General features: G+C 35.2%; 13 protein-coding genes, 1 long non-coding RNA gene, 1 other non-coding gene and 4 pseudogenes across 21 annotated transcripts; 11 read left to right on the top strand and 8 right to left on the bottom strand.

Annotated features, from left to right (window-relative positions):
• The first annotated feature begins 2,236 nt into the window (after window positions 1-2,236).
• On the top strand, window positions 2,237-4,220 carry LOC106378439 (protein HEAT-INDUCED TAS1 TARGET 4-like). Its single transcript, XM_048750476.1, is given in 4 exon segments — window positions 2,237-2,419; window positions 3,047-3,125; window positions 3,203-3,702; window positions 3,784-4,220. Coding segments are annotated over 4 exon segments (1,005 nt in total). The 5' UTR covers window positions 2,237-2,251; the 3' UTR covers window positions 4,042-4,220.
• A 2,125-nt stretch (window positions 4,221-6,345) lies between these two features.
• On the bottom strand, window positions 6,346-7,033 carry LOC125583483. Its single transcript, XR_007320516.1, has 2 exons — window positions 6,865-7,033; window positions 6,346-6,789 (listed from the first exon to the last, which is right to left on the bottom strand). It is a non-coding gene; the product is annotated as an uncharacterized LOC125583483 (long non-coding RNA).
• A 10,149-nt stretch (window positions 7,034-17,182) lies between these two features.
• On the top strand, window positions 17,183-18,286 carry LOC125583481 (annotated as a pseudogene).
• Window positions 18,287-23,950: 5,664 nt separating this feature from the next.
• On the top strand, window positions 23,951-25,449 carry LOC106364376 (annotated as a pseudogene).
• A 144-nt stretch (window positions 25,450-25,593) lies between these two features.
• On the bottom strand, window positions 25,594-28,198 carry LOC106453026 (serine carboxypeptidase-like 29). The gene is made up of 10 exons (XM_013895242.3): window positions 27,800-28,198; window positions 27,430-27,537; window positions 27,261-27,356; window positions 27,080-27,172; window positions 26,921-27,006; window positions 26,587-26,850; window positions 26,374-26,507; window positions 26,217-26,312; window positions 26,025-26,130; window positions 25,594-25,945 (listed from the first exon to the last, which is right to left on the bottom strand). Exons 1-10 carry the CDS (start codon window positions 28,059-28,061, stop codon window positions 25,757-25,759), a joined length of 1,434 nt encoding a protein of 477 aa, XP_013750696.1. The 5' UTR covers window positions 28,062-28,198; the 3' UTR covers window positions 25,594-25,756.
• Window positions 28,199-30,565: 2,367 nt separating this feature from the next.
• Window positions 30,566-32,326, top strand: LOC125583482. 2 transcript variants are annotated; one of them, XR_007320515.1, is made up of 4 exons: window positions 30,566-30,752; window positions 31,042-31,123; window positions 31,226-31,773; window positions 31,872-32,326. XR_007320515.1 is itself a non-coding variant. In XM_048750475.1 (3 exons), the coding sequence occupies exons 1-3, from the start codon at window positions 30,638-30,640 to the stop codon at window positions 31,344-31,346; spliced, it is 318 nt and encodes a 105-aa protein (XP_048606432.1). In that variant the 5' UTR covers window positions 30,566-30,637; the 3' UTR covers window positions 31,347-32,326. The 2 variants fall into 2 exon arrangements, 1 of the variants encoding a protein (XP_048606432.1); XM_048750475.1 differs by having other exon boundaries at window positions 31,226-32,326.
• A 15,953-nt stretch (window positions 32,327-48,279) lies between these two features.
• Window positions 48,280-53,345, top strand: LOC106453041 (autophagy-related protein 11). The gene is made up of 5 exons (XM_013895271.3): window positions 48,280-49,826; window positions 49,927-51,529; window positions 51,959-52,179; window positions 52,277-52,490; window positions 52,625-53,345. The coding sequence occupies exons 1-5, from the start codon at window positions 48,877-48,879 to the stop codon at window positions 53,042-53,044; spliced, it is 3,408 nt and encodes a 1,135-aa protein (XP_013750725.2). The 5' UTR covers window positions 48,280-48,876; the 3' UTR covers window positions 53,045-53,345.
• A 21-nt stretch (window positions 53,346-53,366) lies between these two features.
• On the bottom strand, window positions 53,367-55,830 carry LOC111198175. 2 transcript variants are annotated; one of them, XM_048750473.1, is made up of 7 exons: window positions 55,520-55,830; window positions 55,237-55,393; window positions 55,142-55,203; window positions 54,875-55,048; window positions 54,693-54,802; window positions 54,311-54,612; window positions 53,367-54,218 (listed from the first exon to the last, which is right to left on the bottom strand). In XM_048750473.1, the coding sequence occupies exons 1-7, from the start codon at window positions 55,640-55,642 to the stop codon at window positions 53,515-53,517; spliced, it is 1,632 nt and encodes a 543-aa protein (XP_048606430.1). In that variant the 5' UTR covers window positions 55,643-55,830; the 3' UTR covers window positions 53,367-53,514. The 2 variants fall into 2 exon arrangements, with proteins under 2 accessions (XP_048606430.1, XP_048606429.1); XM_048750472.1 differs by having other exon boundaries at window positions 55,142-55,393.
• Window positions 55,831-58,276: 2,446 nt separating this feature from the next.
• Window positions 58,277-59,904, top strand: LOC106364398. The gene has a single exon (XM_013803987.3). The coding sequence runs from the start codon at window positions 58,684-58,686 to the stop codon at window positions 59,140-59,142; it is 459 nt and encodes a 152-aa protein (XP_013659441.2). The 5' UTR covers window positions 58,277-58,683; the 3' UTR covers window positions 59,143-59,904.
• Window positions 59,905-69,008: 9,104 nt separating this feature from the next.
• LOC125583309 lies at window positions 69,009-76,064 on the top strand (annotated as a pseudogene).
• LOC125584932 lies at window positions 73,078-73,187 on the top strand. Its single transcript, XR_007321830.1, has one exon. It is a non-coding gene; the product is annotated as a small nucleolar RNA snoR103 (small nucleolar RNA).
• Window positions 76,065-83,399: 7,335 nt separating the features above from the next.
• Window positions 83,400-85,183, top strand: LOC106453089 (CDK-activating kinase assembly factor MAT1). Of its 3 annotated transcripts, none has more exons than XM_013895325.3 (6): window positions 83,400-83,643; window positions 83,855-83,954; window positions 84,236-84,309; window positions 84,402-84,505; window positions 84,609-84,674; window positions 84,741-85,183. In XM_013895325.3, the coding sequence occupies exons 2-6, from the start codon at window positions 83,887-83,889 to the stop codon at window positions 84,975-84,977; spliced, it is 549 nt and encodes a 182-aa protein (XP_013750779.2). In that variant the 5' UTR covers window positions 83,400-83,643; window positions 83,855-83,886; the 3' UTR covers window positions 84,978-85,183. The 3 variants fall into 3 exon arrangements, with proteins under 3 accessions (XP_013750779.2, XP_048606428.1, XP_048606427.1); XM_048750471.1 differs by having other exon boundaries at window positions 83,416-83,637; window positions 83,859-83,954; window positions 84,236-84,303; XM_048750470.1 differs by having other exon boundaries at window positions 83,419-83,637; window positions 83,859-83,954.
• A 358-nt stretch (window positions 85,184-85,541) lies between these two features.
• LOC106378463 (histone-lysine N-methyltransferase ASHR3) lies at window positions 85,542-88,357 on the top strand. Its single transcript, XM_013818590.3, has 11 exons — window positions 85,542-85,942; window positions 86,030-86,176; window positions 86,373-86,537; window positions 86,652-86,678; window positions 86,843-86,957; window positions 87,046-87,139; window positions 87,232-87,325; window positions 87,408-87,486; window positions 87,563-87,734; window positions 87,838-87,918; window positions 87,987-88,357. The coding sequence occupies exons 1-11, from the start codon at window positions 85,595-85,597 to the stop codon at window positions 88,150-88,152; spliced, it is 1,488 nt and encodes a 495-aa protein (XP_013674044.2). The 5' UTR covers window positions 85,542-85,594; the 3' UTR covers window positions 88,153-88,357.
• A 495-nt stretch (window positions 88,358-88,852) lies between these two features.
• LOC106378476 lies at window positions 88,853-89,616 on the top strand. The gene is made up of 2 exons (XM_013818594.2): window positions 88,853-89,174; window positions 89,271-89,616. The coding sequence occupies exons 1-2, from the start codon at window positions 88,865-88,867 to the stop codon at window positions 89,285-89,287; spliced, it is 327 nt and encodes a 108-aa protein (XP_013674048.2). The 5' UTR covers window positions 88,853-88,864; the 3' UTR covers window positions 89,288-89,616.
• A 2,187-nt stretch (window positions 89,617-91,803) lies between these two features.
• LOC106453112 (ubiquitin carboxyl-terminal hydrolase 24-like) lies at window positions 91,804-94,855 on the bottom strand. Its single transcript, XM_013895362.3, has 7 exons — window positions 94,512-94,855; window positions 93,394-94,194; window positions 93,127-93,311; window positions 92,790-93,040; window positions 92,575-92,720; window positions 92,326-92,502; window positions 91,804-92,239 (listed from the first exon to the last, which is right to left on the bottom strand). Exons 1-7 carry the CDS (start codon window positions 94,524-94,526, stop codon window positions 92,051-92,053), a joined length of 1,764 nt encoding a protein of 587 aa, XP_013750816.2. The 5' UTR covers window positions 94,527-94,855; the 3' UTR covers window positions 91,804-92,050.
• Window positions 94,856-95,449: 594 nt separating this feature from the next.
• Window positions 95,450-97,121, bottom strand: LOC106378484 (50S ribosomal protein L21, mitochondrial-like). Of its 3 annotated transcripts, XR_001275880.3 has the most exons (6): window positions 96,709-97,121; window positions 96,541-96,621; window positions 96,332-96,433; window positions 95,963-96,037; window positions 95,649-95,855; window positions 95,450-95,496 (listed from the first exon to the last, which is right to left on the bottom strand). XR_001275880.3 is itself a non-coding variant. In XM_013818610.3 (5 exons), exons 1-4 carry the CDS (start codon window positions 97,078-97,080, stop codon window positions 95,957-95,959), a joined length of 636 nt encoding a protein of 211 aa, XP_013674064.1. In that variant the 5' UTR covers window positions 97,081-97,121; the 3' UTR covers window positions 95,450-95,855; window positions 95,934-95,956. The 3 variants fall into 3 exon arrangements, 2 of the variants coding, with proteins under 2 accessions (XP_013674064.1, XP_013674058.1); XM_013818610.3 differs by having other exon boundaries at window positions 95,450-95,855; window positions 95,934-96,037; XM_013818604.3 differs by having other exon boundaries at window positions 95,450-95,855.
• A 1,151-nt stretch (window positions 97,122-98,272) lies between these two features.
• LOC106364409 lies at window positions 98,273-100,380 on the bottom strand (annotated as a pseudogene).
• A 2,745-nt stretch (window positions 100,381-103,125) lies between these two features.
• LOC106359134 (omega-6 fatty acid desaturase, chloroplastic-like) lies at window positions 103,126-105,864 on the bottom strand. Its single transcript, XM_048750469.1, has 10 exons — window positions 105,460-105,864; window positions 105,303-105,360; window positions 104,890-105,137; window positions 104,680-104,823; window positions 104,444-104,595; window positions 104,235-104,357; window positions 103,954-104,131; window positions 103,739-103,857; window positions 103,546-103,660; window positions 103,126-103,443 (listed from the first exon to the last, which is right to left on the bottom strand). Exons 1-10 carry the CDS (start codon window positions 105,496-105,498, stop codon window positions 103,279-103,281), a joined length of 1,341 nt encoding a protein of 446 aa, XP_048606426.1. The 5' UTR covers window positions 105,499-105,864; the 3' UTR covers window positions 103,126-103,278.
• A 7,341-nt stretch (window positions 105,865-113,205) lies between these two features.
• Window positions 113,206-114,003, bottom strand: LOC125583308 (glutathione S-transferase T3-like). Its single transcript, XM_048749963.1, has one exon. It carries the CDS (start codon window positions 114,001-114,003, stop codon window positions 113,206-113,208), a length of 798 nt encoding a protein of 265 aa, XP_048605920.1.
• Window positions 114,004-130,457: the final 16,454 nt, after the last annotated feature.

Below are 130,457 nucleotides of genomic sequence, written 5' to 3'. Positions count from 1 at the left end.
TAACTTTATTGGTTAAAAATGAAAAAATTCCAAAATAATTTTAAAAATAAAATTCCAAAAAATTTAAAATTTCAAAGAAAATGCAAAAAATTAAAGTTACAATTATCAGCTAAAAATTAAAATCGCACTCATAATGGGTACAATATTTATTTTAAGCATTTTAATTTAATTTTAATATGTGAGTATCTTTTTATGTGTGTATAATTAATTTCAAATTTTAGCAATTGTTTTTAAAAAAATGAAAATTTTGGAAGATTTTTGATTTTTTAAAAGAAAAAATAAAATTTTATTTTTAATTTTAGTTTCGAAATTAATTTTATAAAAAATTTCTATATTTTTTTAATTTTTTTGGAATTTTAAAGATCTTTATAAGTTTTTAGAGAATTTTTTTATATTCAATGAGTACCAAATAAAATTAAATGTGTTAGTAAATCCAATGAAAGTGTCACTAACCTAGTGGTAAAATACTTTGTCATTTGACCCAACCAACCTGGGTTCGAAACCAGGGATCTACTTATTTTTGTTTTCAAACCGTATAAAACGACGTCGTTTCATCTCATTTGAAAACGGCGTCGTTTCACTTAACGCCAACAATAAACGACATTAAATTTTTCTGTTAAATTTTCTAACGGCGTGCTAAATTGGCAAGTCAACAAAAACATTGCTAATTAATTCTAAAGTCAATGAAAGTTTTGTGTTTTTTTTTGTCAGTCCAAAAGTTCATGTTTTTTTTGGCAATTCATGCAAAGTTGAGGTTTTTTTGGCCGAATTCCAATCCTTTATATACTAAAGCGCAAGTCCTGGCGAATCAGATAGTGCCACGTGGAAATTATTTTAATTTTTTAAAAATAAAAATGCAAGAAAAAAATAAAATTGAGAGTAAAACTTTTAAAGCAAATAACATATCTTTTATCAACTGCTTCTATTAATTTCTTTTCTTTACAAAATAAAATCCCTAATAATTCTCGCACTACATCCACTATCTCCCTCTGCAACCCACTCACGTTGGCATATTTTTAAATTCAACTCTTCCTCATTTAGAAATTATAAGTTTTTTTTTTGCAACAACTCCATTGATTCTCCCTGAATTTTCAACTTCCAACCTATAAATCTAAAGCTTCTAATGATCCTACTATAATTTTAGATGCAGATCAAAATAGTTTCTCACCAAATAGTGGCACAACAATAGTCTTCAAAATATATTTTTTCAACTAAATGAGCAAAAGAAAAACAATATATGCTATAGATTGATAGGTGGATTCTACTGCAAAATTGGAGGATGAAGATTAAAGTTCAGGTTTGTGAAACTAAAAACACACCAACTCTTCATTCTCAAATAATTTTTTTTTCATGAAATTTTGTATTCTTTCGATCGATTTATAAGTTTTCCTTTTTCAGATACTGGAAAAAGCTACGTACATATTCCATGATGAAAAAGGTAAAGATAAACAAGATATGTAAATATCATTTCTAAATGGAAAATCAATTTTTGATTTCCTGAACTGTTGTCGTAGCTATAGTTTTTTTTTAAACTATTTTCATAGCGATAGTTCAGAAAAGGAGAATTACAAAAATGTAAAATGTAGAGATGATTAAAAGATAACAAATGGACCCAAGAAACTCGGCTGGTAGAGAAAACGAGAACAAAATATGCCTACTCTCTAGATCAGGATCTCACCTGATCATGTTGGTTTTTTTATAGTTTCTTTTATCTGTTTATAATCTCATAGAAGTTTGTTGATACACTCTTCATTTGCAATTTATGTTAGAAACTAAGATTCCATGTTCTTAATGCAAGTATAATTTAAGAAAAGAAAACCTAATAAAATGCTAGGAACACGGTACTACAAAACAAAAATAAATATAAAAGAAAAAATACAAATATGTTAACGTTAATTATTTAAAAAATATATGTTTTTTCTCGATTTGATATTTCATATGTAATGTTTTTTTTATAAGTAAATTATTATATAATGTGCATCTTTTTTTTGGTAACTATTATATAATGCTAATTTGTGTCCATATTGGACTATTTTAATATTAAAAAAAAATTTGTTTTTAAGTTCACCAATAAATATAACTCTATAAATAATATTTATTTCCACTGTAAATTTCATAGCCCTACAAAAAAAATCCATTGTAAATTACAAAAAAATGTATAGAGTTATAAAAATAAATGCCCAAGCACGGGAGAAAATACTAGTATTTTAACAGATTAGAGGCTGACCACTCGGAAGTCTCTCGTTGATCAATGAGAAAAGAAGGAAAAGGCATTCACAAAACGGCTTCGTTAAGTAGCAATCCGACTCCGTTTACGTCACCGTTAGTCTGAGTAGGTTTCTAGAACTTTCTATAAAATCACGACGCAAGCTTCTTGCGAGTGTCACTCTCCTCTCCTCTCCTCTTCTCTCCTTCTCAGGTAGCTTTCTCCTCCCTCTTTCATAGCCGTCTCTCTGTTTGTTTTCGCTTATCTTGCTTTCGTTTCTCCATTGATTCTGCTTTGTAACTTTGCCTCTCCCGTGCAACAAAAGCTGAACTTTGATCTACGTATAGGGTTTCATTTTTTATGTCTTGGATCTGAATTTTTCTTTCGGTTTAGTGTTCCTTTGCTATCATGTTGCTCTGGTGTAGCTTAAAGCTTCTTGGTTGACCATTTTTTCTCGGAAAGTAACGAACCTTTTGCAAACTTCGAACTTCAAACCATGTTTCCGCTTTGCTAGTTAGCTGTTGGTGTCTCTATGCTTTTGCCTTATCATATCGTCTCTGTGAATGTCTGACCTGATTATGAAGCTTTAGGGTTTAATTTTTTGTTTCTTAGATCTGAAGTCATCTTCCGGTTTAGTGATTCTTTGTCTTCATGCTACTCTGTCTTAGTCTAAAGCTGCTCTTTTGATGATTTTCTCCCTGAAAGTTGCAATCTTTATGCATAAATCGAACCTGAAACCATGTCTTCGCTTGCTGTTCGTCTCTCTCTCTCTTGATTCGCTTAACTTGGAGAATGAGCAATGTAACATCTTTTTGGTCTGCAAATTTCGTGTTTGTGCAGGGATTAAGTCAATTGCAGAAGATGTCTCACGAGTGTCATCCCGACTGCCAGCGATCAATGGCTTCCAAAGAAGAGCATGGTAACTTCAAATGACTAACTTTGATCCGGTGTTTTGCGTGATCGATAGTTATGTTTGGTTTGTTTTCTGTCGTGTAGATTCAGCTGAGAGAGCTGCCACGGTAGCAGCCAATCTGATCAGCGCTACGAGGCACGTACTCAAGCTTGACCGTGAGATGACCGAGTACTCGGCTCAGTTCCTGGTGGACAACGCTCTCCTCGAGGAGAAACCGGGGCAGAGTCCACACAGCTTCACGTTGACCATCGAGGACTGTCTCGAGTATCTGGTGAACATGGCTTCTCCCAAGACCGAGGCCGAGCTTGAAGAGATGGAGAAACAAGAGCAGCGACGCTCCAAGATCACTGTCAGAGACTGCCTCGAGTGCGCTTTCAAGGAAGGGATACCGAAGAGAGAGAGCTGGGCGCATTTGGGATGTGTCTCCCCTCTTCCTGCGTTTGCTTCTTTCATGCCTCGTGTGCCCATGAAAGGGAAAGTGATTGAGGTTAAGAAGCTTGAGGACGCGATTAAGTTGATGAAGCGTCATCCGATAGCAGCGAAGCTTCTTGTGTTCAGTCCTGAGATTGATCATGTTGGAAATGTACAGTACCTCTCTTTCTCTGATTAGTTGATAATTAAAGTTTTGATTCTAATCTAATCTTGTTTCTTAATTGTGTGTCAGGGAGTTTACGTTGGGCCATCAGGTGCTGTTGGTGAATCACGTTACGTGGGACTCAGAGACGTGATCCTATGTGGAGAGGAGAAGTTCGAGGGAGATGATGTTATGAATGTGCAGATTTGCTACAAGAAGAGGACTTCGATCTTCAAAGTGTCTTTGACTCGCATGGTTACCACACTAGCGGATGAAGGAGACGAGTCTCAGACCATTGAGCCGTCGGGTCTTCTCGTTGACTTCGTCGTCCCTCGCATATTCAAGTAAACACAAGGTCTTAAGATGATCTTGTGGTAAGTATCGATCTCGAGAAAACAATATGGTATGTAATATAAGTGAAGTAATCATGAAAACCTTATGCTAGTAGTTCTTGTGTGACTTGTTTGATGTTTAAAACCTTGTTCTAGGAGACTCTTATGCCATCAGTAAAGAAGTTTGTGATTTTATATCAGTTTGTTAGACCGTTTGATAGTAATGATTCCAATCAACATCCCTCGTTAATTGCATTCTACTTTCTTATAAAACTATTTAATGAATCGGAGATACCATAGAACATGCAAAGGTGTACGTTTAGTAGTTCCATGTGACGATTTGTACCATAATTTTGTATTATTGTTTTTTTTGGGATACACTCTCTTAGTATTAAACTAATCAAAAGCAAGATGTTGGCACAAAAGGAACACAGGGAAAATACAGAAATCAAGAAAGAAAGAAATTAAGTAACAATAGCTAGGGAGAACAAATGAGATGTTTATGTTTATTTTACATTACTAGACTTAATGTACTGTACTTTGATCCGCGCTTTTAAAAACGCAAGATAACTTTTGGGCAATTCTCTCAAATATCTATTTTTAAGTTTTTGTCACAAAAATAATCCTAAAAATAAAATGACCGAAATAATCTTTTTTATTTTGAAAATTTTAATATTTATTTTTTATTTTTAAAAATTTGAACATATCCTCAAAACTCAACCCTAAATCTTAGATTAGTTAACCATAAGGGTAAAAATACATATTTACCCTTCAATAAAATTTATTTTGGTCATTTTCCTAATTGGAGGTCTATTTTTGTGAAAATAAACTAAAAATGGCTATCTAAAAGAATTTCTCATAACTTTTTAGATAATTTTTATTTTATTTTAACCAAATGTATATTTTAAGTTAACATTTACATTAAATATTTGAGTATGAAGTATTTATTTGATCAATTTTGTATTTTGATGTTTCAAATTAATTCTCTATCCACTACAAGAAAACATATTTTTTACGAGGGCGGTATTCGTTGTAAATTCGTCGTAGTAGGGGCTTTACGACAAATTAACATCGATACGCGTTTTGTTGTTAAACGCTCGTCGTAACGGAGGTTTCGTCGTAAAGTCCTAGTTACGTTTACGAGGAAGTCAATTCCTCGTAAAGCGGAAGGAAACTATTCGTCGTAATGCCCTCGTAAATGACGATGTAAATACCTCGTAATAGTTCGTTGTAAAAGCCACGTAAGGCTTCCACGTAAAGTCGATGTAAATTTTACGAGGACTTTACAACGACTTCATGTAAATTCCTCGTAAACGTTACGAGGACTTAACGTGGAATTTTACAACGAATTTACATCTCCATATTTAAAATATTAATTAATTATAATAATTATATAAATTTTATAAAACAATAATTTTAAAATTTAAAATATTTGAAATAAAATTAAATATGAAACCAAATAATTTTTTTTAAAAAACTATAAATTCATTAATTAAATAGAATTTAAATTTTTTATACAAAACAAAAGAAATTAAAAAAGGAAACTAAAGGCCAACATCATGGTCATCGAAGTAGTTGGCTGAGGGGTTCGGGTCTGTAGACGTTCCTGCTTCGGGATCCGGCTGGCTCATCCCGAGAGCTGCTCGTCTCTCCGCCAAAGCTCTCTGCAAAGTTGGATTTCCCACCGCCATCACATCCAGCAAACCCTCGAGAGAGTCCAAACGCTGCTGCTGGGTATCCATGCGAGCCTGCATCCGGTCGTTGTCCTGGTCCCGTCTCGAATAGTATGACGAAGTCGCCCTTGCAACTTCGTTAACGGAACCTATTCCAACCGTCCTTCCCTTCTTTCTAGGAGCCACCTATATGTATATATATAAAACCGTATTTAGAGTTAATAATAAAATAAAGAAAAAAAATTAAAATTATTAAATTTTACCTCCTCGAAGATCCGGTCGACCTCTACGGTTGACAACTTGACGGGTAATCCATCTGCAGACTGTTGGGTAAGTTGCGTCTCTTGCTCTTCAACCCGAGACGCCACAGCGTTGAAGAGTTTCTCGGATGCAGGATCCACAAAAACCCCATCTGGTGAGGCGTGAGTCATCTTGAATAAGTCCGAGAGAGATGGCAAAACTCCCGTCTTCTCCAACTAATAAACAACAATAATAAATAAATTAAATATAATTAATAAATACAAGTTTAAAATAATGAAAATTATAAATTTAAATAAAACTTACAGCTTCGAGACGAATTCCGGCATGGGGTTTTTGGCCGGATCTATGAACCATGGGCAAATGGCCATCTTTATCCCTCGTTCTTCGGGAAGCGGAGCAGGAGTTGGCTTTGCGGATGGAGCTGGGTTCGTTCCAATAGGTGATGAGGCCATCCCATGCTTCCTTTGTGACCCCGCTCGGCTTCCCCTCATAGCCGTAAATCTCCCACTTGTCCTTCCAATCGGAGACGGTGTTGCAAAGACGAGTTTTCGCCTTTGCAATAAATTCGCTCTTCACCCTCTCGGTGATTCCTACGGACCAGTTCCACCTTTGCTGAAAAAACAAACATTTTAAAAGATTAGAAAAAAAAATAATAATTATTTAATTAACAATATAAATATTAATAATATGTAAATATAATTACCGCAAAACATTTAAACCACGTCGTCTTGACGTGATCGGGAGTCATGGTCCAGTTGGGATAAGGGCCGTCATAATATCCCTTCATCGTCTCTGAAACGCTCCGGCTAACACGGTTGTTAGCCCCAAACCTGCAAATATAACAAATTTGTTAAAAAAATTGATCAAAGATTTTAAATTTAAAATTAATAATTTTATGTACTTACCAATAAGTACCCGGGGGTCTATCGGGGTCCAGAACGTGTAAACCCTCTCGTCCGGGCTGGGCAAGCAAATCCTCGACGGTGTATCTTGCGAATGGTGCATGAGCTGGCACCCGCAAATCGGGATGAACTGCAGCCGGTGGGGCAGGCTGATCCGGGGCGACAGGTGGAGCTCGTGGGGGAGGCATCTGAGATGGAAGAGGAGGAGGGGTCGAAGGAACTCTCCGAGATGTGTGAGAGTCTGGAACTGTCCCGGAAGAAGACGATGGACCGCTAGAGGAAGATCCATCGCCAAACAAATCCGCATACGTAGGTGCAGGAGCTGCTGGTCTCGGTCTAGGAGCCATCTAGAAAATTTAAAAAAATTAAATTAATATATATCCTAAACGAATTGTTTAAAATAATTTTCTAAACTAATCATCTAAACTAATTCCGTTAACTAATCACCTAAACTAATTCCCTAAACTAATCACCTAAACTAACAACCTAAACTATAAAAAAAAAAAAAAAAGATAGAGAGAGAAAGTTACCTTAGAGGGGGAGAGGAGTTAGGGAGGAAGATACGAGCAGTGCTCGTCTGAAAGACTTCTCCCATATATATAAAAACGGTTTCCTCGTAACTTCCTCGTAACATTACGACGAAGTTACCAGGCCCGTGTTTTTTAATTTACGACGAAGTTACCAGGCCCGTGTTTTTCGATTTACGACGAAATTACGTCGAAACATTGGTTTACGACGAATTTACAAGGCCCACGTTTACGACGAAGTTACCAGGCCCGCGTTTTTCCATTTACGACGAAATTACGTCGAAAAATCGGTTTACGACGATTTTACAACGCTTAACCCTAAACACCGAGAATGAAATCCCTAAACCCCAAAGTCACATATCATCTAACATCATATCTCTTCTTCTCTACTACTTTGTGCTCTTTCTCCAACTTAAACTCTAAAACCCTAAAACTCCAAATAATTTTTTTAAAATTAACACAAATACATATTATATAAAACAACATTTGTTACACATACATTAGGATGGTAAAAAAACAATATTTCTTTAAACATACGTTACAATAGAGAAATACAACATCAGAGACATATATTACATCACTCTAAATCGTTTTCGTTCTCATCAATATTACATCACTCTAAATCGTTTTCGTTCTCATCACTATCATTACAATCATCATCGTCGCTTCTCTCGAACTCGTCTTCACGTGCTTCATCTGTCGCATCTTCGGGAATATCTTCATATTGAAAGTTTTGCGGGTCGATCAAAAGGATTTCATCAGTTGGTTGTTCTGGTACCTCAACTTCATTGATAGCGTCTTCTTCTTGCAAGGGCGGTTCTTCTCCAGCGACAATGCGTCCACGAGGTGTAATTTTGATAGCAGCTAACCAGTTTATCCCGGAAGTTCGAAGCCGAGGATAAGGAAGGAAGCTTACTTGCTCGGCTTGTGAAGCTAAAATGAAAGGCTCAAATTTGTTGTATCTTCTCCCAAAATTGACATCCACAACACCAAATTTGTTATACCGAATCCCTCGGTTCACAACAGGATCGAACCATTCACATTTGAAGAGGACGCATTTTAGCTTCAATAACCCCGGAAATTCCACTTCAATAATCTCCTGCAAGATCCCGTAAAAGTCCGTTTCACCTTTCACACATATTCCGTAGTTACTCGTTGCCCGATGTCTCCCATACTCGTATGTGTGAAAGGTAAATCCTCGTGTGAAATACATAGGTGATGTGGTGACCTTTGCAACTGGACCTTGAACCAATTCGTGAAACCATACGGGATAATAAGGATCGTCGTAATCAACCTGCAAAAAGCAGTTATTCTTAATTAATATTGAAGTATCAAAACACTTACTTAATTAATCAATGTATGAGATATATTACGTACCTGTGATTTTAACCACTTGACAAAGTGCTTATCTTTACGTGTGTCCACATCAGTTGCAGATATTCCTGGTATTGCTTCTTCAACTTGAGATACAAACATGCTGCAAATTAAACAAATAATCAAGTCATACATAATTAACTGCAATTCATATAATTAACATTCACAAAAATATTTACCTTTCAAAGTAACGGGTCATTGCATCCTCGCAGTTGAGCAGAATATAAGTGTGGGCACTATGTTTATCCTCTTCACATGACCACCATACTTCTTTCGTTTTACCACCAAACCTTGCAATTTCGCAGAAAATGTCAGGAACACCATCAATTGGATATGATGTCGGTACTCCACCATCATCATATCTTCTAGGAACTCTTTTCCTCGTACGAACAGTTGGAGCAAAGTAGTATGATGTGAAGTTAGATGTTTCGGCTGTCAAACTTCCCGCAACTATTGAACCTTCCACCTTTGCAAGATTTCTTGCTTTCCCCTTCAAATGTTTCATCTGTCGCTCATACGGATACATCCATCCGTTGTGAACAGGTCCACGAAGCAATGCTTCATATGGTAGGTGGACAACTAGATGCTCCATGACGTCAAAAAATGAAGGAGGAAATATCTTCTCCAGGTTGCACAATATGATCGGAATGTTATGATGAAGTTGTTCGATGACTTCTTCCTTGAACGTACGTGTGCTGAGATCTCTGAAAAAAGCGCCGATGGCTGTATATTGCAAAAGTAATCAAATTAATAACATTTCATAACATATGTATATATATTAACGTTTTATAATTACCTGCAAGTGCTTCATGGACATTTGCTGGAAGGAGCTCGGCAAAAGCAAATGGAAGAAGTCGTTGCATAAACACATGACAATCATGACTCTTCATTCCGGAGAACTTTTGACCTCGTTCAACACATTTTGACAGATTTGAAACATAACCATCAGGAAACTTAACTTCTGATGCAACCCAGTCAAACAAGGTTGTTTTGGCTTCTGATGACAACCGGAAGATGGGAACAGGAACGTTTCCATTGCTCTTGATATGTAACTCACTTCTTGAGCAAATATCAGGTAAGTCCATCCTTGACTTTTTGTTATCTTTTGTCTTCCCAGGGACGTTAAGTAATGTATTCATGATGTTCTCAAAAAAGTTCTTCTCAATATGCATGACATCCAGATTGTGGCGTAAGAGAAGATCCTTCCAATAGGGTAGCTCCCAAAATATACTCTTCTTATGCCAATTGTGAGACACACCATATCCATCAGGCATATTTCCAGGAACATGCCAATTTCCTCCAACTTTAACTGTTTCCTGAGCTCCGTAATAATCAATGTCTGCTTCGATCTGCTGGCCGGTGAGATATGGAGGAGGACCGTCTCTGACAATTTTTTTGTGCCGAAACAATGTCTTATTTCTTCTGTACGGATGGGCAAGTGGAAGAAAGCGACGATGACAGTCAAACCAACAACTCTTCCTACCATTCTTCAGTTGAAAAGCATCCGTCGATCCAAGACAATATGGACAAGATAATCTTCCATGTGTTGTCCAGCCAGACAACATCCCATAAGCAGGGAAATCACTTATCGTCCACAGCAGAACTGCTCGCATCGTAAAATTGTTTTTCAAGGAACAATCGTACGTCCACACCCCTTCTGACCACAATTGCTTTAGCTCTTCTATCAACGGTTGAAGAAAAACATCAAGAGACCGTTTTGGATGCTTCGGCCCAGGGATTAATATGGTCAAAAATAGAAATTCTTGTTCCATGCACATATCCGGCGGTAAATTGTACGGCGTAAGAATGACTGGCCACAAAGAATATTGTCTACCAGACATTCCAAATGGAGAAAATCCATCGGTGCATAACCCAAGATAGACATTCCGAATATTTGTAGCAAAATCTGCGTGTACCTTGTTGAAATGTTTCCACGCTCTTGCGTCTGATGGATGTGCAACCTCACCATCTCTCTGGACATGTTCCGCATGCCACCTCATCGATGCAGCAGTCCTCTCAGATTGATATAATCTTTTCAATCTGTCTGTAATTGGTAGGTACCACATCCTTTGGTACGGTACCCTATTCCTCCCACGGCCTTGCGGTTTGAATCGTGGTTTTTTGCAGAATCGACACTCTTCTAACTTGTCATCTTCTTTCCAGTAGATCATGCAGTTGTCGATGCAAACATCAATCATCTCCGAAGGCAACCCAAGACTATAAACCAATTTCTGAATCTCATAATAAGATTCAGCAGACACGTTGTCTTCTGGCAAATACTCTTTAAACAACTCCGCCCATGCATCCATGCAATTCTCAGGTAAATTATGATCCGTTTTAATATTCATCATCCTAGCTGCTAGAGACAATTTAGAGAGACCTTCTCTACAACCAGTGTAGATTGGTTGATTTGCAGCATCTAGCATTTCATAAAACCTTTTTGCATCCAAATTAGGTTCTTCTACATTTCCAGTTCCATCAGCTATTGTTGTAGTTGTTTCTAAAAATGCATCACTAATCATATCTTGAACCCTATCATGATCTACCATCTGCTCATGATCTTGATGATAATTATATTCATTATGCAAATGATTCGGTTCTTCACTATGATGACCATCCTCAAAATTATTATTACTACTACTAGCTTCATTTCCCCCATAACCCTCTCCATGTTGATACCAAATGTAGTACTGTGGTGTAAATCCTCTGTTTACTAAATGCTTCCATACAGTTTCACTACGTGCAAATTTTGAATTCTTGCATTTCCGACAGGGGCAGAACATCTTACCGCTTTCCTGTGTGATCGGTGTACAGCCCGCCTGGTGCATGAATGTCTCTAGCCCGCTCAGAAATGCGTTTGTCACCCTCCCGTCGGAATCTTTGTGCAAATACATCCAACTCCGTAACTCGTAAATACTACCGCCACCGGCCATTTTTTCTTAGATTTTTTTTTCAAATCTTTTTTTTTCTGATTTTTTTTCGGATTTTTTTTCTCCCGTTTGTGTGTTGTGAGGAAGAGAGTTGTGGGAAATGACATATATATAGAGAAATTTTCGAGTTGGGTAGTTGAAAAATAACAACGATTTTACAAGGAATATTTTACATGGATTTTACATGGTTTTAACATATTATTTACAACGAATTTACGACGAAATTAGGTAAGTTAAAGCACATTGAATACACGTTTTCACCTAAATATAACGGTAACATGATTCGTTGTAATGTCGATGTAAAGTTTACTTTTCGACGTACTTGCGTCGTAATATTACATGGCGTTTACGACGAAATTTGGTTTCGTTGGTTTCGTCGTAATTGCGTTGTTAAGCCATCAGTTACTATTTCTAAGACGACGATAAGGAACCTGTGTCGTTCGTCTGTCTGCCAATTCAGTGGAATGACAAGGAGAAAGTGGACGGAAGTGCAGCTGGTTTGTACTTGAGAGGAACCTTTGACGATGGTCGGAGGTTCCTTTCAAGTATAAACCAACTGCACTTCCGTCCACTTCTCCTTGTCGCTCCACTGAATTGACAGACAGACGAATGACTCATGTTCCTTATCGTCATCTTCGAAATAGTAATTGGTGGCTGAATGAGGAACAAAGTCTAAACGCCATCAGGTTCGAGAGGAAGAGAGTTGTGTGTTGTGAAGAAGAGAGTTGTGGGAAATGACATATATATATAGAGAAATATAACAATGATTTTACAAGAAAAGTTTTACATGGATTTTACATGGAACATTTACAACGACTTTACAACGAATTTAGGTAAGTTAAAGCACATTGAATACACGTTTTCACCTTTATATAACGGTAACATGATTCGTTGTAATGTCGATGTAACGTTTACAACTATTTCGCATTCCACGTACTTTCGTCGTAAACTTACATTGACTTTACGACGAAATCCTTTCGTCGTAAATTACCATGGAGTTTACGACGAAATAATGTCTCGTCGTAATTGCGTTGTAAAGCCCATGTAAAGTTACGAGGAAATAATTTCGTCGTAAACCGCCGTTGTTACTGCTACGTTTTCTTGTAGTGATCCTTTTTGACGTGAATTTGTAATTATTATAGCTTAATGTTTTTTTAATAATTATTTTTTAAAGTAAATAATATATAGTAGTTAATAATGAAAACAAAAGCTTAAAAATGGAACCAAATTTTATTAATGCATAATAATATGATGGTCCACGTTTTGTACCGAATATATATATATATATATATTTTTTTTTCCAAATATGATTAAACTATAAAAAAGGAAGTTTAATCAATTAAATTCAAAAAATAAAAGAGAAAATCTGGTCAATTTTAATTATTAATGAAAAATTTAAATATTAATAACATATCATCTATCTATCTATCTATAATAATAAAGGAGAGTTGTCTCTCTCCACGGTACTCCACTTCGTCTTTTAGACTGGGGCAAATTAGGACACGTGGCAATCTCTTTATTCATAATTGAAAGTCGGTTTCTCTCTGAAAGGGCTTGTGTCAACTGAAAAACTAAATGGGTTTAACTTTTATCAGTCTGGCCCAAGAGTTATTACGTTTCTTCCCTAACCACCGTGTCTCTTCAGATTTCACAGCCTCCAGACCACCTTTGTATAATTCCACTTCCTGGCATTAAATTGGCTTCATCTTTTTTCAGAGTAAACGATTGAAGCTCCGCCTATATATGAACACAAGCGTTTTGGTTTGAACCAATATCTCCACCCACGACTTTAGTTTCGAACTCTTTACATTACCCAGATCTTCAATGATCTCTTAGCTCAACTAGAAATAAAATTTATTTAATCATCTCCATTCGATTATAGGTATTGGCACTACCAGAGGCCTCACCTCTTCTAGCTTTCTATCCGTTGAAAGATTTTCCGACTATCACTCCGCGGCCGAATTATTGCAGTCGTGGGGATCAATAACCTCAATGGCAAAGCTTTGTATATCCTCAATGTGGTTGCTTCTGTCGGGCCCGGTTCATGGATGTTCCTTCTCTCACTCTCCAAGGTACGCATATAAATAAATCATTTTGTCATGTTCTTCTTTCTCTTTGTAGATTTTGGTTTCCGTTTCTCCGAGAGCAGTGTCTTTCTCTTGCTATGTCTATCATGATTTGATTTCTATTAGTTTTAATATCCACAGGTCTTTCCCAAATTGAAGATGTGAGTTCTGCGTGTGTGTTTTGGAATACTGATACTATTCAGCTTTTAAGTAAGTATTTGTCAAGAAGTCGTTGTTGATTCATCATTATTCGCTAATTAAAATGAAAATCTCTATCAACAACTGCTTATTTGAAGATGGGATGTGAATCGGACTCGGGCGTTTTCTCATTGATGAAATTGAAAAAAAGTAATGTGATCTCTAATGCATGTTTTATTTGCAGGTGTTGCTCTCCACAATTAATTGGGCTATTTGTAAGGTTTGTCTAAAAATCATTTATTGGAATCGTATGTTCTATCACAAGATATAGCTCCTTCTGATGATTAAGCTTTGTTGCAGGCTATTGATCTGTTGGAACTTAAAAAGATGGAAGAGGAAATGCTTTCCGCACAATCAAGGAAAACAGTTAAAGGTATTGCTTTCTTTACATTGCAAATACCTCTTTGTTAAGCATACAAACTAAGAATATGTTACTTAAAATCCCATAATTTGAGTGGGGAGGCTAATTTTTTTTCAGGGTGCTCTTGATGTTCGCACATAGAAAGCTGAAATCTGGCATACAGATACTGCTAAGAGGCAATACTCTAGACCGGCACAACCAATCACTTTTGCCACATTTGCACAAGATGTGTTACAAGGGAGTGCTTAAGTATCAAGGTTCACGAACAGAAGAACCATCCTCTTAGTGCATCATCGTTGATGGAGCTCTTTCCACACAGAGAGAGAGGATGATAGCTCAGATTTCCAACTCAAGCAAACACAAAATCATACTCATTGCTAAACTTATACCCTTTCTGAGATTACAAAAAAGGTGATTCAACTTTGAGAAGAAATGAAGCACGTCATGGTGCAATGATAACCCTTTGAGAAGAGAGGAAGAAGACAAAGAAGATAATGCCGAAGACGAAGAAGCTGTGATGAAAGCTAGAGCTGTCGATGATTGGAGGGATTATAATCCATGTGGTGCATGTAACCAAAAACTCACAGCTTGTGACTAAGAAGATTATAGACTAATATTTAACACTTTGTTTCATCTCCATTCTTCGAATCTTTGACCTTTTTGGGTTTTTGAGAGACAAACCAACTACCATTAAAGCACAGTTGTTGTTATACAAGTTATGTGACCTCTAATACATATTTTCTTTCTTTTTTTTCTCATACATATTTTCATATTTTACTTTATGTAGTTACACGACAACGAGTCTAATATATAAAGTAAAAAACTAATGTTCTTCAAGCAGAGCTCCATCTTCTTTTTTTTTCATTTTGATGATGTTCCTTTTCTCAGTACGGATTCCTTTAATAGATTCGTCATTTTCACATATATGTTTTCTTATGTTTTCTTCAGATATACTATTCAATTCTTCTTATTAGTGTACCTTCTCCGAGAATAATTTTATTTAAAATATTTTTTAATTTAAAATTTAAGGTTTAAAATGTTTCTATACGCTAAGCCCTAAATCTAACTTAATGTTTTATTATTCTATTATAATCCTTATTATTGATCAAATTCTATTAAAATTCTATATTTATAAATAATAAAATATACCTTAAAATGTATAACAAAAAATATTTGCATTACTTCATGATAAATAAAATTCTGAAAAGACAAACTAAATAATAAATTACATGTTAAAAAGTAAGAAGATATGTGAACAACCTATGCTTCACAACAAACAACTATAAAATTACCAATTGAAAACGTTTTTAAATCTTACAACCACACAACATTCTGCCATGCAACATATTAGCCTCATTGCATCTACTGCTCAAAAAAAGTTACAAAGAAACTCCCTACAATGACCTTCTGCAAATAACACAAACCCTAATATTAAAAAACCAACTATCATAATGACAACCCCAATATAAACTAGCCCTTAACAACATTGTATAACCCGTCAAACACAAATCCAAGACCACAGTTATAACCCCTTTAATAAATGCTTATTTGTTAAAAGTCACGTCCACATATTTCCATCAAAACCTAAGAAGCTACCTCTGAGTAGGAGTAGCAATGAACATGCACCACCTCACTCGACATTGCTGCAGATCACACATTTAAACCACCCACAAAACAAAAGGTTCTCTTGCAATAAACAAAATCAATAGAAAGCATACAAACATATATCACATATTTTTTTATAAAACAAATGAGAATTCCGCGCGAAGCGCGGACCAACCACTAGTTGTAAATAATTCTAAAAAGTATGGGCAGAATCCTATTATAGATTCTGCTTTAATAGTATAGATATTTTATACAATATATAGTTTCATCACAAAATTATACTTGTGTATATATAAACACTGTAATACTTAAATCGCCTAGACGACGTCGTTTCACGTCACCACTTGGCAATCCGTGGTTCATCCATGAGAAAAAGGAAACCATTGGCAGTAAGAAAACGGCACCGTGTCATTACAAAGTAGCAATCCGACGTCGTTTTGTCACTAGTATGAAGAGTTGTATAAATTAACTCTCTACGCAAGCTACTTGCGAGTTCTTCTCTCCTTTTGCCGTCGTCTCTCTCCGTCTCAGGTAGCTCTCTCCTCTTTCTTTCGTACTTGTTTCTCTCTTTGTCTTCGTGTATCTTGCTCTGTTTTCTCCATGGATACTGCTTGTTTGTGACTTTGCCTTTCCCGTGCATCTAGTGAACAAAGCTGAACTTTGATCTACGCTTAGGGTTTCTTGGATCTGAATATTTCCTTCGGCTTAGTGTTCCCTTGGTATCTCATGTTACTCTGGTGTAGTTTAAAGCTTCTCGCTTGAAGATTTTCTCTCGGAAAGTAAAGATCTTTATGCTTGAAATCATGTTTCCGCTTGTTCCTTAGGTCTCGTTCTTTTGTTCTGTTGAGATCTCTCTCTCTCTAATGTTTCATTATATATGGTATTTGTGGATTGTGATGGATGTCATGAAGCAAGGCTAAACTTTGATCTACTTTTTAGGGTTTTTTCTTTTTGTTTCTTAGATCTGAAGTCTTCTTTTGGTTTAGTGATTCTTTGCTATCCTGGTGGTAGTGATCTAAAGCTTATCGCTTGAACTTGAAACCTTTATTTCTGCTTGCTAGTTAGGTCTTGTTGTTATGCTCTGCGGTTGGTCTCTCTCCGATGTTGCTTTATACATCTTTCTTTGTGAATAATGCCTTCTTGTGCTTGATTCTCATGGAAAGCAACAGTCTTTATACTCTCCTGCTTTTCGTTACTTTGAGAATAATGCGTTATGAAACATTTTTTTATTATTTGTACAGGGTTAAGTCATTGAAGAAGATGTCTTCACGCTGTCATCCAGATTGCCAACGCCAAAGAAGAGGATGGTAACTTTGATTTGGGTTTTGCCTGATACTTACTATATAGATGATGCATTTTGGCAACTCATTTATGGTTTGTTTCTTTGTCTTGTAGATTCTGCTGAGAGAGCCGCTACGGTAGCAGCTAATCTGATCAGCTCTGCAAGGCTTATCCTTAAGCTGGACAGTGAGTTTACTGAGTACTCACCTCAGTTCTTGGTGGACAACGCTCTTGTCGTGAAGGAACCAGTGCAGGGTCCACCACGCTCCACGTTTACTACTGAGGACTGTCTTGAGCATTTGGTGGACGTTGCTTCTCCCAAGACCGATGCCGAGCTGGAAGAAATGGAGAAACGACGCTGCAAAATAACTGTCAAGGACTGCCTCGAGTGCGCTTTCAAGGAAGGGATACCGAGGAGAGAGCATTGGGCACATTTGGGATGTGTGTCCAAGGTTCCACCATATGCTTCTCTCATGCCTCGCGTTCCCGTGAAAGGAGAAGTCATTGAGGTTAAGAAACTTGAAGACGCACTTGAGTTGTTAAAGCATGGACCCATAGGTGCAAAACTCCATGTCTTCAGTCCGGATATTGATCGTGTCGGAGAAGATGTACACTGCTCTCTCTCTCTCTCTCTGTCTAATTAGTTAAATTTTGTAACTCCCTGATAAATGTTTTGATCTACTCTTGTTGAATTGCGTGGCAGGGAGTTTACCAAGGCATGGCAGGTGCTGAAACACGATACGTGGGACTTAGAGACGTGATCATAGGTGGAGTGGATAAGGTTAATGGTGTTGACGTTGCGACTGTGAAGATATGCTACAAGAAGAGGACTTCACTTATGAAAGTGGCTTTGAACCGGATGATTATGTTACTACAGCATCATGCCGACGAGTCTCAGAGCGTCGAGCCAACGCGTCTGCTTGTGGACTTCATTGTGCCTCGCTTGTCCAAGTAAAAACCAGATCTTAGGATCTTGATAAGCTAGAGAACAATATGGTATGTAACAAGTTGAGAGTATTATGAAAACCTTATGCTAGTTGTGTAACTCGTTTGTTGTCTTATGAAAACCTTATTGCTATATCAGTAATGAAGTCGTTAACAAATTTAGTATATGTTTGCTAAACCGTATGCTATCAATCATTATCCCTCGTTGCATATAACTTTCTTCTAGGCACCACTGGCTGCCACCACTAGGGATACTGTCACCACGTGTCCTCATCGAAGAAGGTCACGATGATCTGATGGACTGGAGTTTCCGTGTTGTGCAAGTCTTCGTCTCCAAGAGTGTCAATGTTTGGGGCTTTGTTTTTTATTTATTTTTAAACTCTAAAGCTTCTTCCTTGCCGATTTTTTCTCGGACAGTAGCCATCTTTATGCAAACTACGAACTTGAAACCGTGTCTCCGCTTTGCCAGTTAGCTGTTGTCTTTGTGTTCTTCTGATGGTGTCTCTCTGGTTTTGCTTTTATTATATCGTCTCTGTAAATGTCTAACCTGATTATGAAGCAACGATGCTGAAGCTTTAGGGTTTAATTTTTTGTTTCTTAGATCTGAAGTCATCTTCCGGTTTAGTGATTCTTTGTCTTCATGCTACTCTGTCTTAGTCTAAAGCTGCTCTTTTGATGTTTTTCTCCCTGAAAGTTGCAATCTTTATGCATAAATCGAACCTGAAACCATGTCTTCGCTTGCTGTTGGTCTCTCTCTCTCTCTGATGTTGCTTTACATAACTTCTTTGTGAATGTCTTGTTGTGCTTGAGTCTCATGGAAAGCAACAGTCTTTATACTCTGAAGTAACGAACTTGAATCCATGTTGCCGCTTGCTAGTTAAGTGTGTTGTTTTTGTGTTGTGTGTTGGAATGAAAAGTTTTATAAAGATGGAGAAAGTGTTTAAAGTGTTTGAAGAGAAAGAAATTTTGCGAAGAAGAAAGATTTTATAATTTAGAAGAAGATTTTTATTACTTGTTACAAGCTTTGTTTATTTCTTGGTGATTCAAAATGAAAGGGGAGTGGAGGTATTTATAGCCTCCAAAATACAAAATATCTTACATATTTTAATCATAAATCTAGAGAATTCTACCATAATATCTAATATTTTTTTATTATAATTATCTAGATAATTCTATGAGAATATCTAGATTTTTATTCTAAGGAGGTGGAGGATGATTCTAGATATTGGACTAAGTTTGGACTAAAATGATTAGTAAATTATTAGCCCAAAATGTGATCCAAATCAAGTTTAACTTTCAACACCCCCTCTTAAACTTGATTTGGTTACTCCTAGCAAACTCCTCATCTTGATAAAGTCTTCTCGCTTGAGTGGCTTGGTGAAGATATCAGCTACTTGATCATTTGTCTTCACATACTCTAACTGCACATCCATCTTGGTAACACATTCTCTAATGTAGTGATAACGAGTATCGATGTGCTTACTCCGATCATGGAAGACTGGATTCTTCGCCAATGCTATTGCCGACCTGTTATCCACAAAGATCTTTGTTGGCTCCTCTTGTGGTAGGTTCAACTCCTTTAGCAAGTTTCGTAACCAAATGGCATGGCAAACACATGAAGTAGCTGCCACATACTCCGCTTCACAAGTAGAAAGAGTGACAATTGGTTGCTTCTTTGACATCCATGTGAAAGCGGTTTCTCCAATGAAAAACACGAAGCCACTTGTGCTTTTCCGGTCATCTACGTCTCCACCCCAATCGCTATCGCTATATCCAACAAGCTTGTAATCGTCAGAAATAGAGTAATACAAGCCAAAGTTGATTGTACCTTTGATATAGCGTAGGATCCTCTTGGCTGCCTTGAAATGAGTTGTTGTTGGATGCTCCATGTATCGACTCACAACTCCAACTGCGTGTAGGATGTCGGGCCTTGTGCACGTTAGATATCGTAAGCTTCCAACCAAACTCTTAAAAAGTGTTGGATCCACACTCTCTCCTTCTTCTTCCTTTGATAACTTGACTCCACATTCCATTGGCGTGCAAACTGGATTTGAGTCATCCATCTTGAACTTCTTAAGCACCTCTTTAGCATAGCCTTCTTGAGTAATGAAGATTCTATTCTCTTCTTGCTTTACTTCAATGCCAAGGTAGTATGACATCAATCCAATGTCGGTCATCTCGAACTCCTTTGTCATCTCCATCTTGAAATCTTCAAACATAATCGGATTGTTGCCCGTGAATATCAAGTCATCAACATATAAGCATGCAATCAATATATCATTGTTTTGAGTTTTGATATAAAGTGCATGCTCATATGGACACTTGATGAAGCCTTTCTCCTTGAAGTACTTATCAATCCGAGTGTTCCATGCTCTTGGTGCTTGCTTTAATCCATAAAGCGCCTTCTTCAGCCTTAAGACTTTGTCTTCTTCTCCTTCAACCATGTAGCCTTGTGGTTGCTCAATGTAGACTTCTTCCTCAAGGTCTCCATTTAAGAAGGCTGATTTGACATCCATTTGATGTATCCTCCAACTCTTTTGGGCTGCCAATGAAATGATTAGTCTAACCGTTTCTAAGCGAGCAACTGGAGCAAATACCTCATCATAGTCGATCCCGGCTCTTTGACTATAGCCTTTTGCCACCAATCTTGCCTTGTACCTTTCAACTTCTCCTTTAGAGTTCTTCTTTGCCTTGTACACCCACTTCACACCAATTGCCTTGTGTCCATTTGGAAGTGAAGCTAACTCCCATGTATCATTCTTTTGAATCGACTTGATTTCCTCATCCATTGCACTTCTCCATGACTTCTTTTCTTGGGCTTCTTCAAAGTTCATAGGCTCGCAATCCGCAAATAGACAAAATAGAGTAAGATTGTCTTGATTTTCGGTTACCTCGTAGATGTCTTGTAGACTTCTAAAACGTGGAGTCCTTTCACTTGAGCTTTCATCTCCTTGAGAACTTGTTGTTGGTGAAGTTGGTGGTGTAGCTGGCTCTTCTCTCGGTTGCTCCACATTCTCTTCTTCAAAGGATGGAAAGAAGTTGTAGTCTTCATTATTTGATCTCCAATCCCATTCTCCTTCTTCATCAAAGATGACATTCCGACTAATGATTGTCTTCTTTGTTTCAGGATTGTAGAGCTTGTAGCCTTTGGAGTTAGCGTCATACCCAATGAAGATGTACTTCTCACTTTTATCATCTAGTTTGCTCCGCTTCTCGTCTGGAACATGAGCGTGAGCAATGCTTCCAAAGACTCTTAGGTGTGAGACTCCAGGCTTCCTTCCGCTCCAAGCTTCTTGTGGTGTTTTTTCTACAACACTCTTTGTTGGAGAACGGTTTGATATATAAACCGCACAAGCAACTGCTTCTGCCCACAACTCCTTTGGTAGCTTCTTACTCTTGAGCATGCTTCTTGCCATCTCAAGTATTGTCCTATTCTTTCTTTCCGCTACTCCATTTTGTTGAGGGGTCACCGTCAACTGTCTTCGAATGCCATTATCTTCACAATACTTCAGAAACTCCTTGGACATGAATTCTCCTCCTCGATCTGATCTCATGGACTTGATCTTAAGACCACTTTCCTTCTCAACATGGGCTTTGAACTTTTTGAAATTTTCAAACACTTCTGATTTTTGATTCAAAAAGTAAACCCATGTTTTTCTTGAAAAGTCATCAATAAAGAGAAGAAAGTAGTTACTCTTACCAAGTGAACTTGGTTTGATTGGCCCACATACATCTGTATGTATGAGTTCTAGTGGCTTTCTTGCTCTTGTCTCCGACTCCTTTGGAAAACTCATCTTGAATTGCTTTCCAAGTAAGCAACCTTCACACACTTGATTTGGATGATTGATACAAGATAATTCTTTCACCATTTCTTTCTTGGAAAGTAGCTCTAAGCCTCCAAAGTTGAGATGACCAAATCGAAGATGCCAAAGCCAAGATTCCTCCTTGTAGCACATCTTGAGACATCGTGCAATGTCATTTTGAATGTTTAGGACAAACATTCTATTGCTTGACATTGGCACCTTTGTGATGAGATTATTTGCATTATCTCTTAAAGAAAGGCTATTATCTTTTAGTCGAATGTCATAACCTTTCTCTAAGAGTTGTCCTAGGCTCAAGATGTTGGTCTTCATGCTTGGAATGTAGTAAACGTTGGAAATGAATTGATGATCTCCATTCTTCAAGCGGATGAGAATATTTCCTTTACCTTTCACTTTCATCCTCGATTCATCTCTTAAAGCCACATCAGTTTCACCGATTCATCAAGCTCCACGAACATGCTTTTATTTCCACACATGTGGTTGCTTGCACCACTATCAAGGTACCACTTGTGAACCTCATTTGGTTCATCCTTCTTGTAAGCCATCAATAGCATATCTTCTTCTTTACTCCTTTCTTCAACATAGTTGGACTTCTCTTCAACTCTATTCTTGTTTGGAGTTTTGCACTCAGAAGCATAATGTCCAAATTTTCCACAACTATAGCATTTGATGCTTGATTTATCGTACCTTGATTTTGGGTTTCTTCTTCCACGACCTCTTGATGAATTCTCTCCTCTTTGGTTGAAGTTGTCTTCATATGGTCTCCAACCTCGTTCTCGGAAATGACCGCCACCACGTCTTAGATTGCTTCGGCCACTTTCTTCCTTGTGATCAATTCTCATCTTGAGAACTTGCTCCACAATATCTTCTTTCTTCTTCTTCTTTTCTTCATAAGCTTGTAGTGATCCAAGAAGTTGCTCCATCGTCATAGTCTCCAAGTCTTTTGTCTCTTCAATAATGGTGACGATATGCTCGAATTTTGAATCCAATGATCTAAGAACTTTCTCCATGATTCTCACCTCATCTAACTTCTCACCATTTCTTTTTAGGTTATTAGTAACCGTCAATACTCTTGAGAAGTAATCTGAGATGAGTTCTCCTTCCTTCATTTGTAATGCTTCAAATTCTCCTCTTAGAGTTTGAAGACGTACCTTCTTAACTTGTTCCGCTCCCTTGTAAGATGTCCGAAGCTTCTCCCATGCTTCTTTGGATGTCTTTGCTCCAGCAACCTTCTCAAATGTATCTTCATCTAATCCTTGATGGATTAGACAGAGAGCCTTCTTGTCTCTCTTCCTTGAATCTCTCAAACCATCCTTTTGTGTTTGAGATAAACCACCATCATTCTCCGGTTCAACGAAGCCTTTCTCGACTATCTCCCACACATCATGTGCTCCTAAGATAGCCATCATCCTAAGACTCCAATTGTCATAGTTGCTCTTAGTGAGCAATGGAACTTGGAAGGGAACACCATTATTTGCCATCTTCAAAAGGAACTTGTGGCTCTGATACCACTTTGTTGGAATGAAAAGTTTTATAAAGATGGAGAAAGTGTTTAAAGTGTTTGAAGAAAAAGAAATTTTGTGAAGAAGAAAGATTTTATAACTTAGAAGAAGATTTTTATTACTTGTTACAAGCTTTGTTTATTTCTTGGTGATTCAAAATGAAAGGGGAGTGGAGGTATTTATAGCCTCCAAAATACAAAATATCTTACATATTTTAATCATAAATCTAGAGAATTCTACCATAATATCTAAGATTTTTTTATTATAATTATCTAGATAATTCTATGAGAATATCTAGATTTTTATTCTAAGGAGGTGCAGGATGATTCTAGATATTGGACTAAGTTTGGACTAAAATGATTAGTAAATTATTAGCCCAAAATGTGATCCAAATCAAGTTTAACTTTCAACATTGTGATGTCTCTCTCTCTCTCTCTGATGTCGCTTTATATATCTTCCTTGTGTTTGAATCTGATGGAAAGCAACAGTGTTTTTACTCTCTTAAGAGAAACGTCTTTGGTTCCGCTTTACTTCGAGAATGTGTTATGGAACATTAGTGTGTGAGCAAGTTTCTTATTTGTTGCAGAAGATGTCTTCACGCTGTCATCCAAACTGCCAACGTGCAGCTGCTGCCAAAGAGGATGGTAACTTTCATTTGGTTTTGCCTGATTGTTACTATATAGATGATGCATTTGGGAACTCATTTATGGTTTGGTTTCTCTGTCTTGTAGATTCTGCTGAGAGAGCTGCTACGGTAGCAGCTAATCTGATCAGCACTGCGCGAGTGATCCTCAAGCTGGACCGTGAGTTTACTGAGTACTCAGCTCAGTTCTTGGTGGACAACGCTCTCGTCGAGAAGGTACCAAGTCAAGGTCCACAACGCTCCACGTTTAAGGTCGAGGACTGTCTTGAGTATCTGGTGAACATGGCTTCTCCCAAGACCGAGAGATGGAGAAACAACAGCAGCGACGCTCCAAGATCACTGTCAAGGACTGCCTCGAGTGCGCATTCAAGGAAGGGATACCAAGATATGGGCATTGGGCTCATTTGGGATGTGTGTCCCCTGTTCCTCCTTTTGCTTCTCTCATGCCTCGAGTTCCCGTGAAAGGAGAAGCGATTGAGGCTAAGGAACTGAAAGACGCGTTTGAGTTGTTAGAGCATGGACCTGTAGGAGCAAAGCTGCATGTCTTCAGTCCTGAGATTGATCTTGTTGGAGAAAATGTACAGTGCCCTCTCTCTCTCTCTTTCTAACTAGTTTATATATTGATAAGAGCTTTCATCGAATCTTTGTTCTTATTGTGTTGGCAGGGAGTTTACCGTGGCCCGTCAAGTAACGGAACAAGCTACGTGGGACTTAGAGACGTGATCCTAGTAGCAGCGGAGAAGATCAAAGGAGAAGCAGTTGGGACTGTGAAGATTCGCTACAAGAAGGAAACTTCGTTCATGAATGTGTCTTTGAGTCAAATGTTCACCAGACTAGCGCAGAGTGGCGACGAGTCTCAGACCATTGAGCCCACGGGTCTTCTTGTGGACTTCATCGTCCTTCGCTTGTCCCAGTGAAAACAAGATCGTGGTGAGTATCTTAAGTAAACAGGATGTTGAATGATCTTGTGTTAAGTAAGTGTCTAGTGAACAATGGTATGTAATAAGTGAAGTAATCATGAAAACCTTATGCTAGTAGTTGTTGTGTGACTTTTGTTTGTAGTCCTGATCGGTTAAAGCTTTGTTCTAGGAGACTCGTATCTACCAGTAAAGATGTTTGTGATGAGAACTTTCTTATGACAAGTTTATTATCATTTTGTTAAACCTTGCGCTACCAATCATCATATCCCTCGTTGCATGCTACTTTTGAAAGTTATATTAACATGCAGGGGTAAAGTTATATACCATAGTTTTGTATAATAATTTTGAGTTACACTTTCTCATTAAACTAGAACAGCATATAGTTTATTCAAAATACCATTCTCGCTTTTTTTTTTTGGAACGCAAATTCATTCATAAATCTTCATAAAATATTTTATGTAGAACTATGGTTTTTAAATAATATTATTCATAGTTTTTTTTTTAAATAACAAATCCATATTTTAAATATATATATGAATTTGATGGTATGGCTCACAAATGGTAGAAGAAGCTTATTATAATCCTGAACATTAAATGTTTCAAACAAGCAACCAGAAGAAGAAAAAGAACCAATTCAAACAAAACATCTGAAACTCTTATTCACTATTCTCCCCTTCTTCTCCGTTCAATAACTGAAAGCTTCTGACTGAGAATCCCACTCATCACGAGTCACTAACGAGGTCAGACATGTCTTTGCTGATGTTGCTCTCGGGTGTCGACAATGGGGTTCCAGATATAAAAGCCTTGAAGAGCGCAAGAGCCTCCTTTGGTCTATGCAAAGGAACTTCATGGCCAGCACCTCTCACTGTCACAAAGTTTAGACCAGCATACTGCTGAGTCCACCCTCCCACCTAGTTTCAAATCATCACTACAGGTTTCAAAAACATAAAGACAAAGATTCTCAGTTTCTCGGTTGAGTTTGTTTTATACCTGTCCGTCTATGTACCAAGGACCGTAAGGACTCAATGGACGAAGGTTTAGTGCATCTATGCTGTACCGGGTTGCTGTTACTGGTACAACAGCATCTGCGTCTCCACTGTTAACCAAAGAATAAAACTACTCTAACCATCCAAACGCCATACTGAACTAAAAGATCACACACTATATAGAGGAGAAAGAGACCTGAAAACCCAAATGCGTAGACCAGCAGCTATAAGCTCATGGTAAATGTTTAGAACCGAGGAAGAACAGTCTTTCCAGTGTTCATTCACTACATCACTGCAAGCTCTCCGGATCAGAAACTGTTACAAAGCCAAAAGCTTTCTTAGGCTAATATTACCTGCAAGTATCCCATTTGGATGGTGCAAGTCCTGGCGGGACATGGAGAGCTTCTTGAACCTCTGGAAGATTGAAATACACTTTAGAGTGTTTCTCCGTGCAAGGATCATACTGTTCACTCACACGGCTAGTCCTCTAAGAAAAAACAAACAATGACATTACTTCAAAACCCTTACTATCATCTCCATCAAAACTAAAATTTAAGGTAACTTACTGGTCTTTTCTTTAGCAACATTTTTGACTGGGAAGCATTCGCAATACATGCTGGTGTGAAGACGCTGTACTGGTCTATGTTACCTATCTCCTTGTCCGCTATCTCTTGAATCTTATCACACGCTTTGGAGGAGTGAATAAAAGATTCAAAACCACACTGAAGCTTCAGTAAGCTATATGTTTGGTCGGATATAAAACCCAACGACCAAATATACTGGAAAAGACCAAGCCTGTCATGGAAATCATCCATCAGACCGTTTCCTACCTGTAAAACAAAACATTCATCAAAAGAGTTTTATAAACCATTTAGATAAAAATAAAGAGGAGAGGCTCACCATGTAGCCCTTCAGATTGATAGTGTTGTCGCCAGAAGCTTTGTTATGTCTTACAATGGCTTGACTCAGCTGAGGAATGTAATGTCCTAAAACAATCAAGTGAGAGTTTAAGTAATTATAAGGCTAAAACGTAAGGTGAGGTTTGATATTTTTTTTTACCAGCATAGCTCTCTCCAACTATGTAAAAGTCTCTTCCTTTATACTCCGGATAACGCTCAACCCATTTCAGGAGAAACTTCAGTGAGTCTTGAGCTGTGGAAAATCATAATAAAACTCGCTAAACAAAACAAGAGGATCTAAATAGACAATGAGGTTAAGGAGGTATAAATCATCATATTACCAGTTCTCTTATCACCATTGCTACGCAAATCGGTGGAAGTGTTTGAGTATGAATAGCCAACTCCAACAGGTGCATCAAGGAACAAAATATTCGCAGCTGCAAAAAAAAAAAGAAAAGAAGTTCTAAGCTTTTTGAATCAGAACACACTGCAACATGTTACCATCATTACCTTGGTTCCAAGAATATTGGTTAAGGTAAAGAGTCTTCCCATCTGACTTAATGTGAAAAGGTCCTATCTCTTCTGCTTCACCAAATGCAACAGATGAACATCCTGGTCCTGTAAAGAGAGGAACTTTATTGAAGCTTTTCCATTTTTTTGGAATCAAAACAACATAGTGACAGTCATAACTACAAGAATCTACATGAACCCAAAAAGGGCAATCACGTGTACCATGCTAAAAGCAACAATAAGTAAACCAATCAAAACCAAAGTAGCTACAAGACAATCTCCAAAAGTAATTAAGATCTATATCATCATAATGAGTTGAGAATCCATTGAGGTACTATTGACTAAGACGTAAAGGAGAGAGCATTCGAACCTCCATTGAGCCAGAGAACAAGGGGCTTGGAGGCAGCATCATCGGCGGCTTCAAAGAACCAGTAGAAGAGTGCTCTTCCCAGTTTCTCGTTAGTAGTAACAAACCCAGAGTAGTGAGCGAAGTCAACGTTGAAGTTCTGACCCGGCAACTTCGTGACCTTGTCCTGTTCTTTCTGAGACAAGAGAGCTTCACAGATACACAGATGGGTGATCGCTAAAAGAGCGACGACGACAAAACAAGATCCTCTGGTGGTTTTAGCCATTGTTGTTGTTCTTTGTTAACCTTGCACAGTTGCACAGGATCATTTGTGCATTTTTAAAGGCTGAGAGATTAGAAAGCACGTGGGAAGATGACGTCACGAGCGTACTTGACTAATCCCCAAAGATTCGGACCTTTTTAGTTCACTCATCGTGCGTGTGTGCGTGGTCGTCATAAAACGAATGTGGCGTTAAACGGTAAACGCTGTTGGTCAAACGTGCGAACGCAGAAAAACGTATCGCTGCGTTTGCGTTGGGAGATGGTTGCGTGTAAGAGGCAGAAACTGTATGTAGATGTGTGGAACAGAAGCAAGTGCCAAATGGTTTCACGTGTTTTCTGCTATTGGACCGTTTCCAAGCAACCTCACACTTCTCAACGAAATTATTGCTTTCTTTGACAACAACAAAAACAAAAAAAAACTGAATTTATACCATTCTTTACGTTTGGTAAGGTAATATCAGTCCATAGCATGTGAATATTTATTGTGTTCCAAAAAATAAAAAAGGCATGTGAATATTTTTTATTGGCTAAAATGAAGAATCTTGTGTCGCCTTTTATTTTGAAAATCTTTATCTTTCATTTAAGTGACTATAATTGGAGCCTTCCTAGACGATGACTTGATAAAAGCTTGAGGGGTCCTGCATTATCGAAGATTATTTGTGATTGTTGTTGCACGTTCGTAGCATCCCTCCTTTAGCTTTACTTTTTCGTACTGTTCTGGGCTTTATTTATTCTTCTTTTTTGGTTTGGAGCAAAAATTATGTGGTGCAGCCGGGACTCCAGATGTATTCACAGTTTCACACTCTTATTATATAACTGCTAAATGTAAACTATAACCTTAAAATGACCTTGTAGCTCAAACAGATGACGCCGATGGAATGGATTATCTTAGTCGTGTAAAGAATATCAACTGATTAAGGAGACTTTGATACACACTCTTGTAGCTAAAAGCCCAAAACAAATGAAGCAGAGGCTAGTATGAGATATTTATGGGATTTTAAGTTTGTAACGAATCTTGATTTGGGTCTACTATGATAACTTCAATTTGATATTAAAACGAAAATTATATCTAAGGTAAATTTTGATAATTTTCGGTTTAGTAAAAATACAAAGTTAACTAGAAGAATAATGCTCTCTCTGCTATTTTCTCTATTGCGGATGTCAAGATAAACTTTATCCCCAGCTCGTGTAATCTGATTGCCAATCTGATTGCCAATTTGATTACAGTTACGATGCAGATAAATATTTGGAATATTTTCGTCTAGACTTTAAGTTTGTATGGAGTTTATGATTTAATTAATAAAAGTTAAGAGATTTCTTTTTATTCCTTGTTTTCGGCTAGAACATAGTCGAATTTAAGAAGACATTGATCTTAGGCATTCTTAGACTAAATAAGATCTCTGTGATTATTCTAGTTTTCCGGGTATTCTCAGAATCAACGGATTTATAGTTCTATCCCTATAAAGCTTCCGCTACATCAAGTTAGCGTTACGAGAGATCAGAGACTCCAGTCATATGTCGCTAGGAATGGTCCTGCATGGCTTACATCCCAGATTTTCCAAGAAGCATCAACATGAAGAGCACTAGACAGTGGGCAACATGTGCTTCGGGCTTTATCATCTTTTATCTCTGTTTTAGGCTCCTATTGGAGTTTGTTAAGTTTTTTTTTCATTTATGTACTCTTGGTTGTTCATCCCTCTATGGTTTGACAAGGACACAAGTTCATGAATTTCTAACGACAAAAAAATTCAAATTCAACAACCCCTAACAGATTGTGTATTAGTTTGATTTTAGTTTCGTTAATTTAATTGATTTTAATTGATTATTGGCTTTTAGTTTCTTTGTTAATATATATATTTTTTTGAGAAAGGGTATGTCGTTGTTAAGATATTAAGGCACTAAAATTAATTATACAATAGTTTATAGTATAAAACTCAAATCATTGATGGTCACGTAAAGAAATACATGAATATGGGAGCTTTTATATTTTACCATAGGTTTTGTTTTAAACTGGACTGGTGTTTCAACTTAGTTGATATATATACTCGCTCGCATATGCTAAGATTTGAGATTAACTTTGTGCTTTAAGCTTAAGAGAATCTAGTCACCAAAACCTTGTCTTTGTTTTATCAGCTGTCAACTTTAAGAGCTCATATAAACTCTAATGATAAACACTAATTATAAACTCTCGGTGTTTTATACAAACCAAAGACTCACATTCTCTTTCGTAATCAGATTTATTATCAAAGACATAGTCTCCTATTTATAGTTGAACCTTAAACTAATTATAACTTCATAAAATGATTCTGTAAAATTCCATAATCCTACCACACTTCTACAAAACCACATTATACTTATGTCAATTTGGTTTTGGGATGACAATATGATTGAGCCCATTTTCTAATATCCATAAATTGGATGTACCAATACTAACACCACATGCATGTTTATATGATGGGCAAAATTTGCGGAATCCATGTTATACTCTTCATGGGGGGGGGGGGCGTTTGGAGGGGGTTGCGATGACTATGTTTGATTCCAATCTAACATATGATTTAAATCTTATGCAGTGGACCGGTGATGAAGCTTTATCTATGGGACAAGGCCGCATCTGACTTCTGCGAGAAATTCAAATCTTATGGAAGCACTCCACGCGTTCTGTTGGTCACCACAGTAAACCCTAAACATCTTGGAGGTTAGCATTTCACTAAACAACCGGATTAAGTCACTGTATTATTGGGATTAAATGAGACATTATTATATCGTGTAAGGCCATTTAGATTCTATTGTCTCTCACCGTTTATCGTAATTGGTTGTGTCCTGAACTAGAACGTAGCTGTAGTAGGTTTAACTGAACTGTGTGAAGTCTCTTATTTTGTATTGTTAAGTGAGACGGTTCATGTGTTCATGTGTTCATTTTGAATCCTATTATTGCATCGCTTATGCATTTGGTTGGTAATAATGAATTCATGTGTTCTGAACAGGAACCCTTGCTCTCACTTCGATGGTATCATCTCGAGTGTTTATGGATAACGATGTCCAGCCTAGCAGGGATTATCTTGGATGGTAGGAATTTTTATATTCAGATAGCTAACTCTATTAACTTCTGCCTTGGCATTTCCTGTGACTTCAGTTCTGACATTCTTTTGGTTTCCACATTTTTCATAGGCTGAGCTCCAACTCAGATCTTGCTAATAAGATTAATGCTGAGGTTGTTACTAAGCCCGAGACAGCGACTCTAGAGGAACTTTTCGCCTACATCAAGCAAGAGACTGCTAAGGTACAGTAGTTGTTCTGTATTCATATTCATTGTGTTATGCTTGTGAATTAATAGAGTTTGTATTATTTTCACAATGATAGGTTGCTTGGTTTGAATGCACAGCGACTATAGATGATGTTCTTTGGGGTTTTGCTTGGTATTATATCTCATGCGGTGGGTGTAATAGTAAGGCAGTGAAAGGGCCTAACTCTCTGATTTGTAACAACAAGAAATGTGGGAAAAGTTACGTTACGGGCGTTGCTCAGTAAGTGTCGTATACATAGTTTCATTTAGTTTTTTTTTCCACCACTAGAAGCTAATCCCCTCTCATGGCAGATACCTCACGAGGATTTCTGTTTACGATAAGAGTGAGCAGGCAGTTTTTGTCATTTTTGGTGATGCTGGCAAGGAGCTGACTGGGAAGCATGCATCAGAATTAGTTGCCAGTTACTTTGAGGTAATTTCAAACCTAAGTTATTTGAACTTGCGTATATTTTCTAGCCCTATACATAGCCTCAAGTTATCTGAACTTGCATATATTTTCTTGAACATTAGGCTAATGAGGGCGTAGAAGCTGATCATTGCGTGCCGGTACCGCAAGCTCTACTTGATACAATAGGGCACACTTATAGATTCATTGTGAAAGTCTCATATCATAATTTGTCAAGGAAGACTCAAACCATAACTGTCACAAAGATACTTCCACCAGCAACTCCACAGCCTATAGCGTCCTTGGAAGAACACGCTGTTCCATCGACGTCTGATGATATCCTGAAGACTGGAGGTGACAGAGTTAGGCAAGCATCTGAGAGCCTTGAATCAGCTGAAGCCAAGCGCTGCAAGAGTGGCTGATATAGCTTTGACAATCCTATTACGCAGTGATTGCATTTGCTGCAGTTTGAGTTTCGTTTTTATGTTTACCTAATTACTTTGCCTTCACTCCAATTCTATTTTCAGACTTTTTTTCATTGGAGTCTTTCTGTTTCTTTGAATACAGTTTCCCGTTATATGATTTTCCTTATGCCAGTTTGCTTATTCTATTTATTAATACGCATATTAGTAATACGCATGATTTTGTTTACTAATACGCATTGGAACTAATATAGGATTTGTGATTATCATTAGGACAAACTTTTAAAATTGTAAAGTAAAAGACCTGCCACCTTTCAAATGAGGTATATATAGAGAAGTATCTCTTGGAAGTTTTTGAGAAAGATAATTTACTTCAGCTTATATATATATATATATATCTTTCAACAACCACTAGACCTTCTTCTGGCCGACTGAATGTATCCATGTATCATCCACTGTTATATTGGAGTGAGAGATTGACGATGATAGCTTTCACTCGGAAACGATCTTATTTGATTCCCTACAAATCAAAACATAGAGGAGAGGGGTTGAGTAAGTTGAAGCTTAAGAACTAACTTTGGAAAGCGTTCTCTCTGAACTCCACAAACAATGATGTCTAAAAAGCCATGATTGCTAGGAATATCTAAGAATATATATATAGCTCCAGAAATCATGAGTAAGATGAAATCATGCAAAAAATATTTTTAGAAATCATATGATTTCCCAAAAAATGAATGCTAACTAGCTAAGACCGGGTTCAAAAAGAATTATATATTTCACGCATTCATTTACATTATATTAGGTAACAAAAACTATAAAGTATAATTAAATCACGCAGTCTAATATTGTATGTAGCATAAATATAAAGTTCTATTTTTCAAAAATATATTAAATTTACTTTATCAAGCAAAAACATATATATAATTTAACACGTTCTATTAGTATTTTATAGAAATATTTTTTTTTAAATAACAAATCCTGCGTGTAATATTTAAAAAATGAGACATCAGCAGTAATGGGTAATTTTATCTATGTTAAAACAAAGCGATATCTCCAAATTATTTACCACTTTAGGTCTCTCTAGAATTAATCTAAAAAGTTTTACACCATTAATATGTTTTAAATACATCATAAAAATGTACAAAATCTCTAGCCCAGTAATGGATAAACCAGTAACCACATTGTTTATCTTAAGTAAAATTCTAAAAGAGAACACCATATTTGTTTAGCCTCATACTAAAAAAATTATGAAATTTACAGTCTTAAATCTAATGGTACGTCCGAGTGACATGTAATTCAGGCTAAGACCGCATCCACATATTAATACAGATCATTCAAGTAACAACAATACAAAAATATATATATAATTATCGCTGATATATATAATGTTGGAGATAGTCTACTTTCAAACGAAAAAAATGTTCAAACCAATATAATTCAGTATAATATATATTAACATGCAAAATTATATAAAAAAATACGATCTTAAGATACATAATATTTTATATTATTAATAATTATTTAATTCATCGTATATTTACATATAAGACTATACAGAATTAAAAATTTCAAATGTGTATCATCTTACATAATTAATAATACATGTTTGTTTTAATGTCACAAAAATAAAATAATGATAATATAGTTGTCCAACAAGTAAATATTTTGAAAACAATATATTAGTTCATCACAAAAATAAAAACAAAACATCCACTGCCAATAAAATTCTCTAAATAGAATTATTAATTTATGGTGTGAAATGAAAACCGTTGATAATAGTCGAAATAATATGGACTACAAGGTTAAAACTCATAAGAGTTGAAAATTTTAAAACGTGTTTGAATATCATTTAATTAAGTTATTATTTACATTATTTAGCCTGAATAATATGTTACATTGAAAATACCCAAATTTAAGTGAATTAATCATATAAGCATTGTTTAATTGCTGCTAAAACATATATAACCTTACAATAGAGTCGAAATATATAAATAACACACATATAGTTATAGACATTTATGAGTTTCTAATGAAAATTAATCAAAATATCATGTCGTTGTGATAACAATCATTAACCCAAAATTTTATAAAAAAATAAACAAACAATACTTATTATGCTAGATGATTTATAACTATTTTTCTTATCAATTTTTGGAAACATTATTAGTCGCTTAAACACCAGTAACACAATTTTATTTCACCACATAACTAACATCACCAAAAAGAACAACTCAGTACAAAAAAACAGTGTTGAAAATTCAGCTTCATCTAATTAAAGAAGTTCATCAACAAAACCAAAACAAAATACACTTCAAAACTAGAAATCGATCAAAACTATTGCCAGTATCACTTTTCTTTGTCAAACTCTAAGGAAATAAGAGTCAAGTCAATACATGAGTTAGAGCTACATTTTCTATCTACAGCTCATAAAAAATAATCGAAGAAACACAACTAAGAAAAACTTTCCGACATCATCTGAGCTGTCTTTGTATTCTAAATACAATTTTGGTAGTTTGGTAAATTAATAAAAAAAATCATTACAAAATAATGAGAAAAATTATATGCAACATTCAAACAACAAAAATCACAATATGTTTCCTCTCATATATTATATACCCTACATACTACATAGTTTATATACATAATTTTTTTGTAATATTTTATATTCACACAACAAAACTAATTATAGAAATTAAATTACGCGCGGAAAACGATCTAGTTCTATTAAACACAATTCATATAGTTGTATTATAAGTTTGGATATGGGTTTGATGATTATTGTGGGTCTACATCTTAATATATATAACCAATGGGTTGAAACCGAAATATCTAAAGAGTTATAGCGTCCCGTGAAAATAAAATAAAATAATAACCTTTTTTTTCCAAGGAATAAAATAATAACCTTCATAAAAACAAAACAAAACTATGCTTAGTTTTACTCCGTACATCACTCATATCCTTTGCCGGTAAGGTTCACCACCGTCTTGACATGGATTGACCCATCCTTGATCTCCAGGTACACGGCGGTGAACAGCCAAAGAGAGATAACCAGAAGGCTGTAAAGGGCAAGCTTGAATTCTGAAATCGTCTTCGTCTCCCGAGCTTGCGAGCCGCAATAGTCACTACTGCGAGTAACGACGTCGTTTAGTCAGTTATGGCCGGATTACACTTTTAATTAAAACTAGGTTCTAATCTGTGAAACTTCGCAGATGCTTTTCATATTTAACATAGTAACATTTATAGATGATTGACAATTTTTAATGTTTGAACAAATGTTCACTATTTATATTGCGTTTAGAAGTTAAAGCAATTGAAAAATACATTACATAATTTATTTGTTATTTGATCATATTTTAATGTATGAACCATTTTCAATTGTATTTGTTTATAAATATAATTATTTAGTATACGTGTGTATGTTTATACGTCTATAATAGTTTACCAAATATATGTTATTTGTTTCAAAGTAAGTTATATGAAGCAATCACCTAAAACATTTTTAAAAAGAACTGTGCATCTTAAATTTATATTAATATTAAAGTTGAGATTTTTAATTTCAAATTTTAGAATTTAGTTTGTATAATTTGCATCCCCTAAATTTCATCAATGCAAATCTAAATTATCAACTTTAAATTTATTTGGGATTCTATAAAATATATTTTAGTACATTATAATCATATTCAAAAAATTAGCATATATTTATCCTCATTAAAATACTTAATACATTTATGTCTATTTTATAAATGAATATTTATAATTAATAAACTATTTTAAAATTATTTTAAAAGTGAATATATATATAACAAATCTACTTAGGGATTGTTATTGGTTTGTGATTTGAAGAGTTTTGATGATTTTTAACTAAATCATTAAACTGAATTTTTTTTAACTCAAATGCAAGAGACAAATCTCCGGTATACAAAAAGAAACATAAAGATATAGGCCAAAGCCTACAATAGAAAGCATCAAAGAAAACAAAGGCCTACATTAACTAGCCCTAAGGGAAGGGTTTAAGAGTTAACGGAAGCAATCTCCATCTGGATGAGATTATGTAACCATGATGGGGCTCCCAATGCAAGGTAAGAGTGGAGCCGTCCATCTCGCAGAACACTCTTTCCTATCTCTCTTGCCACCTTGATTCTACTTTGCAAACCCCGCGCATAATGCAACAATTTGACGAAGTAAGCATTGGTACCTTGGCCATCTTATAGGATTCTGAATTGAGTCCACTAACCTTTGAGAATCAGTACCAATACTGACCGCCTCTAACCGCAAGTCTCTCAAACTCCTAAGAACCCAAAGCAAGCAATTCATCTCTGCCGATAACTTATCAGGTGATGGAAGCAGAGCATCCCTTGCATGCATACCAACATCACCTTTATGATCTCTTGTGATCCATGCTCCCCCTGTAAGGTGCCTATCATTCCTCCAATTCTTATGAAAGTTGCATTTCACTATTCCTGAAGCTGGAGCCACCCACTTTCTCGGTATTCCAAGATCGTTTGACATTAAACTGAATTTAAAAGAGTTTTGATGATATATAGATTTTGTTAATTGTTTTTTTTGTAGATTATCACTAAATTTAATTGAAGATAATTACAAACTTTAGCAGAGTTTATTTTAAAATATTATATGATATTATGTTGTTGTGTTTGTTGTTATCTTTTTTTTTCTGTCGTCGACTCTTTTATAATTCAGTAACTAGGATAGTACCCGTGTTATAAATAACGCAGATATTTTATTTGCAGATTTACTATAGTGAATCAAGTAATTAACGTTTCTTTATTATTTGATGTTTATTCAGATGATTTTAAATATGATATATTTAAAATATCTGTAGTAAATTATTCTTATAAGATTTAATTATTTTTATGACTTTATATTTAAATACTTGACAAATTCTCCAAAAATATGGTAACAATACAAATTTATAACCTAATTAATATCTTACATTATCAAATAAGCCAATATTAAGTATGTTGTAAAATTAGTTATGAAATGGTCCAAAATTTAAATGACAACTTTAAACAGTAGATAAAAAATAGGATTCTAATTTAATAGATTAAACTAGATTTGGATCCGCGCGACCGCGCGGATGTTAATTTTCATTTTTATTCACATAGACATCTTTTTTACGTCAAGAATGATGTATATTCAAATGTGTATATGGATTTTTCAAACATAAGTTTGTGATTCAAGTTTCTTGTTTTTCATCAAATTAATCATTTCAAAAAATGAGCTATGTATTTGTATTTTGTTTTATATATTTTTTGTTTGTTGAATTAGTGTTTGATTATTAAACTCATGAATTTTTGAAATCTAATTTGGTAAAATATATATAAAAAAATTTCCTAAGATATTGAAACATTTCACGAAAATCTAAAGTCAAACAAAATAAAACTTATATCTCTTATATTATAATTATAAATTAATTAATTAAATATATTTTTTTGTTATTTTTTTAAAAAAAATGAACTATCTTTTATTTAACAAATAAAATTGACATATATTTTAAATGACTTATAGATATATCTTAAAAAAATGTTAAAACCATGTTATTCTAGAATTTTTAATAACTTATCTTCTTAAATTAAAAAAACACAATCAAAAACAGAGATTAAATAATGATTATAATATGGCCACAATAGTCTATGATCCAAGTAATGAGTCAATTAGATTCCAGTTACCTATTTTTTTCCAGGAACAAAACAAACTTTTTGTGAACATACACGCGTCTTTAGCTTCGTTAAGAACAAAGCTAATCTCAGAATCCGTTTTTGTCTTCCTCACCAAATTTATTAGTTCCAATAATCTAGTAATATTGTGCTATTACTTTCAATTATTTAGTTCCTATAATCTTAGATAAGTGATATGGAGTGATATTGTATTATTTTACTTGCTCATCTATTTTTTTATTCATTAAATTTTCATGATATGTAAACAAACATATTGATTTCCTCAAGACTGGGTTCTATAATTTAATTGTTTCCGTATATTGTTTAGAATATTTTTTAACTTGACAAATATGGCATTTCTAATATCCTATTACCCGATTAAATTAAACATATATTTTAATGTGTATTAATTCATATATTGTTTTTTTTTTTTGGTTTCAGAGATCATATTGACAATGTACTGTGGCTTGCTGAAACTGGAATAAACAGGGAACTTCTAAGTATGGTTTGTGGGACGGTACTGTCCTCTTGCGTGAGACACTGTAAATGTGTCTATGAGTCGCCATTCACCAAGCCGTATTTTACTCTCTGTTTTTTTTATGAGAGTCTTCCTGGCCGAGCAGTGTATCTTAACACCCTGAAACAAAATAGATCATAAAACTTAGTACATAGACATAGTTATTTAGTTCATAAAGTACATAAACAAAAACTAAAACAGAACATAAAATGTATAAAAATAATCTTACAGTTTCATCTGTGAATATCATCTCAAGGGTATCTCCTCCATAATTGGTTTTCTGCCTCCAGGAGTGAAGCAACTTAACTTGGACTCGCCAGCCCTGTTTGTAGGGCTTGACGTCTTTTAGTAACGAAAATGCTTGGATCATAGACATAGCTCAAACTGTTTTAGTTTAGGTGATGGTTGAGGTTAAGTGTAGTGCGTAATATATATATAGATCGCTAGGTTTGTTAGGGTATTTAGGGAGAATATACTGTGACTTTATTCGCAAGGAAGAAAATTAATTGTAGAAAATTTTAAATGGGTTGTTATGGTTAGTTATATCGTAGATATTGATATCTTGATATATTAGAGGATATTCTTGGTAGTTGTTTCGATATTTCATAGCAAAATTTTAGGAAACACACACAATATGTTTAGAATATCCTTTTTAAATGTTCAAGTAATATGATATTGTGAAAATTAGTTGATTCGATATAATCTTAGTTTTGGCAAATCCCGGTTATTATTGCAACAGAATCTTAGTTTTGAAAATCTTGTTATATTGTCCAAGGAATGATCCTTGATCGGGCACTTATCATTCTTTGTATCAGTTAGAGATAACACCATGATTTGATGGTAAGATTTCAAAAGATTGTATTTAATTTGAATAAGTTAGTTTTCCTAATCTGGTTAATACTCAAGATAGTATTGGCTGAGCATATATATCAACTCACTCCGGTCACTGAAAAGATTTAGCTTGAACAATAATTTCGAGTAATTGAATATACCTATTTTTTGTGAACAATATATCTCTGAAAAAAATTTCTTTGAACAATAATTTTTGGTTTTTTTCTTTTGACAACAGTTTGTTTTTACTTAAGGATCTTCAGTATGTTCTAAAAAAATAGTTTTAAAATATGGTTGTAATCACGATATTCTTGGCATATAATTATTCGACTTTTACATGTATGAAAAAGTTTGTTTAGTTAAATGAATAAACACAAATTTAGTGAACAATAAATTATTATATTAATTTACATGAATTATTTTTATCATATTTTAATATTTAAATTAATAGTTGTACCATGTTCATCTTCTCAAATGCTCACTGTGTTTAGGTTATTAAGTAATAAAATTATTAACAAATGTTCATGTTTCAAGACTAACAATCAAATAACGTAACAGATAATGGAAGAAACATGTTCAAGTGATCATATTCAAGGCTAAAAACAATATAAGCTTATTCGATTGTCAATTAAAAATCTACGGTTGGATTGTTGTGTGTGAATTCTCATACAAAAGCACTTGATAGCGTAATATCATGGTGGTCAATTGATTTCTGTTACTTTTGATTGGTGTATATGACTGCATTTACATACGTAGCAACAACTCCTTTCATGTTTCGTTTGGAGATACACTATGAAACAAACCTGAAGCACTCCTGTTTGAGTTGATGTTAAAGTTGCAGAGAGGTTTGGGTTTTGAAAGTTGACGGTTTAGGTTAGTTAAACGTGTGTTAAGGAAGAGTAAAAATTGTGACGTTTGTGGTGTTTTAATGTATAGATGTGGACATTAAGATGCATTAATAATAACAAAATTATTGATAGGAAAATTAAATGTGATCAATTCCTAGTAGATAGTCCAAAATTAATATGAAAGATGTAACATGAGTTTCTAGTGATAGGTTTATTATGTCCATTTTTTAAAAAATCATACATGAATCAAGGTTGTGACTTCTGTTTTAATATATAAGATTTTTACGAAAACTGCAGTTGATCTATGTCTTCCACACGAGCTTCCAAAAAGTTTTTGCATCACAAAAGAATCTAGGCAAATAACACATTCAAATGTACCAAATAATCTTTTCCCTTTCTCTCTTGTTTATTTTTCTTTATCATCCCAGTTATTTGTGATGCCAAGCTGTCGATTAGGAAATTCTGACATTAATCAATCGTCTTAATCAGCACCAGCACTGAAACCCCATATCTTAATCTCTCCTTTTCATGGATACTAACTTCATCAAGAAAGCCCCAATTCCAATTGCACCAGTCGATTATATTCCTTAACATTAATTCTCTATACGGCTAGTTTAATCATTAAAACTGATTACTTTTGAAAACGTTTATTTGAATTGTTATAGCAAGTACAATAAAATTGTTATAGCAAGTACAATAAAATACTATTAATTTTATTATTATGATTAACATATCAAGAGTATTAAGAGTATGATTGCATGTAATTGTCAATAATAACACAACAATATTAAAAGTATATTGCATATCAAATACCATATGTTAGATTTACAATACGAGAAACAAAAATGTTGTTTAATAGCATAGTTTTCAAATAAATGTCCATATTAAATGTCATAGGCTTCCATCCAAAAATTCAGTTAAGATCTAACAATACTAAAAAAGAGATATGCTCAAAAGAGAAGCATGCCACCTCATATTAAAAAACAACCAATTAGATAGTCAGAAACCGCCACGTCAGTACTGTTGTTTCGGCCGATCAAAGTTGGGTCTTTGTTTCTGTCTTATCATTTTAATTCGGCCCATACCAAGCCCACGTCGCCAAGGCTATTTTTCGTCCCAGTCTACTGAGTCGATCTCTCCTTCCCCGACTGCTCCACTTCTTCTCCCTCATCCTGTTCCCTCTCTGAACTAAACATTACCTTCAAACATTACTGATCAATCAATGAAGGTCTTTAAGCTCCTCTTAATTGTTTCGTTCCACTTCTCATTCATCCTCCTCCTATATAGTTAACTCCACACAAAATCAAAAACCTACTCTGAAGCAGCTACATCTATGGCCATGAAATCGGCCGGAAAATCTCAGATCTCCACCCGCAAGACTCCGGTCTCCTTTTACTTCAACGACGTCTCACCAGTTCCAGCCGAATCAGAGCTCTGATTTCGCCTGATCCACTTCTGGAAAGCCAGAAACATTGCAAAAGGTGGAACCTTTATTGGCTTAGAGATGCTCCTCATCGACGAACAGATATGCCTACTTATCCCTTATTTTTCTTTTATCTGAGAATATAACAATCTCTCTAAACACTGTGTGTTATAGTGGAAGTTTAATTCGGCTTGAAATTATCATACTAGTTCATTAACGCCTTTGTCTGATTTCATTTGTTGGTTTTAACGCCTTAGTTTCGAGACATTAAAAAACGACCACATACATTTGAGTACAGATTTTAACACTCACAACTTTTAACAACCAACTTTTAGCACTAGATTATTTAAAAACATGTAACTGGAAGTTTCTTTTGGCGTGGAAATGTTTTTTCATGTAATGACTGTCTTGGCGAATGGCAGGTGTGCTGTTGGGAACTGCTATAGTTTGCGTAAAGATCATAAATATGTTGTTAAGATGTCAGCGAGCTATTCAACTGAATGAAATATCTAGTTATGCACATATGCTTTCTGGTCACGAGTACAATTCTTTTCTATTTCCCTCTTTGTTATTAGCCATATCTACATTAACAAATCGAACCCAACACTGTCCCTTATCATGTGTATTTATGTTCCCATGTAGCGTTTCGTAGAGGCCAGTATATCTATCTTCTAAGCTGGGAAAAAAATGGGACAAGCTGGAAGCTGAAGTGAAGAAACATGTTCCTCTTTTAGCTCCAGAGGCTTTGCTTTGTTTACTTTTTATACTATTTCTAACTATCGTTTTTGAAAGTGCAAGATAGGATGAAAAGCTAGATGGACATGCATGTATATATGAGCAAGTTTTCCAGTGATATATTCAAAGTATGGATGAGAACGCGACGCAAATCATGAACAAATAAATCATTTGTAAGGTGGTGAAGCTCTTTTTTGATTTTCTTTTTAACAACTTATCCTTTGTCCTTTTGACAGACAATTTACTTTCTCGGGTGGTTTTGGGTGTGACGTTCGAAGTTGAGAATGATAATGTTGACTACAAAGGGGAGAGTGGTTAGGAGTCCGAAACAGCACGAGAAGAAAAATTTCTCTTAAACCTAAGCTAATTAAAAGGATTTCTTCGTTAAAATGTATACAGTGTTCTTTTTCTTTGTTGGACAACCCCATAGAGTATATCCTTTTCAAGTTCCAAAATATATAAGAGTTATTCTCAGATTCACCCATAGGATGAATTTCTAGGTTAAGTGGTTAACCAACCAATAGAATTTCATTATTTCAAATTTGATATCTTTTAGAAAAGAAAACAAAATATTGTCAAGTTATATTATGTTTTTAAAATAAAAATATAAAAAATAGTAGTTACAGAATTTTCTTTTTAATTTTTTGTAAAAGTCGTCAGCAAAACACTAAACCCTAAATCCTAATCCCTAAACTCTAAATTCAAAACCCTAAACCCTTGGGTAAACCCTAAACCCTTGGATAAATCAGAAACTCTAAATCAGAAACACTAAACACTAAAATCCTAAACCATAAACCCTTGAGTGTTTTAGTGTTTAGTGTTTTTGATTTAGAGTTTAGGATTTATCCGAGGGTTTAGGTTTACCCAAGAGTTTAGGGTTAACCCAAGGGTTTAGGTTTTAAAATTTAGGGTTTATGGATTAGGATTTATGTTTAGTTTTTTCTTGACGACGTTAAAAATATTTTTTTTTGTAATTACTACTATTTTTTATTTATTTCTTTTTATCTTTTAATTTTAAAAACATAATATAACTTGACAATATTTTGTTTCATTTTATAAAAGATATCGAATATAAAATAACACAATCTTATTGGTTGATGAACCTAGAGGTTAGGAGCTGAACCCAAGAATAAGTCAATATATAATTCGAAAGTTAGTAGAAATATTGTATACACTCTGATTTAATACAAGTTTAGCATTTATCCCTAATTGCTTACTACGTCCAACTCTTTTTACGGTAACACAAATATAAAATATATACTTTTCCTTATATTTGTTACTGTCCTCTCTATTTTAGGTAAACTATAACTATGTTTTTTTTAACTTGAGAGAAATTAGATGCCAGGAATTTTCAGTTTATTATGGATTTATTATTAATTTTCCTCACTATTTCCCTGTGAGGAGAAGCGAAGAATGAAATATATGTGATCTAATACATCCTGGAGGTACATGTTTAAGTAATATTAAAATATAAACTTTACAGAGAAGACCTATTGTTTTATAATTTAGTCTTCAAAATTGTTACCATTTTTTGTGCTTGAAACTTTTTTTTATTACAAATACCTCTAAGATTAAATCAATATAATATTCTATTTAAACAACTACAAAATCTCAAAGAAAACAAAAAAAAAATCAAGAGGATTTTAGCAAAAAGACTCTTCTGTCAATAAAAATGTATTCTTTGCAACAACATCAAGATTGGACATTTCAATAAATGTCACGTCATTATTGGAGTTTGTACATCAGTGACTAAGAGTGCGTGCTCATATACCCGTTCGGATTCGGATTGAGCATTGTGAATTTTTGCTATTTTGGTATAGAGGTATAGAATCCATTCGAGTATTTTTACATTTCGGGTCGGGTTCAGGTATTTTAAGTTCGAATTCGATTATTTCGGGTCGGATTCAAATATTTATATTTTGAAGGAAAAAAAATAAATTTTATTAATTAAAATTTTTATATTTAAAATATGTATTTTTAACTTAACTGATTTTCTAATTTTTAATAGATTAAACTATTAATAGGTTTAAAATAAAATTTTAAAAATAGAAAAACACTAATTTAGTGGTTATTTTAAAATTTTGGATGCAACTTTTGTTAATGTAGGAAACAATAACTTGATATAAAGTGAGTAGCAAATGATTTTGTCCATACTTATATGTATATTATCTGATTTTAAGCAATGTGCAGAATCAATATAAATATTTTGAATAAAATTAGAGAAGTAAACTAGAAATATAGGGTCAAGTATTCATATGTTTTTGGATATCTATTGGGATTCGGATATTACATCTTCGGGTTCGGTTTGGATTTCAGTTCAGGTATATCCAATCTTTCTTAATTTAATACCCGTTCAGATATATCCGTTTGGGTATTTTGCTACTTTTATTCGAATTGTGGTTCGGATTTTTCGGATCGGGTTCAGATGTCGGATAAAATGCCTACCCATTATCGGTGACCATGAAACTAATTTCATGTAAGAGAGAACTAGCATAAAAATTAAAAGGAAATGATAAGTGATCAAAGTAGAAAGAAAGCAAATGATGAATATTTTACCGAACAGTTGTGAGGGGTTTAGCCAAAAAAAAGAAGAAGAAAAATATTGAAAAATGCATAACAGATATAAACATATTATAATTTGGACATGTGTAGCATATAGCCAACATATGATCAGGGGCGGACGCAAGTGTATGGGTATGTAGGCCTACTGGGACTTATTATCCGAGATCCAGATTCGATCCGAAATCCGTTCTGGATCCGCGCCGAAAATAGGATATAAAATCTGGGATCCGTCCAAACCGAATCCGAATCCGGATATCTTAATTTTTAGGTCTGGATATCCGGAACCGGATCCGTATTTTTAAAACACATTAAATTTTTAAATTTCATTAATATTTATATTTGATATATTAATATTTATACATGAATTAATCTTATAATATTGTATTTTAGTTTTTACAATATTATAGACATATATAAATATATTTATAAATATTTGATTTATATATTCTATTAAAAAAATTAGTATTTTTTTTTAAAAAATATTATTTTTAATTATTTTTACGGATCCGGATCCGGATATCCGCGGGTAATAGAATATCGGGACGGATATCCGAAATTCGGATATCCAGAAACCACGAATCCAGATCTGGATATTAAGTTCACGGATCCGACGGATCCGGATCCGGATCCAGATCCGGTTACTCCGAATTTCCTGGATATTCGGATCCGTCCCAGGCCTATGGGTATGGTAGGAGGGTATGGGGTCCTGTGCCCCTTGCTTTTTTGTTTTTCCTCAAATTATTTGGTCAAATATTCTTTTGTTTAGAGGAGAATATTAAAAGTGCCCCCAGTCTAATTTTATTTTTGATACTTTTAACATTGCGCCCCCAACTACAAAATATGTCTATATGAGTGCCACTTTCTAAATAAATGATGTGAGGATTTATGAATCATACTCAAATTGTTAAACCTACACATGCTATTCGAGTTAAACCCACAGTAACAATGATGTGAAAATTACAAATCATACTAAAGGTTTTTCAAAAATCATCTTACATGAAAACATATACTAAAAGTTTTATTTATAAACAAATTTCAAAGCGACATAACATGCATGCCAACATCACTAATTAAAATGGCAAAAAACAAATATAAGGAATATAAGAGAGATTCAACTAGAATTTTGAAACCATCATGTCTTTATTATGAAGTGGAGACATAATTAATTGGAATTTGGACATGCATGGTGGGTATAAACCCCATTTGATGATGTAGGGAAACATATATAAATTATATGGTGATAGTAAGTGATCTGAAATGAAACGAGTAATAATCATATTATCAAATAGTTCCAAATCTTTTTTTTAAGAAAGGTTTAATAGTCCCAAATCTTTAACAATAAGAATAGAAACATGTTGAAAAATCATAATATATATAATATTCAATGCGGTTTTAAATTTTATAAAATTCAAAACAATTATTCCTCTACTTTAATTTCTACATGTAGAATGTACCTAATTTGATGAGTAGACGTCTAAGTATTTTTTAAAAATTAGTTACATAACTAAATACAAATCAAGTGCATGATTTACTTATATATAATATAATCTATATATTTTATAAACATACATAAGTATATGGAACCATCATATCTTAGCTATATTTCTATAAAAAAAATATAAATTTATAATGATTTTATCAATATATAAAATTAATTGAAAAATTAAACTGAAGTTAACAATTTATAAGTTTTGTTCGTATTTTTATAATTTTTGGTTCAAATCCACGCATGTACAAAAAGAGCCAAGAACAAAACTTAAAATAAATTTTCCTATATCTGTCAAAAGTCAAAACTGGCTTTCACTCATGGTCAATCGTATGTTATTCCCTCACATGTTACAACCAAAGCCAGGATTGACAATCATTCAAGAAAAAGGTTTACGTCTTCTAAAATTAAAGAAAATAGTCTACAAAAAAATCAACAATTTAACATTGTTCCAAAGTAAGTAAACAATTTTATTTGCCATTTAGTTAAATATTTAGTTTGTTTAGTTATTAAATTTTTCACTTTTGATTTTTTCTATGTTTAAGACATCAATGATAGTATAATCTCTTCACCTCCACATGCCATAACAAGAATCACAACCAAGGCTAATTAAGGGGGCAAAAGTGCAACCGCCCTACATGCAAACTTTTGTCCACTTTATATTAATATTTAATAGCTCAATTTCTTTTATAAATTCATATAGTTACATACAAAAAAATTAAAATTTAATAAATAAAACTGAAAAAGGTCCAACAATAATTTACGTAAATATTTTTATTTTTATCACCAAATAGACAAATATTCTAAATATTACTGATTAAATTTTGAAAAATATTTTAAATATATATAAAATTTAAAAAGCAAAAAAAGAAAAACAATTGCCCTAGGGGCCGTTACAGCGTTGAGCCGACTATGATCACAACTTAACTGTTGTCAACTACGTATGTGTTAACTATAAATTAATATGAGATATATTATAATTAATGATTGCGATTACAACATCTCCAAGCTTACTTTTTTTTATAGAAATTACAATTACCGGTCCTCTCTACCATATTATTAGAGACTAATAATCTCATACATTAGTTAATTAAACGTTTACAATGTTCCTTTACGATGACAATAAACACATTCAACTTTCTAAAGTTATGCATGCAAATCATATTTTTTTTTAGTTTTACATAAACTGCACAAAATTCACAAAATCAAAAGTTAAACTAATTACTATTATATTGCAAAACACCAAACAAAAGAAAACAAATATATCAAACTTAAGATCAAAATGGTCAATAATAAAGTTTAAAAACCCACAAATGAAAAAAAATCACATTGTAATTACACATCAAAATAATATATATTTATAGGCATTATCCGCGCGTAACGTGGAAAAAAGTTCTAGTCAAATTAATAAGACAATAAACTGGGAGTCTAAATATATGAAATGCTATAATTTAACAGTCAATAAAATAATTAGATTTTTGTTCAGTTCAGTAAAGATTATTTAATCATTAATAATGATAAATTGTTGAGATATTATGAAAATAATAAAAATAGACAATTAATAAACCTTTTTTAAATGATCCAACTTAAATATTTACACATGGAGTTAAATATTACACCTTTTTTTTGAACAAAGTTAAATATTTATTGAGGAATCAAACCAGATTTCACTAATCCTGATTCACAGATTCGTAGCTATAAACACTTGTGCACATCGATATGTTCACCCGGCTCACCGTGTTAAAGAACGGTTACATCCGGAGGGGAGAACTCTTGCTCCCCAACTGCCTCCACTATATGTCACCGGAAACTACCTCCGGTGGTGGTGTGTACAAGCTATCGCTCACCTGCAAACCACAACCCGGTTTGCTTACAAGAAGAAAAGAATAAGAAAAGAATCCCTAGAACCCGAGAATAAAACCTCCTCACTCTCTCTGGTTCTTTTTAACAGAAGAGGCTTATTACGTGTGACAACACGTGACTCAAGCACCAAGTAAACTATAGACCAAAGGACTCTATCCTATCCAGCAGCTTTCAAATACTTCTTCCACTTGAAACCCGCTTGTTTACCTAGAGTGTTTGGTGTACAAGAGCTTGACCAGCTCTCGGCCTTCCTCTTCAACGTCACGTCTCTTCCTCTGTAAACCAGAGATGATCCTAAGATGAACCAGAGACCAAACCTCAACAATATTACACATGAAGTGAAGTTTTGTCTTTATTTTTCCATTTTAATAGAATATATATATATAACGGGGCAAAATAAAAATAGTTATATTTTTTTTTTTACTTTTTTTTTTGATCAAATGTTATCTTTATTATAAGAAAATAAAACAAAACTAGGCTTTTTATCTGCTCTCTTGCGCAGAGGGGGGAGATAGGCGAAAGGGTTTCTGATTCTCGTCTCTCTGTTTCGTAAAACTTACATCATCAGAAGTATAATCCCTCGTCTCTTCAAGCAATCGCGTTCGTTTGTAGTATCACATCTGCTCTTACGTCTTCTCGGGTTTGCATAAAGTTTGTTCCTTTTAATCAAAAACTGTCTTGGGTACGAAGCTGGTTGGTCTAAGGATCGTAGTAGATACATAAAGTCTTAGTCTTTTACAGATTCGTAATTGATTAGGTGAGTCTACGATGAGCTCAAGCTTCACTGATGATGGCAATGGCAAGCTTATTCTCTGTGTGGCTGAGAATGGCCACTCTTTTGAGTTTAAATGCAGCGAGAAGACGACTTCAGTTGAGTCTGTGATGCGTTTCGTTGAGTCTGTCTCTGGCATTGCCTTCTCTGACCAGCTTCTTCTCTCGCTGGACATGAGACTTGAGCCGCAGAAGCTGCTCTCTGCTTTCGGACTTCCATCTAGTGACAGAGAAGTGTTTGTTTTCAACAAGTCTATGCTGCAAAGCAACTCTCATCCGCCATCACCGGAAGATGTGGTAGATTCACAGGGAGTTGATGATGATCATGCTTTACCACCTGCTTCATTGCATGATCATCATCCCTTGGATGATGCGTTAGACCCGGCTTTAAAGGCTTTACCTTTGTATGAGAGGCAGTTTCGTTACCATTTCCATAGAGGCCGCACCTTCTACAACTGTACTATTGTGAAGCATGAGAACTGCGTGAGGTTAACGAGAGAGCAGAAGGTGCAGCAGCGGGCTGTTGAAGTTGCTACGAGGAATCTGGAACAGTATTACAGGGTGATCTATCACAACTTTCTTGAGTTCATGAAGCGTTATAAGCATCAACACCGCCTCCACTCTGATTTGCTGATGAATTTTGAAAGGGATATCGAGAGGTTGAGGTCGGCTAAGGTTCACCCTTGTCTGCTAACTGATTCGAGGAGATGCTTGCTGGACTTTGTCAAGGAGGATAACCTCAAGAAGGCTGTGGAGAATTGTGCAAGCTCTCACAGGCAGTTTGAGAATAAGATTGCTCAGTTCCAGCAGATGTTTGTGGAGGTCAAGCGCAAGGTAGAGGAGTTGTTTGCTTGCAGGGCTTCTTTATCGGTGAAGAACTTAGAAGCGACTGTTAAGGATCACGAACGCTTCATTGACGAGCAAAAGAGCATATTGCAATCTCTCAGGTTTGTTCATTTCGTAAACTGGGAACACCTTTTCTTTTGTCCGCTTTATATATATGGAATCTTCTGTTATGCTGATGGTGTTGTATGAATCTTGAAACAGCAAAGATGTCAATACGGTTAAGAAGCTTGTGGATGATTGCATGTCTAGCCAGATGTCCTCGTCTCTCCGACCTCATGATGCTGTTTCAGCCCTGGGTCCTATGTACGAAGTGCATGATAAGAACCACCTTCCCAAGATGCAGGCTTGTTATAACTCTATCTCTGAATTGCTGGGTTTCTGCAAGAACAAGAAGAACGAGATGAACAGCTTTGTACACAGCTACATGCAAAAGATAACGTATGTCACATATATCATCAAAGATGCTAAGTTACAGTTTCCTGTTTTTAGAGAGGCAATGGTGCGTCAGGATGACTTATTTGCAGACCTGAAGTTACTCCGTGGTGTTGGCCCTGCATATAGAGCCTGCCTCGCAGAGGCGGTGAGAAGAAAAGCCTCTATGAAGCTGTACATGGGAATGGCTGGGCAGTTGATAGAGAAGCTTGCTATGAAGAGGGAAACAGAGGTCAGGAGACGTGAGGAGTTTCTAAAGACGCATGGTCCCTTTGTACCTCGTGACGTGTTGGCCTCAATGGGTTTATATGATACGCCCACTCAGTGTGATGTCAATGTAGCTCCTTATGATACAAGTTTGATCAATATTGAAATGGCTGACGTTGATCGATATGCTCCTGAGTATCTAGTTGGGTTACATTCAAAGTTTGCATCCTCAAGGAGTTCAGTGGGCATGTCTAGTGATAGTGAGACTGAGGAGATAGGTTTAGACAGTTTTGATGATTACCTAGCGGCCTCTGAATTAGTGGAGATAGCTGGAACCAGCAAGAAGGAAGTTGAGAATGCAAAACTGAAAGCTGACCTCGCTTCTGCAATCTCTAGGATTTGTTCATTAAGCCCACAAGTTGAATATGAGGTGCTGGATGAAAGTGAAGCAGAAAAGATGTTGAAAATTGCCGCAGAGAAGACAGCAGAGGCGCTGCAGGCCAAAGATGAGTATGAGAAACATCTCTTATCTATGCTCAAGGAAAAACAAAGACGTTGTGATTCATATGAGAAGCGAATCCGTGAACTGGAACAACGTCTCAACGATGATTATCTACTGGGACAGAGAAATATTAATAATAATACGGATGCGTCTGGCTTGAAAGTTACTGAGTACAAAGCAGAAGCTTCAGGTGACGTGGAAGGCAACAAAGCTCATGTATCTGGCTCGGAGCACATGGATGAGGAGGGCTCATGTGTTTCAAATCTCTCTAGCAAGCAGCCATGTAAGGCTCGGGAACGTATGGATGAGAATATGGTGGATTCCTCTCTGGTGCTCAGTCAACCGCTTGATTCATCAATGCTGGAAAGCCAGCAAAATAATGAGAAAGGTGGAAAGGATAATGTGATGGGGGAGATGGGTGTGTTTCTAAGTAACAGCTCGACAGCCGAGAGCTCACCAAAATCTTTGAATAATAATGTGGCGACTGGCGTAGGTTTGGATACCAAACAGAGTGATGATATTGTCTTGGAACTTAGAAATGAGCTGATGGAGAAGTCCAATAAACTGAGTGAGACAGAGTCCAAGCTAAATGGAGCTATGGAAGAGGTAGCCAGTCTGAGCAGAGAGTTGGGAATGAATCAGAAGCTTCTCGAAGAATCCCAGGTTTTGCAGCTACTTCATTCTTTTTTTTCTCTTTTCTAATCCTTCCAACTCTGATACTCATTGCATTGTTAGTTTAGGAGTTAGTCTTTACTTTTTGGTATGTTATCTTGTGATCATTTTCTGTGACTCCTCTGGTTGCTGGTATTAGCTTTGTCCTACACGTCAAGTTTTTGGTATCCAAGGTGCTTGTATCAGGCCTTTTTTTTTTCTGTGATCTTTGGTAATGAACTCTAGGAAGTTTCAGTATGCTTTAGCGTAATGCCTAAATTAGCTGAAGCCAATCATTTCCAGGAGCCACTGGTTGAGGCTTCATGAGATCTTGATCTTGGCATCACCAGATAGCTTACTATGCACTTTGCATGTTATAGGAGCCTTTTTCCCTAAATTACTCCTTCTGTATGTGATAAATATTTGCTATCTTGGTTGTAGATGAACTGTGCGCATTTGGAGAACTGCTTACATGAAGCAAGAGAAGAAGCCCAGACCCATCTCTGCGCTGCTGATCGTCGAGCTTCTGAGTACAATACACTTCGCGCATCATCTGTGAAGATGCGAGGCCTCTTTGAAAGACTCCGAAGCTCCGTCTGTGCTGGTGGTGGGGTTGCTGGTTTTGCCGAATCCTTTCGTACTTTGGCTCAAGCTTTAGCCAAGTAAGTTCCAGTTTGCTTCCAAAAATATATAGCCTAGTTCTTCCTCTCTTTTGGAGTTTCTTGTTTCTCATTCTTTTCTTTCTTGTGAATATCACAGGTCCATTAATGACAATGAAGATGTGGGTACTGTTGAGTTCCGGAAATGCATCCGAGTCCTGGCGGACAAAGTTAGTATCCTCTCCAAACACTGGGAGGAATCTTTTGAAAAGTGCCGGAATCTTGAAGCTACAAGTGACCAGGCAAGGAAGGACTTGGAGGAAAAGGAAGAGCTGGTGAAAACATTGTACACTAAGCATCAACTTGGGAAGCAGGTAGACAGACTCCTGTTATCTCTAATCACAGTCATTGTTCTTTCAGCCCAAACTTTCTCTTTTGCTGCGCATATAAAATTTAGAGCGTCCTCAGTTTTGAATGAGCAAAATTGGTGAACTTTTTTTGTTGACAGGCTAATAGAGAAAAGATATCATTCGGTCGTCTTGAAGTCCATGAGATAGCAGCATTTGTGCTGAATCCAGCAGGGCATTACGAGGCGATCAACAGGAACTGCCCAACCTACTACTTGTCCTCTGAATCCGAGGCACTGTTCACAGATCACCTCCCAAACCGGCCTACATACATCGTTGGACAGATTGTCCACATCGAGCGCCAAGCAGTGAAGCAGCAATCACCGCTTTCAGCTTCTGCATCTCCAGAGGCGGGTAAGTCGGACTATCTCGGCTCAAGAACTCTGGCATCAAGCTCAAGGTCAACATCATCTTCAGGAACGACACCAACAAACCCTTATGGTCTCTCTTCAGGATGTGAATACTTCATTGTGACAATAGCAATGCTTCCTGACACTGCCATTCATCTACAAGCTTCCTGATCCTTTTGCTTGTTCTCAAGGCAGATTGATGTGATGGAAGAAACCCCTCCCTAAAAAGGAATTAAAAAATGTAAATACTTATTATTCAAATAGCACAACCATCTAGTTTGGGTGTTGGGTTTCATTTGTCTCTTCAAATATTGATTTTATTTCATCTCTTTCGTCGTTCTGTACAGCTGATGAGCACTGATCTTAGTTTAATAATTTTATCCTTGTACATATTCTGCTTTGCTTTATAGATGCTGTAACAGAAGAACAATATAATGGAATGCCTAAGCTTCTTGAGGCATTGTTTTATAAATGGGATGACTACATAAATTCATTATCAAAACATGTTTCTTCAATTCCTTGTGGGGTTTGGTGACCAAGAAACAAATTTGATTTACAAGAAAAAACAAAAAAAGCTGCTAGCTCAGGTTCCTATACTTGCCAAATACTGAAACAGAAAGAAGGAATCTATATATATATAATCATCTATTATATGCACCACCATCTTCTTCTGATATGTTGGACAAGAACTTTGGCAAGGATGTGATTCGGGGGAGATGCAATAGCAGATCGCTGAACGAGTCTTTCCTCAACATGCCCTGTGGTCTGCTGCTGGAAGCTGGATCAAGAACTCTGTTGTTGTTATTGTCCGGAACTATCCCCTTCAGATCACTGAGTTCAGACTTCAATCCAACCGAGTTTTCAGCACTGAGCTGTGAGTTTGCAGCGCCGTTGAGATCCTTGTACAAGAGGTTGAATAAGGAATCAACACTTGGCATGAGAGACTTCTCATCTGGTGGTGCATCGAACTGGATGTTATCACTAAGCAATTGCTGTTTCATGCTGTCGAAATTCTCCATATGTTCCGGATGGTTTCCAACAGCAGAATCAGAGAGAAGTCCAACAAAGTCGCTCACTGACATGGATTGTTGTAGTCCAGGTACTTTAATCTGACTCGAATCAGCTATGTCTCCTGAATCAGATAGCAGTGCAAGGAAATCACTAACTGACATAGATTGGTGTAGTCCAGCTACTTGTTCAACCTGACTCGAATCACTTGTATCTTTTGGATCACAGAGAACTGCAAGGAAATCACTCAGTGACATAGATTGGCGCAGTCCTCCCATCTGACCACAATCAGTTGTGTTTCTTGAATTGAGTGCTTCATTTGCACGAGCATCTATCACTAGAAATCAATCAAACAAAGAAAACACATTCACTTAACTTGGCTCAACAAAAGTGAAAAGTAAAAAAGAAAAGTACAAATAAGACAGATACCTGAGCTGGGAGACGGTGCTTCATGAGACAGATACATACGTTCAGAGGATGACTGTGCTCCAACAGGAGATGCTAAGTTCTGAGTCCCAGATACCGAAGGACCTGTGCTAAGATTAAAGTTCCCAAAAGGATAACCCTTTGAATCATTCGGATCCTCAAAGATAGATTGCCGTCCATCAAAGAAGGGAGAGTCCATAATTATCTCTGGCTCACGGCTTAAATACAACAGGCGGTGATCACACTGAACAAGCTTTTCCAAATGTTTGTTCATTATCCCTTCAGCACATTGCAGAAAATGCTTCCTAACAAATCACAGTGAGACTAGACTATCATAAGCTGAAGCTAGGACATAAAACATTATCCAGTCACAAAATGTATGTACCTGTACGTACTGGCTTGGCCATCAGTAGTAAAATCTGAAGTTGCCTGCCACAAAGTATGTTTCCTAGGCTGCGGGTTTGTTTCTCGGAAAAACAAAGGCTGCCTAGAAAGCTGAAACAAAAAAAAGGAAACCAAACATTAGAGTTGAACAAAAGCATTCGGACGCACGAGTGAATCTTGTACCAGGAGAGTCAACGTCCCAGGTCCTTTTTCAGGACAGTTTGCTTTCAACCCCACAATATCTGACCATTGGATCTCGATTTTACTCTTGAGACCTCGTTCCAACACTTCCCAAACAAGTTTATGTTTTGCAAAGTAACACTTCGCCACCAAATCACCTTCATACCTCGATTTATACTAAGACAAAAAAAAAAAAGAACAGAACCATGTTACAAGTCAGGTTCTGAAAGCAACATATATCAAAACAAAAGGTTAAAAAAAAAAGCTCACCTCCCACTGCCCGATCTTCAAAACCGTGGCAGGAAAGTTGGAAGCTTTCAGCTTCTCAATACTTCCTGGCCCCAAGTTCGATCCAGCAGTAATACATTTACTCTCTTGTTTAACAACACCAGAGCCTCCGGCTTTTGGGTCACCGCTTTGCGTTAGCCTCATCTGTATCAAATCCAGCAAAGATGGACTCTTTCTAAGGCTTAGTCCAAGAGGACTCGGCTCAGCAAGCGCCATTGGCGATGAGCTCCACAACTTATCATCCATTGCAACAAAAAATATCAATAATAATAAGCTAAAAAGGAGAAAACTTTATATCAAATTCTCGAGGAAACTTAAACAGATTAGCTTTAATTGCGAGTTAGAGAAAGAACAACAAACCTTAGATCGCTTGTTGAGAGGACCGTGCTCTTCTTCTAAACCGTCCTCCGCGATCTCCAGCTTCACCGGGAGCTCGTCTCGGCACTTCGCCGCTGAATCAGACTCGGGTCTCATTTCCACCATCCAAACAACCAAACCCTTTCTCCAGAATCAGATAACGAATTCACGAAAACCAAAAAAAGGAAGAATCTTTCACAGAGAATCAGCAAAGCCTAGAAATTTAGAGTAGATCTCTCTCTATCTCTCTCTCTCTATATCTGATTGAAACGGTGGATTCTCCTGGCGGCTATCGACGCGAGTATCCGGCTATGTACTGCCACGCGCTATCGTCATTTGATTAAAAAGGAAATTGGCGGTCTTTGAAATTACGGAACTAGCCACCGCTTTGTGGCTCTAGAGGAGGGGTCATATGGTCATTTACATATTTGATTAGTTTGCTGGCGGACATAGAGCCAGTAATTCTGGATAATGGATATAATAAAATGGGACCCGCATTTGTTTATTCCTTTGACGGCTATTGATAGAGAATGCGCCACGTGTCACTTGTCATCACTCCTTAATTAGCTAGCTCTTGTTGTACTCATTAGTCAGTAGTCAAGTCAAGCCACTTAGGGTATTCAAACATAAATTTGATTACATTCTTATCTTAATCATATACAAGTCAAATCAAATATTTGTAAACTAGGTTTGCCAAAAGAAGACAAGATTATAAGGAAAAGTATTTAACTCTAAAAAAAACAAGATTTTGATTAAAATATGATGCTATTTGTTTTTTATGTCACCATTTAGGGTAGAACAAAAAAATCGAATTCGAAGAATCGAACCAATCCCAATCCGAATAAGTAGTACCAAATCCGAACCGAAATTGATTAAATATCCGAATTATTCAAAATTTTGGTATTTGAAGAACTGAAACCTAATCCGATCCGAAGTATTTTAGATATCCAAAATAGATTTATATACTTATATATATATATTAATATTTTTTAGATTTAATGTATATAAAAACATCCAGAATATATATGATACTTTTAAGTTCGTTAAATACTTTAAAATATATACAAATAATCAAACGTAAATATCTAAAATAGTTAAAATATACTCAAAACTCTAAAAAATACTTAAATAATTATTAATTCTCTATCCAAATATTTAAACAAAACCAATTTAAATGTGTTATCCAAATCCGAACCAAATCCGAACCAAATCCTCAAAAATCTGAAACGAACACGAAATCCCACACATACTCGAAAACCAACATGAACGCCCACCCCTAATCACTATTATATATCATATATGTGTTATCATAGGTTATAAAAATATGTGTTATCATATAATTAATCGTATTTTATATGAACCATCAAATAAGTTTTTTTTATAATTAATAATATTTTATACATACAATCATATAAATAATCACATATATTATATTTTTAATTTTCAATGTGAAATATAAAAACCATAATTTAAGTTGGTGTTTGAAATTGAGCTTTGTATTGTATTTTTCTTATATATATTGAAAACATTTTCATAACGGTTATTGGAAAATATGTTAGTAAAAATCAAATTTTGAATATATGTATATTTTTGAATGAACTTTTGATATAAATCAATTTTAAATTATTATTTTGATTTAAATATGTATGTCAAGGAACATAAACCTATTACTTTTTAGTATAATGTAATGGACTTTCAAGTTTTTTAATAGCATAAGCCCATAACTTTTTTTCTTTAACTTATTGTTATCCATGTTTCCAAAGAGTACTATTTTTTTTAAACTGCTATCTATGTTGGCAAACAAAAGCTTAAAATACTTCATTTTAATAAGATAGATATTGAAAATTGAATTCCCATTCTCTAACTGTGGCCGAGACTTGAGAATAGAACAAGACTTCTTTCAAACTTCCTTTTAATTAAATCAAGCAGAAAATGCAATTAAATTCCTTGAATTCCATCTGTAAACGTTAATAACAAAAATACTATTGTATAATTACTGATAAACTTAATATCATAAACTTGAAAAACTAATATCATAAACATACAAATCCTTAAAATTGGATCATACTCATTTTTAACTCTTGGTTTATTTGAATTCTAAACATGTAGAAGGGCTTGCAAGAACCATATTCTTTGCCACGTCCTATTAATAGTATATTAACAGTATAGAAAACAAATCCCCAGAACTGGAATAGTCTAATTTTTTTTATGGTAAAGACAGTAAAATAAGTTTCCTCGCATTTTATCTTGAGAAAAAGACAAAAATAGCACTAAATCAAGTTTTTGTTCCCAAACTAGCACTCAAAGTCAAAAGTCACAAAAATAGCACTTAATGTTTTATCAAAAGTCACAAACTTAGGGTTTAGAGTTAAAGGGTGAGGTTTAGGATTTAGGGTTTAGGGTTTAGGGTTTAGGGTTTAGGGTTTAGAGTTTAGGGTTTAGGGTTTAAAGTTTAGGGTTTAGGGTTTAAAGTTTAGTGTTTAGGGTTTAGGGTTTAGGGTTTAGGGTTTAGAGTTTAAGGTATAGGGTTTAGAGTTTAGGATTTAGGGTTTAGAGTTGAGAAATGAGGTTTTGGGGATAAGATTTCAAATTTTGAAAAATAAAATAATTAAAATTTTCAAAGGATAAACTTAGAAAGGTGCTATTTTGGTCACTTTAGTTTTTGAGTGCTATTTTTGTGATATAGACTTAGAATTGTGCTATTTTGGAGATTTGCCCTTTTATCTTGGTATAATATGAGTTTACTCGTATACATGATGAGTACATATAATCATCTCTCGAATTAATTAAGATTGCAAAAATCTTGAAAATGATCTTGATCAATGTTATAGGTCCTTTATCTACGGACGTCCCTCTCCTATGGAATGGCATATGTAGAAAAAAATGACTAATGGCTATTCTTGTCAAATTATAAGTCACACACAAATTAAACAAATTAAAGCAAAACAAAAATATCCTCTTGTGTTTTCTTTCTCCTCATCGCTATTTTTCTTTGTGTGTGTGGGATTGATTCTTGTTTCAAGCCATCCTCTTCATCAACCCATCAACCTCATTTGTAAAAAAAAACTTGAAAGAAGAAGAAGGAGCAACTTTTAAAATGGAGGATGATTATAGTAGGATCTTGATCCTTCTTCAAATCTAAGATCAATATTTCCCTTAAAAGAACAATGCCTGTGCCAGATCCAGGGGCGGGGCGAGTATTCATCTTTCTCATTACCTTATTTCTTTTCCTATCAATAGCTGTCGGAGGTGGTTGTCTGATTGCATACACAATCCTCCCTTATCCTCCAGTTTGGCTCTCTTACCTCGGCATTTTCTTTGTTTGTCTCCCTTGGTCATTTTGGATCCTAACCTTTGCATACCGCATTGTCTCCCGCACTTTTGGGTTTAGGATGGTCATTGGATCAGGTGGTAATAACAACAATGCGACCGGAGAGTCCAATGCACGTGATATTGATCCTCCTGAGCAATCTTTAGAGGCTCATGATGATGATCCTGAGGCGATAGCTCACCCACAAGGTCAAGTTGAAGGGAACCAATCGAAGAAAAGAATGTCAACCTCCAGCAATTCTACTGTCGATTCACATGAAAGTGAGATGCCACTAGCAATTTCTATGGGTTCATGATCAAATATGTTTTGATATGAAAAAGGGATCTTGATATAGATAGCATCATGATGGAGATGCTAAGCAGCCTCTTGGAAACATGGGAGATTTTGCTGTTTTTATTTTGTATCTTATACAAATAGATTTGTAGATTCGACAAAAAAGAAGGAAAATTACACCTTTTACCATTACTAAAGGTTTTCCTAAAACACAAGCCCTAAAAATCAAGAGAGAAATGTTTGTTACAAAGGGGTATAGATTAAGATGTTTTTGGGTGTGGTACATGCGTAATGCTGATATGACGTTATAGGGTAGATTAACGTTTGAGATTCATGAAATTTATGTACCTTTTGTATATATCTATAACTAGTTTGTTAATATAATTATTGTTGTGAAGCCTTCGATTTTAGGGCTAACACTTGGAGTTTTTTTTAACCTGACTTACAAGCCAAGATATCGGATGCTGGCGTATGCAAATGGCTCACTTTATAACAATGGTGGAACCAATATTATACTTACATCCCCTGTATTTTATTTGAAGATCTTTTAAAAAATTGTAACCTCAATTTTGTATCAATTACAAAATAAATTTGTTTAAGTGTCAACTCCTAACAACACCACTTTGCTTCACTATAATGAATTTGAATAAATGTTAGTCCAACCTTATATTTGCTAGGAAAAATTAGTATCCCCTATATATTATGTCCATGTTATACCACTTTTATTATCGCTAAAATGAATCACACCTCAAATCAATTATTTTGTGTCGAAGCATTATAAAATTTAAACATCCTCGACATCAGTAGCAATTAAACATCTTTGCCATCATTAAACATCCATGATGAAAAACATCCTCGCAAAACTAACTTATGCATTGGTCAAAGACTTCTAAAGAAGTTTTCTCAGCGAACCAGATCTGAAAAAAATATTAAATATCATTTTTAGATCCAATGAAATTTATGTTTAGTTTTATAAGCACACATGACTTCTTAATGGAAGTCATTCACTCGTTCTAGACCATAAATCACGAACTTGAGTAATTCTAATAAGACAACAAAAGTTAGGATTTTTGGATGAAATAGGAAATAAAGTGAAAGGGAAATGATTTATGTGTGTAAAAAATGAGGATCTGGAGATGTATATGTTGAGTTTGAAATTGGTTGTTCATGGTGGTTGATGTTTTGATGACAATGAGAATGTTGTAAGTAAATGAGAAAGACGAGGATGAATGAGTAAAACACTCATTTTCGGAAAAAAAATAAGGGAGATTTACCAAATATGACTCAAAACTTGACTTTGATTGCAAAATTATATCCAAACTTGAATCAAATGCAAAAGTAACCTAAAACCTTGTGAAATTACAGCCAGCCACTTGTGACCAAACCAAAAAACAGAACTCATTTTTACGAAAATAGCCCTGCTAAGTTTTCCGAGTCTTCTGAGATTCTGTTAAGTCATCTGAACGACATCCACAGAAATCGTCTGGTATAGTGGATCTTAAAAATAATTTATAAATTTTGTTAAAAATATTTTGATAAGCGAAAAATTAAAATCATGTAATTATAAACAATTTTAAGTGATATAAATTAAGAAATAATAAAATTGAATTGTTTTTAACATAGATGAGTGAAAGTAGTAAATCATGATATTCTTTGATCTAGGGTTTGGCAACATATGTTGTAGTATTGTATGTATTCTTAGGGTTAGATTTTGTAAAGCTTAAATGTTTTTTTTGAAAAATTAAATTTTCACTTACATGCGATTATTTATGTGTATAGTAAACACTTTTTAAGTTTAATTTGATTTTATGAAGTGTTTAGTTAGTTAATTTAGTTTTGGGGTTGCGTTTAGAGTCTAGACGACTAACAGGTAAGTGGTCTGGCGATTAGAAGACTGCTCTGAAAGTTTTCTAACTTCTCCCGCTAAAAATATTTTAGTTTCCCGCTAAAAATATTTTAGTTTCCCGCTAAAAATATTGAAATCTTCTGGGCGACTTACAAGTAAGTCGTCTAGTAAGTCTTCTATTAGACGACTTACTTGAAAGTATTCTGAATCGGAAATATTTAACCTTATTGAAATTTTTGTCTCTATATATAAAGAAAAATTTACACATTCTCTCTCCTCCTCTCAAATGGCTTCAACAAAAATGGTATGTTTCTCATTCTAAAACTCTCCAACCTCTCTCTAATCTCTTTGAACTTATAAACAACAAACTTTATATCAATTTATTGTTTTTGTCTCATGTCTTTCTCACTAGTTTATCTTGTTTTGCAGGTTTTTCATCACATGGTTCTCATCTTCCATTCATTTAAAGGTATATCTATTAATTTTAGATATGTATTTTTTTTGTTCTATAAAGGTAGATCTATCTAATATTCCACTCATTTTCTCTGTTTTGAAGTCATTTGAACGTTTTTGGATATGCCGGTTTTTCAGATTTGGAAGACTTCTGGGATGACTTACCTATTAGTCGTCTAAAATATAATGCGCTAGAAGACTTCCAGGATGACTTACCTGGAAGTCTTTTGACGGAGTCTTCTCACATGTCTCCCTTTCATAACACATCTGAGCGTTTCGGTAAGTTTTATGTCTGATTTTTTCTTCATTTGGTAACTGCATGTTGCATAAAGTTCTTACTTTTTTCTCAAACTAAAACTCTTCAAACCCATTCGAATCTCTTTGACTTGAAAACACCAAACTTTATATGAATTTTTCATTTTTGTCCCATGTCTTTCTCACTAATCTATCTTTTTGTTGCATCTTTTTAACGAGATGGTTCTAGTCTTCCACTTGGATATGTACTTTGTGTGTTCTATAAAAGTAGATCTATATAATCTTCCACTCGTTTTTTCTGTTTTTAAGTCATTTGAACATTTTTTTATATGCAGGTTTTTCAGATCTGGAGCATACTTTGGAAGATTTCCAGGAAGTCTTCTGGAAGATTTATTACAACTAAGGGAGAAGAATTCTCAAGAAAACTTAGTCAAATTCACAAAAGATAAACCATTACATAAGTTTATTGATATAACGCTTTCATTAGAAGTCTTCTGGGAAGTCTTCAAACAAAAAACATCATTGATGCATATAACAATAATGAAACTTAAGTCATTGATACAACATATTAAGAATCATTTTAACCCTTCTACTCACTCATAGCAAAAAAAAACATCATTGATGTATATAACAATAATGATACTTAAGTCATTGATACAACATTTTAAGAAACAAGTATTTTACCCTCTCATAGCAATAATCATCATTAGTGCATACTTAAGAGATGAGAACAAACAATAGTAACTAGTCAAAACATATCACAATTTTTACAAGTTTGTGTTGAAAAACTTAGTTAAATTTAGTAAAATTAAGGCAGAAAACATATTTTGAAAATATGAGTTTTACATATCTTGAAGTTACTTAATACTCTTAAAAATACAAGTTATTCAAAAACTAGCATAGAAGACTTCCGTGGAAGTCTTCTCGGATCAGCTAGAAACTTTAATAAACATGAATGTTGGTGACCTCATATATATCACGAATTAAGTTATAAATTTCATTCAGTAGCTAAAATATTGTTTGATAGACATGAATTAACAAGAAAATGTTAAAAATTCTTCATAGTTTTAGAGAAAATGAAAGTTTATTAAACATTGACGCAGACGACTTCCACGGAGGTCGTCTGGCAGACTTCTAGGAAGTCGTCCATTTAAATTAGTTTTGCAATTGTTTTTAATCTAGACGACTTACACGGAAGTCGTCCATCTTTGGTTGTCAAAAAAAAAACTCGACACGACTTACATGTAAGTCGTCTAGGGAAAATAAGTAAGTTTTGCATTTGACCGGATTGTGTCAGAAATTTGACTTTTCCTGGACGACTTACACGTAAGTCGTCCAATAGAAAATTAAAAAATCAGTACTTTGTTATACCTAGACGACTTCCATGTAAGTCGTCTCTGGTAAATTTTGCAATTGAAAAATAAAAAAAAAAATTATTTTTTTCTAGACGACTTAGACGGAAGTCGTCCGTCCGACGACTTACATGGAAGTCGTCCAAGATAAGCAAGGTTTAACCAGAATCTCAGAACAAAATCATGGACGACTTCAATGTAAGTCGTCGGACGGACGACTTCCGTGTAAGTCAACTTACGTGTAAGTCGTCCAGGAAGAGTCAACTTTCTGACACAATCTGGTCAAATGCAAAACTAACATGTTTACTCTAAACGACTTACATGGAAGTCGTCTCGAATTTTTTTTAACAAACAAAGATGGACGACTTCCATGTATGCCGTCTATAAAAATACATTTAAAAGTCAATTGTAAAATTAACCTCTGCATTGACCAGAAGACTTCCATGTAAGTCGTCCAGAGCCAGACAAGTCGTCTGGACGAACAGATTTGGGAAAAAAACTGATTTCATAGTTTCAACCAGTGAGATAACTTGTTTAGCACACATAAGTCTTCTCCAAGCACCCAAAATCTCAAACAAAAGTGACCCACCAAGAATCGTAAGCTTCAATGGCTCTATGAACCATAAAAAATTTAGAATCAAAATTTTGGTTTTTTTGGATGAATATGAAGAGAAAGTAAAAGAGATATATTTTTAGTTCATAAGAATTGAGAAAAAAAGAGTGTAAATCGATTTTTAGATGCATTAAGAGCTTCAAATTAGTTGTTCATGGTGGTTGGTGTATTGATGGCAATGACAATATTGTGAATACTTGAGGAAGATGAGGGTGATAGAGTAAAATATGCATTTTCAAAAAAAAAAATGATGACATTTTCGTGAATAATGTGAACTTTGGGGGTGAAAGAGGCAAGTCAAAGTTCAAAAAAAAAACATGGGTTAGTTTTGTGTTTGACTTCAAGTTTTGAGTCATATTTGCAAAAAACCCTTCATATTCGTGAACAACTCAAACTTCTAGAGTGAATATGACAAGTGAAAGTTTTAAAAAAAAACATAGATCATTTTTGTGTTTGACTTCAAATTTTGAATCATATTTGAAAAAAAAACTTAAACCATCCTTAGATTAGGATTATATAGAACTTGATTGGCAAAGCATTAGCATAAGTATTATGCTCTTTATTATATAATCAATTTTTTAAGCATTTAGAATAGCATTTAGATGATGTAAATGCTCTTTGCTCAATGATTTCATATGAAGCTTTTGTAGAGTATTTACGTTTAGAATATATATAAATTCTTTAAATAATATAATAGAATTAACTTATTTTATATAATATCACAAATTATATTTATATCCAAAACTATATAATTTTATTCAAAAAAATCAAAATACCTTTTCTAATGAACTTTTTTTTTAAAATTCAAAACTAGAATAAAATCATTTTTTTTAATTTTTAAAAAAAATTTCAAAATTTTAAATGAAAATATATATTTAAAAAAATTCAAAATTAGAATAAATTTTTTTTTATTAGGTTTTGAAAAACTTTTCGAAATTTTAAATGAAAATATATATTTAAAAAAAAATCATATTAAAAAGTTGAAATTTTAGTTTTTGTTTGAAAAAAAAATTATTTAATTTTTAAATTAAAATTTTAGATAACTTTAAATAATCTTTTAATTATTTTTCAATAAAATTATTTCGCACTTAAAATATAATTTAATTAAATATAATTCTTTATTGTCAATAAAGATATATATTTATAAATATATTATATCTTTATTATTCAGAAATAAGCAAATTATATATCATATATTTATTTTAGGCCAATTCTTCTAAATAGACCATTTTCAAGTTTTGATCACAAAAATATACCACAAGGGGGAAAATGACCAAAATGTTTCATTTAATAGGTAAAAGGACCCTAATACCCTAGATATATAAAAAATTAAAAAATTTAAATTTTTTATAAAATTAAAAACAATAATTTTTTATAGTTTTAGATTATATGTTGTCAAATTCGAACTTTTTTATAAATTCTTTTTTTTTTTAATTTTTTTTCAACATTTTTTATTATTTTTTTTCAAATTTTCTTTTTGTAATTCAAAAATAATTTTTGAAACTATTTTTCAAATTTTTATTTTCAAATTTTTAATATTTATTTTTTATTCTTTTAAATTTTAAATCTCATTCCCAAATCTCCACCCATTAACTCTAAACCCTAAGGTTTGGATTAGTTAACCTTAGGGGTATAAGTGTATATCTACCTCTTTAATGAAACGTTTTGGTCATTTTGATTCTTAAAGTCTATAGTTGTGACATAAATTTTTTTAGTGATATCCTAGGATATTTCCTTTAATTTTATATGAAAATCATTTATTGTTCTACCTATCACTATATTAGTTGCATTTATGAGAGCATATTGCTTCTGTAGCATAATGCTCTATTGATTTGCTATCAGCTCTACCAATCAAGGCATTGAGACTAGGATCATCATTGGACCTCGATTGGTAGAACAGATGGCAAAAGAGTAGCAGTATGCTATAGTAGCATTATACTACAGAAGTAGTATGCTGCAGAAGTAGTATACTCTCATAAATGTAACTAATACGAATATGTAGATCAATATATGAATTTTATATAAAATTATAATATAAAATTGAGATATGATATATAATTAGCTTATTTCTGAATAATATAGATATATTTCTGAATAATATATGATTAGAGAAGAGATATGATCATAGTCTCAATGATGACAAAAAAAGGAGGATCATATATAGCTGCAGCATACTATGATCATGTCTTCTTCTATATAATACTGTTACTCTTTACCATATAATAATTTTGTAACATACTGCTTCTATATTATTATAAAGTTGCGGAGCCACATGCATTAAGATGGGGACTGAACCCAACAAAATTTTGAAAACTAGAATAAGTTATTCAAAAAAAAAAAATTTGCCCCTACATCTTTTTTTTTTTTTTCCATCTGAATTTCATAGATATCATAAGAAGGATACACTGAAGCCGGCAGAACACATAGACCTCCCCGGAAGCTAAACCCAAAAGACAGGGATCTAAAACCCAAACACACAGGTGATAACAACTGAGACATAAACAAAATCCTAAACTCCTTCAGCAATCCACAAACAAATCAATACTAGATAGAAAAGGTAAAGACTTAACAATCTATGACTAGCCGGATTTCTTGCCATGAACTAGGCAAGATAGCACGCAACACAATAGAGCAGATACAAGTTCACAATGACAACGCCATAACCAACAATACCTCATCTGAACCACTTGTTCTCGATGACAACAACGAACCACAACGCCTACACCAAGGCACAACCCCTGAAGCGACACCATCCGAGATAAGCTCCACCTCAGCCGCACCTTCATCTGGATAACTCCACGCCTCAACCTCGTTATATTGCTTCACCATACGAAGCCATTGAGGAAAACAGAGACTAAAAGCTTCCAGGAAGAACACTTATTCAAGGCGCGAAAGAGGGACATTCGTAACCGGGAGATAAAGAAGTAACCTGAAAACATCTTCATCTCAAGGACCGCGACCTTCCCTTGCTCACCACACACAACTACGACACTGCTATACCGTTGCTGAATCAAAGATTAGTTAAGACCGCCCCAAAATCCAAGAGAGATTCACCAGATTCAACCCTCTCAAGCTGTCGTAGAACCACTCTAAACAGGCTGAGAAACAGCCACCACATCACATGAGAACCACAAAACTTGAAACCTTATTTTGATCATAGACGCAGACGGAGACCGGACAAAGGTGAACCCTTATACACCACCGAGAAAACCGCTCCACGCCCATAGATCTACCAAAGTTTCATCAGATCTGAAAAACAAAGGCTCATCAAACTAGTCAAAGCAAACAACTTTAAAGGGAAGGGAAGAAAGGATCCGTGACCAGACATGAAAAACAACGATTTTAATATTAGCTCCGGCGACCGTGAGATGCGGCGGCCGCCGGCCTTAGGGTTCCATACGAGAGAACTTTTCTACTTCCTTTGCCTATATCTTCGTTTAAACCCACTAAAAATTTTAGAAAACACTATTATATTTAGAGAAAATTACTAGAATGTTATAGAAAAGTTGGTTTATTACTAAAGTGTTATATATCTTTTTAAAATTACTAGAATGTTTGGATACACCTAGTAAATGACAATAAGAGTTTTTGGTTAGTGTTTTTTAATTGAAATTATTTTTAAACACTAAATCCACATCAGTAATTAACAATCCACATAAGCAAAATAGAAATCAAACCGTCTCCTTCTCCACAACTACATAAGGGTTAAAAAAAAGGAACAAAGAACATTGTCGTCGTCTCAAAGAAAGAACCGCAAGCTTTCTCCCACTCTCCGAAATCCTCTTCGACATTGGGCGTATGAATCTGTCGCCTGCTTCGGTGAGAATTTTCGGAGAGTGGTGAATAATGAAGCATTCTGCTTTTGCGATGGGGTGAAAAGCATACACGTGCAAGTTTTGATAACTTGTTGGCTTCTGAAATCAAAGAGCATGGCGAGGTAAGGTTTAACGCTGAGTTTTTAGTTTTTTGATGGCTGATTTTTTATATTTGATGGCTAATTTATTATATTTTATGGCTGAGTTATGTGTTATTTTGGTGGCTGAGTTTAATTATAACCTGGTGTTGCAGGTGCGTGTGAGGAGAATGGTTTTGAAGGACTCAATTGAAGAGATGTTTCCTAAATGGTCGGGTGAACCTGACGACCCACAACTCGTTAGCTTGATAACAGACATACATGCATGTAGATTTGTGAAAGGTTTTTGGGAATTGCAGGGGAATGCGCAGGGGAATAGGAATGAGAAGAAGAAGAAAATGAAGGGTGGAGTTTCGTCAGAAGCTGAGCCACCCACTAAGAAGCAGAAGAAAGTTAAGACACAAAATGAAGTGAACAACATTGAGGGTAAAGCTGCTGCAACGGGAAAGGGTTTTAGCGAGGAGGAAGGTAGCAAAGATTTGGAGAACAAAGCGACTCTGGCGACCATTGTGAGTACTCTGGAGAATATTTCCAGAAAATTTGATCAGATTGACTCACGGTTTGACGCTTACGAGTTAGAATGGAACATACCATTGATGGAGCAGAAGACCATTGATGACCTGGTGAAAGCTTTAGTGGAGGAGCGTCTAAAAGTTCTAGGAAAAATTCCTGAAAACTATGATAACCTCTCAAACGGCGGCGAAGAAGAATCTTTATCGTTGCCATCACCGCAACATAATACGCAGCAGAAGTCTGTCAATAGTCCAGCGTAAGTCGGCGAGACTCCTGGTAAGGTTAGGAGACCGAAAAAGAATTCGGCCAAGGAGCTTAATAAGGATACATGGATGAAAAAAAATTTGGCCAATGAGTTTGATAAGGATACAGGGGTGAAAAGGACTTTGGCTGAGGAGTTTGGTAGTGTCGCTAAAGCTACTGATCCTGATTTCGTATATGTTTCTCTTTCAAAGGCTACTAAGGATGATAAGGATACTAAGGTTCCAGCAAATGGACGCGGCTGCAGAGGCAGGCGTACTGTAAAGGATGAGGATGCCGCTGATAAGAAAAAAGCAGTGCAGGCAGAGGCTGCATTGAAGAGGAAGGAGAAGGCTGACGATAAGAGAAAATAGGTTGAGTTAAAGAAGCCGATGCTAAGAGAAAAGAGGCTGAGTTAAAGAAGCAAAAATTGGCTGAGCTAAAGAAGCAAAAACATGCTGAGTTAAAGAAGCAAAAACATGCTGGAGAGGACAGTGAATGTGTTGTGATGAACGACGAAGTTCTTGCGGAAGAAAACGAATTTGCGCCGGAGTCTGATGTCGAGAATCAGGAAGTAGTTAGATCTGCCGTAGTAAAGGAATATCGGGAGAAACATGTTCAATGATCTCCAAAAGGGTTTGCATTGACGGCAGTTTCTTCACCACCAGTTTTTTTGTACATTGGAGACGATGGAACGGCGTGCATGCGGAAGAATGTTAAGCCTTCATCAGCAATATATGACCCTCTAGCACCTGTTGATCCGATGCTATTCGAAAAACTAATGCAACACATTAAGGGAATTCCACCCAAACCACCAGCACCAGCAGATAAACCAGCAGTCATCTCAGCTGATCATGAGAGTGACTTCTACAGCATACTCATCCATCAAAGACCGTAGCCGGAAAATGAATATGAATGGGTGTTTGATAATGTAAGTCTTTAGTACGACTGAGTTATATATTCTATTACAGCTAAGTTATATATTTGATTATGGCTGGCTTATATATTTGATTACGGCTGACATGTTAATATTCTTTGTGTAGCATGTCGCTGCGTATATAAACGTCCTCATTAAAAGTTCCATGCGAAATCCCACCCCATTCTGGTCCAAGCGGATTGCCTTCATTGACATTTGGGTGTTAAGTTTTTGGATTCACGATTTCAAGCAGTTCAAGATAAAACCTAGTATGATCACGTTCAAAGGCAATGATTATGAAGATCTAATAAACGGTAAGTTTCCCCTTGAACGTCCAACAAACTTGAAGTGGTATGAAGATGTGGATCACTTGTACGGATGTCTTCAAACCGGCGGAAATCACGGGGTATTTCACGTGGATGTGAAGAAGGAAAAGATTAATTATTATGATCCAATCTTTGGACATGCAACACCCGAAAGTGAGCAGAGAATACTAGATTCATTTAAACCGCTAACGCTTATGATTTCCGTGATGTTGAGTGAACTTATTCCTACCAATCTCCGAGCTCCTAGTAAGAAGAAGATTGCATTCAAAAGGAGGAGAAAAAGATACACTTCACAAAACACCCAGATTAGCGATTGTGGGGTGTATTCGTTAAAGTTTGTGGAGTGTCTAGCGCTTGGTGTAACTTTTGATGGGATAAACGATAACAATATTCAAGGTTTAAGGGTGAAAATGGCAGCAGATATCCTTGATGAAGGAGGAAATAATATGATGAACAATTTGCTGTCTAATTGAACATGTGTTTGTTATTTTGTACTTGACTTAAGTTATTAAGTATTTGACTTTAGCTAATATATCTCAGTCTTATCATTTTTATAACTCAGCCATACCCCAAACATACTCTAAAATCAAAAATGTTCATATAACTCAGTCGAAAGGTTATATGTAACTCAGACGTATCTATTTAAATAACTCAGCCATACATCCACCATACCCCAAACATACTCTAAAATCAAAAATGTTTATATAACTCAGTCGTATCGATTAGTATAAGTCAGCCGTTACGCTATTATAACTCAGCCATACCTCAAATATACACTAGAATCAAAAAGATGAAATGTTTATACTTTAAAATGTTATATTGAAACTCCAATTATCAATTTGAAGTGAATATATAATCAACTGAATGTGTCTTCTTTATTGAATTTATGAGTTTAGAATCGATCATGTTCTTGAGGTATATGCTGTCTTACGATTACTTAAAACCTTACATTTAGATATAAGGTGTGAGCAATATTTAAAACTCGTAAACTATTATTGTGTTATTTATCATGAATTTGTGTTATTTATTATATTTCTTGCACCATAAATCCAAATCCTAAACCTAAATCCCCAAAAAAGCAAACCTAAACACTAAATAAGCAACCCTAAACCCTAAACCCCAATTACTAAGTTAGCCGTAAATGTTAAAGTAACTTGGCCGTGAAGTATAACTTAATCTTGATGTTTGGCGGTAAAAAGGTAACTGAATCTTGAGAAATTTTAACTCGTGACGTTTGATGTTCTATATACCTCTCTGTATATTGTCCCCTCTCTTACACCTTTTCTTACGCCTTTCTCTCTCTAGAAATAACCTAAACAAAATCTCTCTATCCCCATCAAAAGTTATGCCGATTGTTCCTGATAATTCAACGAGGTTAGAGAACAGTGTCAATGCGATACTAATCGTGAAAACCTCCCTCTTATATACCCTGGTCCGGGTGACTTGCTTGACATAACCAGCACTACCTGGTTCAAATTTTTAAGTGATCTCTCCCTCGTCATCCCGTCAATTCTTGCAGAAGGATGGGTTCTTGATTGGCCGACATACCGCGCCATTCCCGATCATTTTAAGGAACACTGGTTTCTTCAACTCCCTGTAAGGACGAGATATGCGTCCATATTAGATATATAAACAGTTTGTCCACTCTGTCTACATTGAGAACATGTGTGTTCTTAACAACAGTTTTGTAATTTTTTTGTCGTAGCGCAAAAACACGTGGGATCGAAGGCATAATTCGACAGTTTGGACATATTTTAATCTTGTGGCCAGAACGCTATTTGGTTGCCAGATGGGCCATTTGAAGAGCACTTGGGCAAACGGAGGCGTCAAGCCTCCGTGGATGCTAACTAGAATTTGGCGTGATCTCGTCCACATGTTTGAAGAGTTTGGTCCTGACAATTTTGGTTTCTGACAGTGATGCGTTGTCTGTATTTTGAACCTGATATTTTCTGTTTCTGAATGTAATTCGACATGTCGAATTCGTATTTACTTATGTATTATAATTCAGCCGTATCTGTTACCATAACTCAGCCACAACTTTAAGTTAACTCAGTCAAAACGTATAAGGTAACTCAGCTGTGAATGTTAATATAACTCAGCCATAACGTTAAGTTAACTCAGCCAAAACGTACTAATAGAACTCAGTCGTGAATGTTTATGTGAAGGTTTATACCACAACGTAGATTATCGCACGCCCATTTTATTATTAATGGGACGTTTCCACTTGATTGATTGAACTGAGTTGTCGATTAATTATGGCGCGTGAGGAATAACTCGGCCAACAATATGAGAATATCGAGACTAATTATGATGGGTTTGAAATAAACGGCTGGCACGCATGTGTCGAGTAATTTTCAATATCGAGACATTAAAATTTTATATATTTAATACTTAAAAAGGAAAAAAAATAAACGTTGCCGTTTCACGATGTCGTCTTCTTACTCACCCTAAAGTCGCACTAATGTTTTTTTGAAATTGTTTTGAGAATAAAAATGTCTTCCTCATCCTACGTTTCAGGAAATTCTTACAGACAACGTTTGAACTCGGAAAGAGGAATGCCGATACAATGTTGGTGTGGTGAACCCTCTAAAATTTTTACATCTGGAAGCGCTACAAATCCATGAAGATTGTACTATTGTTGCGCTAAAGGATATAACAAGGTTTGTTTTGGTTCTTATTTCGAATGTTCTGTAAGTAATACTTAGATCTGGTTATATTGGTGAAAACAGAGACATTTATTCAAATGGACGGATGAGTGTTTGGTGGAAGAGGTTGAGGATATTAAGTCACTGATAAGTGGCATGAACAAAGACATCTCTGAATTCAGACTTAACGTTGCTCGGTTGGAGAAAGAGATTGAAGGAATGAAGACGGAATCTGGGAGAAAAGGAGAATAATGTATGAGTCAGGGTCGTTGTTTGAGGAATGTGGTTGTTTGTGGGGTTGGAATGGCGTTACTTTGCTACTACTACTATTGTGTGTAGTCGTGTTTTGTAATTATAAGTCAGCCTAGGTTTTATGTAACTCAGACTTAACGTATTAAATAACTCAAGTGTCATACTAATGATAAGTCAGCCTATGTTTTATGTAACTCAGACCATAACCTTTATTAAGTCAATCTAACTCAGCCATCATTAAACAATAACTCAGCCACAATTAAACTATAAAGCAGCCAAAAGAAACAATAACTCAGCCTTCATTACATTAATTTGTTGTTCGACAACATGAGAACGCTACATCTTCACCACTTCCTTGTGTCCCTAAACAGATCAAGTTGAGCTTGAGGCCTGGAGGTGGTCGTGGAGGAAGTAGACTCTTTGCCCCCACGCTCTACCTTATCTTCTTCTTCCTCTGACCTTACCGGAGATGCTCATTCCTTTGCCGTTAAGGTAAGATCCTTTCTCTGTTTTTGTCTTCTTCTACAAGTTATTTTGAGCTAGATAAGCTGAAAGTTTGTAATTTTGATGGTTGGATTCGTTCTTTGTTGGATTGAACACACAAATGCAATGTCCTAATTCTTGGTGGGGCGCTTAAGCAATGCGACCTTGCTGTAAATATGGACGAAGATTGATACTTGTAGGCTTTTTAGGTGGGCACTCTTTAAGTTTTTCGATGCTCATAAAGGACCCTACGTATATGACTGATTCATCTTCTTGATTTTAGCTCAGGTGCTTTAATCATCCCTCCATGTTTTTCATCTTGCGCTTTGAATTCTGAGTTTAAAGTTTTAGATTTACTTTGTTGAACACTCATGCAATGCCCTGATTCTTGGTGGGGAGCTTAAGCCAATGTTACCTTTCTGTAAATATGGACATAGATTGATACTTGTAGGCTTTTATTTTGTGCTTTTGAGTTACGTGGTTTGAGTTTTCATGACTTGTTTGTGTATTTGTAGAGAGGAGACTCTAGATTTGAGGGTCATGAGATTTTGAGGTTCACCAGAGAACAACTGCTTCAGCTTAAAGAGGTAACTAGTTTCTTTTTAATTGCATAGAGGTTTCTGACTAGTTTCTTAACTAAGTGGTAGGCTCTGGTTTTAAATCCTTAAGGTGATAGATTCGCTTGAACTTCTAGTCATTCACCATTTTGTCTGTGTAGGCGGTGGATGTCTCTGAGGCAATCCTGAAGCTCAATCAGGAAATTTCATCTGACCTTTTTGGCGAAGACCAGAGCTGGAGCCGTTCTGAAAGTCAGGTGAGTCAAGGAAATGTTGTTTCTATTATGCTACTTATTTCATGTTTTTAATATTCCCCTTCTTGTTTGCTCTATTCAACCTGAGGTTCAAGTTCAGAATCGTTACTCGGATACTAATGATAATCGTGATTGGCATAGTCGTGCACCTATTCCTTCCCTAAGTAAAGCAAGGCCAAGGGAAGACCAACGTGAACCTAGAGATGCACATAATGGATCAATCCAAGGGGTGAGTATTCACTATTCTGGCACTTTTTTCTGACAATACCTTAGTTTTCTTTTAGGTGTTTATTGTTTGTGACTAACATAATAACTTGCTGAAACAGTCTGTTCCTCCTCCAGCTCTGGTCAAAGCAGAGATTCCATGGTCAGGTAGAAGAGGAACTCTATCAGAAAAGGACCAAGTCCTCAAGACCATCAAAGGGTATTGTATTCTGCATTATTATAATGAGTGTATCTCTTTGTGTTTGGAGTTATTTTCTTTATATAGTTGATTGAATTGTGTAATTATTGTTCTGCAGTATTCTGAACAAGATGACTCCTGAGAAGTATGATCTCCTTAAAGGTCAATTAATCGACTCTGGAATCACTTCTGCAGATATCCTTAAGGTATGTTTCCAATTCCGTTTCCATTCGTATTGTTTGTAGCTTTCTCTTCACATCATAATCATTATTCTTATCTTTAAATTCAGGGAGTCATACAGCTGATTTTTGACAAGGCAGTACTAGAGCCCACATTTTGTTAGATGTATGATCTTTTGTGCTTTGATATCAATGGAAAGCTGTCTTCCTTCCCATCAGAGGAAGCCGGGGGAAAAGAAGTAACATTTAAAAGAATGCTTTTGAATAATTGCCAAGAACAGTTTGAAGGCGCTGACAAACTGAAGGAAGAAGTCAGACTGAGGACTGATCCAGAACAAGAGATGGAGCGCAGGGACAAGGAGAGAATGGCCAAGCTTCGAACGTTAGGAAACATCCGTTTGATTGGTGAGCTTCTGAAGCAGAAGATGGGGCCTGAGAAGATAGTTCATCACATCGTCCAAGTATGATTACTCACTCTCTCCTTATGTACCGTTAAAAGATACTTATAGGACATGACAATAAAGCTTGTCCGGCATAAGAAGATGTAGAGGTTCTCTGTTAACTTTTCATCACTATTGGAAAACAGCTTGATGAGAGTCTAAAATCACGAGGTATAAACGATACGTACTTCGTTCGTCTGAAAGAACTGACAATGCACCCATGCTAGCTCCACGCCTTAGATTTAATATAAGTAATCACTTGCGGAGTTATCTATCTCTGTGATTACCTTTTCTTCTTGCTTATTCTTAAATGGCAGATGAAAGCCAAGAAAATTACTGAGATTCATTCATAGGCAGGGAGGAACCTCGGGTTGCTCCCCGGTGTAATGGCAAATATGAGAAACAAAAACAACTGTGGTGGTGCTGATGCTGAAGTTATTGGCTCCGGAAACTTCTTTGGACGTTCTGGTACTGGAGGAATGATGCCTGGTATGCCAGGGTCTCGGAAGATACGTGGAACGGATGATGACAGCTGGGAGATGGCATGGTCCCGTTCCATGCCTAGAGGGAATAGGCAGAATCCGCACCCTCATGGCGTGTTCAGTCTCCCGTTATAATGGATAAGTCACTGTCGGTTAACTCAAGGCTCTTACCTCAAGGCAGTGGAGGTATCTTGAATGGTAGACCAAGTGCCCTTTTGCAAGGTAGTAGTGCCGAATCGCCTAAAGCTGTTGTTCCTCCAAGTAGACAAACAGTGGAGAAGCCACAGCCACAGGAGAAGCCACAGCCACATGATACCTCAAGGCAGTGGAGGTATCATGTGGCTCCTATGGCTACTAGCTTGAACTCAGAAGAGCTCACAGAAAAACCATGTCGCTTTTGGAAGAATATTTCAATGTCCATTTACAGGATGAGGCATTGCAATGCGTAGAGGAACTTAAATCCCCATCTTACCATCCCGAGCTCGTCAGAGAAGGTATCTCACTCCGATTGGAGAAAAACCCACAGTGCGTTGAACCAGTGGCGAAACTCTTGAGTCATTTCCTAAATACGTAGGGAGTGGCTGTATGCTTTACGGGTCTATGCTTGATGACATTGGGATTGATCTGCCAAAGGCGCCAAATAACTTTGGGGAGATCCTTGGGAGTTTGGTTATGGCTAACGCATCGGATTTTGTGATGGCGAAAGGGATTCTAGTGAAAATGGAGGATGAGTTGTTCAAGAAAGCAGTCTTGGATGCTGTGGTAAATAGTTTAAGCGAGTCTCCGTTGGCTACGCAAGCAATACTTGGTGCTCGCCAGTAAACAAATGAGCGCTTTCTTAATCAAAACAATAATGGAGCAAGGTTCTCTCCATCAATTGACACATAAGCATTTTAGAATCGTGTGGGAGTGACATGTCATTAACCGAAAAAACTTCAAAGACCAATGAAAACATTTCCCTTCTCCACATCAGTTACCTTTCTTCTTTGTTTATCATCGTTGATTTTTTATATTGGACTTCGGAGGTTTCGATGATAGCTAGGTAAAGCTTAATCCAAGTCCTTTAGTTTATCTACCACTTCTCCACTAAAGCTCTCTAGCCGCAGGCATCATTCTTCGTTGTATGCGACAAAGTCGAGTCTCAGATGTGATCTGGTGTTGATTTGATAGAGGAGGAGTATCAACTCCTGATCCAAGAGAGATTTCATATACGGCTTTGATCATCTGGCGCAGATTTTGCCTCAAAGTGAAATTGCAGATACGTTATCTTTATTTATTAATGTTAGATTAACTTCTGTGTTTAAAGAAATTGATCTTTAAAATCCAAGAGGGTTTTTTTGGAATTGATCTTTGCTACTGCTTGCATTATATTTGATTATGACTCAGCTTCCTCTTGAATTAGATAAAGAGTGACTAGCTTGACAGTTTTTCGGAGATTTTACCCAAAAAAATTGTCTTTTGCCAAAACTTCTGACTTTTTTCAACAGATTCAAACAAAGAGTTGAGTTTTCTTTTGGTATTTGATCAGTCAATTATAAGTTTGATTCAGTGGAATAGTTACTGGCGTTGTTTAGGCTTTGTTGCAGCTAATGTAGCTTATTGTAAGTTTATATTTTTTTGTTGAGGGGTTTGAAAGGATGACACACAGTGGTAAAAAGGAAACTATAGCATCTCAATGTGCCAGTACTAGGGTTGAGATCAATATAATGCCGTATAAGATCAGTTGAACCCATGTTCTATCTTCATGGCTACATACATGTATGTTGACAGTCTAGATATGTTTGTTCCTTTTCCATGCAATATAACTCTGGTGACCGAATTGAGAAGGCTAAGATATGCTTTTTTTTTCTTTTGCATATATCTAGATCCATAAGAGACATGTATCTTAAGAAGGCGGAGTTCAACAAGGAACTATTGACACAAAGTATAAACTCCGTGAGGCGATGAAAAGACCAATCTTGTGAAAGTGATTTGTTTCCCTTCCTCTGTACGTATATTACTCTTCACAATATATAGTACAAAGGTTGTTGAGAGCTATCAGATATCTTACAGAAATATAGGAGAATAATATCTAAACTATTCACAGATAGTTATCTTATCTAATACCCTCCCGCAGTTGCAGCGTTGGTTCTCGTACGCCAAGACTGGATCTGAAGCTTATGAACAATGAAGATGGTAGACGTTTGGTGAATATGTCAGCATATTGAAGTGTCGCTGGAATGTGAAACACTCGGACCTCGCCCATACGAATTCTTTCTCTCACAAAGTGGATGTTCAAAGTGTTTTGTCCGTTGGTGTTGGACAGGGTTTGAGGATAGGTAGACTGCCCTCACATTATCACAATAGACAACAGTTGCCTGATGAAGTGGTCTGCCCATTTCGAGAAGTAGGTTCCGTAACCAACAAGCTTCAGCGATGACATTTGCAACTCCTTTATATTCAGCCTCCGCACTCGAACGCGATACCGTTGGTTGACGCTTGGCTGACCAAGAGATTAAGTTATCTCCCATGTATACATAGAATCCAGAGGTTGACCTTCTTGTTGTTAGACAACCTGCCCAGTCTGCATCTGTATAAGCCGTGAGAGCCATGCTCTGTTTTCGGAGGAGTTGAAGTCCCATTGTTTTGGTGCCTTGAAGATATCGTAATATGCGCTTCAGGGCATGTAAATGAGGCTCACGTGGTGCATGCATGAAGAGGCAGATATGTTGTACTGCGTAGGAGATATCGGGTCGCGTGAATGTCAAGTACTGTAACACACCGGCAAGGCTTCGATACTCTGTCGCATCCGCAACTGGTTTGCCTGTCTCTTCTGCAAGCTTGGACTTTAAATCCACTGGTGTGGAGCATGGGTTGCACGCAGACATTCCAGATCGTTGAATGATCTCTGCAGTATAGCTTGCTTACGACAAGAACAGCCCTTTGTCATTGAATTTTACGGACACCCCAAGGAAGGAGCTGATAACACCAAGGTATGTCATGGGGAACTCTGATTTGAGGGCCTGTATGACTGTGTCGTGGAGCGTTGTGGTTGATGCAGCCAGTATGATGTCGTCAACATATAGTATAAGATATGCCGTTAGATTTCCTTTCCTGTAAACAAATAAACTTGTATCCGTTTGACATTGGATAAAGCCATTGTTAGTTATGAAAGAAACAAATCTTGCATTCCATGCCCGGGGGGCTTGTTTCAATCCATAAATTGATCGCTTTAGCTTGCACACATGGTTCGGTTTTGATGTGTCAACGAAACCGGGTAGTTGGAACATATATACATCTTCATCTAATGTTCCATGTAGGAAGGCATTTTGGACATCAAGCTGGTGCATTGTCCAATCGTTAGCCAATTCAACGTGAAGAACCGTGCGAATCATTGCCGGTTTCACAACGGGACTGAAGGTTTCGTCATAGTCGATTCCATGTTCCTGCGACCTGCCATTAGCCACTAACCGAGACTTGTGACTCTTAAAATTTCCATATGCATCATACTTATGTTTGTACAACCACATAGATCACACAATGTTAGTATTAGGCGGTCTAGGCACAAGATCAAAAGTCTCATCAAAAGTCTCGCTTTTAACAATAGCATCGTACTCTACAGTCATAGATGGATTCCAATTAGGATCGTTTAAGGCTTGTGTATGGCTTTTTGGTAGGGGAGAGAAAGGCTTAGCAAGGAGAGAAAAGATTTGTTTTGGTTTTGAAATACCATGTTTAGACCTTGTCGACATGGGATGCCTAGGAGCCTCAACAGCTTGTGGTGCTGGTTGAGTTGGCGCATCTTGAGTAACCGGTGGAGTAACCGGGGGGGAAGGAGCCATGGGAGCTTCTAAGATGCTTCGGATAATAGGTGAAGGCTCGGTATCTGTGGAAAGAAAATCATACGAGGACTTTTTTTGAGTTTTAGAGTTTTGATAAGGAAATTGCGTTTCGTCAAAGGCGACATGACGTGAGAGAATGATTTTATTTGTGGTAAGGTCCAAGCATCTGTACCCTCTGTGATTGCTTGGGTAGCCAATGAAAAGACACTTGGAAGATCGAGGTGAAAGCTTATGAGCATTTGAATGATTGATATTAGGATAACATAAGCAACCAAAAGTTTTTAAATGGGAGTAAGAGATAGGGTTTTTAAACAATACCGAGAATGAACTCTGTTTTGAATGGGTTTAGAGGGGAGAAGATTGAGTATGTGAACTGCCGTGTGTAAGGCTTCTACCCAAAGAGAGGATGGTAGATTAGCCTGGAAAAGGAGACAGCGGATCTCATTGTTTACAGTGCGAATCATTCTTTCCGATTTACCATTTTGTTGAGACGTGTGCGGACACGAAAACGGAAGGTAATTCCCTTTTCTGCAAAAAAAGGCATGAAACTGAGAGTTGTTAAACTCACCTCCATTATCGCATTGTAACAATTTTATATCTTTGCCAAACTGAGTTTTCACATAGTTTGCAAAATGGAGGAATTTGGAAAATGTTTCATGCTTATATCGCATAGGATATACCCACAAGAAATGAGAGTGATGATCAAGAAAGAGAACATAATATTTGATACCACTCGCACTTTGAACCGGCGAAGTCCATAAATCTGAATGAATTATGTCAAAGGGGTGATCAACAGTAGTGTTTGAATGAACAAAAGGAAGCTTTATTTGTTTTCCAAGCTGGCAAGCAGAACAAAGATGGGAAGAATCCCCTTTATTACATGAAAAAGCATTAGAAGAGATAAGAGATTTAAGCGTTTGGTCACTGGGATGAGCCAGACGCCGATGCCAGTCGGTTATTGAAGCAGTAAAAGCAGAAAGGGGAGCCGCATTATTTGAAGTCGGAAGGATGGGATAGAGGTCTTCGGTGCTGTCACTGCGGAGAATCGTTCTCTTCGTATGAAGATCCTTTCACAGAAAAACCGAAAGGATCAAACTCAATTGAACAAGAATTATCTTTGGTAAAACGACGGACAGAGACCAAATTTTTAATAATTGAAGGGGTAACAAGAACATTGTTTAGTGAAAGTGGTCGAGATTTGGTCAAGAATGTGAGAGAACCAGATTTGGTAATTGGAATCTTACCGCCATTTGCAACTGTAACCGTTTTTCCGATGCTATTTTTAAAAACAGACTTGAGATTACCTGTGGTGTTAGACAGATGTGCAGTTGCACCGGAGTCCATATACCAATTGCTGTCAGACGGATCAATGAGAGTGAGAGTGTTGTCCTTCTGATCGTGACTGAAGTTAGTGGCAGCAAGTACTTTCGCCGAGGAGGCAGAGTCAGTGTGAGAAGGATTTGGCTTCTTCCCTTTCCCGAGTCTTTCTTCATCGAGTATTAGCATTGATCTGGCTTCCTCAAAGCTTGGGAATGGCTGACGATGCATGATGACATTTATGATGTTGTCGTATTTGCCGTTGAGCCCATTGAGAAGGTAAGTTACCAGAGTTCTCTCAGTCACCGCAGCATCGACGTTAGAAAGGAGATCGGCGATAGACTTGAGCTCCTGGCAGTAGGAATGAATGGAGATATCTCCCATCTCCGTATTGCGAAGCTTGTGATCGAGTTGTATGGCGCGGGCCTCCTTGTTGTTGCGGAAAAAGTTTTCCAAGCGGAGCCAGATCTCTCTCGAAGTCCTTCTTGTTTTGAAGGCACTCTTAAAGAGATCCTTGGACAAGGTTCCATATATCTACAGTTTTACCAGTCCGTCCCGTTTCTTCCATGCTTCATCGGCGTCGTTTGCTGGTAACAACGTACCGTCGAGATGGCCCGATACTTCAAAGCTTTGGTAAACCGTGAGGAAGAGTTCCCTCCAGGCATCATAGTTGCCATCATCAATGTCCAAGACGAAGGGAATTTGGTTTTTGATGTTGGTAACTCCATAGGCACGTTCGAGTGGTGCTGGAGCAGCGGCCATGATAGAGAAATAAGAAATGGAAAGTGAAAGAAGAAGAGGTTTTGCGGAAGTAGAAGAAGAAGAAAAGAAAGAGGCGCAGAAAATTAAAGTGGTTCTGGATCGCTAGAACCCTCTGATACCATGAAAGTGATTTGTTTCCCTTCCTCTGTACGTATATTAATCTTCACAATATATAGTACAAAGGTTGTTGAGAGCTATGAGAATATGCTCTCGTATCTTAGAGCATCCACAATGGTGGTATCCCATTGGAATCCTTAGAAAAAGTGTTTTTTGATTTTTTAATTATTATTATTATTTTTCAGATTAAAAATAAAATAAAAAATATCAACCAATCGCGGACTGTCACGTGTCGTGGGGACCCACAAATAGTGCAAAGATTCACTAAGAAAGAGTCCTTATTTAGGACTTTTAAGGATTGAATAATTAACTTTTAATGGAGTCCACTGATTATTTAATTATTTTTTTCTTAAAGACTCTCCTTTAAGGATCGCTGTTGCGGATGCTCTTACAAAAATATAGGAGAATAATATCTAAACTATTCAGAGATAGTTATCTTATCTAATAACTTGAGTAAGAACCGTCGATAACACAGCAGGAGCTCCAACCACAAGATCAGTTTCTCATATTTGCTTCAGACGGACTATGGGAACAGCTGACCTACCAAGAAGCTGTTGACATCGTTCAGAACCATTCACGGAACGTGTGCGTTAGACCCATTTTCCCCAAGAAAAACAAACTTATCACAGAACCAAATACTGAGTCTGACATATGCCGTGAATGACCAACACAGGGGACAGATGTAGACTGGTGAAGATGGCCCTGCAAGCTGCAGCAAAAAAAAGAGAGAAATGATATCTACTGATGTGAAGAAAATAGAGAGAGACGTGAGAAGGCATTTCCATGATGACATCATTGTGGTAGTCATCTTCCTTGGTACCAATGTCGTGAGCTCTGCCAAAGGACCCTCTCTTTCTATGGTAGTCACTGTAGCAGTAATCTTCCTTGATACTTCCTCCCTCTTTTTAGATTCCATCTTTTGTAGCTAAATATATGCAATCTGTCACTCTTTGTAGGTATAAGAATGATATAATTGTAACGTGAAAGCCACATACTACTGACTTATGGAACTCAATTCCAGTGTAGGTCCTGTTAAAATTGCTCATCAAATTGCTGAAAAGACCATGGTATCTATTATTGATTTTGTAATATAGGAAATAAATGGATGGGAAGGTGCTGCAGCAGTCATTATATGTTTTAGCTCTTCTAGAAGAGCAGCCAGCTCCGTAGCATTGTTTGCTTAATAAAGTATGTTTCCCTCATGATATTTTTACGTTTTGAAACCACAGCCATGTCATTTTTTTAAAAGATTTGGTGATTTTAAAATAGACATAATACATAGCATAGAAAAGAAATACATAAATATTAATAAAATGTGTTGCATTACATAAAGTTTGATAAATTTTATGACCTTTTATTTATCAAAGATAATTATTGTTTCATTAGTATTATATTGTATATTGAGAATGTGAAATTCAGTAATATATTGTATTAATTTGCCATTTACTTCCAACCAAATTTGTAAAGTTGAAGACAAACCATTTTTTTCTAATTTTCCAATCAACTGTCTCACCGTAAATGGCAAAAAGAGTACGAATAGTACATAAAATTTATTCGTGTTATGCTAATCCGCGGTGTAGCGCGAGTTTTGACCTAGTATATTGTTAATTAGAGAAAATGTTGAGTTGGTACTACACTTGTAATCTAGATTAGTGTCAGTTTTGTAACTTGGTTTTGTTTTCTCTTGATTTGTGTATTTTTGCTTATGTTCCTTTTGGTGCCTAGATCTTGGTTTTGATTAGTTCAAGATGAGCCAGAAGATTGCATTTGAATGGTAGTTTTAGCAATCTTTGAGTGAACATTTTAATTAATAAGCGAGAATGGTATTATGTCTTGATTTTTATTTACATCACGTTGATTCGCCTTATGTGCATCATGAGGAAAAGTAAACTCGTAGTAAAAGCATTAATGAAACTTTCCCTCAATCCACCAATCCAATTCAGCACATAGTTTATGGGAAACTGAGTGAAACTGTAATATATATGAAATTGATAAAGAGTAGTATATAGTATCGGGAAGAAAATACAAATTGGAGTTTTTTTATGAGGGTTCTAAATGAAAATTTTAATGTTTAAAACTACTGGGCTTAACTTGACCCAATAAAAGCCCAATAGGTAGATTCTTCCGGTGCTTCTTGCGTTGCATCTTGCTTTTCCTCCGGAACTTCGAGAATCAGTTGATCGGTAACTGAGTTTTACGCCTGAAGTTGGTCCAAAACCGTCATGTAATGAAATTTCCCGTTTATCATGTCTGAAACACTGTTGTGTTGGAAGCAGTAACTTCAAAGGCCAAGACTTTTTGATCTGCTTTGGTGCTTGCTCTCTTTTAACGGATTGAGATCTACGACGTTGTGTAATTGAAGTTTAGGTCGCTCGCTCGCTCAGGTTCTGGTTTTTATACTTGTCTTGTTGATTAAATTATTGTCCTTTTCGGGTCTCTAGTTGTTCTCGAGTTGGCTTGAGAGGTCCTCCAGATTGATTGTATCAAAGCTTATATAATCTTTAATCGATAGGATTTTCAGATTCCTCCTCATATTGTAAACTTTATGTTGGGAGTTGCAGCTTTTAGTTCTAAACTCATGTTTGAACTTTGTAGCTAGAGAGAGAGAGACGAGACAAGAAGCAGTCATGGTGTTGGTGTCTAATTCTAGCCATCAAAACAAGGAAATTCATATCAGAAGGAGAATCTCTGAGATGTATTCTTCTTCTTCGTCCCTTTCTTATTTTCTCTTGTTCGCATATCATGCTTGCCTGTGCATCTAAAACCTCCAACAGATGAATCTATTTGGCATTGATCATTTATAGTCTGATAGGAATCATAAGGCAATATATAATTCATTGACCACATGCACTTGATAAACCATGGATCTTTTTCCAGTATTTGTTTGGGATATGCTATGGTGATTGGTGACTCACTCACATGAAAGAAAGGATGGTTTTGAGTATCAATTTATTTTTTTTAAATACGGAAATGCAGATACAATAAAAGGGAAGAGGATTTTCCATCACTTAAGGACTACAATGACTACTTGGAAGAAGTGGAGTGCATGGGTTTTGTCTCTCACTTGTTTCCCACCTTATATTCTCTGTATCTATGTGTGTGATGATGAGACCAATGTATATATGTACCTTCCATTCTACAGTATTCGATCTGGTAGATGGAATCAATGTTGAGGCCATTGAAGAGAAGATAAAGAAGTACTCTCAAGAGAATGCTGAACAGATTATGATCAACCGAGCCCGCAAGGTAACTACTGCCTTACTTTTCTTGTCTTGGTTAGGTGAATGTGCAGAACTACAAGGTTTTTTTAAGTATTATGTTTAAGCTTTTGTCATTGGTCTTCCTACAGGCTGAGGATTTAACTGCAGCCTTGGCGGCGTGCAAGGCTCAACAACCACAAACTGATGCTGACACGGTAAATAGAGTTTTGATTTTTCATATCGACAAGAAGCTGAGCTGAATTTTTTTTCTTATTGTTTAGTCTACAAAAAATGGGACTACGTCTGGAACTGCATACAGTCAGGCTCCAAGACCAACGGGAATGGGACCACAACCTGTACCTATAGGAGGAGGAGGAGCAGATCATCAACGTTACTCAATGGAAGACGAAGCGATGATGAGGCTCAAGGCAGAGAGAGCTACACGGGCTGGAGGATTTTCTTTAGAGATAAGCAAGAAGAGGGCTTTGGAAGAAGCATTTGCAAGCATTTGGGTTTGATTCCTCGAGAGAGAGAGAGAGAGAGACTTTACTTTTATCTTCATTACAGTGACAGGAAGTCGTAACTGGCTGTTTAGCTATGAGTAGTATGGAAGTAACTAGACTCTCCATTATTGTCACAGTTTCTGGTGTGGTGTTTGTTTTCTTTTTGTATAGTTGTCAAACTCGGCTACAGCCAATCAACATATAACTGAAGTTTTGAACCATGGCTCAATAATGAAGCCGGTTTGATCTCCGGTTTACTAAAATTGGCAGAGCAATTCTAGAAACTAGAAAAGAAAGAAGCTATCTTGCTGTCAACCTCATTGCAAGGGGGTTCTCAATTGTGGCTATCTCATACTAATCAATGAAAACAATTGTATTTAAATTAATAGGTATCTCAAATGCCTTTTCTTCTATCGTTTTATTAAGTGAAGAAATGTTTGGGGCTTTTACGAAAATACATAGAAATACAAGACCTTTTCTGTAAAATTAGAGGACAATGCCAAATCCTTTTTTTTTTTTGACTCTTACGAATCTCCCGCCTTAATTTCCCTCCATATTTTTTGTGGTTTTCTCTTACCAAACTAAAAGTAACAGACACTTCCCTTGTCCTCTTGACTTCACGTGTGAACAGCATGTTAGATCTGGACAACATGTCTATGTCGGCATCCGTGTCTCTCACTTGCTGCCCTGCTTTTCTCCCGGCGGCAACAGGGCCGGAACTAGCTAAACCGATCGATTCCCCGGGGAACATAGCCGTAGACTGCAATCCAGAACATAAACCGATGATTCCTCCTGCGGAAGAGGTCAGAGACATCAACAATGCCATCACTGTTTCTAACGGAAAACAAGATCCGTCTGAAAAATCCAAGAAAGGGTTGGTTCTTGAAGATCATGTGAAAAATTGGGTCAAGTGGAGAGTTGAATCCGGAGTTTCTGAGTCGAGATGTGTACTCCCTTTTCTCGTTGGAGCTAAGAGAAAGGTAGATTGATGTTTTCTGTTTATTTATTTATCAAAAGTGTTTTTACTTTCACTGTTAAGATTGACTCTGTGGTGGGTTTGGTGTCAGGGTGACTGTCTTGTTTGCCGTAAGCTGGTGTATCCTGGAGAAGAAGTGCTGTGCTCTGTTCGTGGCTGTCAAGGGGTCTATCACTTGCTCTGTGCCAAAGAAAGTCTCGGTTTTCATAATCTTGGGAAGTTTAGATGCCCTCAACATGTAAGATCCTCATGTGTATTAGATAGATTGCTGTCTATTCAAAGAATTAATTCATCAGTAGGAAGATTATATGAAATGACATGTCATGAAAAAGATGCTTAATCGTTACTTCTGCTGGTAAAGAAATGGTGAATAGGTAGGGGAATGGACTGGATTAGATTGACTTTGCAGTTATCTAATGGGATGCAATGTGCAGGAGTGCTTTGTCTGCAAACAGAGAACTCAGTGGCGGTGTGTAAAGTGCCCAATGGCGGCTCATGACAAGCACGCTCCATGGCCAAACGAGATACTTCACATGAAAGACCAACCAGGAAGAGCACTCTGTTGGAGGCATTCAACTGATTGGCGACTAGACACAAAGGTCTATTCTCCAGTTTCTTGCTTTTAATTAGATATTATCTGTAATTTATTACAAGCTGTAATTCTCATACAGACTCACTTACAGAACTGATAAAATATAATGTTCGTTGAGCAGAGTGGAGTTGCACAAAGTAAGATAGAGGTCAGTGTTTTCTTTGACTCCTGCTACCGATGTGACTATTGTGAAATTAGCTAGTCTAGTGAAGAAAAACAAAGAGGGGAGAGTCTGGAAAGCTGGATATTGTTTCTTTTCTTTCACAATTTCAAGAGCTAAGCAAGTAAAATTTCATTTACTTTCAAATTCAGGAGGTGTTTTGTCAATTGCCTTTGCCATATGTGGAAGAGGAGTTCAAGATTGACTTGACATGGAAAGATTCTGTTGCCAAAGATGATCTGCCTCCTTATGTGCACATCAGGCGTAGTATCCTTTATAGTTTCAGTTCACAAACTTTCTTCCAATTCAGTAAATAGTTCTCAGTTTTCACTACTGAGTCCTTGACCAAGTCAAGATATTTATCTTGTGAAGAAGAAACGTGATAATGCTAATGATGGTGTTGGGTGCACTAACTGTGGCCCTACTTGCTGTAGAAGCTGTGTTTGCAGGTATTCTCTTTGACTAACTAACCAACCAACCTCTTCTCAACAACTGAAACTTTGCTTGAATGGTTTCTGCTTTTGAAATAAATTTGTTTCAGGGTTCAATGCGTAAGCTGTTCAAAGCGATGTGGATGCCCTGAAACATGTGGAAACAGACCATTCCGCAAGGACAAGAAGATCAAAATTGTTAAGGTAAACTTAGTATTTAGTTTCCTGATTCCTACATTATACACTCTTTTTTAGTCTTGACATGTCATGTTGTTGTTTCTTACAGACCAAACTTTGCGGTTGGGGGGTAGAGGCAGCAGAATCCATTAACAAAGAGGACTTCATTGTTGAATACATCGGTGAAGGTAAAGCTAAACTGATTGTGTATGAAAAAGAGAGAGAGAGTGGTTTTTAAGTGATTGTGTTACACTCTATCCACAGTGATTAGTGATGCTCAGTGTGAGCAAAGGCTTTGGGATATGAAGCACAAAGGAATGAAAGACTTTTACATGTGTGAGATTCAAAAAGACTTTACTATTGATGCTACCTTCAAAGGAAACGCTTCTCGCTTTCTAAATCACAGCTGCAACCCAAACTGTGTATTGGAGAAGTGGTAAAGCATATATTATTACATCATATTAATATGTCAATAATGGTCAAGATAGAGAAACTGAGTCAGTCTAATTATTGTATATGTGTGGTTAATACAACAACAGGCAAGTTGAAGGTGAGACCCGTGTAGGTGTCTTTGCAGCTCGTCAAATAGAAGCAGGAGAGCCACTTACATATGATTACAGGTCAACTTCTGGACCATTGGTGTTGAGCGTAAGCAATCTGTGATTCTGAGCTGTTTTTGGTTTTGCAGATTTGTGCAGTTTGGTCCTGAAGTGAAGTGTAACTGTGGTTCTGAGAACTGTCAAGGTTATCTTGGGACAAAGAGGAAAGAACCAAACTGTTTGGTTGTATCTTGGGGAGCAAAACGCAGAAGAGTGTCTCACCGACCTTTAGCCCATAAGTTGCAGCAAGATTAGCTTCAAAAAAACCCTGGAGAATATCTGTAAACAATGCGCTTCAATAGCTTTGTCTGTTGTGATCCTGTAGTAACCTCTGAAGAGTTCTATCACTGTAACTTTTATTTTCTTACAGACTTACACACAAACGACTCTAATGAGCAAAAACCTGATTCTTTGTGGCTTATGCTTATAGTTTGTCTGTTATGTGATTGTGTTTTGATTATGGACAGTGCCTGATAAAAACACTTTCACTTGTAATAAAAAGCTTAGTTCTTCACAAAGGTTTAACAATGCTAAGATAGTTGTCTAGCTGTTAGCCTCTAAAATGGACTGGTTATGCTTGAAGATATGTGACTGAAGAACCTTTTTGGGCTGGGCTTGGCCACCGCCTACTTGGTAATGGTGGATGCTCTACCTGTAATTTATCTTATTTTTATGTTCTCTCAGGTATATAAGTTCATGCATTGGATGCTTGCCCCTGTGGTTGTAGTTGTAGTTACGAGGAAACTCATCAGAATCTCACATAAAACTTACAACTATTTTTGCCACATGAAACCTATAGGAATTGATCAACAGTACACAGTCTCAACATATAAAAAAATGAAAAAAAAAGTTCACATGCAAGCCTTTTTTTTTTTTTGAACAACCAATTCACATGCAAGCCTAAACCCATTATATAAGCCCTTAGGCAGCTTCCTTCAAAGCCACACTCACTAGATTCAAACTAAAAATGGCGATAGGTTATCATGTTTTGACCGGTATAGTAATGATCCTTGTCATATCAGGAGAACTAGTTCCAGGGAAAGGGACGTGCCAAGGAGACATCCAAGGTCTGATGAGAGAGTGTGCGGTCTATGTCCAGCGTCCAGGTCCAAAGGTAAACCCTTCCGCAGCATGCTGCAAAGTTGTTAAGAGATCAGACATACATTGCGCATGTGGTCATATTACAGCCTCAGTCCAGAAAATGATAGACATGGATAAGGTTGTTCATGTTACTGCCTTTTGTGGCAAACCTCTCGCTCATGGTACCAAGTGTGGAAGTAAGTCTATTACAAGTTAAGAAGCTTCATACCTTTTTTATAATATAAACCCAAACATTGCAAGATTCTAATGTGCTGATGTTCCTTATGTGGCGGGTTACGTTGTACCATGAGACTTGTGACCAGAACTTAGCCAACAGTTTGTGGAATTAATTGTTTGTGCTTGGGGCATTACTAGTCCCCACTTAAATCTACTCTTGTAATCTCTCTATCTACATTGAATAAACCATGATCTGGATTAGTTGACCAATATTGGACCCGTAGTATCAACCATATTGTTAAAACATCATATAAACTAAGCCTTTATTAGTTGAGAAACGTTATAACATGTGACATCACCACAATGATTCTTAGACTTTAGAGAAATATGTTGGTTCATCTAAATATATACAATATTTTTCACTAAACAAACCATAAAATTAATTATGAATATACAAAAAATACTCTTCGTTCTTTCCTTAAATAAAATATATGGAATTATTTTATGTAATTAAAATATATAAGACAATTATTGATCTTTAATAATAACAATCTGATAACAATCTATGTATCATCTATCATTTTTGTTTAATTTTATATTATTAAAATAAATTAAATAATCATATAAATCATAAAATAAAATTTAAATTTCCGTATATATTATATATTGAATTTTTTAAAACGACTATAAATTGCTAAAACTATTAAAAGTCTTACTAAAAATCTTTGATCAATGATTTAATTTTTCTTGTTATAAGAAGATACAAATGGTCATAGAAAGTCACAGTTTATAGATATTCAGATAATATATATATATATATATATATATTAATTTCGTTTAAACTAAACTAAATACCACATAAAAATACATAAATATTTTAATTTTGAATTTTGCATTGAATAAATACTGAGACCTTAATATTTTAATTTTGAATTTCACACTGAATGTTTTAAAAGAATTATAAAATTACTAACTCTAGTAAAAGGCTAAGGATCAGCCACGGTCGGCTGAGGATAAGCCACGGTCGGCTGAGAAGGAGCCGGTGGCGGGAGGAGGAGCTGGTGGCTGAAGAAGAGCCGCTGCAAGCAGCTGAGGCGACATCGAGTCCACGAAAGAGAAATTTTCCGCCTCAGCAAAGTCTACATTCACAAGCTTATTGCCGTGAGAGACATCAAGAACAACTTCATATATCAATATTTATCGATTTTAGTTTCTAGGGATTTTGAGACATTTTCTGTGCAGATGATACTTTTGACATTTACTATTTTTTTCATTTACAGAACTTTTTTTGTCAACCTTTCACATTTATTTCCATTGAAAAGTTCATACAATGACCTATTGCTAGTACCAAGTAACTACATAACTTTGATTATTGTACCTAATTATTCTTGCTAATTGATCAACAGTTACAATAAGACTACTAGGCACTTGACAGAACCTAAAATTGTTTTTACAATCTATCCTTAGAATGTATCTAATGATGGAAGTTGCCTCATTGATGTGTGCCACGGTAACCTAAAAATGTAACCCTTTGATATGCAAGACGGTTCACTTGTTGTACTGCTAACAACAAGGCCATTGCTTCTGCTACCAGACAGGAACTGGTAGGTTCAATTGCATAGCTCACTTGAAGTCTTGGAATGCCTTCTTTGCTGAGTAAGGAACACGTTATTCCAGCTTGATCAATAGGTGATTTACAAGATGCATGTACAATACAATAAAAATCTATTTCTTGTGGGAAAATCTCGAGAATTGTGCTTGGAAAAGAGGCAATATGAACTTGATTTCGAGCTGTGTGATAGGACATGGTGCTTGTGTTATGAATTGTTGCGTCATCCCAGAGTTTTTGTGTAAGATTGTTGCACTGATGACTTGGAGTTATATGGTCCCTTCTATTAAATGCTTAATCGTTAGAATAGACTGGTGAATAGGTAGGGGAATGAACTGGATTAGTTCGAGTCTGCAGTATAATTCACAGTCATCTAATAGGATGCAATGTGCAGGAATGCTCTTTGTCTGCAAACAAAGAACTCAATGGCGGTGTGTAAAGTGCCCAATGGCGGCTCATGATAAGCATGCTCCTTGGCCACAAGAAATACTCCACATGAAAACCAACCAGGAAGAGCAATCTGCTGCAGAGTTGTTAAGAGATCAGACAATACGTTGCGCATGTGACAGTATCACAGCCTCAAGTACAGAAAATAATAAACATGGATAAGGTTGTTCACGTCACTGGCTTTTGTGGGAAACCTCTCGCTCATGATACCAAGTGTGGAAGTAAGTCTATTGCTAGTTAAGAAGCTTCATACTCTTTTTTAATATAAACACAAACATAAATACAAACATTGCAAGATTTTAATGTGCTGCTGTTCCTATGTGGCAGGCTACGTTGTGCCATGAGACTTGGGACCAGAACTTAGCTAAGGTTTGTGGAATACATTGTTCGTGCTTGGGACCTTTACTAGTCCCCACTTAAATCTACTCTTGTAATCCCTACTATATTGAATAAACCATGATCTGGTTTAGTTAACAAACATTGGATCCAGAGTATCAACCATACTGTTAAAACATCATATAGACTAATATAGCCAAATCTTTAAACCAGTTTATCTATTAATTGCTACAACTTTGATTTGGTTCTAGCATCAATAACAAGAAACTAAGCAGCATAAATCAATAATTTCTGAATACAAGTCTATGAAGTAATAATAATAAACGTTTGAATCACAATAAAAACACTCCCATCTCAAAGGAACCAAAACAAAACTTTCATGTAAACCAGGTACTCTAAAACTATTTACCTATTGAGATGTTGCTCTCCTTCAAAGTTTTTATAAGGAGAAACAATGTTACTCTCTTTTCCCCGACCACGGAAATAGATTTGCTTTTGATTCTCTTACACTTGTCTGTAGAACAGAACATAAGCTTGGTCATGCAAAACCTGTTTTGTCCCTATGGCAGTCACAGACGCATCATCAAACCTAAGCCATTGATTGTTCTTTCGTCTAGCATCTGTGGTGTAGTGCCCTTTCGAAGGATCCCTTCCGTGGTGGGTAATGGTTGCCACAAGTTCATATTTTAACCCCTAAAAGAAGAAACCTGAGTTAAGTAATAATAGTTCAAAGTCATAGAAAGAGAGAAGCAAAGACAGTTTTGTTTTCAACTACATACCCCCTTGGAAGGAGAAACAAGAAGGTAGCGGCCTAGGTTGAGATCGAGGGGAAAGTGAACACGTTTATGGAGCTTAGTACTCCCTTGGTTTCCATAGCTAAAACGCATAAGGTGCAGTATCATTATCTTTGAGAGTTTCTGTATCTTTATCGACTTTCTAGCACTCACAACACCAGCCTGAAACAAGCAAATAGGCAAATTATTAAGGAACCTTTACTCAATATAGTGAGAAAGAGGAAGATAGTTTACCTTCCCAGTAACCGAAGCTCGATATCCTTCAAGATCTTCTGGGGCAGAAAACAAATGCAACGCATCTTCTATCGTACTAACAGCTTCTGGGTGGATATCAAGGTGAAGTAAGAGATATGGCTGTACAGTAGCAGAATCTTTGTTCCCTGTTCCATGAAACGATACATTAAGTAAGTGCCTGATGAAAGCAGAAATTATCAAAGAATGCAAAATACCTTTTGCCTTCACTACGCTTCTTAGCTGCCCACCGAATATATCACTGAGCTGGGAAGGAACAAAGCTTTGTGTTCTTGTGACAGCAGATTTGTTTTTGGGTCCAACTGTTTCCCATTCATCATCCTCGTTGGCAGAAGAAACAACAGAGGACTTCGAAGCAGTGAGTTTGGGGGACACTCCCCTGAGTTTCAGCAGCTCATCGTGCATTTGGTCCATTATAAAGCTCAAAAATTCCTGAGCATCTTCCTGCCTGTCGTCAACACAAGCACACAATGTGTTGGAATAAAAATAGGTTAGGAACAACAAAATTTCAGACTGTGTAACAAAGTTACAGACCTTGGGCGGCCAGACATGTTGTTGAGTACATCTGGGGTAAAGTTTCTAAGCACCCCTTCAAACATGGCAGGTGTAAAAGGTCTACCAGACTCAACAACGGCGACGTTATTTCTGAAGCTTGAACTGCTTGCCACATCTAACTCAGAGATGAACTCGGAAAATGCAGCTAAAGTTGGAGACTCAGCCTGAGAACACAGAACATGAAAATCACAATAAGACAGTGAATACAAAAAGTAGAACTAACGCAAAACATGCAGGTTACAAAACCTTTGGAATGTTTTGGAGTTGTATTCCCTGGAGGAGCTGCACAAAAGGAGAACAGGAGAGTAAAGCCTGCAGTGTCGCGTTGAGGAAGCACAAGTTTCCAGCGTTTATTAATCCTCTTGGTGTAAAATCTTTCATGGGTGGAATAGATTCAGTAGGAACCATCTGACTGTTCTTTCTTGGTATGGTAGTGCCAGATGAAGAATCATTTGAGAAAATATCAGTGTCCAGGGCTTGGAATTTTGAGCTAGAAGCTATACACAAAGAATCACTTTCACCATCTGACACACACAGCTTCTCCAAACCAATAGGATCCGCTGCCTTCTCCGCCACACCATTGTTGAGAGGTGGTTTTCTTTCAGAGACCTCTTTAATAATTCCATTTTCTTCCATGTGCACTCCAGAGAGTTTTTTTGCAGCATTATCATTGATCTTATCAGAGCTGGAAGGTCTAGAAGCACCAAGTCTCTTTTGAGACTCAGCAGATTGAAAACTTTTATCTTCCTTATGAGAGCTTGAAGGTCTAGAAGCATCAAGGCTCCTTTGAGTCAGACTCAGAGCAGATTGAAAACTTGTATCGTCCTTACGAGAGCTGGAGGGTCGAGATTTAACTGCCTCATCAGTTTGACCCTTCTTCAACTCGCCATTAGCGCTGTTAACTGGAGAATTTTCGGTGACAGGATTAAAGGAGCCGAATTGTATACTCTTTACGGACTTTTCTTTATGACTTTGAGGAGGGTTAATGGGTTTCTGCTCAAGTAGTGACCTTGTTTCATGTTCTGTAAAGGACCCAAACACAAATACCTGCCATGAACAAAAGCAAGTGTCAGTTAGAGAGGCTTTTAAGTAATAAAATGGCTTTTATAGCATCAACTAGACAAATTTAAGAAACTAAAGCAATCTGAAAAGATAATTAATAGTCTCTTTGCATACACACATTTGCCCCAGAGAAGAGAATAACAACAAGTACCAACCAACATGATGATAGCTACAGAAAAATCAAAACTTTTAATATCAAAGCAAAGGTATAGCCTTTGCCTCTTTAAAGTTCACAGCTTTTGTCGGGAACAGATCAAACACTTGATAAACGACAAGATGCAGACAAGATGCAGGAAAGTTACCTTCTTATCACTCATGCTTGGCGGCACATACAATACAAGGGCTCGAAAGAGAGATCCAACGGAGAGGAGATGAAAGAAGTTTGAGAAGATTCAATAGCGGAAACAAAATCTCTTAGGGTTTGAGACCCATGATGAAAGTCAGCGACTTGAGAAGACATGAAAGGGGAAGAGGAGCCCTCTCTCTCGGTTATCCTCTGCAACTTCGAAATGTGGAATCATCCGAATTTGAAGGAGGAGGTAAGCAAGAGAAGAGAGACGGACCTTTTTGGGGGATTTGACAGAAAAATTAGGGTTCTTTCTCTTATTTTGTCGGATAGTTTTGAGCGGAGCTTTGTCGTCGCGTCTTTTACAGTTAACATCTCGGTTCGATTGTTAGTTTACTTCGGTTTCTGAACAAATTAAACCGTGTCTTTGACAAGAACAACTCCGGTTTGGTGTGGAGGTTGTTAAATTGTGGTGGTGGTGCGGACATTTGCATATATACTGTATGATCTAAACCAAACTGATCATACCTCTTCCGGTTTGGTACGGTCTGGTGTTACTCCTTGCCACACTCGCCATCATTTTACTGCAATCGATGGTTAACAGTTTGGTACGTTATTCTGCTTTCTCGTTCTATAGATTTTTTAAACATCTCGGTTCGGTTTTTGAACAAATATAAATCGTGTTTTAACCAGAAAAACTCCGGTTTGTTTTGAAGGGTGTTAAATTGTCGTATGGTGGTGCAAGCCTTTTGGCTATATGAGCCAAACTTATCACAACACTTCCGGTTTGGTACAGTCTGGTGTGACTTCTTATTTTCTTTACAGCAACTCTTATGTCTCGGGTTCGAAGCCTTTCTTACTCTTTTTTATTTTCTATAACTAATTTTAAAGAGAGCGTATAACATGAAGCTCACGGATTTTCCGGCAACAAAAAAAAAACGATATAACACGATCTTACAAAACAAAAAGCATAATTTTCCGCAAATCTTTATTTGTGAATTCTGAAACAGAAAAACAAACAGTATCAAAAGCCTGAGCCAGCAGTTCCAGTAGAAACAAGATCACGTTAGAGATTACACTACTAACTAGCAAAAAGGCCTTTTTTGTCTTTTCAGAGACTAGTTCTACTAACTTCAAAGAAAGGTGAACTTACTTCAAAGTATTGGGCATCAGAAACAACAGCAAAAAGCAATTCGTCTCTTTAAGCAACTTAGTTAATTCCTGGGCATCAGAAACAACAGCAAAAAGCAATTCGTCTCTTTAAGCAAAAAGTATCAGCTGCCTTGGAAGGCTTATGGACAATCTTCGGTTCTGGTTTCTCAATTCCTTGTATATCCGTTATTCTCAACTTAGTTAATTCCTGGACACACCGCGTTAAACAATCAGAAACAAGAAAACATATACTTCATGAAAAAGAGCTCGAAGAAAGGCAACTGACAAAGCAAATAAGGGAGTTGTGAATTATACTTGTCGATGTCCTGTGGTTCTCCTGTAATTCTTCCTTCGCTTCTTTTTGAAAATGAGCACTTTCTCATCCAATGCCTGTCACTCACACAAAGGTATTCAACTAAATAAACCGGGAAAACAAACTATTAATGCACGAGTAAATCCTCTATCCCTCACATCAAGACATTCAGATGATATGGCACCAAACAAATAGATGAACACTTTATCTAAGAACTTGTCTCTCTCATCAATCACCAGATTCAACGAGCAAAATCTCACAATAATCTTTCAATTGACAATATTTTCTTTCTTTCTTCTATGCAGATAGCTTCACTAGTATTATTATTATTATTATTATATAACACGAAGAAAGACAAGGAGACTACTTACATGCTCTTCCACAAGAGCATGAACAGTGGCATCAGGCAAGATAGGCCTCCCAATAATCGTCTGGCTTGCCGAGCCCAATAGAAGAACCTTGGTCAGTACCAACTGCCACAGAGACATAAGGAGACAAGCTTCAACAACAATTATACATCATAAAAAAAAAAAATGCACTTTCAAATGTTAGAACAATCTTCATGAAGAAGCTAGCATACCTTATCATTGATGTCACAGAACTTCAACTTCTCTGTGAAAATGGAGTCTCCGTTGCTTACTTTGAACTGATGCGAACCAATCTACAGCGAGAGCAATACAAACATCATCAGCGAGAGTGTGCAATGCGAAATTCAATTCAACCAGAGAGAGAGAGAGAGAGACGAAACCTGAACAACGGCAAACACTGGCTCATAGGGTTTGAATAATCTCTCCGACGATTTAAGAGGACCCATCACCTTATACCCAATCTCCGCAGCCGCCTCTACTTTCTCCGCCGGTGAATACTCCCTCTCTACTTCCTCGTAGTCATCATCATCATCTTCTCCTTCGCTGCTTTCATTGGTGTCCTTCGTTTCCGAGGAGAAATGTCGACCTTGGGAGCGATACCATGGCAAATCGCTAGTGAGAGATCGATTCTGAGATGGGATGCCATGAGTAATGCTGGTCCCGGGAAGCTCTAATCGACGAACTGATGAGATCGAGCGCGTTTGGTTGATCGAGAGAACCGTCGTCGCGCGGCGGCATCGGAGGCTCGCCATCTGAGAGCACGAGTACACTTAAGGTTTATGGGAGACTAGAGAGAGGCTTTTTGTTGTCGTCTACTTGAAATGTTTTTGTAGAGACCCTCTAGATCAGACAGAGACTTATCCACCGAGATAGATGTACAGAGTTGGTTTAAGTATATTTAAGTATTTAAGTATAGAGTTAAGTGTATTTACCATTTTCGCATTTGTGATAGAGTACAAGGACTAACAAGAAACGTAATTGCAGTAATAAAACTAAGCACTACACCAAAAAAACAGAATGCAGAAACACATCTAACTATGACCTAGAGAAACTACATCACGTACGTAGCATTGCCTTGACTGAAAAGATAGGATGCCGCCGTTGAGAGGGTGATAGCATTGATGAAGAACGTGAGCCCGGATCCCGTAGATTTCGGCCATTCCCGGTGCACACGTCTCAAAAAAATTGCTAACAAACCATTCAAACCTCTATCCCGGGAAGATCACCAACGCAAGGACACGCTCGCCAGGCCGAGAATAGCTGCATATTTATTGGGGGAGAACGAGACCGGCAAGCTGCCACAAACTCTGAACCAAGCACAAGGTGACAGAGACCACCATGAGACGCAGATGCAGTCTCGTGGCTCGATACGCGCTGCCACAGGAACCAACAAGCCTCGGGCGTCTACACCGAGAGAGAGTAACTCCTCACACGCGCCCACCGATGAAAACCATAAGCAGGATCGACCAAGGCCCAGAAACAGAGAACCATGCGCCGTCACGCTCAGATCCAGAAACCCTAGATCCGTTAAAATTTGAAAACTACTTCCGGCGATCTGAGCAGACGGTTTTAAAAATACTTGGATCAACTATATGGATAAATATTTAAGATAATAAATATATGAAATGAACTCAAATTCGAATTAGTATACAGAAAAACTGAAATAGCTATTTTTTTAATCTAATTCACATATTTAAAATATTTTTGCTGATTTTAACGATTTATATAAAAAAAATTGTTATTTTAAATATTTTAAAAATTCGGATAGCTTTTTATCAATGAATAGTTCAGATACTTTCCAATAGTATTTGGTAAAGGTTTTTTGAATTTTTGAATGATTTTAGGCATTGAGTATTTTCCAATCCTATTTCGAAAATTATAGAACTTCAATGGAACTTAAAGCCAATAAAAAACTGATCAAAAAAGGTGACTGATGATGCAAAATAAGAAGAAACAAGATTAACATTCAAACCATTACTATAACTCTTTTTTTTTTGCTCAAACAACCATTACTATAACTCTATAAGTAAATAACTTGTTTTATTATATAATAACAAGAACAAGGAAACAACTGAGTCTATCAAACTCTGAACTCATACGTACAAGGGATCATCAACATTGCTTTATTTCGAATCCAATGCTCAGCAAAGTCCGAGCTGATTCCATCACTTTCTCACCACCACCAACATCCACTCCTTCACTGCTCTGCTTCTCACTCTCTCTTCCCACCGAGCACTGCCCTGAGGTGGGAATGTTCACCTGATCCTCTAACCTAGTTCTCATTGATGTTGGTGCAGCTGCAGCCACAAGCGCTGAGCTAGGAGGACCATGGCGTTTCTTTGGCACCGGCATGTCGTGGTTATGTACTCCTTTGTATGTGATTACGACAGCTGTTCTGTTCTCTACTGCTGTCTCGATGTGTTTACGGACAGAACAACCAGCAGAGGTACATCTGTAGTAGTTCCTGATATGTTTTTGAACAATAATATATCAAATCATCCATCTATAGAGAAAACGTTTTAGAAAGAAATGGGTAATGTGTTTTGGTTTATACCTCGGATTGGGATTCCCCTTCACCATTTTCTGCCCGTATTTGCGCCATCTGTATCCATCACCAGAGATACCGACGTCACCAGCTGCGTGTACTACAACTTTATGTTTCTTTCCAGGTTTAGAGACAGAATCTGAACTTTGTGAGTTACTCTTCTTCAGTCTGAAACACAGGAGAGAGGAAAGTATGTTAGTTTTATCCCTCAATATGAAGGGTAACAAAATTATAAAGAACTTGCCTTCGTTTTGGCTCTGGTTCCTCCACAGCTTCGTTCTCACAATTTCTCTTCCCTCCAACGATTGCTAGCGACTGGCATACGTTTTCTTTAGTTGAAATGGACAGAGCTGAACCGGTAGGGACTACTGTATTGTCCTCCGTAACAGGCGGGATAACTGATGCAGCTCTAGTCTCTCTTGGCGAGAAGCTATTCTTCCGGAGAGGTTCGTGACTATGCGAACCTTTGTTAACAATCTCTATCACGTTTCCTGAATCGTTGGAGCATTCAATTTTCTTAGCACAGCATTCAGAATACGTACACCTATAGTAGCTTCGTGAGCCCTTGGGACTTTTAACCTGCTTCTGCCCATATTTTCTCCAATGATAACCATCATGAGCCGGTGTCCTCAGAACCGGAGAAACCGACAAGTTGCTAACCACCCGAGAATCAGATATTTGCTCCTGTCCAATCATCAATGAGAGAATCTAACTCGTCAGTGTTCATAAGTAGCCAATAGTCTCAATGTTCAAGCAGCTTTGCCTAGTAAGTAGTAACAAGTCATACAAACTATAATTATACAAGTCAATTTGATCCCTTGTTTACAAAGCGTAGGCCATGACATCGAGTACAGTGAAGTGAATTTGTAGATTTGGTAACTTCAATTTCTCCAGATATCAATGAGAGAATCTAACTCGTCAGTGTTCAGAATTCAGCTAAGAAATGAACAAATATTCAGCAACTCACCTTGACATCTTCACGATTTGGTTCCACCGACGAATTTTCTCGAACATCTGGTGAACACAAACATCATTTCATCAACAATTAAACACCCTCAGAGAATCAACAAAGAATCTTCGTTGGGGGGGGGGGGGGATAAACCCGTTACCTTCAACATGATCCTTAGCTAGGGTTTCTCGCACCGGTAGACCTTCCATATCCGTAAGTGATTCTTCGCCTCTGAGTTGACTCAATCCATCATCGTCACCGTGACACAGCTCCTTCTCCGGATCCACTTTCTCGCCCTTTTCTGTCTCCGCAGCCGCGTAAACGTCCGCTTCGCAGCTGTCCTTGTCGTCCATGGACAATTCTCTTGTCCTTTGTGGCTTTGTTCTGTCTCCTCCAGGCCTGTCTGTATCGTGAGTTTTGCAAGGAAACAGAACAGATTCTGTGAGGCAACAAAGGTAGCCGCTTTCCGACCGATCACAAAACGCTGTGTTTCATCGGTAAAGCAGTCTTTCCTTTTTTTTAACAAACTCCTTAATTTTTCTGTCAAATCATTGACGTGTTCTGTTTAATTAGTGATTTTGGGACGCCAAAAAACAAAATTTAGTGATTTTGGAATATTTTGATCAAAAAAAAAAGTGATTTTTGGAATATTTGTTAGATTATAACAAATATTATTAGTCTTGTTTGCATGATGGTTATGTGCATTGTGTTAAACTATATTTTCTTGTAAAAGACACCTATTCTTTTAGCTGAAGTTGTGCTTTTAGCAACAGTCCCAGCGGAGCCTAACCAAACATACAATTTCCTATAGAAAAAATGGAAATTACAATTTCAGATTGCGTTCCAAAAAAAAAGAAAAAAACATTCTCAGATTGAAAAAAATAAAATACTATTTCCGATTAATAGTTTTACAAACGATTTCTTAATTGCGAAAAAGAAATTGTAACATATAATATCTAGAGAACACACGCATTTTATGTGATTAATTAGTCTCATAATGATGTCCATTGGATTTAGAAAGATCAGCATCTTCTTCTTTGTCTAACTCGTCTTGCTTTTTATGGAAGCTTCACATGTTTGATTCCTCGAACCACTAGAAACTTTTCTTTATAAACAGTGAGAGAGTCATATCCTATGATGAAGAAAGAGGTTGATATCTTGATGATGAAGACCCAATCAACGAGGAGATGAAATTGACATACCTCGGTGACTTGTAAGCGAAGCTTATAAACAAATACGACATCAAAGTGATGTGGAGGATTGATGTTTTCTGTGTCTTTGTTTTCCTTTAGGGTTTACCGATTTAACTTTCAGGCTTTTGTTTTATATTGCAACTTGTAAGAAGAAGTCGACGATGGATCTCTGGAGTCGGGAACCAAGTTGTGATGTGGATGTTTTAGAGCTTGTTTAAGGAAAATAAAGGTTTGACACTTGTTTTTTTTTTTTTTTTTTTGCTAAAATTTGTAGGTTTGACACTTGTTCAAACAAGGTCTTTTAGGTTTTCATAATATGTCTAACAGTATGAACCTAGATCGTTTTGTAAATGTTATCTAAATCCTCTTTTTGATCATGTTCTTTTTGTTAAATAAATATATATATATATATATATTTAAATGAGATCCATAACGTGATATTTTGACTTAAATCTTATCGGAGTGATACATGTTAAAGAACGTAATGGAGATAAAAAGGAAGTTCACACACACATAGTCAATGCTATTATGCTTTGGGGACTCATTTTTATAATCAAATAGTCTTATAAGAATATATCATGATTTTGAAGGTGCATACAAATGAAACATTGTTCAGTACCCTCTCATGAGCCATTACATTCACAAGATGAGTGAGTTTATTTCTTAAAACTTACATTTAGTTTTATTATTTTCTTTGCTGTTTTTTCAGCATCTATCTTCTATTTGTGTCTAACCTACGCTATACAAATGTTTCATTAACATCTAAATAAACAAACTGATTTATTGTGCTGATGAATTGACTAACTTAGAAACTACTAAAAATGCTTGCTATGAGAATAATTTCGTCTACGTCTAAATAAACAAACTGATTTATTGTGCTGATGAATAGACTAACTTAGAAACTACTAAAAATGCTTGCAATGAGAAGAATTTCACTTGAATATGTTAAATTTTAATCTAGTCAATATACCCCAAAAACCAATTATATCTAAGAATTTAAACACCTAAAGGCGAGACAAACACCGATGACCATGACTAAGCAACTGAAAAACAATATTTTAGTCTATAGACTTCAACTTCTCTCATTCGTCTTTAATGGCAAATTTTCCCAAACAGAAAATAAGAATCAACTATGTGATTGTTACAGTTTTTATATATCAAATATAACAAATGCCCAAAACTAGCCCATTACAAAGAAGTGTTATATAAAACCTTTTAACAAGTTTAATTTGTTGAACCAGTTTTACAAAATAAGCTAAGTAATTAACACTTATTTAAAGTGAGCCACCATTTGTTTTGTTTTGATATGTGAAGCACTTTTTTTACAAGTTCACAGGTCGACAAATTAAGAAGCTTTTAAAGATGTCAAAACTATTTTTCTTTTCAAATGTTTTTCAGGTGAAAAATTATCTTTAGATGGACTCATTCACGGACATTAAAGGCAATGAGTGCATGAAACGACGTTGGACAAACATTCTCTAGTTGAGTGTTTATCTGGTCAATCACGTCTCAAATTTCTTAGTATCTTTGCTTGCCATTAGCCGTTGATCGGAGTGCATTATTCCCTTCTTCTCAATAAGCTTTTTGTAGTATCTGACACCAAACCCCATTGTCATTGCCTTCCATACCAAAGCCTATCCAAACATACGACTTCCTAATAAATTGCAATTTCTGATTAAAAATTACAAATATTATTTCCAATTGTAAGTTTTAAAAACCAATTTACTAATAGTAGTAAAAGGAATGTGCAACATATCTCTATATATATATAATATAGAGAGAAAACAATTGTCTCAAATTCTTATTTCGTGCTTTTTTAAGGTATAGTTAGTTTATTATTATGAATTTACTGCGAAATAATATTACATTCACTTGTTTCCCGGGACAAAGAACATGATCTAGTCTTGACCTGTCGGTGCTTGAGGATGAGGAGTCATGAGATAATAGAGCAGTTCGATATATGTGGAGAATGAGTTGGGAGTGGGGAGGATGTATGTAATCCAAATCTTTTAACTGTATTTTTACATTCATATTGAATGTAAAAAGAGCTATCATAAACAGTAAATTAATGATTTTATGTCTCATTGATCTGACTTCTTTGCTAAGAAAGTGATCAAGGACTTGCAATTAGACCCCAGTTAACTCTCTGCTGATAAGTTTAGAAACAAGATACAGTATAAAGGCGTTGGTGAAACATTACATATAACACTGGGGATTGCAAAAAAAGATATTGAGATTTTCAAAAAGATCAATACAGAGGCCATTAAGCTGCGTAGTCAGGCATTGCTTTCTTGAGGAATGTTATTGGCTGCGACTCCTCTGGGGCTAATCGGTCAAAAGGAATGTAGTTCTCCTCTTTGTTATAGACATGGCACACAGTCATTATTGTCTTCATCAAGCGCCAGTTCCAAGTAGCCAAGTTTGTATACTGCAATAACACCACGCACAGCAAGAAACCAGAGAATCATTTTAGTCTCTTATACAAATGCATAAAGCTTGCCGCTTTACAGGATAAGAAAATGGATATTACCTTTCCCCAGTTCTCTTGAATAGACTCATGAGCCGCACGGAGGTTGTAGCTTGGTATCCTCGGGCTAATGTGATGTGGGATGTGTACGTTGATATCATGGCAGAGAATCTCAATCCTGTCACAACGAAGAAACATCAAACAAATGCTCTCAAAACTCATCGAATACCAGCTTAGCAGGGTGGGGATGCAGTACCAACTAGGATAATCACAATGAACAGTTCCGTTAAGCTGTGCCTGAGCCGCGTTCCACTCATCCGCAGGCTTGAAAGGGATGTGTGGAGCTGTATGATGAACCATCGTGAACGTGCTCATCTATAGAGAAACAACAAATGTGTAAACCTTATGGCTTCTGATGCTTTCTCAAACGAAAAAAGAGAGAGAGAGAGAGAGAGAGAGAGAAGCATTTACCCAAAAGTGATAGCCCATCCATGGCATCAACCAGAACTTCACCCATCCCAATATGCCAACTTTGTATATGATCAGTGGCCACCCAACGGCCATGAAGGCGAAAACACAAGCCAAGCTTATCTTCACCCTATTCACTTCGCTTGGTCTGAACTTCCTCAGATTGAAGTGCCAGTTCACCCTATCAGAACACTTACCATTAAGTAAACAGGTATATAGAGAGAAAAGAAGAACTGATCACTGCATAAAGAGTAAAAGCTTCATGTATATATAATTATATATACCAGTGAGCTATGGACAGCCAAGGCCGGATTGGACCATATCCAAGAATGATTGCTTTTCGCAGAACCGGAGATGAATCAAACTCCTCTGGTGGAACTGGTTGCCAAGCTGTATCATGAACTAACCTATAGAGAACAAACTCAAGACGTCTCATCTCTTATCCCATTGGGAATATATCTATAACAGACTTAAGTAAGTTAGGAAGAGTTACATGTTGGTTTTGGCGTGATGACGGTCATGCTTAAACCTCCATGGCTCATAGGGGTATACAAGAGGTAGGAAGGCTAGAGTACCCACAATGTCTTCTACCAATTTGTTCTTTGAAAATGATTTATGAGCACAATCATGGCCTATCACAAAGAACTAGAAGAAAGAACAATGCACTTAGACAACAGTAAGTAACAAGGCCACACAAAAAAAGAGACAGTGGATGATTGAGAGCTTTACCCCTGTAACTGCAGTTCCTGTCCAAGCCCAAGCCAACGGAAGCAGATACCATGGCGCTTTGGCAATCATGAAGAGCCCCAAAGCGTAGGAAGTCACAGATACCAACACAGACTTCCAAGCTTTCACATCATCAATCTCAAACACCTGAACAAGAAGAAGAATCATATTAGAAACAATGAGTAACAAGAAGATCTTTTAAAAGCTATATACCTCTTTGGGGAGTGTGTCCATGATATCTTTTAAAGTGACATTATCAGGAAGATCTTGTCCAATTTGTTTGAACCCATAGCTTTCTGCTAACTGCTCCCTCTCTTCTGCACTGTCAGCTGAAGGCGGTGCGGCTGGAACAGCCACGGCTTTTATAGATCCAACCCTTTTCTTTGCAGAAACCAAGAACGTTCTCCTTCTATGCGTCTTCCCCTTTAATAGAAGATCAATAGGTCTCACAGCATACACACCTGCATGCATCCACCAACACAGCAGAATGATTCATCACTACATTAGCCCTCTGCATTCACATAACAAACCCCACAAGCAAACCCATATAGCAAAGACTAGAACTTTACAGAGCAAAGAACATATAAAACTCAAAAGTCTCTTCATTTATATAACTAAAGGAGTACCTAGAGAAAGACGAGCATGAGCAACTTGAGGAGCCCTGGGGAGACATTGTTGTGGGCCCTGAGAAACCAATAGCAAAGAAGACAAATTGAGTATGGGAAACTCAAGTCGACGAGATGGGCAACAGAGAAGAGTGCTAAAGGTGAAGCCTTTACATACCGTGAAGGCGAATAGAGAATCAGCAATTCTCGAAGCCATGGAGGGGCGCACAAGTTTGAAGAAGCCACAGGAGTTTCTCTGCTAATGTTTTTTTTTAAAGGGATTGAATGGCTGTGAAGAGTCGGTCCTCTCACCTCTTCAAATTCATAGCAAAGGGTTTTGTTTTTTTTTCTTTATATCAGAAATAAATAAAAAAATTGTATAATCAAAAGACGAAAAGTATTTATACTCAGGAGAACTAGGGTAGTATTTTGACCAACCACCACAAAATGTACTTTCTTCTGACTACGTTTGACACTGGAAAAAAGTACTGCTTATTTGACAACAATAATATAAAATTACACTTATGATGATTATCAATTTAAACCAGTAATTTTAAATTTTCGAATTTTAAATTTAAATTAATTACTAATTATTAAATATCAACTGAATCTCAATTGAAAAATCCGGTTAATTGGCTGGCAAGTGGTGCTAGATGTTGATTTTGTGAACTTTGATACTTTACAACTTGTATGTTTTTTTGGCAAAGGAGAGTAAGTAATATACGCTACAACTTGTAACTTAAAAGTGACGTGATAATTTTTTTCATGTCATCAAATTGACGTGTTTTTGGATCACTAATTTGTTTTGGAGCTTCATAGAAATGTAACATGCGTTAGGAGTGATACCTGCATCTGCATATCATATAGTATATACAATAATACAACAAATTCTTTGGTCAAAAAGTAAAATATTTTTTTTTTTACAACAAAAGGCTAAAACGAAACTAAGTAGATTCATGGTCCAAAAACCACCTCGGGGGAATTGAATCAACATAAACAATAGCAGCAAGCTGATTTCTAGCACCTCGTGCCAGCTTGTCCGCCATTGTGTTTTGTGCCCTCGGAATATGCTAAATAGTAAAAGGATGAAAAAAATTCTTACATCGCAGAAACTCTTCCATGTGTAGTGAACGCCGTCATTCTGTTGGTGTAGACACCATCTTCACAAGTTGAGAGCAGTCGGTTGCAAATACCACTTCTGAGATTCGTAGGGTCTTCATGCACTCCATCGCCCATATCAAAGCTTCACATTCTGCATGTAAAGGTGATAAAATTCTGCGAATAGACATGGCACCCATCATAGTATCACTTGATCCACCTGCTTTATAGACCCATCCTTGTCATGTGCACAAGTCTTGTGCCCTCCATGCTCCATCGATATAACACCTATTTATATCACCTGTAATAAGATGATCACATTTTGTGATGATCCCGTATTTGGAGGATATCTCTGGTCTGTGATTCTGCCCACGTGACACTTTCAATTTGTGCAGTCCGGAGTAGATCGAAAGGATCTCATGTCTGATTCTTGTAAATTTTTCCATTCCTATTTTTTCAAATAAACCATAGAATCCAGAGAAAATATCTCAAGTCTGGTTCTTTTGGTAACCGCCAAAAAAAAAGTAAAAATTAAAAAGCAAAATACAACAATTTATTATTTAGCAAACAGTATATCTATGACGCAGAATAATATATTATTTAGATTAATGAAGGCTCCATTGCGAGATAACTTTATTTAAGAAATAAATAACTCAATAATCAACCAGTTGAGACCTGAGGGATTCTCCAACAGGGGATATTGGAAGTATCTAATAACTTTAGAAAAAGAAAAAAAAATAGAAAATTAGGAGAGAAGGTATTCATCTAATCTATTATATTTACATTTTCATGCCACTGTTTTATTAATTGAAGCTATAACAATAGATTTATCCGAAATTAATTAATTTTGAACTGTAGAAATGCCTTACAAAATCAACTCGACATCTCCATTAATTATAGTCTCATTTTTTATAGTAATTCCATTGTTTTATCTCTCATTTCTTTCTCCTGGAACTTAAAAACAGAACAATTAATTGGTTGATAGCATTCGTTTTGATTGTCAATTATAAAGAAACAAATTTCGGTATACATCACAAGTTCGATGTTCATACATCTAATCTATTAATTTAGAGTCATATTTTTTATCTGCTTATAAATGTTGTCACTTAAATTTTGGACTTATTCATTTCTGATTAATAGATTAAAATATATATACAAATCATATTATTCTGTTACAGTAGTATATAAAATATAAAATATTTATTGGATATTCAGTTTAAACACTGTTATCATTGCTAAAAATCTTTATAGGATCTAATTTTAAATATTAGTTACTAATTAAACGAATTTAAAAGATTATCTATATATAGTTAGTATATGTACATACAATATGCACATAAGAATCTTATACATGATATATAGTTAGTATTTTAAATTAATTTTAATAAAATTTGTAAAATCTAGGTTAGTTAACTGAATATAAAAATACTATTAATTAGTCAATCTAATTAATTTGCATAAAAACTAAATATTAAAAATAAAACATATAAATACATCAAATTAACATCAAATGTTATTAGAAATGATTTAAATATACTATTATGTGTTATCTATCAAACATATAATATAAGTAAGTTTTTAAAAGTGTTCAATGTCATATGAAAGCATATATATTATAAACATAAACTATACAATATATTATCTCCACAAGCCATATGCCGCTAAATTATACTAATTTGGAACAATTTCCAAATAAAATAAAACACACGAGACCTAATAGTTTTGAACCAAAATGAAATCATTTATACCTAATTAATTATTAATTCTCAACATTAAACACGTCTTTATATTAATAAATTAGGTAATTTTATCTTCGATGCGTTTGTTCAACGTATTTTATTTTTAACGGGTTTACCCGCATAATAATGAAAGATATCAAATCAGTAAACCCAAATAATTATGGAGTCAATCCGTGTAACAATAGGTTGGTAACCACAATAAATGTGAAACAATGCCTAAATTAACATTACACTTACAACAATTGTATCTGTTAACGTTTACAATAAAACATTTTGTCAAATCTTATAAAATATAAAAAATGAATCCGCGTTATAACGCGGGTAATATCCTAGTATATATTAGTTTTTAGTTAACTTAATACCAACTAGGGATGTCAAAATGAGTTATAACTCATGAGCTGGCTCAGTATGAGTTCCATTTTTAGGCTCATTTAATAAATGAGTTTAATGATCGAGCTGAAATTAGTTCACGAGTTATATAAACGATTTTTAATGAACACGAGTTAACTCATGAGCTTGGTCGTTTTATACTATATATATAATATATGGATGACTTCTACTTTTCTTATGTAAGAAAGATAGTTTCCAAATTAATCAAATTTATCTTCTAAAAATGTAAACCATAAAGTTTTAAATATATATGAAATGTAAAAAAATATTGATATCAATCTTCATATCAAATATATTTAGTATTAAATGTAATCAAAATATTTGTAAGACTCTCATGCGAAATATATATCGTTATGATTTGAATAGATGAAGACTTTGAATGAATCATCTTAAGACTCTTATGTGGAATGAATTTTTGGATCACTAATTTAGCTTTTCTATAATTTATTATTAGGTTTTGGTTTAATTCGATATTAATATTAATGTTTTAGATTTTTAATATTTAAATTTTAAATTATATTATAAAATTATTTTATTCTATATTTTATTTATAATTGTTTTTATATTTTTTATTTTTTTATATTTGATTGCGAGGTAGCTCATTTAACTCATGATCTAGATGATCGGATTCGAATTTACATATGGAAGCTTGTATAATAAATGAGCTGAGCTGAGATAGCTCATGAAAGATCCGAACTCACTATGAACTGATCTGAGTTGATCGAACTAGCTCATTTTGATAGTCCTAATACCAACCAGTATTAAAATTGCAATATAAAAAATTCCTTCATTGTTTGACTATCAATATAACACAACGATTATTAGTATTAACGACTATTTTTCACCGATCAAGCAAGTAACATTTGAAACTACAATTTATAAAATCTTCAAAAATATACATGATATTACTTGCAATCAATATTAATATTTTTTAATGACACTTTGTATACCGTAATCTATTGTTCCATAGTCATACCTTCCCTTGCTGATGATTTAATTTAAAACTAGAGTTTATCCCGCACATAGTGCGGGTATATTTTCATTTTATAAATATTTAATTTTAATATTATTATATAAATTTAAATATACAATTTATATTTTAGTGTTTAGTATTTTATAACTTTTTAATTTTATTGTTTAAGTTTCTTATTACTTTATTAATATAGGGGTTTGTTTTATACATTTTACCTTTTTTATTACGTTTTCGAGTTTTCATAATTTGAAATCATCAAATAAAAAATATTCTTCAACATATGATTTTTGAAAATATATAGCTGTAGAAATAAATTTTTAACATATGTTAATAACTTCATTTGTATAAAACAAATCTGACATGATTAACAAATTTGAACCCGTTTTAGTGGTAGATGATAATTTATTTAAATGAAAGCATTATATTATTTAATTACAAAATTAATTAAACAAATATTAAATAAAAATTATTTAAAAATTTAGTAGGATTTTGTTAGATTTTTCTCAACAGATTTTGTTATAACTGAAAATAAAATTCAAATCTATAGTTAAAATTAATTTATTATTAATATTCCTATTAATTATTATATCATATTATGTGATTAATGAAATGGTCCTAGTAGACTTCTAAATAGTAGATAAAAATGGTACTTCTCTTTTAATAGAGAAGATTTCCAAATATAATCAAAAATATCTTTCTAAATAACAACTACTATTTAATTGTGATTTAATATCCTTATTTTTCTCTACAAGAAATACATATCACTTAACCAAAATATTTAGAAACCAAAATATTTGCAAATTAAATCATTTATCAACAACAATATATATAGAGAATCAACATATTTTTTTTGTCATCAGAGAATCAACATATATTTTAAACATTTTTGATGTTTTGAGTATTGTTTAGTTATTTTAGACATTTAATTTTGACTATTTGTATATATTTTCAAGTATTTTGGAAAATTTCAAAATATCTTATATATTTTGAAAACTTTTTTTGATATATTAAATCTTAAAATAATTAATATATTTAAATATATAAATATTTTGATTCACGTCGGGTTCGGTTCTGGTTCTTTAAATACCAAAGTTTTGAACCAGATCGGATATCAAACTAATTTCGGTTTAGATTCGGCACTACATTTTCGGATTAGATTCGGTTCGGTTCTTCGGATTTAGATTTTTTTGCTGAGCCCTATACTAGACATATAACTATATAAGCCCAAAATTTATTAATCTATCTAAAACACGAGTTATTGAGTGAGTTCACATGTTTATTTAAGCTCATTTTTATTATGTCGTTCGATCATTTATCATTATCGAATTATAAACCAAAAAACTAATCTTACTAAAACATGATTATTAGTGTACATGATTATTTTAAATATTAAAAAATATAAAATAAAATTTATACATAATTACTAATAATTTAAAATTATTATACATGCAATTATCAAATTTATTTACATAAATTACTGATACAAATAATATTCAAAAATGTATATTCTATAATCTAGAACTCTTATGCTAAATGTTAAAGTATATATCATTAATTTTGAAAACAATATTTACTTATAAAAGGTAAAAACAAATACATGTGGACGAACAGATCAAGCTTTAGTAGGTTCTTAAATTGCACGTTGGAAAATAAACATCTAACTAATTTAGTTGTTTAATTTTAATTAAAATTTTAATTGCTTAATTATAATATATTAAAATAATGATATTTTGTTGTTAAAAACTTCCTTTTAAGAACCCAAACGTTAAGGCCATCAGCATTGCAAGATACATGCTTGCATATCTTAGGATATATTTAATAATATAATTAGATTAAGAAGTTTTGGCAAGATACATGCTTAAAAGTAGGGATTATTGGTAGAAGTTTGTAGAGGTTCTTACCCCAAATTTTTTTTTTTTTATTGAGAATGGATTAATAGGATTTTATACTAAAACTTATAACATTAAACATAAGAACATTACAAAAGTTTGAAAAAATTAGAAAAGTAAAAAATAAATTACAAAAGTTAAAAAAAATTACAAAAACATAAAATAAAAGCATAATTTTTATTTAATAGATAGAAACTTAAAAATGAGATTTTACCCAAACTTATCCCATATATGTTCGATCAAATCATGTTTCAATTGTTGATGGACTGGTCTACCCCGAACTCTTGCTCGACGATCAAGTGAACTGAAAAGCTCAGTAGGTTCCTTAACGAGAAAAGAAATATCTGCATCTTGAAACGTCTCATCTTGATCGTCTGTACGTCGTTCATCTTCTACAATCATATTATGGAGTATGATACATGCTCTCATAACATTAGATATCATGGATTTTTTCCATATTCTTGCTGGATTTTTAATAACGGCGAATCTAGCTTGGAGGACTCCAAAGGCACACTCAACGTCTTTTCAGACAGCTTCTTGGGTTTCAGCAAATAGTGAATGCTTTGGACCTTGTGGTAGTCGGATAGATTTTATAAAAGTCGTCCATTCCGGATAAATACCATCAGTGAGATAGTAGGCCAAATCGTACTCCCTTCCGTTCACATGGAAGTTGACTTCCGGAGCAACTCCGTTAATAATGTCATCAAAAACAGGTGATCGATCTAGAATATTAAGATCGTTCATCGTACCTGGAGCTCCGAAAAATGCATGCCATATCCATAGGTCATAAGAAGCTACGGCCTCGAGGACAATCGTTGGTTTATCGGTTCCTCGTGAGTACATACCTTGCCAAGCGGTAGGGCAATTCTTCCACTCCCAGTGCATACAGTCGATGCTTCCAATCATCCCGGGAAATCCACGTTCTTCTCCCTTATGTAGTAGTCTTTCAAGATCCTCCGATGTTGGACGTCTTAGATATTCATGGCCAAACAAGTTGATAATTGCGGCGGAAAATCGATGCAAGCAATTCCGAGCTGTTGTTTCACCAAGTCGGACATATTCGTCGACTGTATCGGCCCCACCACCATAAGCCAATAGACGAATTGCAGCCGTGCATTTTTGGAGTGGTGATAGACTTTGCCTTCCGACTGCATCTTCTGTTGGAGCAAAATACTCAACTTCCGTAGAGAGACGGTCGACAATACGCAAGAATAAGGGTTTACTCATTCGAAAGCGCCGTCGGAATATATTGGGAGGGTATGTAGGAGTTTCCGAGAAATAATCATTCCATAGCTGCCGGTCGCCTTCTTCCCGGTTTCTCTCGATAAATATACGTTTTTTCGCTCTTTCGGTTCCGGAATATTAGCAGGGAAGTCATCAAATTCTTGAAAGAGATGTGAATATTCATCATCATCATCATCATCTTTTTGATGGTAATGGTAATGAGATAAAGATGCCATATTTTTATTAACAAAAAAACTGGTATTGAGATTGAGTAGAAGAGATTGTTGAGTATAAGAGATTTTTGATTAATATGTATAATGTTCGAACCATTCTCATATTTATAGAGAATGATATATCATCTCGTGTTGTGTTTATTGTCGATATATACATCTTGTGAAACAATAGTGACTAATGTTTTGTATCTTTGTGGTCACGGGAAAGTGAGTATGAGTCTGTTGTTTTGTATCTTTTGTGGTCACGGGAAAGTGAGTCTGAACATATAGCATTCATGGGAAATCAACAAAGTCTGAACATAACAAATATTACAAACATGTCAAGTTTTAATACCTGCAAAAAACAATACGAAGTATTAATCAAGAGGCGATCTAATCTCAGTACAACAGCTTTAGTAAGTTATTCTTTACAACTTCTTCAGCCTCTTTCAGTGGTTCTTTTTTGGCTAAAAGAGTGTCTAGAATAGCTAGCTTAGACAGTCTCTCCTTCCTGTCCAAATCATCCTTCTTCATCTCCCAATCTTCCCTCTTCATCTCCATGATGGTCGCATAATCAGCCACTGACTTTCCTTTTGCAGTGTTCCTTTTAGCCTTAGCCGCCTTTACACCTTCAGGCCGGACCTCATCATCAGCAGCAGTGGTGTTTGTACTTTGGCTCGGGGTGTCACATTCTTTTCGCTTTGAAGAACCAGTCGGTTTAGGAGTGTTCAGACTTAGCCACTTCTGTTCAAACCGCAGAATACACCACGCATGCTCAAGAGTAAATTTCTTCTTGTGATCAGCGAAGTAGATCTCGTGCGCCATCTTGAGAACATCGTGATCACTCTGACCAGAGCTGATCTGTCTCTCTGCTGCTGCATATGCAGCACAGAACTTGTTGGTGAAATCGTTTATCTTGTGCCACCTCTGTTTTATATTCAGATGCTCTCTTCGGTCACCACTCTGTTTTGCATGTGGAGATGCAGCATAATATTCACCTACTCGGGACCAGAAGGTCCCTAACTTCTGTGAATTTCCTACCAGCGAATCCTTAGACGTGTTTATCCAAGCGCTGATGATAACCTCGTCATCAGCTGGTGTCCACTTCTTTCTGTCCTTAGAGGTCAATGGTGTCGCGGTTTCTTGTGAACTAAAAGGAGGGATATCAGCCTGTTGTGACTCTCCAAAGTGGACCATCTCACATACAAGACCAACCTGTTGGTGAAATCATCATTACAACCTTACCTACCAATGATCTAAAGTAAACTGAATTCCTCATAAAATCCTCATAAAATTTTATTTCACCGTGAAGATACATGTTTCTATTATAATGTTCGACTACAGCTTAATACAATCCGAAATACGACAAAAACAACTATACAAATGACTTATGATGAACACATAACCGAATTCAAATTACCAACTCAACACATAAACCAACTCAAGGTCTCGTCTGTAATCCCTAAACTTTGAAATACATTTACTAAACGAATTCACATTACAGTCACCTCATTACACCGAATTCAAATGACAAGGAAGCACCAATCATACAATTACACCGCGAAAGGAGAACAAATAAAGAAGACGTACCTGGTTTTGATGTGAATTGGAGGAGAAGCTATGAATCAGAGGAGAACCTATGAATCGGAGGAGAAGCTTTGTGTCGGAGGAGAAGCCGTTGAATCGGATGAGAAGCCTTTGAATCCGACGAGAAGTCTTTCAATCAGAGGAGAAGGCGTTGAATCGGAGGAGAAGGCTTCCAATCGGAGGAGAACACTTTGAATTGGAGGAGAAGCTTTCGATTGAGAGCGGAGGTGAAGTTTTTGATGTGAGAGCAGAGACACACCGCTGCTCACCTAGTCGCCGTCGATAACGAGAGAGAAAGGGGAGACGAGAAGAATGAAGTCGAGACCGATCTGGAACTTTCCTCTACCCTCTTCGGTCTTCCTATCCCCTCTCGCCACGTATGCCCAGGGACGCGTTAACAAAACTTCTAATTTTGTTAACAAAACTTCTAATTTTGTTAACGTCCCTCTTTTAATTGGGTTTATTTGATTTAATTTTGAACCCAATATTAACAAGATACGTGAGAAGATACAGCGATGCTGATGGCCTAATGTTGCTCTGAGAGTAGAAAGACTCCTAAAGCGTCCACGATACCACAAAATTCCAACCTCACCAAATGCATGAAAAGTCCATAAATGTGAGCCAAAGTTGATCAGACATTAATTAGCTTTTGACAACGAAATCTATTAAATGTCTGAAAATCATGCTTACGGCCAAGGTTGATAGATTGGTTTTGCGTTGGCCGTTGAGTATGCACTGAGTTCTTTAGATTTATTTTTCAATTTATGCACTTTATAATTTTTGTAAAACATTTTTTAGTAAAATATCAAAAAAAAATAAATAGATTATATATGTGTGTATTGTGTGAAAACTCAGTTTAAAATCTAAACACCAAACAAAATTATGCATAAAACTGCAAATGGAAAAATTGACAAAAAGTAACAATTTTTTTTTGTAAATTTACTGTTTAAATTTGAAAACTTCTTTTAAAATTATTGAGTTTTGTAAATTATTAAGATGTGAAAAAACATTATTTATAAATAATTTTGGTCATCTCTATAATATTATTTAAAAAATCATTTTCTTAGATATTGCGCTTACGCTAACTCTCGTGATAGTTTATTACATTGATATTCTTAATGGATTGAGTTTATTATTATAATTGTCATTAATTATATTTTATTTTTATATACCTTCCTTTTATAACTACATTATTATCAAAAAGGAAAAAGGCGTATAAATATTTTCTATTTTATTTTTGTTTTTATTAATAAATTATTTTAACCATATTTTATCAAAAAGGAAGTTATATAAAAACAATATTTTTAATATTAAAATAAAAAAATATTATATTTGAAACATGTGATTTAATAAAAATTAAATTTTTCCTCTATATAAATTCAAATTTTATAAACTTTTTCATTATATTTTTAAAATTCATGTTAGTTAAGTTAGTTATATTAGAATGTTAAAAATCAAATATCTCATAACTTAATAAAAAGGAAACTATGTGATTATATATTTTGATAATTATACATTTTTTATTTCTACAAAAATCATCCTCACAATTTTATGCAATTATGTTTCTTGGATTATAAAATTCTTAATCCTAGTACTACTTGAATGCCTCTAAAATATATAAATAAACAACTGATTCTCCTAAATCTAAACTATCAAACTATGAAAATAAATTTAAACTATCAGTCTATCATCCATCGTTCATAGAAAATTTTGCTTATTCATAAAAAATATTCTTTTCTTTGTAGGAAAGCAACTTTCGTGGTAAAACTTTATTATTTTTTGGATACATGCAAGATCAAAGTGAATATCTTGGGGTTTTAGAAAAAAAATATCTTAAATGTGTTGTTTCTATAAATTGAGATGATTTTGATTGATGGTGATATGATTTCATCGTATTTTCAACTTCTGCTAATCCTACAATTATGCAAATTCAAATTTTCATCTTTCAATTCTATATAACTTTTTTAACTTATTTTTCATTATTTCATAAGGGAACCGTATTGATGCAACAATTGACGGTAATCTTTTACAGCAATGATTTTAGAATTTTAGAAAAATTATCATGGCTAGATTGAATATATTGCAAAAACAAATTATAACACTGGAACTAAAAACTTATAAATAAAAATTTAATTAAATAACATAAAAATATAAACTAAAAAAACTAAAACCAATAAAATATTACTCAAAATTATTATATTTTAGTTTTAAAAAATATTAATGTCTGCATATTGGGGCGGATGAGTCACCTGGTACAATAGTATCGGTGAGGTTTTCTTCTTTTTCCTCCACTGAGGGAAGATTGAATAATGGGCTTCTAATAATTATGGGCTGAGCCCAACTGAATGAAGAAAATATCTAATCTACTAACTAAATGAGTGTTGCACACATATGTCTAATCAAAACTGAGCGATTTTGATAACTCGGCCGAGTACTGAATAGCTAAAGAGAAAGTGTGTCTAATAGATGAATGATGAATCTAGTCAATTGCATGTCTCCACGAGCATACAAAGCCACCAAATCACTTGGGTTGACAAAACTATTTGCCCAAAAAAAAAAGTTACAAAACTATAAATTGTTGGTATTCTTAATTTTTTTAATAAAAAATGTAAGTTAACACACTTTGTTTTTACTATTTCTGTCTACTTGCTTAAATTTTTCTTCACTACATTGGTAGAATTCTTTTCATATGATTTTTATTTTGTTAGTGTCATATATATCCCGTAGACTATATTTCAGAAGTGATTTTGCCACATGTCCTCTTTACAATCAATTTCACAAAACAGATATGACATGGCTACTGAAATTGATGACATTGCTTCCATAAAAATATGACATGGATAATTTCATTTAATGTTGATTTATATTTTTGGCAAATTTATTAGAATATGGTAATAATTCATATATTACATTTAATATTAATATTTTTTTTTTGGTAAACTTTTTTTAAATATGGTAATAGCTCATACATCATCTATAAAATAAATATATTCGTATATAACATTTTAAATTTCGAAATCTTATTATTTTTGTATAATTATACAATTTGTATTACTAAAACTTTCAAAAATTTTAACAATTTTTTTAAAATTTATATATCTAATCGTAAAAACATTAGTTTCTTATATATCTACAAATTTTATAAATATTGTTTAGACTAAATTTTTGATAATTATACAGTTTTATATCATTTTATTAGTTTTATACAAATTGATTTAATATATATCAAATCTATATTAAATATTAGTAAAAAAATAGTAAAATCTATAAAATTTAATAAAATTTATTTTTAAATATAAGTTAGATTTAAAAAAGAGTTAATTGGGTCAAAACCCAAGAAAAACAATGATATTAAGTAAATGCCTATAATAGTGAATTATAGGATTTCGTAGAAGATAAGGTTGATGCAAAAAGACGATTGTATCTCTATTTAGTATATAGATTTTCTCCTCGCTGGTTTTGAGTCTAGATTTGTCAGAGATTTAAAAATATATCAAAAGATTTATAAAGATATGGGTTAGATTTTTTGTGTGTTATCATCGATAAGTGGAGTGTTACAGTAGCATACATTTATATCATTCATGAGTAAATGTTTTCCTTCCATAGTGATTAACGAAACTCCTCACAGAATTAAAAATGTTTGTCTGGGCAACGAAGAAGGGGCTAAGGAAGAAGACACAATGAGAGACGTAATGGATTGAGCAAGCCTTCCGAAAATTCCCGCAGAGAGCTGCTCCAGCTTGGTCATCAACTTGGTCATCAACGCCAAGAAAAAAAGACGACGACGAAGACGAGACAAAATACACAGAGTCACAGAGATGACATGAGAGAGAATAAGTTGAGGAGAAAAAAAAAAGTTGAGGAGAAGCAAGAAAGAGAAGGAGTGAAGGCGACACCTGCCAGCAATGGTGTTGCTAGAGTCGAGAATAATTTAAAGACGAAATGTTTATAACTTGTTTTACACATGTCTCGACCAAGGAGGATGTTATACTGAAGCGTGAAGCGGTAACATGTAAGCCTAGAAAATGTAAAGCAAGAACTAAGGTTGTGGGAAACAATGATATTTATCTAGATTCTAGAATATGTTGGGTTGTTGGCAGAACCAAAACAGTTTACTTTGTCTTTCCTGGATGAGCAACCTCATAGTTAGTCTAGTTATAATGTGAGTCACCCGCTAACACAATGAATAGCTGGTTACAATACTAGTTGACAAGGAAAACTGCGTAATAAATGGTCAATTAAATAATTACCATGCAAACAATATATTAATACCGGACAACTGAATTTGTGTATGTATAACAATCCGTATAACTTGTACAAAAATGCATCAACGACGGGTATGTTTTTACCTTTCCATATATTTTGGTGGAATTTACAAGTATCATCCCAAAGAAGTGATTAGCTAAACAAATGATTAATTGGTTATAATACTAGTTGACAAGGAAAGCTATGTACTATACAGTCAATTCAATAGTTACCATGGAAACATTAAATTAGATACGAATAATTGAATATGTATGGTACTACATTCAGGATAACTTGTGCAAAAGTATATCAACAATGGGTCTAACCGTTATAGGTAAAATTAAATAAAACATCAGCTAACAAAAAAGATATTCTTGCAAGTCAAAATAAAACCATGCTAACTTACAAGTTAACGTAAACTTTGGAGTAAGTTTAACGTCATGTTTCTATATGTAATGTATACAACAGTAATATTTTCAGCTAAAAAAACTATTATACAGTTCATAATTTCATTACGAGTAATTGGTAAGAATGCACCCAAAATCCCATATAATTTGTCATATATCCTTGTTTCTTTTTAATATTTTTTATGACTATAATACATTTATCTCTATATCTCTCCTTTTTCCCTTTTATGTGTTCTAATCTCTTTATCTCTCGTATAGATTCTTCAAATCATCTTCTAATTCAACACAAATCTTTATTTTTTTATTCTGATTCTTTTGACATCCATAATGCTAATCTTATTATCTCACCCCAATTCCAATGTTTCTAATTTCGACTCACAATCAATTTTTAGATAATATATACGTTAGTAGGTATTTTATTACTTACCTGCTATTATTTAGATTTTAATGGATTCTTAATCGATACATGAAGTATTAGGTGTTACAAATAGATTTGGGGCTATTTGATAGATAACTAATTAATTGTTAATAGTTTCATTAACTGATATATGATTTGTTAGTCGATACATTTGTTTGATACATAGATTGTTAGACGATATTGAAATTATTAGCTGATATGTTAGTTGGTATGTAGATTGTTACCTGCTATGTAAATATTTAGCTGATAAATCTAGAGTTACTTGTTTTCGATAAATCATGAGGGTATTTTCGTCCGCACAGTGTCAAAAAGTTACTTCTTTTGGGTTATCCATAATTATGGGCATTCAGCTAATTTGGACCTTAATTGGGTATATTACATTCACTCTTTCATTATTTGCTCGACACTGCCAATTATAGTGTTGTACATATTTTTGTAATGTTAGTCGTAACCATTAAAATTATTATGAGTATTGATCACAAATAAACACTGTGCAAATTCACTTTCCTAGATAGCGATATTTTGTTTCTTTATCTGAGACTGCTCAACACCAAGTCAAAGGATAAACAGCCCCAAAGAAATGAGAAAAAAATCATCTAGGTCTTTTATTCTCTCAGCATGGTCTTGTCTTAGGTGCATGAGTTGTGAGGAGTATGACAGAAACAAGAAATGCAAGGATTGCATATTTTAGCTTCATCTCCTTTCCTGTAACATTTTTCTTTTTGAGCATGCTTATAACAGAACTAACTAGAACCTCTTTAAAAGTACCAAAAGCTCTCCCTAATATGGCTTCTCACTGATATGCTTCTTCGTCCTCTTCTTCCTATTAGCCGGATATTTGCAGCAGTTAAGACATGTTACGATGGCAATTATCAGAGGGAGAATCTTACGGGTTTGCCGGCAAATAAGAAAAAAGCTTCGTGCTTCTTTGCAACCTTCAATTGTGTTGATAAAATATATCGACCGAATCGTCCAGAAAATGTTGGCTTATCTGTAATCTCCAAAAACTTAGCAAAAGGAGAAATACAAACATGTAATCGGTGGTCTAGGGGGCAAATTACAAATGAGCTATGAAGAGGATTTATGTAATAGAGAGAGAATTGCAATTAACAGAGAGATAAAATATTTTGAAATTTGAAACAAGGTTGGGGGGACGGATGAAAGAGAACTATGTTTTTAGAAGTTGGATCTTTAATGTTTCTGACAAATAATAAGAGAGAGATTTCGTGAGATATATGATATACAGAAAAAATAGTTTAAATCTAAGGTTCTAGAGTCAAGTAGACGTAGAGATAGCAGAGTCCAATAATTTTACAGAATAGTGACGAACAGTGTTTTTTGGTATATCGTTAAATATGCTAAAGTTCTTTGGTGTAGTTCCTAATTTCTCTTTACAAAATTCCTTACCGCAGTAAAAGACCTAGTGCTTTAAAATGAAAGGTCAACATTTAATTAAAGAACGCCTAAAATGCTCAAAATTTTCTAGAGACAACATTCTTCGTAAGTCCAGAGGACAGATCAAAAACTTGTGAAGTATATGAATGCCTTGCACCCAAAAAAAAAACGCATATGAACGTCCACTAGTATCTAATTCTTAACTAACCAAGGGAAAAATACAAAATCCAAGTGGCTACGACCAACAGTAGATCTAAAGATCAAAGAGCAATATTATTTTATGACAGAAAACCCAAGCTGGTGTGTTTAACATTTAAAACAAAATAATAAAAATCAATATTGATCTATACATCTATAATCTATTAATTTAAACTCATATTTTTTTTTATCTATTTAAAATGTTATCATTTCAGTTTTGGACCTATTCATATTTAATTAGAAATAAATATATATATATGATCATTAAGTTATCATCTTTAATACTTTAAAAATACTATAAATTTAAACAAATACTGATAATACATACAATATTCATAATTTTAGTGCTTCTTGACAACACATTCAATATTAATCTAGCTGTTTTAATTTTCGGATCTTGACTATATATTTAAAACAATAATTTTTACTAATATTAACAATAATCATTAAAAATTTAGATAATCATTAAAAATTTAAAGGATGACATTCAAGTATCCATTTGAGTTCGGTTTGGATCTATTTGATTTGAGTATATATTTTTTTGTTACAGTATTTAGGATTATAGATTTAAGCCTCATTCACCTATTTATAATTTTTAATTCGGATTTAGTTAAGATTTTTGTGGGTTCAGTTTGGATTCAAATATCCATTTAAAATTATATAACAAATTCAAGAATCTCAATATACCTTAAAGTCCAAAATAGTATGCAACATATAAATTTGAATATTTTATGCTAAATATCTAAGATTAAAATGAAATAGTTTCTTTTAGCTATTTGGATAGAGAACTACTAAGTATTTTCGTGTTTTGAATATTGGGCTTTTTGCAGAATTGACCTATAACTTAAAGTCAAACACAAAACTAACCTTCTTTTTTTTTTTGAAAATTGGTTTTGCCCTATTCACCCCACAAGTTCATATAATTTACGAAAATGCCATCAATTTTTTTTTCTTTTTTTTCGAAAATGACATTTTTACTCTCTCACCCTCATCATCTTCAAGTAATTACAAGATTGCCATTGTCATCAATACCACAACCACCATGAACAACCAATTTGAAGCTCTTAATGCTCCCAAAATCGATTTACCCTTCTTCTTTTTCCATTCTTGTGAACTAAACACAACATATCTCTGAATTTCTCTCCACAATGAGCTAAAAAAACCCAAGATTTTGATTCTAAATTTTTTATGGTTCATAGAGTCATAGAAGCTAACGATTCTGGGTGGGTTACTTTCGTTTGTGATTCTGTGTGCTTGGAGAAGCCTTATGTATGCTAAGGAACTTATCTCACCAATTTAAGGTATGACATCGAGTTTTTTTCCAGATTTGTTCGTCAGACGACTTACTTGGGAAGTCGTCTGGCTGTAGACAACTTACCTGGAAGTCGTCTGGTCAACGCAGAGGTTATTTTTGCAATTGACTTTGAAATCTGTAACCTGAGACGACTGAAAGTTAAGTCGTCTGTTTTTGTTTGGTTTCAAAAAAATTTCCAAAGAACCTAGACGACTTACATTTCAGTCGTCATAGGTTAGTTTTGCATTTGACTGGATAATTTCAGAAGTTTGACTTCCCCAGACGACTTACATTTCAGTCGTCTGGCGAAAATTAAAAAAATAATATTTTTTTAAAAGTAGACGACTTACAGTTAAGTCGTCATAGGTTAGTTTTGCAATTGAAAAAAAAAACTTCAAAATTTAATTATACACAGACGACTTATACTTCAGTCGTCCAGGATTTTTTTCTGAGATTCTGGTCAAACCTCGTAAATCCTGGACGACTTACATTTCAGTCGTCTCGTGGACGACTGAATTATAAGTCGTCTGTATATAATTAAATCTTGAAGTTTTTTTTTCAATTGCAAAACTAACCTATGACGACTTAACTGTAAGTCGTCTACTTTTAAAAAAATATTATTATTTTAATTTTCACTAGACGACTGAAATGTAAGTCGTCCAGAAAAGTCAAACTTCTGAAATTATCCAGTCAAATGCAAAACTAACCTATGACGACTGAAATGTAAGTCGTCTAGCTTTTTTGGAGTTTTTTTTTTAGCCAAACAATAGTAGACGACTTATTTTTCAGTCGTCCGAAATAACAGATTTCAAAGTCAATTGCAAAAATAACCTCTGTGTTGACCAGACGACGTATAGTTTAGTCGTCTGGACAACTTAGATTGAAGTCGTCCGTGTCTTCTCCGCTAGTTTTTAAGTCTTCTACGTTAGTTTTTGAATAACTTGTATTTTTAAGAGTGATAAGTAACTTCAAGATATGTAAAACTCATATTTACAAAATATGTTCTCTCCCTTAGTTTTACTAAATTTGACTAAGTTTTTCAACGCAAACTTATAATAAAATATGATATGCTTTGACTAGTTACTATTGTTTGTTTCCATCTCTTAAGTATTATTGTTATAGACAATAATGATGACTATTGTTATGAGTTGGAAGAAGGGTTAAAATACTTCTTAAAATGTTGTATCAATATAAAGCTACCAACATTCTTGTTTATTAAGATGAGAAAAAGGTCATTGGAGTTTATTATTGCATATGACAGATCCAAAGATAAGAAAAAGGCTACTGAAGTCTATTATTTCATTGATTTGTAAATGTGTAAACACATTGTTAGCACATTTAATACATCTTAGAAAACATTATTACTGATTTTACAAAAAATTCACAACTAAAAGAGTAGACATGCAATTCACAAAACAGACCACAAACAAAACTATTATAGATCATTCCTCTACAAAGACAAGCTTGGATTCCACTTGAGTAGACAAGACCACACGACTTTTAAGAAGTCCAGACGACTTCTAAGAAGTCCAGACGACTTCCAAGAAGTTCAGACGACTTTGTCAGAAGACTTTTAGGAAGTTCAGACGACTTCCAGACGACTTTACAGGAAGTCCAGACGACTTTACAGGAAGTCCAGACGACTTTGTCAGAAGACTTCCAAGAAGTCCAGACGACTTCCAGACGACTAACAGGTAAGTCGTCCCAGAAGTCTTCCAGATCTGAAAAACCTGCATATTAAATCCAGATCTGAAAAACCTGCATATCCAAAAACGTTCAAATGGCTTAAAAACAGAAAAAATGAGTGAAAGATTAGATAAATCTACCTTTACAGAACACACAAAAATACATATCTAAAAATAATAGATCTACCTTTAAATTAGTGGAAGATGAGTATCATCTAATTAAAAACCTGCAAAAAAAATAGATTAGTAAGAAAGACATGAGACAAAACTGGGAAATTCATATAAAGTTTGGTGTTTTCAAGTCAAAGAGATTAGAGTGGGTTTGGAGAGTTTTAGTTTGGGAAAAAAGTAAGAACTTTATACAACAAGAAGTTCCCAAATGAAGAAAAATCAGACATAAGAACTTACCAAAACGCTCAGATCTATTATGAAAGGGAGACTTCGTCAGAAGACTTCCATGAAGTTCAGACGACTTCTTGGAAGTCCAGGCGACTTCCCTGAAGTCCAGACGACTTCCCTGAAGTCCAGACGACTTCCTGGAAGTCCAGACGACTTCCTGGAAGTCCAGACGACTTTGTCAGAAGACTTCCAAGAAGTCCAGACGACTTCCAGACGACTAACAGGTAAGTCGTCCAAGAAATCTTCCAGATCTGAAAAACCTGCATATCAAATCCAGATCTGAAAAACCTGCATATCCAAAAACGTTCAAATGACTTAAAAATAGAGAAAATGAGTGGAAGATTAGATAAATCTACATTTATAGAACACACAAAAATACATATCTAAAATTAATAGATTTACCTTTAAATTAATGGAAGATGAGTACCATTTGATTAAAAACCTGTAAAAGAGATAGATTAGTAAAAAATACATGAGACAAAACTGAAAAATTCATATAAAGTTTGGTGTTTTCAAGTCAAAGAGATTAGAGAGAGGTTGGAGAGTTTTAGAATGATGAACATTACATTTTTGTTGCAGCCATTTGAGAGGAGGAGAGAGAATGTGTAAATTTTTCTTTATATAGGGAGACAAAAAATCCAATTAGATTAAATATTTTTTACTCAGACGACTTCCTGGACGACTTACATTTCAGTCGTCTGGTGAAGAAATTAAAACAGACGACTTACATGTAAGTCGTCCAGAAGAGTTTAATATTTTTAGCGGGAAATTAAATATTTTTAGCGGGAAACTAAAATAGAAGACTTTCCAGACGACTTACAAGTAAGTCGTCTGGTTTAAATTATTTAAGTGGGAAAATAATTTTTTTAAAATATTTTAGGCAGGAATATTTGGACGACTTACATGTAAGTCATCTGTTTTAATTTCTTCACCAGACGACTGAAATGTAAGTCGTCCGAGTAAATTATTCAACAAACGACTAAAATATACGTCGTCCGAGTAAATTATTCAACAGACGACTGAAATATAAGTCGTCCACACCCTAAACATAACCCCTAAACTTAATTATCTAATTAAAGACTTTATAAAATCAAATCAAACTTGAAAAGTGTTTACTATACACATAAATAAACACATATAGGTGAAAACTAATTTTTGAAAAAAACATTTTAGTTTTCCAAAATCTAACCCTAACAATACATAGAATACTACAACATATGTTTGCCAAACTCCTAAACCAAAGTATTTCATGATTCACTACTTCCACTCATTTATCTTCAAAACAAATCAATTTTATCATATCTTAATTTATATCACTTAAAACTGTTTATAATTACTTGATTTTTATTTTTCACGCATCAAAATAATTTTTACAAGATTTATAAATTATTTTTAAAATAAACCGGTACCAGACGACTTACACTTCAGTCGTCCAGACGACTCAGACGATTTACTAGGGCTATATTCGTAAAAATGGCTTCTGTTTTTTTGTTTGGTCACAAGGGGCTGAGCTATAATTTCACTAGGCTTTTAGGTTAGTTTTGCATTTGATTCAAGTTTGGGAATAAGTTTGGGGTTAAAATCAAGTTGTGGGTTAGTTTTGGCAAAAACCCCTTGAATATTTTTGAATATTTTCTGATATTTAATATTAATTATCTTTCAAGTATGTTAGATATTTTTTAGTATTTTAGATCTAAAATAAATTAATTAATTTAAATATAAATTTTTTATTTGGATATATTACAATACTCGAAATATTTTGGTACGGATTGGGTTGAGATCTGATTCTTATATACCAAATTCTTAGATTAATTCTAATATTTTACCAGTTTTAATTCGGTATAAATTTTTTGGATCGGGTTCAAATATTTTTTCCAATCTTAAAATCCTAATTAAATTTTATTTTTGAATTTTATAAAAACATAAATAAAAAGTATAATCCGGTTTTTAACATGGATCGAAATCTAGTATTTATTAAAATATTGGTCCTCTATTTTTTCACACTGAACATTCACTGGATCCCTCCGGTGGTAACAATTGATATATATTTTGATCAAAACACTATGAAATGAGTGTGCTCCATGAACTAACTTTTAACCCAAAAAGGAGACTTTTAACCGAATCACTATTGTTAGTTGAATAAAAAATAGTTTTCGTTTATTTGATGTTTTATCGTAATCAATGATATATAAAAACTATTTTACCAAAAAAAATGATATATAAAATGTAGTTATTAGAACACTAGGACAAAAGCATAATAAAATAGTCTCAGATAGAGGAAAAGACTCTCGAAGACAAGCGCGTGGATCTCGTAAGTTCCGGTGTCCGTGGCGCGTCCCGGCGCCGGAGACGTCAATATTCTTCTTTTCTCCGCTGGTTTTTCTTTGGCTTCTCCGTGGTGTCTTCCTCTTCTCCGTCTTGTCAAGGTTCTGGTTCTGGAGATTCACCCGGTGAGATCTTCGCTCGAGAAGAGTTTCGATCTGGTGTGGGATTTACTAGCTCTGGAGTTAAGGCACGGAGGAGAGTGGTAGCTGTCGGAGAGGCTCTGCTTTTAGGGTTCTCAAGTGGTCGTTTTCCCCTTTCGTCCGCTTCTCGAGAAGGCTGCGCGTGGAGGTGGACCTTAGGTTCTTGCTATGGATCTTGGTGGTTTTTTCCGGATCTACCTTTTGGGTCCTTATGCAGAGCGGTGGCGACTTCCGGTCTGGTGGTCCACCCTGGTGTCTCGGTGGCTCTGTGACCAATGGTTGGTCAGGAGTTGAAACCCGTATTTACTAATCAGTTGTCATTTGTTTTCGCTCAAATCTGGGTTTCGATGTCTCTGCGTTTGGAGTTTGACATTTGATTTAGCAGACTTTCTTCCAATGGTGGTGAGTGCAGTGATCGTTTGTCGTCCGTTTCCTTTCCGTGAATGCGTCCGGTAAGTTTCGGGTGGTAAGACTTCGTTTTAGTGGTGTTGTGGCTGAGCTTCTATCTAGGAGTAAATGGACGTTTATGATTGCGTCAGCTCTGTATCTGAAGGTAGTGTTGATCGAGTATCGATTCCTCTTGTCGGGTTATGAAGTCTCAGGTTCTTGGGCGTTATCGTTTGGCGGGCGTAGGCAGCAGCGATAGGTCGGTCGTGGTGTGAGTGTAGAAGTGGAAGTTACCGTGTGGTAGGGCTATGTGCAGCAGCGGTAAATCCCGATCATTGGCATGTCCTTATAATTTGTCTGATGAGTTGATATGTTTCAGACTTGAGTGTAGTAGTTAATCGTTTGTCTTGGGTTTAGTTGCGGTTTTAGTTTTATGTTGTGTTTTTAAGTTGCCCCGGTGTGGATTCTAGTTGCCGCTTTCTATGGGCTCTTGTTTCTGGGGTTATCATGTTAGACCGCCAGCTTATGTATGAACTCTTGTATTTCACTTTGGAATGAATATCAAAAACCATTGACGGAAAAAAAAAAATGTAGTTATTAGAAACAAACACACACCATTATTGATTTTATGCAGACCTTCCATGTGAATCTTTCTTGTCCGCTAGTTACCCATGGTATTGCAATTGCAATCAATCGATTTCTTTCCAATACATGTCGTCCACGAATAATAATTTGTTTAAAAAAAAATTACTGTCCTTTGCCACCTCACAATGCAAAAACTCTTTCATTCATGATTTGAAAGTTTCTATCCAAAATCAGTGGGCAACTGATAAGTCCGCAATAAGCGAAACACGTTGCAAAAACTGTGAATGACATGCATTCCAAGGGGAAAGTGTCAATTTCCATCCCAACAATTTCGGTCGTGCCAAATACGAGCCGAACAACTGATCAGTGCCAAATACGACTTCAACTCAATTTTAATTCAAAAAACTATCTGAACTTCTTAAAACGTGCTTAAATCTACATTGATTCTAACAGAAGTTAGTCAACTGTTAACAAGATAAAACGACGTCGCTTTGATATACGAGCAAAAGTGCCAATTTCGACCCTAACAATTTCAGTCGTGCCAAATAAGACCCGAACAAATAATGAGTGCCAAAAACAACCTCAACTCAATTATAATTTAAGAAAAATTACTCAAACTTCTTAAAACGTGCCTAATCTACATTGACTTTAACATAAGTTAGTCAACCGCTAACAAGATAAGACGACATCGTTTTGATATATATATATTTTTTTTAAAAAAAATATGTTCATTCAGGGAGTCAAATCCGTGTCGGGGTACCCTTTTAAAGGGGCACACTAACAACTAGACTAAAGTAATCTTTTGAAATATTATTACAAATTGAAATTTCTCATTATATAAACTACTATTCTTCTTCATCTTATCCAATTTAAAACTTTGGTGATTGCTTTTATATATTTTAGTTATTGTTTAATATGTCTAATATTTTGTATAAGATATCTTAGTGAAAGAAAGGTAATTAAAAGGCCTCTTAATATTATTGAACAAAATATCCAAAATATATAATATTAACTTTGACAAATAAAAAAATTCCACTTAAGTTTAAAATTTTTAAATAATTTATATAAGAAAATTTTATAAATAAATTCAAAGTTTTAAGTATATTTAATATCGTATAATAATAAATATTTTATTATTTATTTTTGAGTAAGATATAAGTTTATTAAAGATATGATAAATAAAAAACATGTTAATGTATTTATATAAATCAGAAATTATCACCAAAATTTTAAATTGGATAAGATGAAGAAGAATAGTAGTTTATATAATTTTAAATTTGTAATAATATTTCAAAAAGTTACTTTTATCTAGTTGTTAGTGTGCCCCTTTAAAGGGTATCACAGCACGGTTTGAGTCCTAGAATGAACATATTTTTAAATATATATATATATATATATATATATATCAAAACGACGTCGTCTTATCTTGTTAACGGTTGACTAACTTCTGTTAGAGCCAATGTAGATTTATGCACGTTTTAAGAAGTTTTTTTCTTAAATTATAATTAAGTTGATGTCGGTTTTGGCACTGACCATTTGTTCGGGTCCTATTTGGCACGACTGAGAGTGTTGGGATCGAAATTGTCACTTTTTTCGTATGTCAAAACGACATCGTTTTGTCTTGTTATCGATTGACTAACTTCTGTTAGAGTCAATGTAGATTTAAGCATGTTTTAAGAAGTTTAAAAAGTTTTTTCGAATTATAATTAAGTTGATGTCGTATTTGACACTGATCAATTGTTCGGATCGTATTTGGCACGACCTAAATTGTTGGAGTCGAAATTGACATTTTTTCCTGCATTGCAAACACATTGCATCATGCATGTATATGCACATATTACTGAATATTTTATGAATAAATCGATATTTTATATAGGAATCAAAGCTATATCATAATACTGAATTTCTACGGGTTTTGTCATTGTCTAGTGGCAGTCGAGACGTCTTTGTTCGTCATAGGAGAAAATATGGAATTATAGCACATACAAGATGCTATAATATGTTGGTGTTGAAGGTTATGAAAATTAAATAAATAATGTATATCAATGTATAAAATTATTGCATTAATAATTCATATTGCAAGTGATGCCTGCATGCACAGTACATGTTCATTTTGGCTTTGACGCGCAATTAAGTCACACGTGTTTACTTTCTGCTGGTTCTCCACAAACAAGATTTGATTCCTAATGAAAATGGTGATGAATCGATGATGACAAATAAAACTTTTATAACAACAATACTAACTAATACATTAGGCCATCAGTACTATTAGCTAAGAAACTTATTAAACTTCTCGCATGAAAAATAATGTTAATCAATGAAATGTCAACAAATAAAAAGAAAGTTTTCCGGTGTTTCAAAAAAAAAAAAAAAAAAGTTTTCCGAAATTTTATGAAAATTATCTCAAACAAGATATTTTCTCCCTTTTTGAATGGTCATTTTATATTTATTTTTATTTTAGAGAGATTCTTTATAAGACTCGCTAATGAAGATGTATTTTAGATTCCAATCTTACAACAAAATCAACAAAGTTGGCTATGAATAAATACATGTTTTGTCAATCTTTTGTGCAGTTTATTTACGATC

Source organism: Brassica napus, chromosome C3 (genome assembly GCF_020379485.1).
Source record: "Brassica napus cultivar Da-Ae chromosome C3, Da-Ae, whole genome shotgun sequence".
Lineage (NCBI taxonomy): Eukaryota > Viridiplantae > Streptophyta > Magnoliopsida > Brassicales > Brassicaceae > Brassica > Brassica napus.
This window is presented reverse-complemented; position numbering and strand designations above follow the sequence as displayed.

Coding starts and splice junctions, on each gene's coding strand:
- LOC106453026 (XM_013895242.3), bottom strand. CDS start 28,061: ATGGCTAAAACCACCAGAGGATCTTGTTTTGTCGTCGTCGCTCTTTTA. Junction 27,357..27,429: donor CCAATATTCTTGGAACCAAG/GTAATGATGGTA, acceptor TTTTTTTTGCAG/CTGCGAATATTTTGTTCCTT. Junction 26,508..26,586: donor TGTTGCTAAAGAAAAGACCA/GTAAGTTACCTT, acceptor GTTTTTTCTTAG/AGGACTAGCCGTGTGAGTGA.
- LOC125583482 (XM_048750475.1), top strand. CDS start 30,638: ATGAAGCTTTATCTATGGGACAAGGCCGCATCTGACTTCTGCGAGAAA. Junction 30,753..31,041: donor AAACCCTAAACATCTTGGAG/GTTAGCATTTCA, acceptor TGTTCTGAACAG/GAACCCTTGCTCTCACTTCG. Junction 31,124..31,225: donor AGCAGGGATTATCTTGGATG/GTAGGAATTTTT, acceptor CATTTTTCATAG/GCTGAGCTCCAACTCAGATC.
- LOC106453041 (XM_013895271.3), top strand. CDS start 48,877: ATGAGCTCAAGCTTCACTGATGATGGCAATGGCAAGCTTATTCTCTGT. Junction 49,827..49,926: donor AGCATATTGCAATCTCTCAG/GTTTGTTCATTT, acceptor ATCTTGAAACAG/CAAAGATGTCAATACGGTTA. Junction 52,491..52,624: donor AGCATCAACTTGGGAAGCAG/GTAGACAGACTC, acceptor TTTTGTTGACAG/GCTAATAGAGAAAAGATATC.
- LOC111198175 (XM_048750472.1), bottom strand. CDS start 55,642: ATGGTGGAAATGAGACCCGAGTCTGATTCAGCGGCGAAGTGCCGAGAC. Junction 54,613..54,692: donor GGCCAAGCCAGTACGTACAG/GTACATACATTT, acceptor GTGATTTGTTAG/GAAGCATTTTCTGCAATGTG. Junction 54,219..54,310: donor AGCACCGTCTCCCAGCTCAG/GTATCTGTCTTA, acceptor ATTGATTTCTAG/TGATAGATGCTCGTGCAAAT.
- LOC106364398 (XM_013803987.3), top strand. CDS start 58,684: ATGCCTGTGCCAGATCCAGGGGCGGGGCGAGTATTCATCTTTCTCATT.
- LOC106453089 (XM_013895325.3), top strand. CDS start 83,887: ATGGTGTTGGTGTCTAATTCTAGCCATCAAAACAAGGAAATTCATATC. Junction 83,955..84,235: donor AGAAGGAGAATCTCTGAGAT/GTATTCTTCTTC, acceptor ACGGAAATGCAG/ATACAATAAAAGGGAAGAGG. Junction 84,310..84,401: donor GGAAGAAGTGGAGTGCATGG/GTTTTGTCTCTC, acceptor TCCATTCTACAG/TATTCGATCTGGTAGATGGA.
- LOC106378463 (XM_013818590.3), top strand. CDS start 85,595: ATGTTAGATCTGGACAACATGTCTATGTCGGCATCCGTGTCTCTCACT. Junction 87,140..87,231: donor TGTAGAAGCTGTGTTTGCAG/GTATTCTCTTTG, acceptor AATTTGTTTCAG/GGTTCAATGCGTAAGCTGTT. Junction 87,735..87,837: donor AACTGTGTATTGGAGAAGTG/GTAAAGCATATA, acceptor ATACAACAACAG/GCAAGTTGAAGGTGAGACCC.
- LOC106378476 (XM_013818594.2), top strand. CDS start 88,865: ATGGCGATAGGTTATCATGTTTTGACCGGTATAGTAATGATCCTTGTC.
- LOC106453112 (XM_013895362.3), bottom strand. Junction 92,721..92,789: donor AAGCGTAGTGAAGGCAAAAG/GTATTTTGCATT, acceptor TTCATGGAACAG/GGAACAAAGATTCTGCTACT. Junction 92,240..92,325: donor TTGTTTCTCCTTCCAAGGGG/GTATGTAGTTGA, acceptor TTCTTCTTTTAG/GGGTTAAAATATGAACTTGT.
- LOC106378484 (XM_013818604.3), bottom strand. CDS start 97,080: ATGGCGAGCCTCCGATGCCGCCGCGCGACGACGGTTCTCTCGATCAAC. Junction 96,622..96,708: donor CAGTGTTTGCCGTTGTTCAG/GTTTCGTCTCTC, acceptor CTCTCGCTGTAG/ATTGGTTCGCATCAGTTCAA. Junction 95,856..95,962: donor GAACCACAGGACATCGACAA/GTATAATTCACA, acceptor CGGTGTGTCCAG/GAATTAACTAAGTTGAGAAT.
- LOC106359134 (XM_048750469.1), bottom strand. CDS start 105,498: ATGGCTTCGAGAATTGCTGATTCTCTATTCGCCTTCACG. Junction 104,596..104,679: donor CAGGAACTGCAGTTACAGGG/GTAAAGCTCTCA, acceptor TCTTTCTTCTAG/TTCTTTGTGATAGGCCATGA. Junction 104,132..104,234: donor TGGCTGTCCATAGCTCACTG/GTATATATAATT, acceptor GTGTTCTGATAG/GGTGAACTGGCACTTCAATC.
- LOC125583308 (XM_048749963.1), bottom strand. CDS start 114,003: ATGGTCCACTTTGGAGAGTCACAACAGGCTGATATCCCTCCTTTTAGT.